At 38.4% G+C, this 144,179-nt stretch overlaps 2 protein-coding genes across 3 annotated transcripts in view; both read right to left on the bottom strand.

The window, feature by feature from the left end:
• Positions 1-50,966: 50,966 nt before the first annotated feature.
• LOC113042461 (noelin-2-like) lies at positions 50,967-106,182 on the bottom strand. 2 transcript variants are annotated; one of them, XM_026201347.1, is made up of 6 exons: positions 105,657-106,182; positions 63,315-63,464; positions 59,551-59,706; positions 57,200-57,419; positions 56,555-56,661; positions 50,967-51,939 (listed from the first exon to the last, which is right to left on the bottom strand). In XM_026201347.1, the coding sequence occupies exons 1-6, from the start codon at positions 105,711-105,713 to the stop codon at positions 51,265-51,267; spliced, it is 1,365 nt and encodes a 454-aa protein (XP_026057132.1). In that variant the 5' UTR covers positions 105,714-106,182; the 3' UTR covers positions 50,967-51,264. The 2 variants fall into 2 exon arrangements, with proteins under 2 accessions (XP_026057132.1, XP_026057125.1); XM_026201340.1 differs by lacking the exon at positions 105,657-106,182 and adding an exon at positions 76,210-76,723.
• Positions 106,183-131,319: 25,137 nt separating this feature from the next.
• LOC113042473 (collagen alpha-1(XI) chain-like) overlaps positions 131,320-144,179 on the bottom strand; it is a 14,769-nt gene continuing 1,909 nt past the window's right edge. The window contains exons 9-37 of the mRNA XM_026201359.1: positions 144,099-144,179; positions 143,774-143,863; positions 143,521-143,574; positions 143,316-143,423; positions 143,107-143,214; positions 142,969-143,022; positions 142,275-142,328; positions 142,073-142,180; positions 141,654-141,707; positions 140,260-140,313; positions 139,367-139,420; positions 139,134-139,187; positions 138,940-139,047; positions 138,815-138,868; positions 138,665-138,718; positions 138,526-138,579; positions 138,390-138,443; positions 138,188-138,295; positions 138,015-138,068; positions 137,812-137,865; positions 137,461-137,568; positions 136,873-136,926; positions 136,681-136,716; positions 136,354-136,407; positions 135,960-136,269; positions 135,002-135,114; positions 134,815-134,883; positions 133,924-134,157; positions 131,320-133,425 (exon numbers count right to left, since the gene is read on the bottom strand). The exon at positions 144,099-144,179 is cut by the window's right edge and continues 27 nt beyond it. Of these exons, the coding sequence (XP_026057144.1) occupies positions 133,279-133,425; positions 133,924-134,157; positions 134,815-134,883; positions 135,002-135,114; positions 135,960-136,269; positions 136,354-136,407; positions 136,681-136,716; positions 136,873-136,926; positions 137,461-137,568; positions 137,812-137,865; positions 138,015-138,068; positions 138,188-138,295; positions 138,390-138,443; positions 138,526-138,579; positions 138,665-138,718; positions 138,815-138,868; positions 138,940-139,047; positions 139,134-139,187; positions 139,367-139,420; positions 140,260-140,313; positions 141,654-141,707; positions 142,073-142,180; positions 142,275-142,328; positions 142,969-143,022; positions 143,107-143,214; positions 143,316-143,423; positions 143,521-143,574; positions 143,774-143,863; positions 144,099-144,179 (2,538 nt within the window). The 3' untranslated portion in view covers positions 131,320-133,278. The remainder of the gene's footprint in view (positions 133,426-133,923; positions 134,158-134,814; positions 134,884-135,001; positions 135,115-135,959; positions 136,270-136,353; positions 136,408-136,680; positions 136,717-136,872; positions 136,927-137,460; positions 137,569-137,811; positions 137,866-138,014; positions 138,069-138,187; positions 138,296-138,389; positions 138,444-138,525; positions 138,580-138,664; positions 138,719-138,814; positions 138,869-138,939; positions 139,048-139,133; positions 139,188-139,366; positions 139,421-140,259; positions 140,314-141,653; positions 141,708-142,072; positions 142,181-142,274; positions 142,329-142,968; positions 143,023-143,106; positions 143,215-143,315; positions 143,424-143,520; positions 143,575-143,773; positions 143,864-144,098) is intronic.

Genomic DNA, 144,179 nt, shown 5'->3' on the forward strand with positions numbered 1-144,179 from the left:
AAAGCTTTTTTAAGTATCACACTTGGAAAGTAGGTAGGAGCCCACAAGTGTGAAACAAACAAGGATGTGACACCTTCAGTAGTCATAAAACATTGGATGCTTTAGCACATTCAGTGAGATTATTTTCTCTTAAACAATGTATGTTTTCCTTGCGAACAAAGCATTCAAATTATCTTTCTAGTAAATCTAAAGCACACTGTTGCAAGGTACTTTTGTTTACACCTTAAGTTTGTGATGACCACTAATATAATTTAATAATGTACAAATCGGCCGAGAACTATAATTATCATGAATGTGTTAATGTTATATTTAAAAGAAGCAGTCTCGGTTCAGAGTGTTAGATGGATATTTCAAGAAAAAATATTTGTAAAGATCCTCTATATTCACACACACTCATATTACCCAAAACTGTGTTAAATACTTTAATCGAGCAAATTTAAAGAAATCTGATAAAGTAAACACAGTAAAGCAGACAACACAAAGAGCTCGCTAACATTACAGCAGTTCTGTTTGCAAAAAAAAAAAAAAAAATCCAGAGACTGACACACACAAAACTCTTTACAATCATACAGGACAATACAATACGATTGTGATGTTTAAAATGAAACCGTGGTTCAGAACAACACGCACAAATCATGGAAAGATAAAAAGAAAACATTTTAATTCTGCTTCAACTAAGGCTCAAGCTCATTTTTGTTTGGTCTGGTTTCAGAGTTGGACTACTACAGTGAAAAACCTTTTATACAGTACATATCTTCACAATGGAGTAATGTGGTGTTAAACGTGGAACAGTAACAAACACTATTCAACATAAACTAGAACCCCAAAACTCTAATGTAACTGTGAGCTAGTTTCACATCATGTAGATTATCTCAGTAATGAAATCTCGGCTCACTTGCATTTTCTGGCAAACAACTGAAATGTGGACTGATGCTAAACCCGTTTTTCAGGCGTCAAGGTTTGGTGAAATATACGTTATAAAATTTAAAAGATGATAAACTATATCAGATGTTCTTAAAAATGTAAACGTCAGACATGACAACTTTGTAAACACGTAATAACTAATATTTTAATATAGATAAATGTTTAGATATTTTGTGAAAACAAAGATATACTACAACATTTCAGGGGCCCATGCTGTCGAAGACCATAATTTCACACTGTGTTGTTTTAAAAGTAAAAGTAGATCAATTATAAAGACATGACAACACTCAGTTCCAGTTGTGTGTGTGTTTCCCGAATCAAACCTGTTAGTCTGATGAATACCTAAAACATCTAAAACATGTGTTGGTGCAGACCATCTAAAATGGACTAAAACATGCCCCTTTCAAAGAATTCTTTCTACATGTCATCTCTGGTTTATTTACCAGTGTGATGTTTAGAGAAACAGAGAAAGGAAATTGTTCCTGTGGCATCCATGACTTTTAATGTCTAACTTTAAGTGTAATAGACGGGTTTGTATTAAGTGTAACAGTCAGAACAGAAAATGGCAGGACTCATTTTCAAGTTGATTGAAAATGTTGTGTCTTTGTGACAATGGTAGACCAGAAAAAGCTCTAAAGTGCATCACAATCTCAGTTTAAACAGTCTCTTGACAATCATTTAATCATCTTGTACTACATTTTGTTCATGTTTTTGCCTGTTTACCAAACTCTGAGAATAGTCTTTATCTAAAAAACAATGAAAAAGATACACGGCTGGTGGGCCGGATCAACATTAAAAGTTTTCACAATAGTTTAGAAGAGAGGATTTCATATTTTCAAATGAGGTATTTGTTATTCTGATACATATTTCTGTTGTGGAAACATTTCCTGTATAAAAGAGTATGTCTATAACCTATTCAAGGGGGTTTAGTGCAATCATATGGATCTTAAACGTAATCACGTTACAACAAGGTCACATAGTCCCTCTAGTAAATCCACCAAAAGTGGAGAAAGCAGAAAATTCTTAGCACACAGTAGATGTTAATGCTTCTGACATAAAGGGAGTACACATAGGCCTACTCTTTAATGTCCAGTAGAAATGTTGAAACTAACGAGTACGACAAATAAAAATGTGAACATCATCATCAGCTATATGAACAAGAGCTCTAGATGTAGGGGCGATATTTTTATGCTGTAGTTATGCTGTAAAAATTCCTATGAACAGGCACTGTATGTTTGACCACAGTCAGAGAAAACTCTTCATCAGAAAATGGCAAAACAACATGTAAACAGATCAGTCGACTATCTCTGGTAAAAATAAATAAATAAATAAAATAAAATAGAATATATTTACAAGTCACACATTGACAATTTTTGTCTTATGTGCTCATTACAGCTAAAATCCTGTTTTGCCAAATGCCGTACACGCTTTTGCATTTTTTAATTCAGTGATTTTTTAGTCAGTTTTGCTCCGTATGCAAAAGTTATGTTTGAATTTTTCTATAACCATTACAAAAGTGAGAACATCATAATTCTCAAATGTGTCTGTATTTCAACAAAAGCCCATCTAACAAATCTGGCAGAAGTGGAGAAACAGATGTTTAGCACATACACACATTGTAGATGCTTACGTACACCAGAGATGTTGCTTTATTTGAGTCAAAGAAGATGGCCGTAGGAACTGATAACATTCTTTAATGTTGTTGTGTTTTGTCAATATAATAAAAAAGTTTGGTCAAATGTTTAATACTTTTTCTTAAATGAGTAGGATGTGCTCACCCTGCTCTCTTTCCCACACGAGAGTTAGCATGAACTTACAGGAGTCTTCAAACAAAAACGGCCAAACAAACAAAATGTGAATGGTTTCATCTGCTATCTGAACAAGATGACTTAATCTAGTGGATTAATAAAAATACCATTTACAAATCAGCATAATTTTTTTTAACAATTGTATTCTGAATTTTATATGCATTGTAAACATTTGCTTTCTTGCTATACTCTCTTTCTTAGTGATTTGGTCACGTGAATACACAAAAGGTTATGGATAAAAAGTATCTCTACACAGGAGTGTGGAAACTTTAACATGCTCAAACTTAAATGAATGGACATGTTTCAGTGGAACCGTTTCATTTGTTTAGGTTGTAATAGTTTTAAGTGTAAAACAGCTAGACTTAATTTTTTGTTGTGTCGATGCTTCATGTGATCACACTTTTTGGACAGACACAAAGTTGCACTAAAAGAAATATCTCGAAGAGAAAAACTGTAACTTAATTTCTTAATTTTCATTTATTCCTATTATGATGACACCACACAGAGATCACCTAAAAACGTACAGTCCAACAAACAAATTGTGAACGGCCGTCCAAAATCTTGATATGGCTAAATCTTGAGGTGTAAGAAAAATGTCATTTAAAAAACATTGTGATTCTTAGATGTGAAACACCCTTGACATAATCTGCTGGCATGCAAAAATAGTCATAAATGTTTTAGCACAGCTATCTACACAAATAGTATGAGAACTGTATATCGTGTCACTTGCATAGAAAATGCATTACCAGTTTATCAGAGTCAAAAGGAAATGATGATAATAGTTGAAACATCCTTAGCTTGTACATTTCTTTCATTTTGAAAATCACAGCTGCTGGTGCTAAATTTTTTTTGTAAACCATTTAACATTACATGATGCCTACAAAATAGTCAAATAGTCAAAGTGTATGTTTTCTGTTCTATGTAAGAACATTTACACCAAGTGTTATATGCCGGGTAAATAATTAGAAAATAGTATTTCTGTCGAATGAGAAAAGTTCAGTCATGCATTTAAGATGTAGAAATGATGTTTTTGCCAAACACATCCAAAGAGTTTTCTACTCGTGCGAAAAAAGCACTTGTGTGCGTAAATGATCTAAAGAAACAATGCTGGTCATCAGGTTATTTAAACATTTTTTAAGACAATAGACAGTGTGCCTTGCTTTAGTGACACACAATGTGTAATCTTTTAAACATGTTTAAAATGGTAGGTGTAATTATTTTACTGAGTTTAAGCTAAATGTATATTTGTTCATTTACAGTACACATACTACAGGTTAGATTATTAAATTAAAACATTTCTTACATAACACAAAGTAAAAACAACAAATACGAATTTGCTCATAAATAAAATTTAGTTTACTCAGTTTTACTGTGTGTGTCTGTGTGTGTGTGTGTATGTGTGTGTGTGTGTGTTTGTGTGTATGTGTTTGTGTGTGTGTGTGTTTGTGTGGTTCAGGTATACCCCATGTTATGGGGAACAATGATGGTAATATCCAAAATCCTTGGGGATTGTTTTTGTCCCTGTGAGGAAACAAGTTTATAAATCATACAGAATGAAGGGTTTTTGAAAATCTTAAAATTAACGAAATTTTCTGTAAGGGGTAGGTTTAAGTGTAAGGTTGGTGTATGGTGATGCAAAATACAATTTGTACAGTCTAAAAAAGCATTACGTCTATGGGATGTCCCATAGAACATGGAAAACCAATTTGTGTGTGTGTGTGTGTGTGTGTGTGTGTGTTTAAAGTCGGTTTTAAAATTAACGTGAGATTTCAACTTCTTTTACACATCACATATTATGGATAGTATTTTCTTAACATTAAGGAATGCCTGTTTGATTTTATTAATTCCAGATAACATTCAATTATTTATCTCTTCAGCGGCTTGGTTAGTTGATGATTTAGATAATTGTCTCTCTCACTCTTTGAAATTCTCACCTGGAAAGACACCAGACATCGCCCTCCTTTTCAAATGTGTTTGTAGACGGGGAGCATGTGGCCTGTTGGTGCCTAGGTATCAACACCATATAGATCAAACAAACATTGATCCTGTCAAGACGTCAAAACCCTCACTTTTGCACAGCCATTTTTTTTTCCCAGGAAGAACCCAAACACCTCCCACTGTCTTTAGGTGTGAACAACAAGCCAGAAAGGAACTTCACAGAAACCCCCCACAGCTCTGGTTACAGATACAACCATCATAAGAAATCCCCCACTGCTCTGGTAACAGATACAACCATCATATATCCAGTAATAAACACAACACAAGTCAAATCTGAGATCTCTTTGATCTTTTGATTTACACACCTCTGCCATGTCAATCAAGGGTCACAGGACCCAGTGGCATGGCAACCGCTTTGACTGACAGGCCTTATAGTCATAAATCAATCCAAACTGACCATGCACACTTCTGACTACCTGTCAATCTACACGGACTGTACGGCCATAAATCAGGCCATAAATCAGGGTCATAAATCATCAAGACTTGAGATAAAGTGTATGATAGGACTACTAATGGCTTCCCACTGCTCCGGGTGTGTGTTCACTGCTGTGTGTGTTCACTTACAGGTAAGTATGGGTCACCATACTTGGCTGTATGTCACATCACTTTCACCTTTTATGGACCTTGACACTGTTATTTACTTGCCAGTCTATGGTACATTCTCAAGCCTCCAGGTTTTCATCCAAAATATCTTAAATTGTGTTCCGAAGACGGGTTTGGAATGACATGGGGGTAGGTGATTAATGACAAAATACCTTATACCTTTAAATAATAGTATAACGAGCTAGACATTGTTACACTATTTATTCATCTTTGTTACGTTAGATAAATACAGCTGTTCATTGTTAGTTCAAGTTAGCTCAGGTCCTTAAAATAATGTTAAATATAATTTTACTTAATACTTAATAAGATTAATCAAATGTACTTAATTACAAAATTTAATTAAACAATTTTTAACAAATGCAACCCCATTGTAAAATGTTACAATAAATTAAGATGTTAAAAATAGGCATTCATTTTTAAACGCTATAAGTTTATCATCGCTACATTATAAATGTACAGTATAAAATATATATACTTTAAAATGTGCTTAAGATTACGGTTAACAAATTAAGTGTTTTTAAAGATCAACTTTGAGTGTTAGATGATGGCGAAGGTAATCTAAATATAACAATAAATGAGCACACACAATTACATATTTAATAACTGATGCATATTTAATTGTACTGATATATCATAAATCCCTGATTATATAGAATTATCTTCAAATAATCTTTTTTTTTTTTTTTTTTTTTTTTTACTATAAATCAAACAAAACTGAGTGAGGATTGTGTTTAAATAGTGCAGTTCGGAAATATTAGCTAGCAGATTTGTCCTGGGTATTTTTCAGCAACATCTGTTCTGCCATACAATAATTCATGCTAATATACGGTTTGTGAATATTCCCAACACTGAGGTCCCGTTAGAGAAAAGCAGTAAAGCAGCCTCTTGTGTTTATCTCAAGGCATTTGGCAGGTTTGGAAGAGTGTGACATTGCCTGGCATTGCTGGGCCTCTCCATGTTGAGTATGCAGGGTAGCCAGTGCTGATGGATGAGTCAGCTGGGGGAGTGCAAATCTATCCCCAGGCTGCAGCCGTGGCCCAGTGATGGATGGCATGCTGGTCTGATGGGTCATGGGCCACTCCAAACCCGTGTATTTCAGAGTAGAGATGGAAACAGGCTCCTTATTCATGCTCCATGAAACCAAATCTGTGATGTCTTGCTTTGTGCAGCTGTTTGGTGTTTGTTGTTGTTTCTATTAATGTTCTACAGCAGAAGAAAATGCACTCAGTATTATATTCTGACCCTGTCCCAGGTTGATATGCTTTACTAAGCACAGCAGTGTATGACTCTTCATGTTAGATTAGTCACTCTTATCCGTGGGTGTGTTTGTAATGCCCCAGATTGTGTCTTTTTAGAGTGCAGGACTGTAGTATGCAGTCATGAAGCAATTTATTTACAAATCAGCATGCCTAGAAACCTCAGTACCATTTTGTACATTTGCTAATATAATATAATATAATATAATATAATATAATATAATATAATATAATATAATATAATATAATATAATATAATTGGAATTTATTGGCAATTTATTAAATTTATCACATTAATCACACATCAAACACTCGAATATAAATAAAAAACTTGAACACACTGCAAAAAAGTGAACACTGAAAAAACATTACAAAAAAGTAAGGGAGACATATTTTGATTTAACTGAATTTATTACAAATGAACTTATAGGTTTTAATGCTACAATGTGGCAATAATATTGCTTCCAGAAGCTACATGTGGAATTTAAGTGTATTTAAACAGGCTGTTCAGAGGTGGCATGAATAATGCTGTGAGATTAATGGACATTAATTGGTTAAAAAAAAAACTTATACTGAAATATGTTATTTCTTTTAATAATATGATACACTACATATGAAACTAAAAAGGCCAATAGTTGGCGATCAAGTCCCACTCTTAATTATTTATTCAAATGGCGATTTCATTGAGAAATAAAGCTTATGAATGTGTAACTGAGTCATGGGCTCACTGGATTCGTTCAAAACGGTGTATTCATTCTTTAGCGAAATACTGCTATGTGTTAGAGTTAATAATTTTAACATGCTATATATATATTTTTTTTTTCATAATCACACCAAATTATCATATTAAATTGACAGCTATAAAAATAATACAACAAACTTGACTTCTTGAATGTTTTCTGAGACTGGGCTGCTTTTTTCCATTGTGTTATAATGTCTTGTTCGTTGCACTTGACATCTTTATTGTATCTGTCACATGATGAAAGAGATTACGTTTAATTACTGTGATTCTTCTGAGGGATCATGTGTATGACCTATTACATTGGTAGGAGGGAAATTCTACAGGGGAAATGCCTTTTACTGGATGAAAGCAAGGTGGGTTGGAGATCTTAATTTAAAAGAGATAATTGTGTGCATTGTAGTTCCTTAAGATGAATAATATTGTATTTATCTTCAGTTCCAGTGTTATATGGTATGACATGTACAACACTGTTCCACCAGATGCCATGATGTGACTGTTAATCTGATCTATCTGTGGCTTGGAATGAGCTCATTCTTGTCACTGAGTCTTCCCACTGCAACATGGGGGTGTTATTGAAGTTATTGAATTTTTGCTGAATAGTGTCACACAACACTGACAAAGCTCTGAAATTGCCATTTTATGACGTTACAAAGCAAACATTCCCTTCGATGGCCTTCAGAGATGTTTATCCTTTCTTACTGAGCGAAGACACTTTCACTAGCACCAGTGTGTCCAAATCAATTGCAGTTTAAAGTTCCAGTGAATTACAGTATAGTGTCGCACCATGTTACACATTTCTTGGACAAAGAAAAAACTAAAACATGTTTTTTGCATGGTCTGTAGATCTTACATTAATGCAAAGCATTAACCATTTTTGCAAACATTATTATCAACCATGCATTGGCCCAAGAGTGAACAAATTAAAGGATAATTGTAATTTCTGTATAATTGCAGCTTTATTTCTCGTAGCTGAGACTTTATAACTTAGATCTGCACAGTGGTTTCTTAAGTACAATTTTAGAATTGTGACTTTCTCATATCTTCATTTCTTATAATTGCAAAATGATATTTTCAGAGTATGACTATTTTATTTTTATTTAAAAAAATTATATATTTTTACTCTAAGGAAAAAGTGGGTTTCATTTTTTTTATTATTACTATTACTCCTGCTTATTTGAGAAGTCTATCCATAGAAATCCATTGAGCATTATTTAAAATCTCTGTATACTCTACTAATGCACTATTGTACCACTTATATAAACATTTCTTTCAGGCATCTTACTTTGTTCACCATGGTTCTCCCTGGTGTGTTAGTGTGTGTTTGTCTGGCAGGAGGTTCACCGAGAGGTTCCTGTTTTACATTCCCTTCATATATTAGATTTTTTGTTTTCTATTTGCATTTCTCTTTTAGCCTGTAGCCCAGGCAGTGTTATTCACTTATCTGTCCTGCTTGATTGTTTTTTGGGTGTCTTCATGTTGTCAAACCAACACACATCTAAATCAGTGTTCGTCTCTGTGAAGATGGGTGACAGTTCTATTCTGGTCACTTCTTCATCAACTTCTCTGAGAAAGCGAATCTAGTTCCTCTTTTAAAGTTCACAAAAGCTTATTTGACTGCCATGAATGTACCAAAAATCAATCTCTGATGTGCAAAGACTTTACCCAGTCTGACAGAAAATTAATATGAGCCCTGTTTTTATGATCTCTAGAGGTGGAGTAACTGCTTGCAGGCTTTGAGATGAGCTTTATGAAAACATCAGGCCTGACAGCGTTGGAGCTCCACTTCTGAGCCCTTTCCAACCCTGCAGCCTCGTTAGTGCTCACTTCTTCTTTCATAAAAATAATATATAGAGCCGCACTGACCTACTGCACTATTTATAAGGCTCAAATGGTCTGTCCTGATGCCCTCATGCACAGCGGTGGAAATGCTAATGATAGTTTTGCAGAAGTCTGTGTGGCTTTGCCAAAAGCTATAGCAATTGAGAGATGCCTAACCTTGCTGTTGGGTACATGGTTATGACTTCCCACTTTGTTTCGAATTTGGAATATGAATGAATCTGAAGTGAATAGCTTAAAAGTAACTTTTTATATTGGTTTGTTACCTTGAAACTAGACCTGTACGATAACTGTTAACAGCATCGTTGATGCTGTGAATGAATGAAATTTTTTTGTCCATTTGAAATTTGTGTTATCTTATATTAATGACAATCCAGCGAGTCTATGTCTTTGGGGTTGCCAGATGTCTAAAGTTAAAATCCCTCAATCAGATGTTTACTTTTAAAAGGATAATGTTCTGCCCAGTGTAAAGGCCCGTTCTCACCAAGAACGATTACTTTAAATATAACTAGAATGATAATTATGTTAGCTACCAACGGATCATAACACTTTGTTTATTATAAACATGGCACATTGATTTTGTTGCTCATTAGCAGGAAAATTTTTTTTTGAAAGTGATTCTATCAATAATTGTGGAGTGGGTTGTGCTATCCTTTTAAATTTAGAATGATTTTTAAAGCTATAGTATTATCATTAATGGGTATTAATATTTATTTCTCCACAATCTGGCAACCAAACAGACAACATGTACAGTATGATAGAGTTTAGTAATAATCTACTCAAATGAAAGTATAATACAGCCATAAATTTTTCCTGCATAGTGAATTTTCCTTTTGCTGTCTAAATTTGCATGTAAACCTTCTCACTGATGGACTGTTAATAAATCTAAACAATCTTTACTGTATTTTTTGCAAATGTGATTGCTGAGCATAACTCATGCAATCTCTCCCTTATCACCTCACTCACTCTTTGTTAGGTTGTGTGTGCAGTACAACGTGACAAAAAAACAACAACCTTATTTTGCTTTTTGTCACATTACTGTCTTATTCAATGGAAAATGTAGTTAGTTATGGGACAGATGCAAGACGCTTTGTGAGCTTTTATCATTCTACTGAGAAATGTTAAGTTAGCAGCATTGCTATTGTAGTCAGTTATCTTACTAAACCATGCACACACATTGTGGGTCAAGATCTGTTTTCACACTCACTCTATCAAGACAGTAAATTGGTGTTGTGGAAAGCATAGATTAATTCTTTCGGATGAAATGTCAGTACCTGGTGGAGAGGCACTTGCTGGAAGCCAAGCATGGGATCATCAGTTCTGGCAGTCTGATATCATGACCAGAGACAGGAGGGGCTGGAGGGACTTGTTATTTCTCATATGCTCATCTTGGTTTCAGATAATGTCAGTCTTTTTCCTCCATTGCGTACAAACGCTCTTCCTTTGGCTTGTCGGCTGTTACCCATCAGCCCTTGCTGCAGCAGCTGGCTCTCCCTTTCCAGCTTGACTCAAACATATGTCTGAGCCTCTCCAGTCCAGTGCTAATTTTGCCGTTTGTTAACAGATTTCTGTTGTTTTGCTAATGAGAATTTGTTGGAGTAGATCCTTGTAGCACAAGGATTCCAGGAAACATCAAAAGTAGATTCATAACACACACACTCACAAACTAATGCGCTCCTAATTGGATGACTAGAATAGAATGAGTTGTGTATTTCATTATGAATGGCTTTAGTAACAAAAAGTGCTTACTTGGAGTCTAAATGTACTTGACTAAATGCATCTTTCCTCATATGTGTTGTCTCAGAGAAGCTGCACTGTGCATTAGTGTGGTGTGTCAGGGATACATCATTTGTCACCTTTACCCATCTTCTCTTTCTTGCCTTTCCCAGCCCCAGGCTTCACTGTATTGCACCACTGACATTTAGGCTGCACGAGAGAATATTTCTTAGGTTAGACACCAGCTCTTCTTTATTCTCTGGCAACAAGTGCGAAATGAATGCAGTGGATCAGGAAGCCATTTCTGTGAGAGAACGTGTCAGGCAGTGCCTCCTCACAAAACAATTTGAATAAGATAAATGCCAATGCACGAAAAAACAAAATGGTTATTGCAAAATATGCTTATAAATATATATTATTATTGTCCAGTAGCTGGATAAAAAATTTTTTTTTTCAGTTTCATCTTAATCAACTATTTATTTTTGTCACTTATTTATTTATTTACTATTCTTTTACTAATTTATTTGTTCTATTCAATAGGCAGATAGTTTTATATTCATTTTTCACATTTTATGAACTTTATGTACAGTTGTGGTCAAAATTTTACATACACTTTGCAGTTTTAATTGTTAATTAGTTTAAAAGACGTGTATATGGAGTCCACAAAAGAAAATAGTTGAATTTATAAAAATGTCCCCATTCAAAAGTTTATATATTCACTTGATTCTGAATACTGTGTTGTTAACTGAATGATCCACAGCTGAAAGCACGGCGTTCGATGCATTGTCGGCCAGAGCAGCATTAACAGTCATTCATTCAAATTAAAAATGGTAACTGTGACATATTTTCATCCTGCTGTGAACAGGAATCTACCATTTGCTTCTGGACTGTGATACTGGAGAATCCTGGAAATCTGTCATAACATTTGATTTTGTGGGAAAATGACGTGGGCATGTTTTCGTTAGGTTCACCCTTGCAGGTGTGTGCGCAGAAGGCTTTTTATGCCTGCAGGCTGACTTACTCTTACAGTGTTGGTCAATCAAATGAAGCTCTCTAGTAAAGGAATCAAATATCAGACATCACATTGAGAAACTCATCCAGTCTGGGCATTTATGGCTGCAGGCTACAGTCCATCTCAGGAGGAATTCTCTCTCATTCAGCACAGACTTGATGTTCACAGCTCTTTAATTGGCCCACTGTAGATCATGCGACCTCAACTGTTGTTTGAGTCCTGTGGTTTTAAAGTCTTTTATTTCTGACTCCTATACTGATTGCATCCTTGTGTCATAACTAATAGGTTTAATTTCTTTAGAAATTTACAAAAAGAATGCCATGTCAATCTGGAGCCACAAAACCATGCAGATTGGAAAATTAATAAGTGTGTGTCACGCACAGCTTGCGCATCTTAAGTTATCACGTGCTGTTCCTCTTGTTGCTGCGGTAAACATATCCCTCTCCGCCAAAGAAAGCAACGAGAACAGGCACAGCCAAAATAAGAGCAAGGGATGCCATCAATCTTTTAGATTATACAGTCCCCAAATAATATTGCAACTTTCCAAAACATGTTTTTATTATCACCAGACACACAAGTCTTTTTTTTCAGACAAGCTCTATGAAGGATGCAGCAGAGATAAAATTGCAATGTGCAGATGTAGCTGCCGACTGTGCAGCCAAAAAAAAGGAAGACATGCACCAGGCTTCATATAGCCTCGGATGCTATCACTCATTCAGAAAGGCAATATCACACTCATCTGGGAACGTCTGTAGTGGTCTTAAGTAGGCACATAAGTCGATGGACTTCTGTTTGGGATCTGTTTGTCTTAAGATGGAAAGCTGCCCAGCTCTTGTCTACTTCACTGAGCAGGACTATAGATTAAAGGTGCTGTAAGCAATTTCTTTTATGGAATGGGAAATCTCTGTTCCTTTTACAGGCTAAAATTTGTTCAAATTCATGTTTGGGCCTGGGACAAAATGTTTATGGGTAGGGAGAACTCCCATGGGAAGAAAGACACTAAATTGTAACACATGTAGAAAGTAGATATCCAGTATAATACATCATACTTTGTTAAGTGAAACATTTGCCAATTTTTAAACATATTTAGCCAGTTTAGACAATTTATGCCAGTATAATACAGCAAAATTTAGTTAGATCTCTTATTTACATATTAAAAGAAAAAACAGCAACTGACACAAGGAAAGAAAGAAAAAAGGGGGCACAGTTCAGTTCAAAACAATCACTACACAATAATAAAAGTTAGGGGTACTAGCCATGCGCCTAACCTGATTTTACCAAGTGAGACATGTTCCTGGGACAACATCGTTGTTGACCCTGGAACAACATTGTGATTAACCAATCAGATTTGAAGAACCATTTTATAGATTTTGTGAAGTTTACGCTTAAAATCAGTGTTTGGTGCTTGTACATCAGTGTCATTCATCTATCATTACCTCTGATTTTAGGGATTACTCATGGTTAAGGTTAGGTTTAGGTGTAGGGATATGGTTAAGAATATATTTTTGGAGTAAAATGTTGTTCCAGGGTCAACAAAATATGTTGACCTAGGAACACATCGGACTTGGCAAAATCAGGACGTGCTAGCCATGCATACCCATATTGGAGTAAATCATGATGAAGTATTAGACTGACCTAAATACTTATGCTTATTGGACCATACTTTAATTGTATAAATGATAAATAGGGTTAAAAGATTAAACATCTTTGCCTTTTCTGAGAGTTTTAATATCTGTCAAGTATAAAGATTAAGGGGTAATTTTGACTTTATAAAAAGAGATTCAATGTCCAGCCAAGATGGGTGGATGGGTGGTGTATATAAAAATAGATTGCAATTGTGCTGCCCTATAGTTCCACTGTAAATAAGGAAATTGTGGATATATATATATATGATGTTCAGTTATTTCAATTTAATAGCCTGTAAAATGACCTGCACATTGCATTTAAAGTAAAATGACTCAACCTAAGCATAGGAGCCTGATAAAAATCCTAATTTTAGATGAAAATTTCAGATGGCACTTAGAGGCTTTTGCATCTGAAATCTTCATATATATATATATATATATATATATATATATATATATATATATATATATATATATATATATATATATATATATATATCACTTATTTTTTGGTTTTCAGCTATTGGCATCACTGGTAGTGCTATGCCTTGGTTTATATCATATCTCTTGGATAGACAGTTTTTATTAGCGTTCAGACTTTCAAAGCATTGTCGTCTTCTCTCTCTCTCATGGTGTCCCTCAAAGCTCTGTTCTTGGGCCTCTTCTGTTTAACATTTATCGCCTTCCCCTCTGTCATATGATCTGTAGATAAAGTTTCAGCTATCATTGTTATGCCGATGACCTGTAAATCAGGTCGCTCCGTCTCTGCTCTTCCACTTAACTCACTGAATGCCTGTATTGCTGATGTTAAAATCTGGTTACATAGCAACTTCCTAAAATTAAACAATGATAAAACTGAGCTTATTGTATCTGCTCCATATGTCTGAACTGAGTATATCCATTGACAGGGCTATATTAACACCATCTCATACCATTAGAAATTGAGTCAAAAAGTCTGAACACATTAACCCTTTGCCTTATAATCTACATAGTTTGCCTATTTCTGTTTACATTCAGTATAATATTATTTTGTTAACTTTTAAATGTCTTCATGGACTTGCTCCCTATTATTTATGTGAACTGCTGTGCTATCATTCACCTTCTTTCTCTCTTTGGTCATCTGTCTCACATCAGTGGGTGGTAGATCTTTCAGTGCTGTAGCTCCGAAACTCTGTAATTCTCTTCCACTAACTCTTCATGACACCTCCACTATATCATCATTCAAATCTCAACTAAAAATATTTTCTTACAGTATTTCCAGCCTTCTTCTGACTAATGCTGCAAACTACTGCATATCTGTGTTGTGTGTTCTGCTTTTGCTGTGAAGTCACTGTGTATTTATATGTATGCAAGTGTTTATGTATTATTTTCTTGTACAGTGACTTTGAGCTTGGGAAAGGCACTTTTTATTATTGTAAGGTAAATACAATAATGACAAACAAATGCGAGCTTGTTTATTATTTCAGATGAAATCAGTGAATAGTTTCTTAAGCAATGTAAAAAAGGAGGGTTGAAGGCACAGAGGTATGTTTTGAAAAAGGTACAATATTTTAGACAAAAGACTCATTTTTATTGCATGAATACATCTAATTAGCGATATGGGTTGACTTTAAATCAGTGGATTTGGAGATTTAATAAAATAATACGTGATTTAGAATGATTAAGAAGTAACCAAAAGTCGAAAGAAGTTGTTTTAGAGAAGGAATGGAATGAGACAAATCCATCATGTATAAAACGATGTCTTCTGCATACAAAGAAATATTAAGTATTTAATCTAATGCCTTGAATGTTACAATGGGACGTTAAAGCTATTACAAATGGCTTGATTGCTAAAACAAAAGGCAGAAGTGATAAGTTTTGAATATTAAAAGCATTGGAAACTGTACTATTACTAAGTACTTCAGCCATAGGGTGCGTGTAAAGTACCTCTATCCATTTACACACACACACACACACACACACACACACACGCACACACACACACACACACACACAAAAAGGACCTGAAATGAATAAGGCCATTCCAACCTGTCAAATGCTTTTTTAGCATACAGGGACAAAATGGCCTTATCAGAAGCACCCCCCCCCCCCCCCCCCGGTCCTACCAAAGAAAAAGATAGAAAAACATTAAGAAACATTAAAAAATTAGCATATTGTGATAAAAGTTCATTATTTTCCATAATGTAATGATACAAATTAAACTTTCATATATTTTAGATTCATTGCACACCAACTGAAATATTTCAGGTCTTTTATTGTTTTAATACTGATGATTTTGGCATACAGCTCATGAAAACCCAAAATTCATATCTCAAAAAATTAGCATATTTCATCCGACCAATAAAAGAAAAGTGTTTTTAATACAAAAAAAGTCACCCTTCAAATAATTATGTTCAGTTATGCACTCAATACTTGGTCGTGAATCCTTTTGCAGAAATGACCGCTTCAATGCGGCGTGGCATGGAGGCAATCAGCCTGTGGCACTGCTGAGGTGTTATGGAGGCCCAGGATGCTTCAATAGCGGCTTTAAGCTCATCCAGAGTGTTGGGTCTTGTGTCTCTCAACTTTCTCTTCACAATATCCCACAGATTCTCTATGGGGTTCAGGTCAGGAGAGTTGGCAGGCCAATTGAGCACAGTAATACTATGGTCAGTAAACCATTTACCAGTGGTTTTGGCACTGTGAGCAGGTGCCAGGTCGTGCTGAAAAACAAAATCTTCATCTCCATAAAGCTTTTCAGCAGATGGAAGATTGAAGTGCTCCAAAATCTCCTGATAGCTAGCTGCATTGACCCTGCCCTTGATAAAACACAGTGGACTAACACCAGCAGCTGACATGGCACCCCAGACCATCACTGACTGTGGGTACTTGACACTGGACTTCAGGCATTTTGGCATTACCTTCTCCCCAGTCTTCCTCCAGACTCTGGCACCTTGTTTTACGAATGTCATGCAAAATTTGCTTTCATCCCAAAAAAGTACTTTGACCACTGAGCAACAGTCCAGTGCTGCTTCTCTGTAGCCCATTTCCTGCACACGCCTGTGCACGGTGGCTCTGGATGTTTCTACTCCAGACTCTGAGGTGCCTTGATACAGCCTATTCGTTCAGAAATTTCTTTCTATGTCTTACCCTCTCGCTTGAGGGTGTCAATGATGGCCTTCTGGACAGCAGTCAGGTCGGCAGTCTTACCCATGATTGCGGTTTTGAGTAATGAACCAGGCTGGGAGTTTTTAAAAGCCTCAGGAATCTTTTGAAGGTGTTTAGAGTTAATTAGTTGATTCAGATGATTAGGTTAATAGCTCGTTTAGAGAACCTTTTCATGATATGCTAATTTTTTGAGATATGAATTTTGGGTTTTCATGAGCTGTATGCCAAAATCATCAGTATTAAAACGATAAAAGACCTGAAATATTTCAGTTGGTGTGCAATGAATCTAAAATATATGAAAGTTTAATTGTTATCATTACATTATGGAAAATAATGAACTTTTATTACAATATGCTAATTTTTTGAGAAGGACCTGTATGTAGGCCTGTTCTTGGAATCGAGCTGGCATCAAAAATCACACAACAAAATGAAATGTTATCTTTTAATATTCAGTAGATGAGTAAACAATTTAATAAAGCAGTTGAAAACAAGGTAATTGGTATGACAACTAAAAACAACTAATAATAAAATTAAACATAATTAAATGTAAGTTTTATAGAACAACATTTTACGTAAAATAAATGAAATTATTATGAGATCACGCTGGTATAAGTGACTAATATAGGGCATGATCTGAAATTACTATTGCCTCATAAAATCAATCAGTAATATAGAGTTATGGGGCTGAAATGAGGAAATAGTATATTACGGAGATAGAGTGGTGTGTACTAGAAAAGCATGAGTATTGAATATCCTTAGGATGTAAATATCTCCATATTTCTAATAGATTTATATCCTTCATAAAATAATGAAATAATGAAGGGTCTTCTTGATCTGTGTGACAGGTCTAGGCCAGAAGCGTGATCTTTAGTTGGATCTGATATACAGTTGAAATCCCCACCTATTACATAAAACCCAGAAAGACTAGATTAAATTAGAAAGAGGTTGCATACAATTTTGGGGTGTCATCATTACGACTGTACATATGAACAAGAATCAATGATTTCGATAGTTAATCCCCTTGAACAAATAAATATCTACCTGACATGTCCTGTATAGTCTTAGCTATTTGAAATGCGATAGATTTGTGGATCTCTTGTTTGAGAACTAAATGAAGCTGAAAACACCTGACTGGGCCATCTATTATGTATTGATACCTTTAGGCATTAAATGTGTTTCTTGGAGAAGAGCAATTTAATACTGTAGCTGCTTTAGTCATCACTTGTTTGATTTTAGTGAGATTATGCAGCACCCTGCAGTTTCCAAGAAATAAATTTAACCCCAATAATCTCTGCCATGTTTTATAGTATTAGATAATTCAGTACTCTCCCTTGTGTTAAAACAGAAGATCCCCTCTGACAATAAATAAAGCTAAAACATAAAAACAGAACGATTAGAAACATCAAACAATAAAAAGAGGAACATTTTAACACCACTACCATGAATAACACTACATTACTGCTAACTTCCCCCTTCTAAATGAGTCCACTCCATTCTGCAAAGAAATCAAAATTAAGTGAACAATGAATTGTATCCCACCTAAGCTTTGTGGAGTTGCCCCCCCCCCTTTAACAGAATAATACCTATTATTAATTCTGCATTATTCACATATCTTGAGGCTGAGCTAAATTTTGAAATAGTGTCACTAGCATACATATTATTTAAAAAGTCCTCAGTTTCCAACGGATTTTGAAAGACATGAACCAGATAGCAAATTGGAACATACATATACAGAGTAAAAAAAAAAAATACATTTAAGACACCACCAGTCTAAGAACTATATGACTTTTAACATTCATTTATATCGTGGGGAAAAAAAGTAATGAAACAATAAAAGAAAAACTTTGGAAAGTGTTTGGAAACCTTCGAATCTTGCTGATATTCGACTGATAGTCGAATCATATGTTTAGGGGCGGGGCAAAATACATTGAGTCAAGTCAGACATCAGACAGCCATAATTACTGATGTTAACACACAGGGAAAATATGTAACAAATGCATCGCAGATACAAATGGGGTAAATAATGTTTTAATTAAAAGATAGTTAACACTACACGTCAATGAAACCCTAACAATCCACAATTTTTACACTAGTGCTCTTATTATAAAGTTAGCCTATATGACAGTAGTTATTAATTTTCTTCATTTCTGTTTTGAGCTGCGTGCGCTGAAGATGACCAGTAGAGTGACGCATTTGATAGCAAGTTTTTAATCAATGGGATTAAACTAATAATTGAATGTAGAATACGCTTGGATATTTATACAACATAACGTTAATGTTAGGACTAATATGCTTGCTATCTGCAAAAAGAGCCTAAATGCACATGAACATATCTGCATGGCTCTTGTTGACGTGTTCTTCACGAAACAATGTGCAGAAACATGGCAGCTAAGCTCTAAAAATTCACAGCGTGTTCTCATTGGTGTAAAATGGTGTTCTCATTATAATGGTTTGATGTGACAGGCCAGTCATGATATTCTGCTTTGTTGTTTTGTCCTGTGCACTGAAGAGAAGTGACATGACATACAGCCAAGTATGGTGACCCATACTCAGAGTTCGTGCTCTCATTTAACCCATCTAAAGTGCATGTGTGTACATGTGTGTGTACACACACACGCACGCACACCTCATTCGTGGTATTGCCAGCCCGAGATTCAAACCCACAACCCTAGGGTTAGGAGTCAAACTCTCTAACCACTAGGCCACAACACAGGAACACAGGTTTTCCACACCATCCATGCTATGAAATGAACATTACACCAACAGTGATTATATGATAGAAAACAAAAAAAGTCTTGCATCTTATGAAAGGGTCATAGCTTGAGAAGATTTTTCTCTGGGGTTGACTGTGCTGCCTGCTCAAGAGACTGTAAAGTTGTGTCCTGTTGCCATATCAATACACTGTGATGTTCTGTGATGTCTTGTGATGTTCTGTTTGGTTCAGGCAAGACAATCGCTTGGTGCAATGATGATCAAAGAGTCTTTTCCTGTTAGAGAGGCCTGTGTTAGAATAGAATTACATAATGCACACAAACTTTCTTTATTTTCCATTTTGGTGGCCTCAGGGAATCAGGCACAGCCTCTTACTGGAGATCCGTCTGCTGTTCTTTACTATAATTATTGTGACTGGACCACCAAACCAGACGTAAGTGTACATTTTTCAACATTGAGATTTTTATGTCATTTGAAAGCTGAATAAATAAGCTTTTAAGTGATTGTACCTAACGTGAGGTTTATTAGGATCTGACAATATTTGACCAAGATACAACTATTTGAAAAACTGGAATCTGAGGGTGCAAAAAAAAATCAAAATACTGAGAAAATCACCTTAAAATTGTCCAAATGAAGTTCTTATCAATGCATATTACTAATCAAAAATTAAGTTTTGATATATTTACGATAGGAAATTTACAAAATATTTTATTGATTTTTACTTAATATCCTTCAAAAATCGATCATTTTTACCCATACAATGTTTTTTTTGGCTAGTGCTAAAAATATACTCCAGCGACTTAAGACTGCTTTTGTGGTCCAGGGTCACTTTTACATAGAAACGAACTACAGGACATGGTCACTTGCCTTCAACGTCACCACCACCATGCTTCCAACAAATTTTAAACTTATTTTTAAAATCATATTCCATGATAATTGTTTACTCTGTGGATGAATTTGAATCCACTTACATTATATTTATATATATATATATATATATATATATATATATATATATATATATATATATATATATATATATATATATATATATATAATATAATATATATATAATATATATATATATATATATATATATATATATATATATATATAATATATATAATATATATATATATATATATATATATAATATATATTATATAATATATATATATATATATATATATAATATAACATGTTTATATGTGTTCTATTAGATTCCTTTGTGTACTAATTTTTATTTATTTTGCTTTACAGTTGTTACGAACATTTAAAAATACTTATGTTTACAATTGTGCCTTCAGATTTTTACCATAATGCAAATTTGAATGATTTTATGGCACGCATGCATACCCCTGATAAGCATGCTTATCTTTTCTGAAGCGTAAACTTTTTTTGAAACCTAGCTATGGCTCTTTCAATTTCCAGGCTTTTTCACAGATGATAAAAAGAGCATGGAGGGGTGAGAATCATTATAAGTCTGGGCATGTAGAGCGTTGCAGCCTACTTGCTGGTCTACTTAATGGAGTTGTCAGGGCTAGCATGAGGGACAAAGTCTATCAACTGTAGGTAAGTGCTGTCAGGGAGAGAGGAATATTTATATATAGTATTTTATAGACTTTATATAGTCAACATTAGAAGTGGTTCAAAACCTTTCTTCAAAGTTGTCCTGAAGCCTTAAACCAAAATGTGTTTTTGTCTTAGGACAACTTTGATAAACATTTTTGATCCACTTCAAATGTTGACAACTGTAAATTATAATATTTAGTTATATGTGTTGAATTTGTTAAACTGCATTTATATACAGTATAAAAAACTGTTAAATAAGATGAACAATCACTTAAAATTAGGTTAATATAATAATAATAATAATAAATTGCATAAATTGCATGTAACCTGCCCTTAAATAAACAATGCACAGTTCAGAGAACAAATATAACATGTGACCCAATACACTCAACCCAGCATTTAGGAGGAAAGAAAATAATCCAGCATTTTTCTAGAGTGTGTATATAACCAGAGATACCCATCAGTAGCTAGGGATAACTCATTTGCTTGTTAGTTTGTTCTGAATATTATCACAATGCTAAAAAAAACAAAAACAACAACAACAACACAAAAAAAACGCAACAAGGGATATTACAGAATATTAAAAACAGAGAGGGAACATTCACTGCATGTTGAGATAGCGTTTTAAACACGTGCCTCTCACAAACAAAATAAATTAGTCAGTTTGGCTCCTGAATTAGCCAAGGTTGAGTACCACTGCAACAGACCTAAAAGATGCAGCTCGCCCTGGTCTGGATGACGTTTACGCTTTGACTATTTTTACAGATCTCAGCATGTATCCCACCCATTACTCATAGTCCATTCCTGAACTGAAACAGGAGGTCTGAGTCAGCTCTGCCCTATCTTATTAAACAGCCTCTGCGAAATGGCTCTATTATTATGTCAGTGTCGGGCTCCCCTCTCAGCTCCCAAATTTCGAAATTAACAGCAGGATTATGTGTCTTTTGTCTGTGCCGGTGCTCAGAGTGTATGGGAGCTGATATAATTTTGTCCCATTCTAAAGCAGCTTTCGTTTGAGGAAAATGGCCTTCTTGTAAAATAAATCTGAATAAACAAATTAGAATTTTATTCAGGGATGATGTATTTCTCCCTTTAGGATTGTTCCTAAAAGGCTCTACTGACTAAGGTTTAAACAAATACCCGTCTACCATGGCTCTCTGACAACACACTGAACCATTTATATATATATATATATATATATATATATATATATATATATATATATATAAATATTTTTAAAGGCTTCGTTTTTTGATGTATGTTTTGGCCTTCAGCTTCAGGAAGTTGAGGGAGGTGCACAACTCCACGACATTCCCCTACATGCTCTGTTACATCTAAATATGCATAAATATTCATCATCTTAGCATTTGCATCAACAGCTTGAACACTTTCATCTCGGCTCAGTTTCAGAAAATAGTTGGTGGGGGTATTTTTCTATTTTTTTAATCTTTTTCCTCTTTTACTGTTGTTGTTGTTTGGAGGCGAGTGAGGATCAGACGCTGCGCTCGGCTGCCTGAAACACGATTAACAGCGGAAGCCGGATCAGTGAGAGCTCATCATTAGCTACACTGCGGAGGTGATGTTTTTAGCCTCATTACAGACCTGGGATCAGCGATGACCCCTTCTGACACACGTATACTGCACCCAAGGATATATGGATGTGGAACAAATAGCCGGGTCTCATCTCCATGGCCTAATGGTTTTATCTTTGTTCCACAAAATAAACGCTCTCAGCATTTTTTGCTGCTCTTTTAGGTAGGGAAAGGTCACCTCTGACACATTTCAGTGATTACACTGCCCTTATGTCCTTGTTTTCCCCAGCTCAGGTGACTAATGCTGTTTTTGTCTTCTCCTGTCTCGATTTCTTTTGCTAGCGAGCTTCAGAGCACGTTTGTCCCATCACGAGAGGGGAACACAGGTGTATGGTCTTTATATGCGTGGGACGTGCGCTGGTATTATTACATTATAGTGCACATGATGAAGTGTTCTTTCACTCTGCAATCCTCCTGGAGTGTTCAATTTTCTGTTATTGCAGGGAAATTAAACATGGCTGTCTGCTTGCCTTTCTAATGAGGTCCATCACGTATTGAACGGAGGGGGTGCAGAGAGCCAAGATGCATGCAGAGGCACGCAGGCATGCTCTAAAACACATCCCAAAAACACAGACAAACACTCATTCACATTATCGTTCATACACTATTAACTAAGGTCTTTCAGATATACAAGGACCGGCATTTTCCCAACACCATTATTTAACATTGGATTCTCTGGACAGTTTATACTAAAAATGTTTGCCAAATGGTATGAACACCCCCCCCCCCCCATTTTTTGCTTTAGAAGAAAAAGTCAGAAGAAAAAGCTTCCTGTCCCTGTGGAGATACAGTAGTTTTTTATCTCATCAAAGCTTTGCTGGATTCTCATCACATGTCTGGTGAAGATGAGGTAAATGCATAATGCAGACTGTAAGGTTAGGCTCATTCAAGATTCAGTGACTGTTGGATTTTTATGTTTGTGGATGATTTTGTGGCGCATTTTCTTTTCCCTTGTCATGTTGCATATTTATGCTTGTGATGTCTGTCAATTGTAAGCTCAGAACTATGGTGTAGAAAGTATTGATGATGCTTAAGTGGATCGAACTGTTAGGAAATGTAAGGAAATTATTTATTATTGAATCTATCTCTTGTGTGAAGATGATATATTCATTCTGATTATAAGTGAAAAAAAGAGATTTTCTGTGCATTGGTGTTAGCCTTTGTTACTGTATTTAGGGAACAAACTATTCTGTCATCATTTACTCACCTCTTTGTCATTCTAAACCCAAAATCGTACTTTTTTTTTTTTCTTTTTCTGTGGAACACAAATAAGAAATTTTAAAGAACGTGTGGTTGCTCTTTCCTATACAGTCACAATAAATTGGCAATGGAGGCTTAAAATAAAACAAAATATAAAATTGCATAGCAAATAAAATATCAATAAAAAAAACTTCATTATGTGCACATCATTTGTGTTTCAAAGATGAACGAAAGGTTTTATGGATTAGGAAAGACATAATCATGAGTAAATTATTTTTGGATGAACTCATAATTTAAGTCACTAATCAATGAAAACAAAAGTAAGCAAAAAAAAAAAAAAAAAGGAATTATGGATCTGTTAAAGTAATTTATTTGAACTTGAACTTGATTCAAAACTGCTCAGTGATTTATTCACAAATCGGATTTGATTCTCTCACTGAGTGTATTTACATGCACAGGCTTACAGTGTTTATGCTAATAATCCGATAATGCGCAAGGTCATGTTAAAACTTACCTGCTATTTTAATCAGGTAAAGGTCATAAACAGCTTGAATTGATCAGCACACATAGATTTTTGCCCTCTGCATGTAAACACCTTTACTGGTGTTCTTCCGGCATCTTCAATGAGCTCATGCATGACTGTGTAACAAGAAAACTTCACAAAGATTTGGACAATCATGGCTACCAGTGGATTGTACTTCTAGCACAAGGAAGATTAGATTATTATTATTATTATTAAAAATGCAAACCATTTCTCTCATTGCTGGTTTATTGATTTGTATTGTTGTGCATGTAAATGCATTCATTTACTCGATCTGGTCACAGCAGGTTTTCAGATAACAGTTTAATGTATCTATGGGGAAAATTGTTAGGAAATATAACTTTGGCATTACATTTGGTCTGTTTCTCACTCACTGCTATTGTATGGCTTCAGGAGACTTGAAATAGTGCACAAGCTTTTCATGATGCTTTCATGGTACTTTTGTTGAAACTTGAAATCTTTACCAACTCATTCCTCAAAATGGTTTTCGTCAAATTAAGGTCATTGATGCTGTGACTAACAGTGTGGAAATCTGCTGTGAATAATCACTGCATTGATAAATACATAAAACAGTTCTTGAAAATTTCCTGTTTGAATTAAATTCTGTGTCACTGTGGTTGAATTCATCCATATCACCCATTTGTCATCTCAGACATTTACTGTATATTCAAATCTTATTTCATTAATTTCTTGATTTATTATCAAATGTCTGGTATGCCAGCACAGCACATTACCCCAAGGACCCTGTTCTGCACTTCCACTATCTCCTTATCCATCTCATTCACTGCACACACACACACACACAAACACACACATACAGTCTGATTGAAATCTGCTGTTCAATCTCTTCTTGCACTATGGGACTGAGAAAGAACAGAATAGTGCAGAGAGGTCAGGAAATGACTAACAGTTTTATGAAAATGTCTGTTCATTCTTTTTTCTCTTCTATATTAAATTGTAAATATATCTGACCACTGAATGGGCGATTAAAGCTTTGCAGATATGAAAGGAACTCTTCAAAGTAGCAGAATGTGCGTAATTTTCTAGGCATGTGAAACACCTGATAACTGATATTTCCATGACTGTCCCTCTTTGGAAAGACCCACTTGAATAATGACACCATTGCCTTCTGTAGAGCTGCATGTGGCTTTGCTGTGTTATTGAATTGAACTGAACTGACACTGAATTGACTTGAGCTGCATAATGGCACTATGGTCTTCTCCAGAGCTGCTTCATAGTTGAATTGAGTTTGTTTCATATAAACTTTGCAACATTGATACTGATATTGAACTAAACTGAATCAAAATTAAACTAAATTGAGCTGAATAATGACACTTATCTTTTGTGGAGCTGCTTTACAGCTGAAATCAAATTAGTTTCATGATTGAATTTTGCACTATTAGGCTAACACTTGCTCTTGTTTTTCCATGTTCCTGTTTTCACTGCTATTTATTGCTGTGAAGCTACTTTGAAATGATATGTATTGTATAAATGTGATTTGACTTGACTTGTAATTCAAATTTTCGGATGAACTATATCCCTTTAAGTTACTACTGTGAACCTTGTAGGAGTAAGAACAAGGTACACAAATGTCCCTTTAATGTTACTGCTCCAGTGACATGTAATTTAAAATATCAGCACTCTCAAAAAAAAGGTACAAAAGTTGTCACTGGGGTGGTACCCTTTTAAAAAATACAAAAATGTGCCTTTTAGGCGCTAAAAATATACACTTAAGGAACTAAAATGTACATTTAAGGTACTAATATGCACTATTTTGGGGAAATAAGGTTACAAAGGTGTACCTTTTGTATAGTGACAGCTTTTGTACCTTTTTTCTGAGAGTGTTGGCTGAGCAAATTCCAGCACAAAAACGTTGTGTAGGGTTTGCTATAATAGAATTAGTTTATAGTCGCTGAGAGAAAACCACTCTGCATTGGTCTGTTCCCGTTACACTTGCTTAACAAACCTGTTGTTCTACCTCCTGTTGTTTCTGTTGTCCGTGCTACACTTCAAATCCCATCATAGCCCATCTGCTCTATTACCCTCCATTTGGACGTCCATCTTGATCCTCCATTTAGAGTCTCCATTTTCTGGCAAATTGGGTTTGTTGCCTTGTGCCATTTGACTGAGTAATTATACTCAGAGCCGCACGGCTCACTGGCCGAATATCACATATGATGAGGGACCTCTTAGCTGCGGAGACTATGTGATGGAAAAGATTTGTAGTTAACGCAAGGTCACAAACAGAAAGGACATTTTGCTGGGAGTCTGAGCAAGATCTTATTTTGGGCTGTAATAGCTACTCCTTTCTTGCTTCTCAGGCTGTGCGTTTTGCTTTGTACACCTTAAAAAAAAAATATCTCTGAAATAACAAATTACTTTGAAAAGCTTAAATAGCAGCTCAATTAGATGTGGAGTGGCAGGTAGTCCTGCTGTGTAATGGGGCACCATCCCTTTATGTGAGTCAGCAGCTTATGACATTCTCACAACTAATGATTTACTGCTGTCCATCACAGCGTGTGCCGACATGTGTCGAGAGAGAAGATGAGCACTGCCTTAAATTCGACCGCTGGTACATTGGAAGTGAGAAGCCTTAATTCAATCTTACTTTGCTTGTGTATTGCTGTTTAATAGTGTGGTGTAAAAATAAATGAATGAATACTCCTGCCTGCAAGTCTCTCAAGTAAACAGTTAGGAAATAATTGAATGAGTGCTTCTCAGACTGAGACAAATGTCTCTCATCTGTGACTGATTGTACTTACCAGCCCCTGCTCCCATGTCCCTCTCTTTCTCGTTCCCTGCCCTGTTTTCTCTCTGCCTGTGTCCTCTGTCTAATGCTAAAATTCTAATCAGCATTATTGGCAGCAGAACAAACAATCTGTGCCAAATGTTTTGGGTTCGCTCTCTTCCGAGAAGAAAAGCAGAAATGAAACATTGCAAAGAACATCATTCCTGCTACTCATTTTCATTAATTTGGCCCTTGAGAAGTTTTTGAATGTACAGTGTTTAATGTCTAAGTAAGTTATTTTGACTTCTCCCTCAGTGTTTGTTAATTAGCATTAATCCATGTATAGCCCGGGTCAATCCCTGAGCAGCTTGCTTTAAGAAGACTGTGAAAAATTGACAGAATAAGGAAGCTTCTGTTGTTGTTTTTTCTGTCCCTGAATATTCAGACTCTGTTGTGCAGCAAACCTCCTGCAGACTGTGTACTTTGGGGGCACTAACTGAAAACAAATTGCCAGTATGATAGAAAAAAATAGACTTATTTCAAAACATATCTATCTTCTTCTCTTCAGCCGGCAGAAAACAATATGCACATTGATAGACACCAACACAATTTATAGCCTGCCAGTCTAAAACTTTTTAAACAACAAAAATCCAGAGAGCTAAAAGGAGAATGACATTATTATTTGTGTGTGTGTGTGTGTGTGTGTGGATCTATGTCATTTATTTTATTAGAAAAATATAAAATACATACACTACCTTTCAAAAGTTTGTTTATATATATATATATATATATATATATATATATATATATATATATATATATATAGTAAGGATGCAGTAAATCAGAAGTGACAGTGGTTTCTTAGAAAGAAAATGAAACTTAACAATCATAACCCCAAAAGCCTGGTTCGTTTGACGAACTACTTTACGTGCTGCATGATTGCATGAATATTTCTTAGTGGCAATAGCGATAGATATGTAAAGCAATATATTGTGAGAGGGCCGTGTGTTACCGCATCCCATACGACTCAAAATAATAAACCACAAAGTTAACAAAATGATTCTCTCCACTGTGCTGAGGAAGCAACAGACTTTCATAATAATAAAAAAAACTGGTATATATATTTAGAAAGAGAGTCTTTAAATCCAACACACAGGTAATCCACGAGTTGATGAGACTGGGCAAACACTGGGGAAAAACACAGGGTTTAAATAAGAGGGGATCTAACAAGATTGAAGAACTGAACTAAGCAGGTGAACCTGTCTAATTAGACACAAGGAAAACCAGGTCACAGGGCTAGGATGACAAGACAAACACAACAGAAACGGTGACAGAAACAATGGTTTAGAAAATGTGGCCTTGTGCATGTATTTAAGGTGTAAGGAAAATACTTGAAGGTATATACCACCTGACATTATTAATCATTCAATTTCAATTTCAGTGTTATTGATACTGTTATTTAATTCCACCAGCCACTAATTTATTCAGCTACAAACTTTTCATGCTTGATGTTAGTCCCTTTGAATGGGACCTGCTTTATGGTTTTGTGAGGAGGTTTGCGGTATGCAACTAGATTTTGGGGTTTGAACGGTACTAATAAAAATCTGTATCTGTCAGACTCAGTAGTTCTTTTCTCACAGATTTGTGAATCAGTTTGAAGCAATTTGCAAATCTGAACTGAACTCCAGAAAATGACTCCTCACCATCCTTGCTACTTTTCAGTGCTAATATCCATCTTCTAGACAGAATGATAGTTGATCTTTAATTACAAATGCCCCATGATAACTAGTTTCACCTGTAAGAGCTGTCCTAAAATGATTGACGGATAACAGATAAATGCCATTTGGAGGGAAGCGCTGCAGATGTTAATGTAAATGTGAGGTCAGACTCTGCAGGCATTCATAAAAACACAGCACTGTTTGTTGCTGTTAACTGCTTTAAGTGCATGGTGGTTCAGGAAGAAGCTTTAAAAGGCTAACTCCTGCTTTACATGGCTTCTACTCCTGCTGATTTCCGCTCATAAAAGCGCTCGCCTCGTTCCCCTGTTTTCTTATTGATGACGTTTCCCACTTCTCATTCACTTTAATCGCATTACCATACAAAACAGGAAGAGCATAACTATAAGGTGAACATCCATATTTTATAACGGCTTTAATTAGGCTAACCTGTGTGCAGGCGAAGCCAGCCTACTGCAGGAGAACTAGTTTAGCACAAATAGAAATGGGGATCATCAATAACATCTTGTGAGGATGAAAAAGGTCTGGTATACAGATGAAGAATACAAAAACATTTGGGGTTCCGGGGTTCTGTGTTCAATTTATCTTGTTAGTATGCAAGTGAGCACTGTGGCATTTACAAAGCAAACTTTACATTATAGAATGGGAGGCGTACTACGCACACCTTGGTTTCTTACCACAGAAGTTTGCGTGCATATTAATTAACGCATGCATATTTAACTGCATGTTGGGTATTTGTCACTATCTACTTTACAATCTACTGTTTTCTTAGCAGTCACGGAAGTGTGCATAGTAATTAAGGAGCATATGCCTGCTGTGTGTGTCTCGGGAGAGGTAGAAGGCCAGCTGGGAGGTTAATTAAATATGCTAGTTCCTTGGAGGCAGAGTGGAACGTAGCACACCTGCCTACGTGCACCAGCTCTCTTGGCACGTGCTTTGTAATGAGAGGTGTGTGTGTGTGTGTGTGTGTGTGTGTTTACAGATCTCCATGGTGAGTGGCTGCGTTTCTCTGAGATTGGCCTGTGTGTTTCATTTACTGCTGCAAACCAATGTAATTAAAGCAAGAAGCGATTTCATTTCTGTGGGAGTCAAAATATTGACAGTAAACGTGCAGTATTTGCAGTGTATGCACATGAGCGATAATGACCCTGAGCAGGCGGAATGAATGAGATGCTGCAGGGGAGGTGTTTGTATTGTTCCGAACTGTCGAGCATTCAGTCCGCTCCGGCATCCCTGCATTTTGTGTTTTAGTAATATCTGTGCACCAGCTCCACGGCTATTTTCTTAATCTTAGACTTGCTAGTCAGTCTTTAAAGATAGTGTATTACATTAGAAGGACATATGAACATTTTGTTCACGACTAACAAGCCACTAGCACACAGTCTAACAGCCTTCTCATAAACAGCATAGAGGGGACTAGCAATAATTCATATCTGCCATTTTACACACCAGTATGGGCAATAAAAAGCTGTGAATATGAAATTTTAATTAACCTATAAAGAAGCAGCAGAGAGCAGTGCCATTCAATATCTGTGAAATACATTAGCTGCCATATGCCGTAAAAAATGGCGAGCCCCACAGAAGTCTCAAGCCACAACATATTCGGGATGAAGACTGTGATAATGCAGTCGACATACGGTGAGATCGGTACTGACGCGTCAGATGAACATTTCATTTGTTTGTCAAAAATACAACAAGCCCGAGCGCCTCTGCAGAATCCCCTCAGGATGAACTGCCTTGAGGGGTGAATTTCGATGTATAACATGAAATGAAATTGTGCGTAAGTCTGCGCAGGAGTTGTCTGTGATTGTTCAGTCACTCGCGGGGTGTCTGTGCTGCAGTCTGACAGGAACACTGGGCTTCTGAGCTACACAGGTCCCTGTGCTCCACTCCTCAGCCTGCAGCTGGAGATAGCGATCAGACATTTGAAACTGTGAGGAACGGCAAGGTTTGCAGACTCCGATTTGGAGCCTCAATACTTAATGAGGATCTGGAGGAGGATGACCTCAATCTTTCACTCATCTGCTGCTAACAGATGCCTCTTTCTCTAGCTTCTCTCAAGCATTTGTAGCTCACAACAATATGTCTTAGCGAACAATCGCCAATAAACCATTTGCACTAGTATTTTTTTTCTCTTCTGTGAAGCCTTTCCAGAGTGTCAGAGCAGCAGGAGAGCTTTGTATGTTTGGTAGCTTTCAGATGTGCTCTTCAGGGAGATTGTGCTCTTCTATTAAGTCCTCAAGATGCCATTCACTCTGAACCGTTGTGTTGTCAGATATGTATGTACACACAAGACTCGGCTTGCTGTGTTTCTTTTTGCGTTTGGTTCATAGGTTTATTTTTCAAGGATGTCCCTCACCCAGACAGCAACATATAGTGTTGGCCCAGATCCAACCCACATATGGCCCGCGTGAAATCCATTTGGGCCAGATGTGGTGACGGACTGAATTTAACATACTTTAAATTATTCTTTATGAAGGGCCATTCAAATGATTTTATACTGACAAATACTGGCTCTTTCCATTCCCTCTAAAAAGGGCTTAGGCCAAATATTAAATATTGTCTGCCAAATATTTTTAATAAATCTATTAGATCAGCTCATCTTGCCCACTAAGCTGGAGCAACAGACACCTTGAAATAAACATAGCTAGAAGTAGCTATTCATTTTATATCTGTCAAATTGTATTTTGTATAGAAGGGTTTTTACAGGACAAGACAAACACCTGGGAAATATTTCATTATTAAAGTTTCATTATTAACATCAATTGCCTTTAATAGAGCTACCATCCTTCAAAACTGGCCACATTGGTTTGATAATCATGGCGTAATGGTCAGAGAGTTGTAACCCACAGGTTGCGGGTTCGAGTCACTGTACCCACAGGAATTGTTGGTGGGGGGAGTGTATAACCAGTGCTCTCTTCCACTCTCAATACCACAACTGAGATGAGACCCTTGAGCAAGGCACTGAACCCGCAGCAAAAATGGCTGTCCACTGCTTAGGCTGTGTGTGTGTTCACTACTCACTGCTGTGTGTGTGTACACTTGAAGGAGTTAAATGCAGAGCACAAATTGTTTGGTAGTCAGTCAGGTGAATTGTTTGGTAATGGCAGATGTTGAAGTTCAAGTTGATTTTTCTCAGCAGATGAGGTCTTGCCATGCTTTGTGTATTCAGTCATAATAGTAAATACTGGGCTGTTAAAGTTGCTGACAGATGCTTTTGCTAAACAGTCTCATACTGTATGATTTGTCCTTTTTGGAAGTCTGACAAGTCACCCATTTCACCCATGGCTTGTACTAAACTGCTGATATCAACACACTCTTTACAGATTTACAAACTAGGCAATTTAGTCAATGAAAAGAAAAAAGATGATTGCAATATGTGTGTTTTTTTCACTGTAGCCTACACAAATGATATTATAATAATGGGTGTTTACATTCAACCCCTGTATATAATAGTGCCTAATCTTACCCCACTCTCCCCCAGACAAGGCAAGGCAAGGCAAGTTTATTTATATGTGACCCAGGACCACAAAACCAGTCTGGGGGTATATTTTTAGCAATAGCACAAAAAACATGGCATGGGTCAAAATTATAGATTTTTCTTTTATGCCAAAAATCATATTAAGATGTTAAGTAAAGATCACGTTCCATGAACTTATTTAGTAAATTTCCTAGTGTAAATATATCAAAACTAAATTTTGTATTAGTAATATGCATTGATACGAATTAATTTGGACAGTTTCAAAGGTTATTTTCTCAGTATTTATATATTTTTGTTTTGCACCCCCAGATTCCAGTTTTTCAAATAGTTGTATTTCGGCCAAATATTGTCAGATTCTAATAAACCATACATCAATGGAAAGCTTATTTATTCATTTTTCAGATGATGTAAATCGTTTTACAGTGCTCATTCAATAAATGCACAGCTAAACAGATGATTTTTGAGTCAGCATTTAAATGTGACCAATTTTGTTTAGCACATCTGATCTCTTCTGGAAGCTGATTCCAACTGAGGGCGGCATGATAATTAAAAGCGGGCTGCCCTTGCTATGTGTGACTCCTTGGTATTTCTAACTGACTTGATCCTAATGATCTGAGTGGTCTGTTAGGTTTATATTCAGTGAACATCCTAACAAGTTTCTCCAAGTCTTGACTGGAAACAAAACATCTAATTCTTGCAATGTTTTTTAGATGATAGTATGCTGATTTAGTTACTGCTTTGACATGACTACTGAAACTATAAGGTCTGTCTCCAGAATCACACCAAGATTCCTGACTTGATTTTTAGTTGTTTGACTCCTAGAGTCAAGGTATGCATTCACCTTGAGAACCTCATCTTTGTTTCCAAATGCAATGACTTCAGTTTTTTTCCTTGTGTAACCAAAGAAAGTTCTGGCACATCCAACTGTTAATTTCACCAGTGTATTGGCAGAGGGAGTCAATGGGGCTGTAGTCATTAGGCGATAAGGCTAGGTAAATCTGGGTATCATCAGCATAGCTGTGATGAAACAATTAGTTTTTTCTTATTATTTTCCTCAGTGGGAGCATATATAGGCTAAACAAGAGCGGCGCAATAATTGATCCTTGTGGGACTCTGCATATCATGGACGTCCACTTAGACTTATGCTCTCCTATGCTCACATAATAAACTCTCCCTTCTAAATATGACCTGAACCATTTGATTACCATCCCAGAAAGCCCAGTTAGACAAGCTCCAAAAGCCATAACATTTCTTGACCTGGCCAACCTGCCATCTCAATGTTCAAATGAAACTATGCCGCTGGTTTGGGTGTATGTTTGACAGAACAACAGAGGTTGAGATTTGAAGCTCTGACCCTTGCCATGATCACTGACAAGGAAAGGAAACTAGCAGGAGAACAAAGGAAGGAGAGGTTGGGAGAAATGGAAAAGCCCAGTGTGTAATGTTTCATCTCATGGCTGAGTTGCTGCATTGCTGTCTTGACTAATGAATCCCTGCTGTTTGAGTGACATCATTGAAGCTCGCTCGTTCACTCCATGCCTTCCTCCTCCTCCTCCTCTCTCTCTTTCTTTTCTCATTCTCAGTCTGCCATTCATTGCCCCTTCCCTCCATTCACTATTGTCAGTCTTTCTCCTTAAAGAAGACAAGCTATACAAGTCACCATACATGGTAAACACAATTCATACAAAGTAAACAGAACTGTTTCCACTGTATTTCTCTATCACAAACTCATTGACTCCTGCAAACGTGCTCACACACACCAGGCTGATGAGAGAGATAATAAATGATGATCTTTGATGGCTCTGACTGAGCCTGCCGCGGTAGCTGAATAATCAAGTTTGAAATCTCCATAGAAACTGCAGGCCGCCTGGTTCCTCCCACTCTTCAGCTGGGTTTTTTTCGGTGGCATCTCTCTTCTCCAGGCTAATGTGGCTCGGGATGGCTAGGGCTGAGGTTTGAACTGCGTGTGTGTGTTTTGTTTTTATTGCAATAATAAACTCTACACAATAGGTAATCAGGACCAGATTCTTGCTTTGAGAGTGTTTCTTCAATGTTTGTGTGGATGTGTGTGATGCTCCTGATGGAGACAATATAGATGGTGAATAGCGGGAAATGAGGGGTAGGATGATTACAGAGTGTGCTGGTGCCACAGACTCATGTTTCTAGCATCCATCTCCTCCTTCTTCTATTTTCTCTATCTTGCAATCATTTCATCAGGCGCTTTTCTCCTTTGGGCCCCTCATCACTTCCTCTTCATCCACCCTGCCATCCATTTCCCCGTCTTTGGCACCAAACTGGAGGGATGTGTCTTTCTCTCTGTCTTTTGCCACTTTGACTGTCACATTTGCCTCCATTTTGTTCTGTTTTCATTGGCACAAATGGCTTTTTACCCCTTCTGCCAAAAAGCTTTTCAAGGAAGTCTCCCACAACAGGTTAGTTTGCAATCTCTGTCAACAATAAAATGAGAAATCAGCATTAACACAACAGCACATTTCTTTAGTGCAACTATAAAAATGCAAAGTACACAGTAGAGCAGTTTGCCATTCATTACAGAGACAAATCCAACAGCAGTGATCTTTGTGATTTAGGCAGACACCACCTAGGCTGCACAAGTTTATTAATTTCAACTATTTACATGTTAATTTTATCCAAAGTGACTTACTGTATAGTGCATTTAGGATCAAATAAATTTTTACCATTCAGCATACTAACCTTCTTTTTACTAGCACCACCCCTACCTGTTGAGCAATTCAATATTCTCTTATCTGATTTGTTTCTCATAATTCAAATGTAAAAAAAAAAAAAAAAAAATTGTTATAGCAAGGTGAGATACCTTGCTTATTTTTGTATTTAGTAAAAAAAAATTCTAACAACAAGATACAAAAAAAGGGCGGAGCATGACAGGACATCACCTTCATCATGACTACATTGCAACTAATTAAAATGCATTGTTTTTTTTACACCTCTGAAGTTTGGGAAACTCTTATGTTCTTATGAGGAACACATTCTAGTAGTTTAAAACCTTTATAAAATATTTAATATCTATAATAATTCAATACCAATAAAATTATGGTTAATGCTAAGTTGTTATTTTTGAAAAATAAGTGTTAAAGGGATTGTTCACCCAAAAAAAGCTTCAAAATATCTTCTATTGTGTTCCACAGAAATAAAGTCGTACAGGAATGGCATGAGGATGAGAGCGTTCCACCACAATCTACAGCAAACATGCATTCGGATTTGGTATGTAACATCCATTTTTTGTCTAGTTGAATACTCTGAAATACATGACATTATAGAGGTAAAATGGGTTCATGGTATTTCTCCCAGCTCTGTCGAATGAATCTATCAAAGTGTTTCATTCAGAAACGTGTGGTATATATCTGTGTGAGTGCCAGAGCTTTCACCATATCAAAAAGTGTTTCATCTTTTGGGAGAGCTCCTCTTTTCATGTCAAGACTGAGTCCCTCATAAATTTACATTCATTCATCTGACAAACACTTTTACCCTGAAGGACTTCATAGAAGAGCATTCAAGGTAAACATTTTATCAGTTTGTGTATTCCCTGGGAATCAAACCCATGACCTTGGCTAGTGCCACCCTCAACCAGTTAAGTTAACAGGAACCCAAAATAACACAATCCATAATTCTGCTGGAGTTTTTATTGATATTTTGACCTTCACGACCAGCAGTGAGCCTTTGCAATCATGTCACAGTGCATCACACATTCAGTCTTTTTTTTTTTTTTTTTTAAATCATTTTTTGTAAACTGAGTTTGCTTGGATTGATGTGAATTTTGTTGTCTTGGAGCAGAAAGGGAGGGAAAAGAGCCTTGTGCAGTTTTACCATAAGCATATGCCTGCATTAAAAATTTATCCAGGACCTGTTAAAATAACAAGGGAATGCCAGGATGTTTGATGGTAAGTAGGACAGAATGCTAAATCTTTCATTTTGTTTCGAGCTTATGTATGGCCACTAAGGGTCTTTGCCCTGCAGAATGAGTCTTTGTTCCATTGAGTCCCTTTCCTTGTCAATTCTCCTTCTCCTTTCACATCCCTCCATCCACCCACCCAATAAGGAGTCGGACAGGAGCAGCCCTGCCGCAGGTGTCCACAGTAACTCTTGCAGAGTTGCAAATGAAAGCTAATGAACAATGAAAATGGCATCTGTGATGTTTATTTAAATGCTTTTTTGGGGTGTTTCTTAGCTGGAACTGCTGTTCCATGGGAAAGGCATTCTGAATTTTTCTCCTCTCCATTTCTTGAGGAGATACACTGATATAATCAATTGTTTCAATAGCTGAAACTGGAAGTGAAGATTTTCCAGGCTATTGCTAATCCCCCCTGTCGCCCCCGCCCACCTCTTTTCTTCTCCTCCGTGCGGTACGGGAAAGGTCAGGATGGAGAGATGGATTTAAAGCCTGTGATTGCAGCAGAGTCTTGTGTCCTTTTCGGAGATGAGATTGAGGGGTTGTACATCTCTTTCTGTCACCAGTGGAAGTGCTGACCTCTTCCACCTTTGCCTCTTCAAGCTGTACTTCAGATCAGCCAGGCCAGCATCCGTGCTGACAGATAGGAGAGAGCATGAAAACAATGAGCTTGTCAGATTGAAATCCATCCAGAGTGTAGCATCACATGAAATGAGAGGAACAACAGCTGCACCAGTGTTTACAAACGTCACATCATTCTCAGGTTTCAAATATTATATACACATTATAAACACATTTGCTGCCAAGTGTGTAAAGTAAAACTATATTTGTTCAGTTTAAACTTTTAGGAATAATACTATGTAAATGCTAACTTGTTTTGTGGCCAGGGTTAAACCAGAGTGAGAATGTTCTGATAACTTCCTAGAAATATAAACGTGTATGAAATGGTTTTAGATAGGGATGCACGATATTGGATTTTGGCCGATATTCGATATGCCGATATTTTCTAAATAATTTTGGCCGATGCCGATACCGATATCGATATATATACAAATATATACTGATATATTTACAAATATATACTGATATATTTAAACTTTAATTTTACTGAAGAGAAATCCATGTATCTCTTCTGTACTGATTCTACCATAAATTTATTATTTTACAAATGTAGACAGACATTCACATCTGAAAAACAGGTCAATTATTTCACTTGGAGAATATCGGTTTGGCTCATCGGCAGAAATATTCATATCGGCCGATACCGATAATGGTCATTTTAAGCTTTTATCGGCCGATACCGATGTTGTGCCGATATTATCGTGCATCCCTAGTTTTAGAGGTATATTTACAGTTGGCTGTAGCTTTGTATTTCACTGTAATATTACATATTATGTAATATTACTTTATTCTACCATTGATTAGCTGTATAGTCCAAAAAGTGTAGTACCAACCATGTTGATTACTGCTATACTGTACCTGCTTGTATTATGTTGTTAACTGCTGTCTGCACTCATTGTGTGAGTATGTAGCTTGACATCAGTTAATGTGGGGAAAAAAGTGGTAGCCTATTGAATGTTAGTGTTTTTCCATGCTTTTATGCATCATTGCTAAATAACTTTAATTTCTTTAAAAAAATAAATAAAAATAAAACTGTATGCATGAGCTTAGCATGCAGTGTTGCTCTCAGTTCTATCTGCTGCCTCTCTCCCATTGAAATAAACTGGGAACAGTGAGTTACCACGTATTGTGTAAAACGGCTTTTAACTCAGCTGCTCAGTGTGACAGAATATCGAGTGTTGGATTTCCTTGTTTCCCCTCTAACATCAGATTTTTTCCTAATTTTGTTGCCCCCCAGCAAAATGTTTCCCTTTAATCATCTTATCCGCCTCCTCTATTCTCTTCCTGTGCCCTATCGCCTGTTCTTTCATTGCCCTTTCACTAGATTTCATCTCTTCTCCTCTATTCTTTCTATCAGCAGTCCCTCGATCCCGTTGGCCTCTAGCATAGGAGAGTAAACAGTAAGTGTGTAATTGCTCCCTGTGGCCTTTTGTTTTTGTAGTAATTGCTCTAACGATTCCAAACCATGCTTCAGATGTCCCAGACCAGCAGCTACTGTCCAAGGTCACCTGAACGAGTAACAGTCGTGTCCCACATTCATGGCACAAAAATCTCCTGATGCCACTGTTATTGCAATGTCTATAGCACCTGAACATAAAGTAATTGATGACAGTAATGTGGACTGTAGCCAGGGGTGAAAATGTCAGGGCTGAAAACTTTAAAAACCTTATTAGCTTTGATTAAATATTAAATTAATGTAATCAGAATGTATTCATGTATATTGCAGAATATAGAATAGAATATTAATTTAGTGACATAACATTAACTCAGAGAAACTTCTGCTGGGCTGCTGCTTAAGTGGCTATATAAAGTGGACTGCAAAAAAGTGAAATAAAAAAAGAAAGCAGTTTTCATCCACTCACAACATGGGCTCTGCAAAGAAATGAGCAATCCATATGTGTGTGTACATGTGAGAAAATGAATAAAAATGACTGCTTCAGAAATCAAACATCTGTCATCATTTTCTCACCCTCATGTCATTCCAAACCTGTAAGCCTTTCTGTTTTCTAAAGAACACACTGGAAAATATTTTGAAAAAGGTATCAGTGTTTTAACAATGAAAGTCAGTAGGGTCCAGTGTGACTCAAACCCCATGAACTTTTATTGTATGGACAAAAGAAGCTGAGATATCAAAATATCTTTGTCTGTGTGTGTGTGTTTCACAGAAGAAAGAAAGTCATTAAAGTTTGAAACAACATAAGGTTAAAGATCACAATATTTCAAAATGTTTTGTTACCTTTACCATTTGGATGGCAGTTCTATAATATGACAAAACTCATTCTCTCCTATCATAGTCAACAAAGCTTTAATGCAAGTGTGTAGATGCAAGAAATCTCAATTTCACTCTGATTTTAATGAACACTGCTACTTGAGAGTACAACCCCCCCCCACGCAATAAGCAATACACTCATTTATAAATCTGCGTTAACATTTAAACATTAAGCCAGTGCTATGTTAACAATGTTCAGAAACATAAAACACAAAAAATGTCCCAGCATAATAAGCATTATTTGTTTCCAAGCAACTGGCCTAATGAGGTGATGTTGCTGTAATGCTGATGACAAGACTTTGATATCTGGCTGAATACTTGGTTTAAACAGAGAAGAGGCTTGATACATAATAAACACTGCTCTCTGAACATCTACAGACCACCTTTACAACCTGTTGCCTAGACTATCCTTATTTTGAAAAATATGGTTTGGAACATTTTGCTTTTTTCAAGAATATTTCTTTATTTTCTTTTAAGAATAAGTTATATTATTTTTTTATGTTTTAGTGGAATTTTAATATCAACTCAAATATTTAATATTTTTATATTGAAATAATAAATCAAACATTTAGAATAATATATTTAGAAACAACTTTAACGTACAGCTCTACTTGTCTCTATCTTGTTTATTTGATACAAACAAGAAAATGCTGGCAATTTCTATCTGTAGTATGCATCAGGTGGTCAGTGAACAGACTGGGTGGTCTGTGGGTGTGCCATCAGAGATTTCTAGCATCCATAACCCAACATATGCTGCCAGCCAGCCATGTAGGAATATTCAGCAGGGGGACTAATTATAAAGTATGTCTGCGTCCAGTTCTACCAGCAGACATGTTGCTCTAAATGGTATTTGATCTTCTTCAACATGGCATAGGATCCGTTCCGACACTCTTTTATCAGTCTACTGGCGTTAAAGAGCCTAGGAAATGGGCTCTCAGAGATAGAACTGCGGCATCCCTCAGAAAAGTCAGGAAAATAACCAGCTGTCTGAGAGTGGGTGAAACTGAAACGTGAGTGGAATCTTAAGTTGACTCTGAAAGATGTGGAACAGGGTCTCTGGGGGGTCTTGCGTGGCCCGGCATCAGCACGCAGCTGTGACGTGTGAGCACTGGACTGATGACTGCAGTGTGCATGTTGAAATGTGGTGACAGGCTGGAGACCGCAGTGCTGTTCTCCTGGTGACACTGGCTAGCTGTGAAGAATGCAAAATTGATAAGGCTCATTGAAATTCACAGACAAGAGGAATCTCCACTGACTAGTTCAGCAGCGCCAGCAACTTGTTTGGAGGAAATTAATTTAATAACAAGATCAGTAAGGCGTCGTGATTGTGGCCTCGCCCCAATTTCCATATTAATGAATGTGTGTGCGTGAGGCATTTCTGGGCGAGCAGTCATTACCTATTACCTTTCCTGCCCCTTGAGCTGTGTGTTGTTTGTTCAGCTCAATGAAACATGGGAGGAATAAAGGTGGGAAACACTCTTCACTCTGGGAATCAAGTGACAGATATCTGCTTTGTAGCTTCTTGGTAATATATATGTTATGCAGTTTAAAATTCCAGCAGAGCTTATAAACTTGCAGACACTTGTCTTTTAATGTATAGTGTGATTTATTATGTATGGGGTGTGTGGTGATTTGACACTTTGAGTCCATAGACATAATAAAGATTTATGTGACCACTTGGGGGACAGCTGTATTCACTACACCTGCATTATACAGCAGAAATGCAAAAGGAATATAGTATGAATGCAGTGTTTGTGCATGTGCATCTGAAGAGATGCCCCTGAGATTGGCCTCTATGAATGCGCATTTCTCTGCAAAGGCAAATTAGTTGTTGTGTTGATTTGAGACATTATCTTATTCTCCCTCTCTTTGAATTCTACTCTGCTTACTGTATCTCTGCCTGTGGCTGCACTAGTCTGTATTTTCTTCTCATTTGCTCTCCAACAGGTCTCTCATTTATCTCGGGGCTGGAGGGAGAGGAAAGACTCTCTTTCTGCTGAACTGTGACTGCTCCAAATCTTTAGGCAGAGAGAACAACTCAATCACACTGAAACACCAAGAGCTCTCACGAAGGCCGGTCATTTGTTTCAGAGCTCCAGACTTTTCCTGTAGACACTAAAACTGATGGGATACAACTTCATTTTAAGTAATGTTACAGGTGCCAAAGTACGGCAAGCTTCAAACTTCCTCATTTTCAACACATCAAGTGTGTACTGAAGTGTACTGAAACTGAAACTCCTAAAAAGTAAGCTTTCCTTTTTCAATAAGCAGTCATGAAAGGAGGCGTTCAACCTACAGAAAATGATCGTCAAGTTCAACTGTATAAGGTTTGGGGGATCCAGATTGTGACCACACTTCCTTTCAAATAACGTTCCTGTTTCTATTCGTTGATGGCATCAACCAAGTCTAGTTTGGTTTCACTTTCTAGCTCCACTACAAAAGGACTGGATTTTTCGGTAAACACTGTATTATTTTGTCAGCTTCTAACAATAAACATTAAATGAACATATTTAAATTATTTAAAGTTTTTAATCCTCATTCTATAAATATGTTGGGTGTATATTTCCAATAAATTAAGGAAAATACATTTTCTAATATTTTTTACTTACAATAACTTGAGGAACATGGTTAATTTTTAGAATATAAAAACAAATTGTACAGAGCTTTTATATTCGTGGAACGTAGCAGCAATATGCAGGTCCACATGGAAACTGTAGAAACATAAATCTCCCAACATTTTTAGAGAATTTGAAAACCTTTCAGTCAAAAGAGATTGCTTTCCCCCGTGTGTCCGTTACATATTTTTGAATAAATTGATCCTGCTTACAGCCAATGAGAACGGAGTACCCTCAACTCCCTTAAACACATTTTACCATGTCTAAAGCCAACATAAATGGGATTTGCAACACAACATTTACATTTTACTGCTTTATTTCTAAATGAAACTAGATATTTATGGAGAAAAGAAAAATAGTATGGAACCTCATCCATCAGAAATTGATTGGATCAGCTGAAAAGTTGTTTCCCAGGTGGAAAAAGTTATGAAATTCTATGATGAAATATGACAAATATAATTGTCTTTGCAATAACAGCAACACTATACACATCGATAGTCCACTTTAGACATTCTGCTGACTGTAAGTAACTCACTGTAGCAGTCAGTGACATTCAGTGACAGTCAGTCACATGTCAGCTGATAGTGACTAACCCTAAGAGTCTACTAATAGTTTAATGAGAGTTATTCGACATGAAGTTGAAAATTAATGAGAGTTGCATTAAAATGTCTAAGGTGGACTATCAGAATAAAGTGTTACCAGAATTACTTTTGCGGATAAATAATTCACAATAAGGCCAAGAATATGTATAAAGATAGTAAATTGAGTTGATTTTGAGTTCATGTTGACAAAATCTGCTCAAAAACTGAAAACAAGTCTTGAGATAATGGCTGGTCCTGGCCAAATGAGACTTTTTTTCCCTAGCAAAAGTGTTGGTTAATCTGTTGAAAACAGTGCTTTGCACTGTTGTTGGTGTAGGTTAGTTTGTGCCTGTGTATCCAGCCCCCACACACCTACGCAGACTCCCACAACACCACGAGCACAGATGGCACACTCAGAAAACAGATTTCCCGCAGAGAGAAAGGTGGATTAGAGAAGAGAGTGTGGGAAATTCAATAGTTGACAGTATAGAGTCTGCTCACAAGTTTAATGCAGCTGTTGGTCTGAGCAGAATATGAGTTTGCGAGTGAGAGAAATAGAGGTAATACTGTCTGAGACGGACACGGGCAGATTATGAATGTTCTATTTGTGAAGCTCTGGACCTGCTTCTAGTTTAAACACACTGACTGCACGGCTTGGCTGAGCAGCTGGATTCCTATTACGGCTGCTTGGCTAGCTTACCCCATTCTTACCCGATAACTCAGTTTTTTTTCTTCTTCACTGCTATGGGGCTCAGGGCATCTTTATTCCACCTGATCTCACTATGGACTCGTCTTCATCTTGTTCTCTCATTCCGAGTTGACCCAGACACCATCACCACAATCTCTCTGACCCACACACCTGCAGCATCCTTTCTATGACGTCAACTGGACTTCACTGCAACCTTATATTACTAAACCAGCCGTAATGGTTTTATTGCCTCGCTGGAGTGTGGCGTGTCCGAGCAGAAGGGTTATAAAGACAAATGACATGTGGTTTTGCTGCAAAATATTTCTGTTTGATTGTCTTTTACAAATCAGCATGTAATGAAATTAGAGCTGGGTGTACCAATCAATGTGAGTAAAAAAAAATGCAATTAAGAGAGCAATTACGAAGGGGTGTCTCGTGGGAGATAAGAAGGAGAATTAATCATATTTTAACCTGCTTTCCACTTGTCTGTCCCCTTTACACCTCTTTCTGAAGGGGGGAAACAGCTGTGCAAACTTTTGAGGGCGCCAGATTTAATTTCAATCTGAGGTGCCTCTTGTGTTGTTGATAGGAGGCAGAAAGATCGAAGGGCAAATTCTCTATAAACAGTTGTGCCTCTTTATTTTTGGTATTTCTTTCCAGAACCCTGCGTAGCAGTGGTGTGGTGATGCTGTATGATAAAGTGCTGTCACTACAACATAAACCAATACCAGGTAACAGCTGTAATGTTAGATGATGGGTTGTAACGCTAACAGAAAATATGGAGCAGGGGCATTTACCCCAAGGGGGCAAGGGAGGAAGTGCCTTCTCGAAGGCAATGTCTCATGGCCTTGCAGCGTTTCCTCATTGTTTGTGACTTGTGTTTTTCAAAGCAAAAATATATTCTGTGTGAGTGGCCCCTTATATTCATAACTTCACTCCTCATAAACACTTTTGTAGCTGCCATAAAACAGTTTTTTTGCATTTATTAAGAATACTGTAGCTCACTTTGTTCCTGTGTGCTAAGTTTCTGATTCTGAGGTATAATTCAGTGCTTCTGCCAAATAAAAAATGTAAATATTTAACCATACACAGAATTGAACTGCTTAGCTTATCTCAGAATGAGCTGCAAAAACTCAGTAAAAAGATACTTAATTCAGTACCAAAGAGTAATAAATATTTCTAAAACACAACTAAATGAAATTCAGTTGAATTAAATATATCTTACTCAATATTTGTGTTTGCTCTGCATTTTTAATGGTAGCTTAGCAACAAGCTAATGTCAATTCTTATTGAAAGTTACCACACAACTGGGATTTTTTTACTCAAATTTGTGTTCATTTAAAATGTTGCGCTTCATGTGAAGAAGAAAGTGTGTATGGGAGAGAGTGCCATTTTATAGTGTTTTTACACTGCAGTGGAAGCGGGGGCCTGCGGCTCTTTTAATTGGCTGCGTATGAAACAGCTGTCATGCCTGCCGTTTGGGCTGTTAGTCTTAATTAAACAGAAGTGCATGCTGGGCTGGCTGCAGCCTTACTGAGAAGCGGAAGATGTTGTGTGAATCACACCGATGTCTCACTCGCATAAACACACACGTAGATGCATACGATCACAGGGGTGGTGTATCTGTGAGTCGGTCTCTCTCCACCACATCACCTCTGTCACCTAAACAGACATGCTGCAGGATGCTAACAGACAGCTTTGCTTCTGTCATTGAAAGTTTACCGTAGTCCCAATGCACTGGTCATTGCTAAGGAAAGGATGCAATGAAGATGCAACAGAGGCTGATAAAGGCTCATCTTTTATTCAGTAGGAATGCCTGCTGATTTGAAGCACTCACTGTGTCTGTGCTAAAGTTGTTCCCTCCACAATCAAGATTCACGATGCCTAGGTGCATGTTTGTGCCTGAAAGAGAAAGGAGAAGAAAGGGAAGAGGGTAGATTTCTTTCTTTAGATTTCTTTTGCTCGACTTGGAAGCATTGCTGCATTCTCAGCACGATTTCTATTTTTAGCGGCCTCACTGCATCAAAGCTTTAATTCCCTGTACGTATACAAATGAAACAATTATTTAGAACACTTCACCAGTCTTATATGCCGCAGTGTGACACATCAGATAATTTTCCTATTATTTACCTTGTAAACTGCATATAGCCTGATTTACACCACATGTAAAGCAGCCTTATTAACAGGTGGCAGCACTCACTCTGCACGCTTAAGCAGCACTTCAAGTGGAGTTTCAACAGGGAGTTGTGTTGTGCCCTGTGTAGCACGGTGATCTCAGAAGAAAATATGTTGAAATGCAATATAAACCTATTTATCAGGATCATTTTTTTATTTAAGTAATATAAAATAACAGTGAACTACTCACACATTGTTTAAAAAAACATGCCCTCTTAACATGCATTTTTGGCAATCAGATAATGATTGAATGGCACTTAACATTACAAGCCCAGTATACAGTAAATGCACCCAAGATGTATTGGAATTTACATATGGAGGGGGTCTGAAGCTGACTGTAACCACATTTAATAAAGATGTAAATATAAATGTGTTTTTGTTGCACATTCAGCTATGCAAGAGGTTACGCTGCAAATAAAGCATCAAAGATATGCCACTTTGTACACTTATGCTACTCACTGTTAATGGTCTGTGGCATTTTCTTTTTGTTCTTGTCTAAAAAGGATAATACACACATTTCTCTTGTGATCTGCCCACCTGATTTAATCAACAATACTCCATGAATTATTGCACTGAACTATACTTCCGCCGTATTTATTGTTTGTCTCACATTTTTATGTGTATTTTTGTGAAGAGACAATACATGTCCTTACTTTTCATCACTTTAACTTCCTATTAACTTTTACTGTGGGAATATTCTTAAAAAGGAAACACATTAGACCATATACTGTACCAGATTCAGTTTTATGTCATTAAATTACCATTTGGATGCAAATTCACTTTCACAACAATCAAGTTTGTAATTTCTTAAAGGCCAACTCCTGATAGTCATTTAATAATTTACTAATGAAAAAAACAAAAATGCGGCAACTCAAAATCACTTTATTTTCTATGTGGTTCCACAGTTCTGTTATGCAGTGGAAACACTCTTGAGAAAGGATCATGCATGCCTGCTTTTGTAATTGGGCTACTGCATCATTTACGTGCTGCTTCTGCATGTAGTGTGAAATGGACCTGAGATTCATGCACAGTTGCTCTTTGAAACAACAATGTGATGAACCCACAAAGGAGAACTACAGAGGAGACAGTGGCATCTGAAAAAATAATAATAATCAGTTTGCTGAATTTGCATGAATTTCTCCTTCACCTCTGACTTCTTCTCTTATACAAGTAATACCTTTACCCTTATTACTGCTGAAGGGGCTTGTGGCGAGTGGGGCGGGGCCGAGAGGCGTGGGAACGAGGAGTGAGGCCAGGTGTAGTGATTGGAGATGAGCTGCACCTGCGCCCCACCGCCGGTCTTGAGTCCCACGTAGGAGACGGAAGGATATAAAACTGGAGCGACTATAGTGAAGGACGAGAGAGGACCAGGCCTGGGACATTATTTTATGTGTTTGCTTTTTATTTATGCGCACCAGTCGGCCGTGAGGAGCTGGTGCGCCGTTTTGTATTTATTTTGAATATTAAAATTATGTTTTGATTGTGCGCCGGTTCCCGCCTCCTTCTTCCCGATGATTACAAAGGTTATATTATTACAGTGGTGCCGAAACCCGGGAGAAGGAGGGACGCGCTGCTGAAGATCCTTCGCCGCTGTGGTGAATCCGCGGTGCCCTCGAGCAGGCGAAGTATGTGCCGCCATGGACGCTCGAGGCGGTGGGCTGCCGTCCGTGAGGGAGCGGAGGAGTCTGCGCCGTTCGCCAGGGGGGCGGAGCCTGCCGCCTCCGTGATGGAATCCGGAGGGGCAGGGAACGGGGGACTCCTGCCGCTGCCCAAAATCGGAGGAGCCGTCGCCGTCCATCGGGTGGCGGAGGAGTGTCGTGCCGTCCGCCGAGGGCCGTCCAGTTCCACCGCCAGGCACCGCGGAGGAGATCACCCAGCTGGTGGAGGGCCGAGCAGCAGTGCGTCTGGGAACCGAAATTTTTTTTTTTTTTCTCTCTCCCCTCTCTCGTCCTTGTTGCTCCTCCTTCCAACTCCTTTTCTCTCGCCTCGTCTGTCGTACCCCCAGGTTCCCGCAGGTCCCCGTGAGCGGCCACCCCCGGGGGGGGGGGGAGTAGAGCGCAGTCTCGGGACTACCCCCCGGCCTGCGAGGGGCGATGGGGGTATGTGGCGAGTGGGGCGGGTCCGAGAGGCGTGGGAACGAGGAGTGAGGCCAGGTGTAGTGATTGAAGATGAGCTGCACCTGCACCCCACCGCCGGTATCGAGTCCCACATAGGAGATGGAAGGATATAAAACTGGAGCGACGACCGTGAAGGACGAGAGAGGACCAGGCCTGGGACATATTTTATGTTTTGGTTTTTATTTGCGCGCACCAGTCGTCCGCGAGGGGCTGGTGCACCGTTTTATATTTATTTTTGAATTATTAAAGTGTTTTGATTGTGCGCTGGTTCCCGCCTCCTTCTTCCGGATGATTAGGAAGTTCGTATCGTTACAGGGCTATATCATACAATTACTCAAGGTTTAATTTTAAGCCATTTAGTTTGACCATTGTTTTTGTTCTGCCCCTTTGAAGTAATTCTTTTTTTTTTTTTTTTTTGCTGCTGCTGTACCTTTAAGACTTCTCTTTAAACCGCATAACTGTGACAAATTAAAAAGATAATGTCCCATTTAACCAGTTAAAGGGTTCGTTAACCTCAAAATGAAAATTTGGTCATAAATTACTTACCCTCATGCCGTTCCAAACTCGTAAGACCATCGTTCATCTTCAGAACACAAGCACTAAGCACTAAGACCCTTCATGGACAGCAGCACAACTGTAATGTTCCCTGGTCCAGAAATGTAGTAAGGACATCAGTAAAACAGTCCATGTGACATCAGTAGCTCAACTTCAGTTCTGCGAAGCTACAAGAATACTTTTTGAGTGCAAAGAAAACAAAATAAAAAATGTATTTAACTATTCTGGGTTTTGGGTAGTACCTAGTATCTAGAGTGAAATCTGTGTAATCAACATGGTTTAGGCTTGGGTAAAAGCATGTGTATGCAATGTGATACTCGTTAAAATGGCGGAAGACGTAACTCGAGGGAGAAGAATTGTTGAATATATTATTTTTGTTTTCTTTGTACTCAAAAAGTATTCTCGTAGCTTCTCAAAACTTGACCCACTGATGTCACAAGGACTGTTTTACTGATGTCCCTATACGTTTCAAGACCTGGGAACATTACAGTTGCGTTGCTGTCTATGCAGAGTCTGACAGCTCTAACATTTCATCAAAAATATCCAGAGATGTATAGTAACGAAGTAGAACTACTTCACTACTGTACTTAAGTACTAAAAGGCGGTATCTGTACTTTACTAGAGTATTAATTTTTTGCTCCTACTTCCACTTTTACTTCCGTACATATTTTCGCTGAGTTTAATACTTTTACTCCGATATTTTTTTTATGTGCTGCATCGTTACTCGTTACAATTATAATAATGTTACGAATCATTCCATTACAAACCACTACCAGAACTGTAGATGGCAGATTTGATGAAGCTGCCACATCATTGAGCGTAACAAGCGATTAAGAAGACTGAACTGCTGTGAAGAGAGAATGAACACCGAGCCGAGCCAGATAATGACTCGTTCACGAGTCAAGAACCGGTTGCATCGGTTCTCGGATGACCAGTAACGTTAGTTCTTTCTGACAGTTCGGTTCTATAAACCAGTTGAAGAAAACAGTTCACCGATTCTTTTGCGCTCGATGCAATGGCGTCATTGGCGTTGACTGCACCTGGGCTCATAACATTAACACAGAATCAGTTCAGAATCAATCACCAAAAGAATCAGTTCGGTCCCATACGCTCTGTGTGTCGGTTTGCTTCACGCTAAATCACACATGCGCAGTATCATCAGCTCCTCGGTTCACGAATCGGACGCGTCTGACAGAAACGGTTCTTGACTCGTGAACGAGTAATTTTCTGGCTCGGCTCGGTGTTCATCTTCAGTTCTCTCTTCACAGCAGTTCAGTCAGTGTACTGTTTGAGTCAATGAATTACTCCGGGATATTGGTTTGTTTTAACTCAGAGGGAGTGTCAGCCACATTAAACAAGTTAACAGCTTAAGTCATTTGTGGATTAATGCGTATTGGAGAAGCGAACTGTTTAAAACGATTCAGTTCGATTTGGTGGACTGTTTCAAAAAGATCCGGTTACATCGAACGAACCAGATATCACAAACTGCTTTGTTTTTAACTGTCTTACAACAGACACGGAAGAGAAGACCATGCTGAATAAAGTCGTAGTTTTTGCTATTTTTGGACCAAAATGTATTTTCGATGTTTCAAAAAATTCTAAATGACCCTCTGATGTCTTACGGGTTTGAAACAACATGAGGGTAAGTTATTAATGACATCATTTTGCAAATTGGGCTAACTAACCCTAGTAACCGTTTTTTGTTTACAAGAAGTTACAGTCAAAGGAATTGTGATTGTCCTTTAGGTTAATCATTTGAAATAGTAAAAACTATATGTTCAAACTTTTGACTACTTTCTTTAATAGCTACATAACACAATACTTCTACTTTTACTTTCAGTACTTGAGTAGTAAATTTTAAAATAGACTACTTGCAATACTTAAGTACAAAAAAATGTTGAATACTTCTACTTAAGTGTGGTGCTTAAAGAGCACTTCAACTTCTACTCAAGTCACTTTTTTGATAGAGCACTTGTACTTTTACTCAAGTATGGGTCTCTAGTACTTTATACATCTCTGAAAATATCTCAATTTCTGTTCTGAAGATGAACGAACGTTTTACGGGTTTGGAACGACATGAGGGTGTGTATTTAATGACAGAATTTTCATTTTTGGGCGAACTATCCCTTTAAGATCACACTTCTATGTTATAAATAAACTTCAGCTACTCATTTCCAACATTTTGATCTTTTGGAAGAACATGCAGAGCAGAATTTTGTGTACTTTCCCACATTTTACACTTGTTAATTGTTTTTCTGGTGTTTAAGAATAATAGTGTCTGTCCTACTTCATACTTGTGTCATTCTGGCTTGGCAGGCTGTCTGCATCACGGAAACCATGATTTCACTTAGTACAAAATGTTCCTGGATAAACATCCTTGTTGATCCTGGAACAACATTCCAATTAACCAATCAGAAGGGATAACTTTTCAGGAAATATCGGTTTTAGGCTTACAATCAGTGGTAGGGGGTTCTACAATCTTGTTAATCAGCTATAATTTCACACTGATTTTAGGAATAAATTATGGAAAGGATTAGGTTCAGGGGTAGGGATTGGTTTTAGTCTGTATTTATGGACAGTAATGTTGATCCAGTATCAACAAAAGATGCTGATCCAGGAACATGTCTTACTTGGCAAAATCACGGCGACCCTGCGCCACACTGACTATTTGTGAACCAAAGAAGAATGCGGACAAGGGAAGCATACTTTGGTCTCAAATTAAATAAAGAACACATTTAACAAGTAGTTTGACAAGCCCACGGTTTAGTATTTTACACAGCCTGATGATGAGGTGTGCCTCGAAAGAGACATGGAAACAGATTGCAACTTGGCAAGTGCAAACAACAACAGCATCAGCAGCAGCAGCAACAGGCATCACTGTAGCCTGGGGCCTCATCTCTCCGACTGAATACTGTTGATTTTTTGTTATTTATTCTTCTGCTGTCTTCCATATCTGCTCCTCTGCCACCTCACCTTTCAGCCCCTTCATGTCACGGAGCTCTGCCTGACTGACGTCTCTCCTCGGGAAGGCTGACACCAAACAGGAGCTGGATTCACTTCTTGAGGCAGTCAAGAGGAGCTTGGCTCAACCCTGCTGTGGCACATCTCTAGTTATATTACAACTGGAGTTTAGATTAAGGCTTTGTGAAAGATTTCACAAAGAACACTGCAAAAAAATAGGTGAAACTTGAAACTGGTAAAGTTTGATGTTTATTTATTCTTTTTCCACAAATAAAAAGAAAGTACTCATGCTGAATCATCACAGGAAAGAAAATAAAGGCTAAGTCCGTATACCAGTACCAATCTTGCTCTCCTCAGAACATTAGATGAATAAAAGCACTCTATGAAGTTTGGAATGCAGTAAAAAAAGTTCTAGCTTTAGTCATGTCCTCCTCCACATAAATGTGTGTATATGTGTGTGATTCGTGTGGGCATATCAGTGTGTGTACATCTGTGTATAAGCAAATGTGTTTGTAAGGTCTGTGTGACCTAGTCCTCAGAGGTTTTGATGACCTGGAACAATGTGACATTGTAAAGGACTTGATGTCCGTTGTTCCAAGTGTAGAGCACTCTTTCTCGGGGGTTGTAGTCCATCATGGAAATGTGGGAGTATTGGTTATGGAAGGGGATGTCTGTGTACTCATAGGTAGAGGTGTTGGTGTAGTATGCGAAGTAGATCTTAGCACCGGCCAGGTGGGAGTTGGTGACGTAGAGAGTGCCGCAGATCATGAACGACTCGCCGGCGCTCCGTTTAGGGAAGCCGGTGTCCCACGTCTGAAGCACTTCTAGGCTTTGTGGCTCCAGACGGCTAATGACGATGTTTCCAGCATTGGGAATGGTGGTGTAGACTGCCCATAGCCCGTTCTCGTCGGCCATGAGGTCGATGTCGGATGATCCACCCCAGGAGTAAGGAAAGGTGTTGTTGTATCCCGCACCGCTAAGGCTGCGCTGCACCAGGATGCTCCGGGATCGGAAGTGGTACTTGATGATTATGTTACTCTGGTATTTGTTGTAGTAGAGGGAACCATTGTACACCACGTGACCCGTACCAGCCCAAGGGTGGGGTAGGAGATGCTGCACAAAGTTCTGGCCCTTCATGAAGTCATTCATTGTGCGATACTCCAGCACACGGCGTCCCTTAAAGTAACCGTCCATTGACCATACCTGAGACAGAATAAGATATACAATTGTAAAATGCATGATAGATACAAATGAAGGAAAAAACAAACATGCAGCACAGTCCAAAGTGTAGAGAATGGTGCTGGTCATAGGTTAGATCCCAGAGAATGCGTAAAACTGTTCAAATGTATATGTAAGTACAGTGTTATTATATGCAGTGCTATTATCATTTAAAAAAATATTATATTTTTGTTACCAGAAATAAAAATAAAAACTAAGAATAGTTTTTTAAATAAACTAATTTGGCTACCCTAAAATACTGAAGCTAAAATGAAAATCTGAAACTAGGAATCTCTGAACACTAAAACAAAAAAATAAAATTAGTTGAAAACGAAGAAAAAAAATGCTAATTTTAAACAGAAAAAAACTTTTGTTTACACAAACCCTTAATTTAGATGAAGGTACTTAGCCAGATGAAAAAAAAATACTCCCTGACCGTGTGTACACCTTTGTAAAAAAACAAAAAAGAAATAATAAAATACCTCATGTTCTTATTTCCATTAAAGCACAAGATGATTTTTTGATAATTTTCTAATAATTTTTTTTTTTTTTTCAGATATACCTTTAAGCTGGTGCCGGATATGGCTGCCTCGATGTGGAGGTTTCCCTGTCTGTTTTTCAAACCCATTAAGTTTTACCAGGGATGAACTGCTGTCCATTCGGCAGTACACACCACAAAATCTTCTACCAGTTTTGATTACTCTGATGTTTTGCTGAACATTGTAATTGGAGGAGCAGTGGCACTGTTCAAGCATTTTAAGGCACGCAAGCGTGGGAAGCTCAGAGAGTGCGGCTTTAGATTGGCGCTACCTAGTATCCATCTGGCGAACTGTACACAGGGAAATCTCACGATGGTGGGTCATGCATTTACATCAATGAAACGTGGTGTACAGATGTAATAATTTTGAAGAAGATGTGCTGTCCTGATCTAGAAGCACTTTTCATCACCTGTAAGCCGTTCTACTCGCTACGGGACATTTCTTCGTTCATTATCCTTCTTCCCTATGTGTGTGTGAATCCAGTGTTACAACAGCTGGCTGAATCACAGACATAGAGCAACAATACCCAGACTCTGTTATAATCATTCTTGTTGACTTTAATAAAGCAAATCTCTCTCGTAAACTGTCAAAATATAGACAGCACATTACATGCTTTGAAACAACACACAACATTACAACATTACAATACTCTGTCCCGCAGGGAGCCTTGGGGCTCTCTGATCACTGTTTGGTTCATCTTATACTGACCTACAGGCAGAAACTGAAATCTAAACCTCTAATAAGGACTGTAAAAATGTGGACCAATGAAGCAGAATAGGATTTACAAGCCTGCTTTGACTGCACTGATTGGAGTGTTTAGAAGCTACTGCCACCAATCTGGACGAGCTCACAGGTACTATAACATCATACATCAGTTTTCCTACCAGGACTTATTTAACATACAACACTGACGCACATGGTTCACAGCAAAACATAGACAGCGTTGTCAGGCCAATGAGGATGCCTACAGGAGTGGGGACAGAATCGTGTACAATCAGGCCACAAGAGGCTAAGAGGAGCAACTCTAAAAAGCTGAAAAACCAGTTTCCAGCAAACAACCCTGCTTCAGTGTGGAAAGACCTAAAAGACATACAAGACACAATCTCCCAGCACTAAGGAGAATCAACAACTTGCTGAAGACCTTGAATGAGTTTTACTGCAGATTTGAAACTCCCTGTCTCACACCCCACACCCACTCTGACATGCCCCCCCCCCATGTACTCCAGATCAGAGAAGATCAGAAAAGAAAAGCACCAGGCCCAGACAGTGTTTCACCAGCCTGTCAGAAAACCAGTGCTGACCAGCTGGCCACCATCTCTTCACAGATCTTCAACAGATCACTGGAGCTATGTGAAGTCCATGTCTGCTTCAAACACTCCACCATCATCCCCTTTCCAAAGACAAACAAAATCACAGGACTTGGTAACAGAACTGTTACCCTAATATCTGTGGTCATTAAGTCATTTGAGAGACTTGTGTTGGCTTATCTGAAGGGCATCACTGGACCCCAGTTTGCTTATCGAGCATTATGAGACCATCCAGAGTGAAGAAAAACGTTCAGAAAATCACTCTGGATCCCTCACATTCAAGCCATCTCCTTTTGAACTCTTACCATCTGGCTGGTGCTACAGAGTACCGAACACCAGGACTGTCAGGTACAAGAAAAGGTTCTTCCACCAGGCAATCTCCCGTATGAACAATTAAATGTTCTCGTCTACTGTTTATTTACTTAATACCACCCTACATCTTACTCCATTGTGTGTGTGTGTGTGTGTGTGTGTGTGTGTGTTTTATTCACATATCTTTTTTTTCTTATTATCTCTGTGTACTGGAAGCTTCTGTCACCAAAACAAATTCCTTTGCAATAAAGCTCTTTCTGATTCTGATGCTGGAGGATCAGTTTACACAAACTTGTAGCGTTCATGCAGCTTGAGTGCAGGTGACATTACAACTAAATGAGTACATTTAGAGTTGAAATTAAAGCTGAGAAATTAGGAATTAAAGCTGAGGTTTATGTGTCAATAATGGTGTAGAGAGAGAATAAACCTGGATGAAAGTACAGTACATCAAAAGAGACGCCATCCCCTGACTTACCTTTCAGAGAGTGACAGCAGAGCCTTTCTTCCTGTGTAACCAGCGGTGACTCTGACTGTGCACAGTATGTGTATGTGTGTGTGTGTGTGTATTGTCAAATCTATTGATCTGCTCTCTGTGTGGGAGTGAAGATGCTGTATGTGCTCTGCACTCAGCTGCAGCAGTTGTTCCCTGCCCTTTTCCACTCCACAGTCACAGGAAATCAATCATGTTAGCAGTTCTCCATCTCTCTCTGCCTCTCTTATTCTTACTCACCGTCACTGTATGAGTCTGAAGTATCTATCAGGCACACAATCTTCACATCTTTACTAAGCCATGTTCTACGCACTCTTTATTAACACATTGTTATGAAACCTCAGACAGTCACCTTACTTAGGATGGTTATTATGTTCTTTCTCCTACATAATGAAGCCCCTCTGAGGATTTAACACTCCCCTGCTATCTTTTGCCTCCTCTTCTCCTTCCTCACTCCCTCCTGCAGTCTCCCTCCCTGCCTCTTCCCCCATTTCTCATTCCACAGAGAGATGCATTGCGTTTTTATTTTTAGGCTACTGTGGGGCTGTGTGGTGACTAGAAGAGGAGAGCAGGTGACTTATGGACAGGCAGGATAATTGGAACATTAAGTATAGCATTTCCTTTGTGGGCTAAACGAGTCCCTGTGGATTGTCGAGTGGAGCTGTGGTCAAACTGCGGTCTGCCCGTCTCCGCCTCTGTGCTCCCTTCTGAGAAGAATGGCGTATGTTGTGCTTTGGATGCTGATGCTAGCTTGACCAGCAATGCAGTGTGTGTGACATTGTAAATCTAGGGACAGTGAATGCTCAGATGCCTGCCAGATTTATATGACTGTTATCTTGATTGCAGTGATTTATTTGTCACTTAACGTGATCGATGATTGGTATTGGCTAATGATGTGATCATTACAGCCAAACATAAAGGACTGTATCATTTGTGGTGAACTTTCAGCTTGCCCCCATGAAATACAGAATAAATTATGATCATTGCCTGTTGTCCTCTCCATGTCAGTCCTTTTATAGTGGAAAGGATAAATGATTGGACAGAGAAAGAACAGTTAGACAGATTACCTATTTTGAATGTCTTTGAATAAAATTCCTCTACTTGCATTCCAATTCCATATCAGGTTCACACTCTTGAATCCAAAAAAAAAAAAAAAAATCTCTCACCACTGGACCCAATAAGAGATTACAACTTAGAGAAGTGCTTTCCAATTTTGTTCCTCACAGTACACACTTTGAATATCTCCCATATCTGACCCATTCATTTCTGGTCTTGGCGTCTTTACTAATGAGGTACTCAGTTGAATCAGGTGTACTTGATTAGGATAGGTTCAAAAATGTGTAGTTTTGGTGTGCATCCAGGAACATGGTCGGTAAACACAACCTTTTATCACTGGGCAGGGGCGCTGCATAAGATCCCGGGCCCTATGCATAGGCAGTCCTAATGGGCCCCCCACCCCTTGAAAATATATATTCCAGACTTTTCAAGGGCCCTCTCTTCCTTTGGGGCCCTGGTAATCAGTACTACTTTCCCCCCCAGTCCGGCGCCCCTGTCACTGGGACCAGGATGACATTCCCAGTTATATCTCCTTGGGAATGGCTCTGGCTGCTAGTAATTTCTGGCAGTGATTGGTGAAGCTTTTGCCTAAACAAGTTGTTAATACCCAATGCCCTGATGGAGTAATTAATATGGGGACTGTGGCTTTGACAGGAGACTTAACGATTGAGAGAAGTATGGAGTGAGGGAGTGAGAGTATGAGCATGATAGAGAAGGAAGGAGAGGGAGGGAGGATGAAAAATGGTGGAAGAACTATCCATCATTGAGTCAGCTTCACTGTACCAAAACACTGAGTCAGTCACAGTGCGTGTGTGTGTGTGTCTCTGGAGAGAGATAGCTCATCATAGCAGTGGCAGTGATGGAGTGATAGGGTGTTGTGGCACAGTCATTCTTACCCTATTATCGGAGCTGGGGATCATCGTGTCAGTCATCCAGGAGCCGAACCTTGAACCTGAGGCGCGGACGGTGATGGGGTTACTGACGCCAGTTAGCTTACCGCAACCTGGTGATAGAACACAGGGGGCACTATAAACAACAGCTTCAGAGGAACTCTGAATGAATCAGTTAGCATTACATTTCCAAAAGCGTCATTTATAGAGTAGAATGAATATCCTTTAGATCATTTTCGTATTTTCTTGTGAATTCATCAGTTTCACCCTGAATAGAATTTATCTTATAATGCATCTGAAAGACAATGAATCTTTCTGCCAAATTAACTTTGGACATTTCAGTTTGAGGCCTGCTCGCTGGCTGTTTTTAGACAACTAGTACATTTTTACTTAATTGGGTTTAATGTGGTCTCCCTGACCATCAACCATTTCTACTTTACTTTGCTTTTCCATTTGAAAGTAAATTACTGCAGCTGCTCTTAAATAACTCAACAAATAATCATGCCAATCAAGTCCTTTCTAAGTAAATCAAGTCTTTCTATTTTCTTGTTGTAATAGTTCAAATACTGTGTGTGCACTGTCAATAGATTGGTTGCTTACTTTTTCAGATTATTAAAATCAATTCAAACTCACTTCTACTAGATGTCTTACCGAGTTTCTGCATGCATGAGTGCAGACGAGTCTCAAGTAGTAGCACTCGCTGCCTGAGCTCCTCGTAGTCATAGGCTCCCATTTCCTCTTGAATTGCCATTAGTACCAGAGACAGATTCCTCACCTCCTCCCTCAGCCGAAGGATCATTCTTGCATCTGCCTTGTACTGCTCCACCACTGGCAGCAGGGGAAGCAGCTGAGTAACCTTGTCCTTTAACTCCTACGGTAAACGGAAGAAGGAAGGTGTGAAATGGAGGTTAGGAGAGACAAGAAATGGATAAACTCCCTCTCACAGAAGATTGGGAATTTGCATGGGCTCTCATTAGCTATTCACCATGTTCATCTCAAATATTTCATCTTGCATGACCGGTTTACTGCCTCGGATCCGAATGTATCCTCACATGGGAACCTAATATTTATTTTATGCATTTGCAATCTCTCACAATCTACTGATCCTCCAACATGGTGGCACAGGCCCACTCATCTGAGCACTGTCAGCTATTCAACTCGGCGTGACCAAGCAAATATGAAAGAGCTCAGAGTTGTGGGCTAAGCTCAGCTCAGTGTGGGCAATCAGTTACCTCAGCCATGCAGACTGGCAGGACTGGCATAGGCTGAATTATATCAATAAAGAGGGTCTTGAACAGCAGGTGTATCAATAAAGCATGCTCACCACAGGAGGGGCTGTTTCCTCCTTGTTAAAGTTTATCATAAATCTGGTGATGGAGCTGCTCTCAGCCCTGCGGCACCACATCATAAATTTCATTTTCCTGTTCCGAGACACAAAAATGTAGTCTCGTTAATCTCCCGCCCTGCCATAGGCGACTTTGAGCTCTCCACATTCATCAGCAGCCTTGCCGAAATAAAGCCAGGCTCTGAGACCCCCACTCTTTGAAATAGTGCTTTTAACACTGGCACCAGTGGCTCCAGCAAAGAAAAAGGGTTACAAAAAAGGAAGGATTATGGTGCTTTTGAACATGTATCGATAGATGAGGAATGATTTCTGGAACATTTTGGAATAATTTTCTATGCAGCGTTTGGTGACTCACACCACAGCAGAGTGGGGTGGATGGGTAAGTGGTGGCGCTGCGTTCTGAATGATAGGGATACCCAAGGGAGGAAAGTCTGTGGCTTCTCTTTAGCAGACAGCTACATGTTACTCATCTTAAAGTGTGCTCTTCCATTTAGTCAGCTGTAAATTAATGGTGAATCCTTCTACTATTTTGAGATTGTGCAGGGCTACCAACCCACTCTTGTTTTCAAGAGATAAAAAGCTTTAATAATAAAAGGGCTCTGAATCTGAGCCTTTGGGAGAGCAGCTGCTAGCTAAAAAGAACAAAACAAAGTTTAACCTTTCGTATGCACACAAACACACTCAATACTGAAACAAGCTCCAAGTTCTAGGTATAAATAATTGAGGTGCATTTGAATTCTTTCAGAGGACTTTTGGTATGTCTCAATTAAATCGAAAGAATATAGGTATTGAAGGTTAGTGTCAGTGTCCATTTCATGTAGGGGCAGAGGCATCCGGAAAGAGTTTTAAAGTAGAGGTGGGCATTATTTAAACGCATTATATAAAAATACTGAGTATGAAAAATACTGAAAAATACTGTGTATGCTATTTAGCATGCACTGATGTTGCTCAATATCCAGTCATGTAACACAATTAATATTACTGTATTAATGTACTGGAGGTCAGCTAGTAAAGGCTGGGCAGGAAACCTCACTCCCTTGACCTCAAGAGGTGCACAAGTGACTGGGCTTAGAGGCTGCAGTGTTCTTTTTTTCTCATCTCCCATACCAGCTGTCACTGGGTTCGAATCCCACTTGGAACAGGCCAAGAGGAACTAGTTGCATTGGTGCCATGACCCGGAAAGAGAGTGAGTCTAATAGAGCCCAGCTGGTAAAGGCTTTGCAGTAAACATACTCCCCTGACCACAAGGGGCACACTTGTGCCTGTGTTAAAAGCTGTTTCCTTGATAGCACATCTGCCTCCCACGCTGGCTGTCACAGGTCTGCAGGACGAGAGGAACTGTTGCAATAATGTTCACTTGGGTGCTATTTATGAATTGATGGTGTATTCAGATGTCCTTGATTTATTATTTTGTACTGTTCTCTGAGGTCCACTTATAATGTTATCAAGATTTTTACATAAAAATTTAGAAGTAATAGGCTATTTTTCTGTGTTAACCCCCTTATCAGAAAGCTTGATTGTTTGAATAGATTTGGCTGATTGCAGACTTGGATGTAAAATGCCTACTGCTGTGATTTAGGCTAAAAATGCATAAATACAAATCACATATCAAGCCATCATATTAAGCCATTTTTTTAGGCTGAAAATGCTTCAGTACCTGAAAACTCTTGGGGTTGAGGCTGCGTGCATTTTCAGAGGCAGTCTTCAGTCTGCCGTCCACTGTTTTCATGAGGTTCTCTGTGTCTCTCACATACTGCAGGTCTCTGTACGTCCTCAGATCTAGCACCTCCATGGATTGAGTGATATTCTGAACCTGTTAAATACCACAAAACACAAAGTCAAAACATTGTAATGCATCAGGGCATGTTTTTTGAGGACACAACAGTGTGACGCCTTCAGTTTGTTGTAGTTCAAATCCGCCATCCTACATATTCAGACCACCCACTGAGCATCTTGCCCACATCAACACACAGGCGACATGATCGTGATTGCTGACCAACACACACACCTTACTAGCTCCTACATACTCCCACATTCTCTCAGAGGCAACACACACACAAACAAACACACCCTCCTCCTGGATGCACTTACAAGAATCAAACAGGACATTGATTGTATGCTGGTATTCTCCTCATGTCCAAACTGATGTGCATGAGGGCCCTTGTTTAATTACCTGTTCTGCATAGCTGTCAGACCCAATGGTCACACGTAGCGCTCAGGATTGTGGATATTTTGACTTGGGCAAGGGTTATGTGGGATCACATATTCACTCTGCATTCAGTTATTGTTTGTCATGCATGTCGCTGACGATGCACGCTCTCGCACACACACAAGAGGCTGGGTGGTGGTAGTTTAATTCTGAACACATCTCTCTCAGAGAGGGACTGACCCAGGTGTCCTCATTAGTCTGCATTTTATTAGGCAGGAGCATTAGTGGCTCACAGCTGCTGGCATGGCCACACACACATTTTATTGTCTGAGTGGTTGAGTTGCCGTACGATTGTAGATGAGGTGTTTAAACCCTGACAGAGGGGCAAGGCAGGATTTAGGGCAGTGTTTGTGTCAGGATTTAAAGGGATATATCACCCAAAAATGAAAATTCTGTTTTCATTTATTGTCCCTTGTAGCATTTTTTTATGACTTTTCCTATTTCTGCAGAACACAAAAGAAAACATTTTGAAGTCTCAGCTGTTTCTGTCCATACAGTATTGTTGAAGGCAATGGGGTCTAAAACTTTCAAGCTCTAAAAAGGATCACAATCACTTTGATAAACAGATTGATCCTTTATTCACTCTCAGATCAAATCAAAACATTGGTCAATGTACAGTACATATGTGCAGATATCACATATGGCAACAAAAACTTCAAATATCATGGTCAAATGACATTAAGAACCAAACTTACGTTAATCAATGTTTTGATTTAACCATGTATGTGACAAATAAAAATCTTGATCTTGAATTTGAATAAAAGCTTAACTCTTGATCCGTTTATCATACAAATAAATTTCAAATTAATTGTAATTATTTCATGCAACCTGTATGTCCTTCTCAGAGCTTGAAAGCTTTGGACTCTTGATGACTTTCATAATATGGACAAACAGCTGAGAAATTCTTCGAAACTTCCTTCTTTCATGCCTTTATTAAAAAAGGGTGTGGAACAACCTGGTGGTGAGTAAATTATGGAATTTATTCCTTTAAGGTAGAGTTTATGTAGGATTTAAAGGGATAGTTCACCAAAAAATTTAATTTTCAAAATGACTTGTCATGTATGACTTTTTTTTTCTTTGTAACACAAAGAAGATATTTTGTAGATGTTTCAGCTTTTTCTGTGCATATAGTATTACAGAAGACAGTGGGGTTTAAATCTTTGATGCTCAGATTGATCTTTTATTCACTCTTGAATCAAATCAAAATATCGATTAACGTTAATATACAGATGACACAGAAGACATCAAATATCGTGACAAATTTCAAACATCAGTGATGTTTCTTGATGTTTGAGATTTGATGTAGTTTCTGTACACGTTGATTTGAGAGTGAATAAATACTTACATTTTAATTTTTTATCACTTCAGAAGACCAGTCAAATAGATACATTTTGTTACCCTTGTGTCCTTTTTGGAGCCTTAAAGTTTTGGAGCCCATGCAGTAACTTTCATAATACAGACTAGACAAAAACAGTTGAAGCGTTCTTAAAAATGCTTCTTAATATAACCTTTCAGACAACTGGAGGCTAATTAAATGATGACAGAATTTTAATTTTGTGGTGAACTATTCCTTTAAGGTAGAGATTGTGGCAGAATTTGAGTTATACTGTGGTAGATTGGCGTGATTGTGAGTCACGTGCCTTATTAAATCATTCTGTCTGGAGTCCCAAATTTGCCTTCTCATGATTCCCTCTCCAAACTGTTTTAATATCAGCATCTATTTCTCTGCTTCTTTCTTCATCTCTGCCTCCATCAGCTGTGCTCATTAGTTAGTCAAACAGCTGCTTCCTATTGTAGTGTGATAGCTCTCTCTGATTCAGTGAGCGTGATGTTGATGGGGACGTGTGGTTCTTAATGGGCTGCTGTTCACAGATGAGGCTGGAAACCACTGAGGGCTTTGGTGAGGAATGATGAAATGGGGGCCAGTCAACTGGCTGAGAGTCCAACAATCTATTTATGCCGACACTCTGCATTTAACTGCCAATCGATTGAACTGTGCATATCAGAAGACTCAATATCCAGACATTTCTCTGTAGCAAAACACCATCTCTCATTGATTTATTTTTATGTTTCAATTTCTCTCCCTCACCTTACATATGGAATTATATTACGTGCAACTGGTTGGCCAGCTTCATCAGCCAAGTTTCCAGAGCTGAATTCCACCAGACCAGCACAAAACCACCACTAGCCAGCATAATTTGAACCTAATATAGTTTAGCAGGGCTTCCAATTCCCCTTTACCTTTTATCTTTTACTCCACACAAGGTCAGTAAATGGTCAGTTGGATTTAATAGGGCTTAATAGAGCCTTTTTTGTTCCACAGATGAAAGAAATGCATGACACAGACTTCGAAAGACATTCTGTTATCATTTACTCACATGTCGTGGCCAAATGTACTGGCAGTGACATAAATTTTGTGTTTTGCAAAATTTGCTGTTTAAGCTGTTGTGGTGTTCATACACATTGCCTCTAGATTATCTCACTGCCAATACTTGAACTCTAAAAAGTGTTGGGTTGAATAGATCCCAGCGCTGAGTAAAATATTGACAAACCCAGTGATTGGGTTGTTCTTCTGACATAGCGGTTGGGTCACTGCCCAGAAGGCTGGGTTAAACATTTAACCCAGCTGTTGGTTGAAAACAATATTTCCATATTTCCATATTATAAAATCCATATTTAACCCAGCATTTTTTAGAGTGCGTAGAAGTAATGTGAAGGGACACCACAACAGCTTTAGCAGCAAATTTTGCAAAACACAAAATTTATGTCACTGCCAATACTTTTGGCAACGACTGTAGAGACTTAATTTTAATTTTTCTGCTCCTTTAAACAAGGTCTCAATGTGAATCTGAAGCTTTTAGTAAAGCCCTGTGGATTGTGTGTTCCATTTCCTAATTTAGGAGGTAACTTTGGACCTTTTTTCAGTTGTTCTTTGCCTGGTCTTAGTCTAATGAACACGATTAGGAAAAAAATAAAAACATCCTCAGCTGAATGAATCCAATTTCACAGCAGTATTTAGGACGCGTCCTCTTTTAGGTGGTTGTTTGCATCGTGTACTTTCACAAACTTTCTCTAATGGGAAAAAGTATTAACTAATGTCTGGGATTCATGTTTAATGACTACATAATATGTACAAATCATTACTCAGCTAGGATTTGCTCTTAACAAGCGCGTGTCACTAGGTTATTGTGCATGTAACAAATGAATGTCACCTTCTCCATAAGCTGACGGAGCTGTCTGCTGCGTGGGTCTCGATTACACATGTTCTGTGCTGGAGCCACAACTGTGCAGATACATTTCCCATCTGCATCCTGTGCCGAGCTGTAGATCTGCCAGCCCTCCTCTGGGCTCGGATACAGGGCCTACATAGAGAAAGAGATAAAGAGATGAAAAAAAGAGAGATAGTGAAAGATGCATAGAGAGACAGAGCAAAATGCATGAGCGGAATAGAATGTGGCATCTGTGAGAGGAGGACGTTTTGATCAGCTTAGACACTCGGAGGAAATAGAGCTGCTTTGGATCGATAAAGCTGCTTTTTCATGGGGGGTGGAGTCAGGAGATGGATGCCTTGAAACAATGTACAGGCTCAAATGCACACACACACACACACACACACACACACACACACACACACACACACACACACATTTGCTTATCATAGTGGGGACTTTCCATTGACTTCTACTGTTTTTATACTGAGATGATAATGGTTTCTATCCATACTATAGAACTAAATCTCACACGAAGCTTTCTGCTTTTGCATGGAATAGTAAAGAGTTAAACTCAATCCATAACATGTGGCATAATATTGAATATTAACCATTCATTATTTTCTTTAAAAAAAAAAAAGCAAACAGAGGTGTATTTAATGGAAGAGGCAATTTTAAGTGCCAAACAGAAATGTGAGGATTATATTTTTATTAAGGCACTTTAACTCTTCTCTTAAAAATGCATATTAATTTAGCTGTAAAGCTGTTTAAATAATTTTTACAGTTGGGTTTATGGTTTTGGCTTGGCAACAAAGTTGTAAATTTGGATATGCACAATTAGAAAGCATTTTTTTTAATACTAAAATCATTTTACCGTGGCTGTATTATTGAAACGTGAATATTTGATTTTATGCTGACTGACCCCATTTACTTCCATTTTGCATTAAGTGCCTCACTCTAGCCCAGGAAGGACAAGTGGAAATTAATGGCTGTGGTAATCAACATTGACACAAATGCTTTTGATTAAGCTTAACTTGCAGAGAGCACAATTTGCAATGTTCATGAAGCTGGTGCTTTCAAGTTTTACGAGGGCTGCACAATGAATCACAGTTCAATTGTGATTCTGCTTCTCTCTTGATTTATTAAGCAAAATCATCTGCAATATGCCTGCTGGCTGTTTTAATTTTAATTTCCCATTTATGTTATCTTGCATTGGTAACAAGCCTCAACAAACTTTCTTGGTTGTGGTTGCCAGACTTCAAAAGTTTACCCCAAATCAGAGATCTGCATATATTTTCTGCATATATTTATACATTTTCTGTTTACTAAATATTCCTAACCTGGCAACCATGCTCACCCTACTTTAGAGAAAAGCTCTGATGAACTAAAAACACTGGCAGACATTTTATTTATTTTTAAGATATTCTGCTCAAATAAAAGTGCAATACAGTCTGTTTTCTTTCACATGGTTGTTTAAACTGTTTGCTGTGAATAAATCTGTGAGCAAACCATGCAAGTTGACATTCTCTTGATTAGTGCTTATGTGAAAGTGCAATAAATCTGATGAAATGTAAAACAAACAATAAAAAAATACAGTAAACATTTAATCATTATGATTATATTTAATGGTGATTAACTGTTTAACCATTGTTAAGCAGCTCTAATTTCATTATCATTATTATTGTTTGCTATCATTAAAGACTAAAAAATGAATAAAGCCAGATTGGAAAAGAACAACTGATGATGTCATTAAAGATAGACAGCATTTACAAGAAAAAGGAGTGATGATAAAATGTCTCCTTATTGATTCCCTCGCACCCTCTTCTGTGTTTTTCATTCTCACACATCACTCTCTCTCTCTCCACACTTCCCCGATCAGATTAAACGAGCGAGTGGACAGAGAGGCTATGTGATTGGAGAGTAAAGCAGCAGACGCCCCATGAGCTCACTGTCACATTCCATCACTCCTGCCAATCCCTGTCACTCTCTCTTCTCTCTCTGTCTCCTTCACTTTTTCACTCCCTCCACATCGCTCCTTTTCTTCCACAGTCTGTCCTCTTCTCACCTTCCTATCATTCTCATCTGTCTCTTTTTTCCTGTGTCTTCAGCGCTGTTCGTCCCTGAGCAATCTCTCACTCTCTCAATTTCATTCAAATTACTGCAATTCAACTCAATAATGATTTATTAGCCTGCCAGAGAAATGTAATTTAAAAAAAAAGAAAAAAAAAAGAAAATGATTTTTAAATTTAGATGCAGAGGCAATAAAAAATACAGGTTTCACAAATACAAAAGATCAGATTCAATGTTATTCATTCAAGTCAAATCTATTTGTGGATCTCTTTTCACAATACACATTGTTTCAAGCTTTACAAAAAGTCATGCTGTTGTGGCTACAGTGACTTGCATTCTTTTTCATTTTGATAGAACAATGTATGGCTCTATGAATGATGACATGTTGATGTTTCATGAATATTTGAAAATGTGAAGAAAAAAAAATCTACTTGATAATTCATATATTTTGCTGCCATTTATGCTATAGTGCAATTTTATAATTTGACGAGTTTCTCTGTAAGCATCACAAAGATTTAGTTTGAGAAAAATAACTTTTAAGTGATTTTCATTTTGGTGAAACAGCAAAGCCACGTTTCATCCTCTGATTGTCTCTAATGGAAGTGTCTCCATGTGCTCCCTTGAAAAACAACTTGATTACATCAAGCCTTCTCGATTTCTGCTTTTTGACTGTCAGTTGTGTTTCCTTCAACTTAAATTCTTTGCTAGACAAGTAATGTGCAAATTTTTTATCCATTTGAAGGTCTATATTCATTTGTTGTGGAGCTACAATTGATTTAAACCATCTAATGGCGCTTGTCTTTTCAATTTTACCGGTTTGTTGAATCTGGAGATGCAGGCAAAAAACGTATTGTTGTTTTGATTAATTCTGGCTTGAGAACATGTCTCTCTCTGTATCCGTTTCTCCAATTTATTCTCCATCCCTGTCTCTCCCCTTGAGCACATTTTCATTTAGGTAGCATGGGCTCCCTATTTTCAGTAACACCCTTTCTCTCTCTCTCTCTTTCTCTCTCTTGAAAGAAACAAAATAATAGAAACAACCAAACACAAAAACACAAGGAAATTACATTAAAGTTCAAAGGTCTAAAAATACACCAAACTGGTTTTTTTTTTTCAGCCAGTAGATTACATCACATAAATTCTCCCATCTCATTCCGGTGAAGGTGCTTGCAAAGCCTGAAGGCATGAGAGACGGACACACATACAAGTGCTAACACTCAACACACACACACACACACACACGCACACACACGGTTCTCAGTGGTTCAGATTCACACGCAGATTTGATAAGGTTGATCTAGTTCAAAGTCATTAGCCTCGTTCCTTCTGTTTATCTAACCGTTGTAATGTTTTTTTTTCCTTTAGAATGCCACATATTGTCATAAAGGGCCTCTATGCCTCTGTGCTGTTTTCCTGTCCTGTCCGACATTCAGTCAAATCTTGCAGGGTCCTCACTTCCATTAGCAGTGATTTTTCTGCTGATACAGAAATCCAGCCTTCTCCCCGAGATGAACACGGACAGGTCTGCCAGTTCGTCTCTGAAATGCCGATCTCTGGCGATCCGCTCTATTGACCACTTGTAGCCGATGTGAGACTAGCCCAAGTGTGTCTCACCTTGGCCTGAAAGAATGCAGTCTTCAATTCTCGGACGAGTGTATTACCACCCTAAAATTTAATCATCAGTCTCATTCCTGTCCTGACAGACTTGTGGCTTAGTATCGGATCACATCAGATATGGTTAGCTTCGAGCTCCGGCTCAATCTACACGCCATTCTGCCACCCGCAGCCCCTCAAGCGGATAAAACTGTTGCATCAATCATCCGTGCAGTACATGCACCTCACATGTTAAACGTCGGCACGGCATGTGTGCTCATCCGAACGGTGGAAAAAAATAAGCCAGAAGGCCAATGGGGAGCTGCGCTTTCAAATAAACATGCTTTCTGTTCATTAATGTTGCATAAATGTTGAGTTTTAATTTAAGAACTGATTAGAATCACCCCTGGACTCATTACCACCCACCAATTCATTCTGCTGTAATTTCCTCTCATCTACTGCTAATGGCAGAGTAGAGAACGGGGGGGAGGGGGGGGGGGCACACACAAAAACACACACTCCAAATCACACACAGATGTGTGTAGCATCTCTCCTTTTTCAGATCTTCCCATCCTTTCCAGCATATGTACTGCATGTGAGTGCATGTTACAGAATAGTTATTTATGAACAAACAGGTCAAATGAAATGAGCCACGGTTTATTTAGTAATGGTTGAGCTGTCATCCGTAAACGGCAGAGTGAGTCTATCTGCGTGAGTCTGTTTTTTTTTTTTTTACTTCTCATTTGCATTTAACAGCCTGCAAACGATCAAATTACTCTGTCAGAAGTGCGCAGTCTGTTTGCTGGCATTTCCGAAGACAAGCGAGTAAATGAAGTTGCTGATTATATGTTGCGTATCCTAATCAGATGCGACACGATAAGGCAGAAAGCAAGAAATGGTTCATCTTCTATGTTCATTTTAGTTGTTGTCTTAACCTGCCGTGGTCATGGTAAGTGATGAGCAAGACATTTTGTCAGCCGCTTGGTTTCTGTACCAGGGTAAAGCCCTGTCTGCCGTGAAATCGCATTGGTCTAAAATCCCTCTACACATCACTGGATATTAAAGGTCATTTTTGTCCTTGTTTAAAAAGTTTTACAGAAGAAAATCGATAGTAGTTTAGAAAAACGTTTAAAATCAAGTACACTTATGTGAGATAATTCCAGTCAAATTTGTAGCCTAATAAATTATGTTTATTTTTCATTAACTCGGCTGCCACAAGGGGGAATCACATGACCTACTTACACCTTTATTATTGGATGCAGTTGAATAAATTAATCATGGTTGACGACAATTATGTGGCTGACAGCTCTTCAAGTGTAGTCTGAAATATCGTAATTAAGTTTCGTGCACATGAATGACAGTGCAAAATCCTATTTATGGGTGGGGAAACTCAGAATTGAGTTTCTGGGTTGTGACACTGGAGGTTGCATTTCAATTTGAAACATAGTGGAAACACAGATCGATAATATGCATAATATTATACAATACATATTTATTTATTTAATGCCATAAAATATAATCTTTACTGTACATTAGTGAGTGGAAAGCAATTATGTAGTAAATTATAATTAATCATTTTGGAAGTTTTCAATTTACAAATTTTCACTCATTGTATCTGTAATATGCAAGGAAAACATCCATCAGTCTTGTCACTATATAGCTTTATAAATAAATATTGTATTTCTATGGACAAAATTCATCTGGGAAACACTGAAAATAGTACACACACCAAGCTGCTGTGAGAAAAATGTAGAAATACAAAGCAGCCCAACTTTAAATTAAACACTTCATTTTGCATAAATACTGTAGAGCACAAGTAACACAATAATTCTGACAAAAATATATATGTGCTTAAATATTTCTTATTAGAAATTCAATGTATGTTTAAAATCCTACATTGTATCACAATTGTGACACTGGACCACAAAACCAGTCTTAAGTGTAAATATTTTCCGAAATTGAGATTACTGCATCATCTGAAAGCTGAATAAATAAGCTTTCCATCGATGTATGGTTTATTATGATCTGATATTTGGCCGAGATACAACTATTTGAAGATTTGGAATCAGAAGGTGCAAAAAAATTTAAATACTGAGAAATTGCCTTAAAATTGTCCAGATGAAGTTGTTAGCAATGCTTATTACTAATCAAAAATTAAGTTTTTATATATTCAGGGTAGGAAATTTACAAAATATCTTAATGGAAGATGATCTTTACTTAATATCCTAATGAATTATGGCATAAAAGAAAATCGATCATTTTGACCCATACAATGATTTTTTTTTTTTTTTTTTTTGGCTATTGCTGAAAATATACCCCAGGTACTTAAGACTGCTTTTGTGATCCTGGGACACAACTGTATTTTTATTACTGAGTTGTCGCAGTAGGGACCACTGTAACGAACTATTCATTGAATATAATTACTACTGTATGTTCAGATAAGTGAATAAGTGTGTTCCTCATACTAGGTAACACTGAGTTTGCGATTTTATTCATTTTTAATTTAGTGATTTAAACTTCTGCTTTAGAATGGTAGGCAATTTAGAATGTAAAAATGGTAACAAGGTTGTGATGTTTCCATCTGGTTAATCAATTAATCAAATTATTCAACAGATTAATAAATAACCGATGAATAAATAACCGATTAATAAGTAACCGTTAGTTGAGGCCCTATTTGTCACATTGTGACATTTTTAATTTAAAGAAAGATTTCTTTTCATTGGAAAGCTGTTTTGTTGTACCTGGTCAGAACACTATGTGAGAGCCTAAATTTGTTTTGAGCTCCGAGCCTTTACAAGGATAAGAGCAGCATTAAGAGCAAAGACTGATGGGAAATCAGCAATCAATCTGGCACATTTCACTCTATAGGGATGACATCATGGCTAAATGGTGTCCTGGGCATCACAGAGGAATAATCGGCAAGTTGAGAGCCTAAATTGATGTCCCACAGGTCCAAGCTCACTTAACCAAAACCTCCTTTTGTACTCCCAACACAAAAATGTTCAGTGAAAGGTATGGAAATAAAGCACACCGATAGCTTCACCGAGAGATGGAGAACAACAGACCAAAGGAGGCTAGAACCTGGTGTGAGGGCAACAGATAACAAGATGCCACAGCAAGTGTTAGTGTGAGCGGGAGGGAAAGAAACACCCCCACCGTGTGAAAGCAGAGAGTTGCTGAGGGGGAAGATGCTGCGATATAATTTCAGAGTGGCAGTTTCTTACTCAGCCGAACCGCTGCCAAAGCCTGACACCAGCTCCTTTATGTGCCCAGCCCTCACTGTGAGCCCCACTGATTGCTCAACCTTTACCAGCCTCAATCCTGCAGTCTGATATTCAGCCCCGGCTCAGTTGGGAACCATCACACACATCCCACACACTCCCTACTGAGGAGAAGCTACCCAGGTATCAATGTTCAATTGCGAAAATGGAATGATCAATAGGCCCTCCCCGTCGCCACTTCTGATCATGATCTCCAGCTGGCCTTCACTTTGAGGCCACTATTAACACATTAAGGAAAAGATTAACCAATTACAGTGCCACGCTTGGGCCCCCGAGACGTCTATGGGTTTGAACCTAGGGCGGTTTTCATTAGACCAATCTCTGAGCTCAGCATTGTAGCCTGGGCATAAATGAGATCGTAAATCTGTAGGCTCCATTTCATTGAAAGTGACAGGAAGTCTATTACAACTTTCATAAGAAGCGTGTGGGAGATGGCCACGAGTTGTTTTCTACAGAAAGACCTTTATTGGTGCCTTGTGAACCCGGGTTTCCAAAGTAACAAGGAGAGAGAAAATTGCCTTATTTTTCTCTTTAGATGTCCTTTAGTGTGTTTTTGTTTTTCTGAGCCTTTTTTACCATTCTCTCTCTCTGTCTCAGTTTTTCATCAACATAAGGCTTTGGAGTGGAGCTTTGTGATTACATATTACCCTGCATCCCAACACTGGCATCTGTCTCCACTCTAAACATGGATGTGAGCATCTACCACGGCTCCAAGCACTGCTTCTATCGTAACATACTTCAATAACACTCATGAACAACTTGAAATATCCAGAATCCTTGTAAAACACGGATGCTGATGCAAATTAACATGAATGTCCTGCATATACAGAGTTCCCAGTCTTCCCTCTCTAAGCTCAAAGACAGTGATTCCCAATTCCAGTTTTCATGTACCATTGCTCTGCACATTTTGCATGTACTGTAACTCTTATCACTTCAGACATTTCTTCTATTAGACTGTAAGTGACCTGCGAAGTGGACATCATGGGATTTTCTGCCATGATTCCAGTTCGAAGGAAGCATTTATGTTCCATTCAAAGGGCATCAAAGTGTACAAGACGTGAATTTAAAATTTAAATTGTTTTTATCTACAGAGATATATTACGTCACACTTCTCTAGTAAGTTTTGTCTGTGTGTAGAGATGCTGCAGACCGTGGTGTTGTGCAAATCCATGAATGAATGTTCCGAAGTGAAGAAAACCTCAACGGATTACCTGTGCTCAGGGAGTAGGAGCAATGAACACTGTGTGGGGCCCCTGTCAATTGGAACACAGTTCATGGAGCTCTCTTCTAACCTGCTGGTTATCCGAATCAAGTGTGTTAAATAAGAGAGACATGCAAAATATGCAGAGCGGTGGTATGCGAAAAACTGGAATTGAAGATACTGTTCTAAGACACAAAAATAGAGCAGCAGAAAACTGGGGAACGAGATATTACTCTGTTTGCCCTCTGAGCACATTTAGATGCTCAATTTCCTACAGATTGCCCTGCTTTTGCCTCTGAAAATAATGGTTTCAGCTTGCAATTCGGAGCATGCTATTGATAATGTGACTGAAATTCTGGAAGAGCTTCAACTCCTGATAAGCTCCTGCTTCTTCAAAGGTGCCAGTCAAGGGACTGGCATGGGTCTTGCATCAATATGATTTACAGTTTCTTAACTACAGTAATATTAATATTTATGTGAAGGTTGCTCAAGAGTTCTTCATCTTGTCGTCAAAGACACCAACCCCCGGTTTCACAGACAAGGCTTCAGCCTAGTAGGAGACTAAAATGTAAGTTTGAGATGTTTCAGCTGAGAGCAACTCACACTGATTGAACTTAAAATATGCCAGTGCCCTTGTTTTGCCTCAAGATGCACCATAGTAATGATTTTTCGAAGGCACGGTTATAAAATTATTGAACTATGGCTGAATCCTTGTTTAGTCCAAGCCCTGTCTGTGAAACGAGGCCCAAGAGTAGTTTCCTGTTAAGCAGCACCATGAGGTTGATATTACATTGATAAAGCTATTAGACATTAGCATTTACGTTCAACCGAATGGCGGTTGCTGGACCCCCATATTAGCTTATTGGATCACGCAAGTTTTTAAGCCAAACACCTCACATGATAATCAAAATTATGTCAAGACAGCTCTGATTGGTTGATTCACCACAATAACAAACAGTCCCAAAATATTCACTAGCTGATATGCTAAGGTCCATTATATTCTTTTAAGAGTGCTCCAAAACAAAACTGTGCACTGACCAAACAGACTTTATTGAAACCAATAGATGTGCTTGTAAATATAAAGAAATAAAATACAGCTAATTTTGATTGACCGCAAATGGAGAAACATGCTTTTCACAGTTAGATGGTGTTAAAGCATCTACCAACATAGGCTAACAAGGCTAAACAGCAACACTTTGACCTTTTGTATCAGCCCAAATAGTAAATAAACCTGAAGACTAAGGTGAGTCTGATGTGGTGTCCCTTGAAGGCTGTAAATCTCAATGTTGTCATCTGTTGGTGTGTGTGGTGGTGACAACAGCCACAGTGATTCAACCTCACTTTCTCATTTAGAGATCCCTGGTGGGCAGCAACAGCTGAGCAGAGCTCTGTTTTGGTGATTTCCTAACAGACAGATCTGAGCTGCTCCAATGAAAAAAAAAAAGTTTTAGCAGATTGCTGTTTCTGGTTCTTATTTACAGTATGCATATTGGTTTCTATGACAGTCATTTAATATTTTGGGCCAATGAAAATGAAACAGCAGGTGATATCATGGCTTTGTTAAGTGTTTGTTCATTACACATTTGTTGCAGATTGTCCTACGGATTCTCACTCGCCTCTCATTTATTTCTCATAATCGAACCCTGAACCAGTGGTATTCGCCACACACATTCGCCTACACAAACATATAATAAAATCTTTACTCAGCAATCATTGCAGTATTTAGACATTCCTGTATACTTGCTGTCTTATATGTTTATGTTTTATACTTACATGAGGTTTTTCCGCCCTTATAAGTGAAGTGTAACTTAAATTATAAGTAATTTGTTGATTAGCTATCTCAAAACATTTTACTCGTCACGTTTCAACATTTTTGAGTGATGATCTTTACACGTGAACAGTTCACAAGACTTAACAGCTGAGCTGAGAAGGGCAGAAAAGAGCAAGTGAAGCGCGGTGTGATTGATGCTTAGAGCTGATGGAATACGGCACACTTAATGTGTAGCAGTGACATGGCGGTAGCCTGGACAGTCATGTGGGTCCAAGATCATCATGGCAGCATGGAAGACAAGTTGAATTGAAGAGAAGAAAGATATCCCTGCAGCCTGTTACAAGTCAGTCACTCTGCTTCACGGACCACACCTCAATTCTCCAGCTCATTTCACATGATCATCAACTTATCTCAAGAACAGACAGATGCATCTCTCTTTCTGACTGAGAGCAAGCTGCTTTTGAGATTAGATTTTGAGCCTTTACAAAGCCTGATCATTTTGGATAGGTTCACACTTATCACAGAGAATAAATTAGTCCCCGGCATGAGAGTAACATCTGTGTAATGCCTCAAATCTATAAAAAAAGGCCTTCGCTTCAGGGAAGATTGGGGAAGATTTTTTTTTTATTTTATTTTTTTTACGTATGCTAATTTCCCCTTTCTTGAGGTGAAGTGAGGCAATGTTTTAAAGTGACTGCTTGAATTGAGATACAGTACGGAGGAGGTTCACAAATGCTAATGTGTTTTGGGTAATGATAACTACCGATAGTGGAGCTTCATTGGGTGCCACTTTAGCTTAATAAATAAATGTCCTGAACAATTTTGGCTCATTTTCCAGTAGTTTCCACTTTGCAGATATTTGATATAGGCATTATCAAATTTCTGGAGCATGCACCAACTGAGCTTTAGATTCGTCTGACATTCAGCACTGAACTGAGAACGCCTTTTAAATGCCAATTCAGTTCTTAAATTGCTATTAAATTTAAATCGAAGTAGCAAATAGGATGCAGAATTGCAGTTCAAATTTGATTGTAAGCAAGTGTACATTCAAATGAATTGAAATTCCTTAAGTTCACATGACTGTTGCTCTGTTTTGCTTGGCTTTACAGAGCAAAGTCGGAATGTTTTTTTTTTTTTTTTTTTTTTTTAAACCATTGAAATTTTGTATTGAAAGTAGAATGATAGATAGAACAGGGTGAAAGACCATTTCACAGAATTGCAGTTAAGTAAAAACCTCATTCTGTTATTCTGATTCAGTTTAAATATACATTCATCTTATGGCGTGATCAGTGGGTGCACACGAGCACATGACTAGATGAATAATCTCGCTTGATATGAAGCAGTGTTGGTGTTGACTGTAGAATTCCACATATTAAACAGCTCTACAGAAAAAGAGCCTCCAACCCTAAAGCTTTTAGCTTGTGGTGAGTAGTAACAGTCTTAGAAAGCGAGTGTGAACGTGTTAAACAAAGCTGTGATAGACCGTTTCTGCAGACTCCTCTTCCAAGACAGATGGAAATCAGAGTAGGCATCCTGACCGACCCAAACGACCCCTGCAGCGTCTCCTCTCTCATCCAGATGGAGTGTCATCCCTGGCCATAAGCTACGCCGGGTAAAGCTTTTATTGTGGGGCAGATGCTCCGATATTACCCAGCAGATACCCCATGCGGTCTCTCAACATTAATGATCCAGAAAACGTTAAAGGGATCAGAGATCTCACTCTCAATCCATCCTCTTCCACCTACTCACACCTGGTCCCATTTTTCAATACCCAACATTTGGAAAACAAAAGCATACACACTCACACATACAAGATAATTACGTGCATTCTGGCAGAATTGTGAAGGTTTAAATTTCAGCCAGTGCTTACTTAACCTTTCAAGATATAAGAAAGTGCTTAGCTCTAGAGCAGGGGTGTCAAACTCAATTCCTGGAAGACCGTGGCCCTGCAGAGTTTTGTTCTAGCCCTGCTCCAACACACATACCATGTAGTTTTCAAATAAGCCTGAAGTACTTGATTAGTTGGATCAGGTGTGTTTAATTATGGTTGATACTAAACTCTGCAGGGATTTGGAGCTCCAGGAATTGAGTTTGACACCATTAATCTAGAGCAGTGGTCTCAAACTCAATTACTGGAGGGCCACAGCTCTGCAGAGTTTAGTTCCAACCAGCTCCAAATCACACCTACTTGGAAGTTTCTAGTAACCCTAAAGACCTTGATTAGCTGGATCAGGTGTGTTTGATTAGGGTTGGAGCAAAACTGCGCAGAGCTGTGGCCCTCCAGTAATTGAGTTTAAGACCAATGCTCTAGAGTCTTATTTTTTTCTTCTCTTTAAATGTGACAGCTTTGACAGTGCCAAAGGCCAGGCCTCTCTCCCACAAGGCACTTAATTCTGTTATGGACAGAGACAAAGCGCACATATCACATAAAAAAAAATATATATATATATATTGCTTCAAGACATTGCCTCATGGAGACATACCTCCCTGTCTCTATTTGACCTGAACATCAGTCATTAGGTATTTAACTCCTCTCCCCCTGCCAAGTGAGGACATCCTCACAGGAGTCATGAATCTCACTGGGTATAACTTCCTCGTCTATCATCTCCCACTGAGAATCCCTCACCCACACCAGCCATCAGTTCCACTGTAACCAACCCCCCCAAGCCAGACATGCATTCAATTTACCTGCCTTTCACCCTGAAAATCCCCCTAAAAGCATGTCTAGCAAATCTCTGAGGATTGTAACCACAGAGGAGTGGTTACAACCCCAAAGTCAGACACGTATTCAATTTACCTGCCTCTTGCCCTGGAAAGTCCCCCTAAAAGCCTGTCTAGCAAATCTCTGAGGATTGTAACCACAGAGGAGTGTAACTACTCTTTAACACAAAAGGTCCTGACTTATTGGCTTATTCGGATGAGCAAACAGACACACTGACAGATAAACAGACAGGAGAAGTAGAAAAGTGAAGGGTTACGCACACTGACGATTCTTTCCGAGGTTCCTGCGCGGGAGATGGTGGTTCCATTAAGCCCCACCAGCGAGGGCAGCGTCTGGGACATCCAGTTGGTGACCATGGCCATGGTGCTGAGCACCGCGCCAATTTTCAGGAGCGGAACGCTCATGTCGTCCCCCGGCTGGCCGCCTGGCCCTAGTGCCCCCCCACACTCCCTGGCGCCGGGGTCCAGATGCAGCGTGCAGGAATGGACACGAACCTGATACACCCTCCTCCTCCCTCTACCTCCAGCCAAGGGACATGCGATGCACGTGTACACAAGATTCTCAAAACCAGCTCACATGTACCAGCTTCAGGGATCCGACAGCATCACAGCGATGCACAAAACACGTTATTCTTCAGCGGGAGAGCGACTGCCAGTGCCTGACTCGCACTCCTCTGCTCCCTCTCCCTCCCTTCGTCTCTCTCTCTCTCCTCTCGCTCTTTCACGATGCAGTGCTGCGCATTGGCTACATCTATCTCTCTCTTTCTCTCCCTTCCTCTTCCCTCCCCTCCCCTGCCTCTCTCCAGCCTTGTTCCACATCCATCCCTCTGTCTTCTTCCTCTCCTCTTGCTCTTTTGCGCCTCTTGATCCCTCTCTTTTGTGAGCACAAAAAAAATCAGAGGCAGGGGAGATGCACACCCCCAGATCTTTGTGCAACAATCAGCTGTTTGAAGCCTTCACTGGCCCTCACAACTGCACAGAGGCGGCTCGCAGCTCGGGCTAAATTAGGATCTCTCTCCATGAGTGGTTTGTTTGTATGTGCGTGAAGAAGAGGAGCTGTACTCTTGGGAGTGTTTAATGAGGAAGAGGATGAGGCGTTCCAGTCGACGGCTTTCCCCTGACAGCTCATCAATCACATGTGCTTCTGACACTGCCTTAGAGTAATGGGGAATCTGAATGCGGATGGGCACGGAGCTGGCGCTTGGCACTAACCAGAGCTGACTTCAGTCCATCAGCAGCCCAGCCATGCAGGCCACTCTCCCATCATCCCCAGCCTGAAGCCACATAAGTCACATAATTAAACAGATGAGCCACGTGGAGGCTGTTTAACCTTGAGCGATGGACTGTTGGAGAACTGTCACTCAAGCCTTAAGTAGTACAATGTCGCAACTCTTTACTTTTCCTCACTCTTTAAAAACAACCTGTTCTATTATAATAATACCTAAATGTTGGCAAATAGCTTGTTTTATCTTTACTAGTTATTTTACCTTAGGTGTTTTCTCTCAGAAATGTTGAGAGTGACTGAGATTTGCAGCAGAATTACAACAATCAATGAAAAGTGACAGCTGTCGGAGACTCGGTGTGGTCTCAACTCACCTGATGCAGCTGTATGCTTGAGTTAAACCAAACTCAACACTGCCATCATGTGTTTGTACAAAGCTACTGTAAAATTTTGAAGGTACTATTTTGAAGCCATTGAAAGTACTATGTGTCATTTTTTTTCTAGTGTAGTGTTTGGCATGGCACTGCCTGGCAGGCAGGAGTACTTGGCAAACCTGACATCTTATACAGTATAACATAGATACACATGTATCTTACTCCATCTGTATACTGTACATTAATCTAGTCGCAGTCTGTTGGCTGCCAGGTTTCCAGAGCGATCTGTTTTGTTTGTTTTTGTGTCACATAAATAGGCATCCAAAGGTTACACTGTTCTCAGTAATATAAACCACACTAAAATGGACTGTCAATGGGAAACCAGCGTTTAGAGATTATAAAATCATCAATAATTATTTTTTCCCTAGCAACAAGCTACTTGTAAACATATAACCCAAAATTAAATCATTGCCTCAGATTGTTGTGTGTGTGTGTGTGTGTGTGTATGACTATCTATCTTCTGTAGAACTCAATATATGTTTGGCAGAATGACCATATAATTAAAATAAATGGGGGTATTAAAGTTTTAAAAATGACCAGAGGCACGGTACAAGTAGACCCTGCAATAACCTTCTATGAGGAAGTCTGAAATTTGTATATGCTACAATCAACAATCAGATCAAAAACAGTCAAATCCCATGTGCACTTACATACACATCAGGTTTAAAGACATTTGAACATGCATAGAATTTTCATCTTTACCACAGAGTAGCATATACAGCATGTGTATAACTATAACTGGTTGAGCCTAGTGCTAGCAATGCCAAGGTCATGGGTTTTAAACTCACAGAGAACACATACTGATAAAATGTAGAGCCTAAATGCACTTTTTGCTTTGGATAAAAGCGTCCGCCACATGCATACATGTAAAAATCAGTAAAATTGATCTGCAACTGTCACAACACAAATCTAACACCACAGCTTTCACAAGCTTTACTTGCAAAGAGAGAGCAAGCAACCCTGTTTCATTTTAATGACCCCAAAAACAATGTTTCACTGTGAAGGTTGTTTTTTTTAAGGTATCATTTTCACCCTGCTGAGTGCAATAACATCACAAACTGAAGGTTTACACCAAAGCTACTTCAGCCTTCTTTATCAAGTCAAGTCAAGTTGAGATTTATTGTCATTCCGCTACATGTGTGTGGACATACAGTGGAACAAAATGTTGTGCCTCACAGGACCACAATGCTACATAAATACAGACATAAAAAAATGAAGTTAAATAGTATAAACCTTTAAACAACTAACCTACTGACAGATTTTGACTATAAAATATTTTTACTATAACTATACATCAATGTTTACTGTACATAAACTAAAAAAATACAAACTGTACGAATGCTTCACATAATACTGTACATGTGGAAAGAGATACATAGAAACAGGTGTGTCATTCTTCATGTCAAACCGTGAATAAAATTGGTTGAGTGCATCCGGGAGGGATGTGTCATCAGCACAGGTCTGAATGGCTTGCCACAGCCTCCATGTGTCTCTGCTGTCTGTGAAGTGATTGTTGATTTTTTTTTTTTTTTTTTTTTTTTTTTTAAATATAAGACAGAGATGCTGACAGTTCATCTGAGGTTATTTAGTTATGGAAATACACTGAGTATCCAAATACTGTCAGATGTACTTAGCACTTGCTGTATTCTCCAGTGCAACAGTATATTACTCTGGGCCTGCGTTTTATAGCCTCATAAAATGTGTCAGAGTGAGAATTGATTTTGTAATCAGAGGACAAACAACCTTCTCATTTTTCTAATCATTAAAGTAAACACGAAACTGCCCTTCTCAGTACGGAATACATTTCATGAGGTCTTTTGTGGTAATTGGGTTTTGCATGATCAAGTAGCTTGTTCTGTCACTAGAGGATGCTGTTGTTCAACAGATGGCCGCAGGCCCCATCTCTCCTATGAATGAACAGGTAGAATCAGCAAGGAGGCAACATGCTTTTTGTTCTGACCAGTAAGGATCATTACTTCATCTAAATGAGATCAGAGTGAGTCTCAACATGGTTACATTTACACAGCAGCAGAATATGCTCATCAGTTTTATTTAGAGTGTTAAACATATTTCTAAATGCAATGTCTGCTTTCTTTAAGTGTGTTGCCATCACAACCGAAATGTGAGAGAGAGTTTGGTATGAATTAAATGAATGGATGCAGTACATTTTCATTTTTGGTTGAATTATTCCTTTAATAATCCCCTTAAACAGAATCATGAGAATATATTATAATACAATTTTAGCTACAGGAAGTTTTTCATAAAAACACAGCTGTTCAATGAGGCAAAATCTGTTTTTAAGTAACCAGTTTTTTTAGTTAGGGAATATACTAGCAGGGCCATGCTAACCAGCCAAACTTTATCCCCTTCGTTTATGCAGACATTATTCAATCCATTCCTGTTTAAACTCTATGTGAACCGTACGGCCGTGCATTTAGTGCTGCAGTCATAAGCTGCTGTTGAGTTTCTTCCCTTCTTGCCCCGCAGGTCTCTCACTCTGCTATTTCTGTCCACAGCGCTCACATCCTCATTAATGATCTTACTCATATTCTCACACACTAACGCGGCCTCACATACACACACATCTCAAGAATGCATTCGCATTAGCAGACATGCACAGCACACATATACACACACATACATGTTAAAAATGCATGCAGGCTGCCGTGTTTATCAAGCTAAACATTCATTTAAAATCTGATCGTGGTGCTTGCCTTCAGGGCTTCTGGTTTAAAGGGCATTTTTAATCAGTTCACACAATTTCAATTAACTTCAGCTGCAGAGCGCAGTGCTTCTGGCTACCTGCAGATGGCTGTAAAGATCTAGAGTTTCCCAAATGGCTTCAGAACCTCTCCAAGGACACCGATTTACAATTCAAGAACCTGTACCATAATAAATGTGTCTGCTCGGCATGTCCAAGACCTCGGTCACTGCCTTGTAAATGCTTTCCTACACCTGCACATGCACAAAGAATTCAGCCAACAACACATCAAATATTCACCACTCTCAATGTGCAACCACAACAAACTACACAGGGCATTGTTTTCCACATCAGCAAGCGCTGAACCTTCTTGTAAAGCGATAGTTCTACAAAAAATAATTATTCACCCACATGTCAGTAAAACCAGTGTTCATGAGGGTGAGGAAATACTAACAGAATTTTTATTTTAGTGTGAACTTCCCCTAATCATAGTAGATTCCTCTTCACACCATCACAATTGTAATGCATCTGTATGCAGCTCAGATCTGAACCGCATCTGTTGCATACAGATCAGTACGGATAGTAAATGCTTTGTGCGTGTGGGATTTTACAACAGAGATTCTCAAGAGCGTGATCTCTACAGCGGCTGCTCGAGAGACCACTGCGCACGTAACATGCAACGTCCATCTCACTTTACCTCTGCCAGCATGTAACTACTGCCCAAATCCCGTTAAATAATGCAGCCCGGCACCGCCAGCCCTGGATCTTGCAGCGTCACAGCACCCTGAACACATCAACTCCCATTATGTGTTCTGAGAAATATTGCAGCTGTGATGTATGTTATGCATTTATCCATGTGCTTCAAACAGACAGTGCTGAATGAGGGATGACTGAGGCCATCGGCTGGTTAAACTTGTCTTCCTATTTTATGCCAACGTTACCTTTGCCATGATAAATATGTCTAAAATGGCAGCGTTATTGAGCTGGTGCTCAGCAGGGAACAGAATGGTCTGTGAGATGAAGCACTTTGGTTGCAGAAGAGGTTTTGAGAGCTGATGCTGTAGGGATGCCAGTGTGTAATTTCCTTGTATGAGTGATGGGTGTGGGTAAATGCTTAAAGCTAAAGTGTGTATTTTTTAAAGTTAAAATATTTTTTCCCCTATCCTAGCTTAATGTACAGCGTTATCTACGGTGTAAGTATTTCTGTTTCTGTTTTTTTTTTTATACGTTGATATATATTATCAGTGTATAAAATATATATACATATATTTTATACACTGATAATAGTTTTAAATATTACAAGTGAATTTAGGAATTACATTCACAACATTATAATGTTCATAATGAAAATAGATATTCAATAAAGATTCAATTTACTGTTTTTCTTTTTTTTTTTTTTTTTTTTTTTACTTTAAGTGAGCTTTAGATGACGGCAATCTAATAATGTAAAAACAGGGAAATGAGCATGAACTATTAAATATCATATATTTGCTGATACACCCAACCAATATGCTAAATGAAAAATAACAATAATCTACCAATATTGCAATATTGGCAATGATGTTAGTGCATCCATAGCTACTTCTGTTTTTAATGTTATATCTAATATAATTAGTAATAATGTAGAGCTAAATTGATTATATTACAATTAATTATATCTAAATTAATCTAAAATTATAATTCATTATGTCTAAAATGAATTCTGTTTCATTTGTCTACTGGAAACTCTCAATCAAGTTGAATGCATTGCATTGTGGGAAACAACACTCCCGCAGTGTGCTCTGTGGGAGACTTCTAATGCAGTAGGTCATCTAAATATACTATGCATACAGAAAATTAGGATATTTTGCACATTATACATACTGTTTATATGGCTAAATAACAGAATGCTGTTCCAAATACAGCCAATCATTATTTCAGCAATTTCCCTTGTTGCCACGAGTGGCAGAGAAATGAATTCACCTTTTAAGGAGTAAAAAAATGGCACTGTTATTTATTTAAGATGTTTTTCCAACCTTGCATGCACCAGCTTACACATGCACACAGCGTCTGAACAGGGCAGAACATGACTGCAAATAGAGCCAAGCAGTCTCCTCTCCTCACATCCTTTGCCAATATTGCTCAACGCTGCTGTTGTGAGGGGACACAGAGCCATGGCAATAGCATCCTGGCCTGTTCTATTTATGACAAGTCCCTCTGTATGCCACGATGAGTCAATAGGCACAAAGAGAAAGAGATCTTTAAACCAGAGCTGTGGCGTACTAGCCGAAAGCCTTGCTGTCTTTCTAGGTGAGAATAAGACTGCTTTGCTTCCCCACTGAGTTAATGATGCTGTGCACATTCATCTCACAACCGATTACAATGATCACCGTTCGCATTTTCCGTGCCTCAGTGACCCAATTACACCCAGAGCCACGGAGATTAATTCTGTGAATAACATTCGCCGTGAACACTGACTCGACACGCTGACCCTTCCTGCTGATCTGAACCTAATCAAACATTCGTTCTGTGGTGGGAAATTACAAAAAAAAAAAAAAAAAAAATGTTTTTGTAATTTGACTAATTACTGACAGAAAACTAGGTGTCTGAAGCCTGAGTGAGAAGAAGCCGAGGCCACAAGAAGGCCTGTTAATTGAGGTTACCCCACACGGTTATGCATGTCCTCTAAATGCCTGTCTGTCCGCTTCTGCCTTTGGCCTTGACACTGTCTTTGAAAATAATTGGCTTTTCAGTTTGAAGCTGAATGAAAGCATCTCCCCATTTGAGCTGGACTTATTCTCTTTAAATGGTGCCATTTTTTGTTTAAATGGAAGTAAACTTTTAACCTGTAAGTGGTTGAAAGTTAGAATCACGTTGCATGTTGAGATTTTCCAAGCTAGTCACGGCTCACTGACACATGGTGGGATTGTATTGTGCAGGTTGGTACTCTCTGTACTCCAACTCAAAACCAGGTTTAAAAAATAATCTCTTTGGGGTTCACTTCTGCCTAAATAATCTAGATCTGACACCTATTAAGTGGATCCCAATATATACTAAAGCTAAAATAAACAATAATTGTGTTAATAATCTGAAATATCCCTGTAGTTTTTGTATCTTATGTCATAGCTCATATGTTTACATTAATGCAGTCTGTTTGCTGACTTGCTCTTTTGAGTTATGTACTATACTGTATGTACTATTCATCTTTATTCAAACTGTGTGACTATAAACCATTAGACCAAGGAGAAAGCACTGGAAAGCTATTACCCGGCCATATGTAACACGTGACAGCTGTACTGACAAGATTATGCAAAATTATTATGACCCAGTGGGGATTTTAAGTCAGTGATTATGCTCGATTTTTTTTTTTCAATTAGTCAGTCGAACTAAGCACATGTGCAGCATTAGCCAAGTGTTTGTTGCTAATAGGACTTAAAAGGTTATTTTCAGTAGCTGTGCTTGCATGGAACCTAATAATCAGTTTATTAAGTTTATTAGTTAAATAAAAAAAGTCATTTGTGAAAGTCAGCTTCCAGCATGATAACTTGCTTAAGATGAGAGCATTTAGTGCTACAGAGGAAAATGTACTGTATCTATTAAGTTTTCCACGTGAGTTATCCGGGACCCGGTAAGTTTGTGAATTGTATTTATTATTTCCCCCAATAATGTTGTTCACAAGGGACCCAGAAATAGACAAATACATATCAGAATTATATATTTAAAGCCAATTAAAATGGCTGCCATGACCAAGCAGAGCAAAAGATGGCATGTAACACTCAAGATACTGAAGAGAATCTCTTTCTGACAAGTGAACTCAATTCTCTACACCTGTTATGTTGGCCTGACCCACCTTCTGACACGGAAACATTCAGTCTCTTACGCCCAATCACACAACTTGATTTGCCCAAGCAGAATGTGTTCCTGAATCAACTTCCTTTTTTTGCCATGGACCAGCATTATTAGCGACCAATCATAGTCCTAACCCTATCTCTAACCCTAACATACGCCTGAAATAGAAGGGAATTTATTGGCTGATAAGGATGAACATTCTAGCAGTCGTGGCCTAATGGTTAGAGGGTTGGACTCCCAATCGAAGGGTTGTGGGTTCTAGTCTCGGGCCGGACGGAATTGTGGGTGGGGGGAGTGCATGAACAGCTCTCTCTCCACCTTCAATACCACGACTTAGGTGCCCTTGAGCAAGGCATCGAACCCCCAACTGCTCCCCGGGCGCCGCAGCATAAATGCCTGCCCACTGCTCCGGGTGTGTGTGTGTGTTCACTGCTCTGTGTGTGTACATTTCGGATGGGTTAAATGCAGAGCACAAATTCTGAGTATGGGTCACCATACTTGGCTGAATGTCACTTCACTTTCACTTTCACTTTACATGCGATCCTAAGCCTAACCATAAAATCTGATTGGTTTTTATTGGAATGTTGATCCAAAAACAGTAAACATGTTGACATTTCCTACTGGTTAAATCACATTAAACTGGCACCACCCATTACATTTGCATTTATGTTTTACCAGATGCTTTCCTTACCGAAGCGGCACACAGTTAAAAGAACCAGTAGCATTATTGGCAATTAGCATGACAGTTAACTAAAATTACACAGAGCTTGTAAACTCTGTGTAAACCTTCAGATGTGTTTTCCACAAAGAAGCTGAAATCCACAAAGCCTCAGGATCAGATGGTGTACGCAGCAGAAAACTGCTGAACTTGCTGTGCCGGTCTTCACTGGACCAAAGGGTCCCACTGCTTTAGAAAACCTCCTTTATCACTCTGATCACAATCCCAGCAGCTATCTACATCGCCTACCTTTCTAATCAGTTTCTAGAAGAGGTAAAGTCTTATATTCTGGCATCTGTTCGTTTCATATCCAAAGAACGTCCTCACAACTGGCCAACAGAGGCAGCATTTTTTTTTTCTCTTCGAATCTTCTTCCTATCTATTTCTGCCAAGAGCTGCAACCAAACAATACCATAGCCAAGAAATATACCAGAATCCCTGATGTGCCAAATGTATGTAAACTTCGTGTACATGTATGTATACTGTACATGTATAGATGCATATACAGTGTATATTACAAATATCATTGGCTTCTTGACCAATTGCTTTTGTTCTTCTTTTGTAAGTTACTTTGAATAAAGTGTCTGCAAAATGCCTTATTGTAAACAAAAATGTAAATGTAAACTGTCATATCAATTAATCCTCAGTGATCAGTAAAGCTGGCATCAAAGTATCCTCATAATACCTGTTTTGAAGCTTTAGCTGTAGCAGGGTCACAGGGAACAAGTAAACAAAGTGTTCAAGTCTTTCTAGCCTACAGTATAGCACAGTAGAAAAAAACACAAAACAAACAAAGATATATTCCGTTTAGGTAAAACATGTCTGCATAAGTGCATATGATTCTGAAAAATGGTTCAGTGGCCTCTAGCATCCTATAGATGGAAAATAAATGTTTACTCCAGGACATCGAACATGATGAAATCAAGTGCCATAAAGATTGTGTGTCAATCTCTGTCTCGCAGGAGTAATGTTATCCTCAGACTGTGGGACAGTACATGTATTCACTCTCAAGCGCTCTGAATGTGAAAGACTAGTGATATTTCAGGAACCAGCCATAAACTTCTACAGTTTTTTTGTGGTAAAAATAATAAAAGTGCTCGTAATAAACTAATTACTAATTAGATTACCGCTGTTTTAGAGCTACATGTTGGCAATATGCTGGCACAGAAAGACCCTACTGGAACCTAGTAGACAAAAGCACACATTTTTTGAGTGCTCATTAAGGCAACGCAAAAGAAATAGATAAATCGCACTAATTAAACCATCGTTGTTTATATGATGCTACTGTGAGGGTGCAAATGGTCATTAAGAGGCTGAAAGGTGTTTGGAAGTGAGGGTCAGTGCAGATTCAGAGATGCCTCGGGTGTGAAATACAAGTGAACTTTCTTCCAGAGATTGCTTCTCCGCAGGATATGAATGTGAATGTAGACTGTATAATTTAATGAGGAGGCTGCTGTAATTACTCGAACAGCTACGGATGTATAAATCACAACACATCCCCAGATCAGCGCCTTAATGGGAAATGTTCTTGAGGAGGAAAAAAGGATTCCAAATTGAATGCAGTGTAGAGTAAACTTCTATCATTTCAAAATGAATGATGTCTCCGGAGCCTGTGGTTTCTACACATATTTGTGTGTTTAGTTTGGCATTTAGAAACGTGTTTATTGCTACACCCGGCTTCGTTTCTGATAAATAATTCCAGTTACATTTAGACCTGCATGTTCTGCCGGACAGAAAATGACAGTGACTAATGAGAACATGAGTGAAATATATTAGCATGCCAGTTTTTCAGTTGTGGGCGTAAAAAAAATGTGATAAAGTGATCATTTAGATAAGATGAAGTGTAAAAAGCAGTCAAGGATGGTAGTAAGTCAAGTGTGTGTCTCCATTCACTCCACTTCTAATCCTTCAGCTACTGTTGGACTCTTGTGGTCTATGTCACACCGGCGGTGTTCAGTTACTGCATGTACAGTACAGCTCATTGATCCATTAAATGATTGCACAAACTCAAAGAAGAAGAGGAAAATACAGGGGAAAATAACCAGGTGAACAAGAAGGCTCTTTAATGTGATGAAGAGGATAGTTCGCATAGTCATCAAAAAGTGACATAAACCAGTGATATCCGGCATGGGAACTCACGCTATTCTAAGCTGGTCATTTCTGCAGGGTTGTTAGCAGCAATTTCAGATTCCTCAAATGCCAGGCAAATACTCCTGTAGCTTTTCATTCTATTCAGTGTATTAGCAGTGCACTTAGGTGAAGAGCCATGGTCCATTACAATGAGATTCTGGCTTTGCTTCCGTAGCATGCTATCACATTGCTAATCCATTCAGAATAATGCAGGGAATGTGAACTGAGTCCGCCCTAAAGATAAATTTTATGTAACACTTCATGCTATTTTTCCTCATTAAAAGATGTCTGTTTGCACACCTTCTCAGAGTGTTCCATGTGAACTGGAAGCGCTGGCGTGGCACATTTATTAAATATGTTAGTCTAATGACTAACCCCAGTCAAACCTGCACATGAATCTGTGAGAGGATTAGGAAGTGCATGTACTGTATCTGTTAAATTTAATGCAGAACATTTTATAGATTTACTAAATATGTTTTTCAACATGTCTGCATGAATAACTTTTCTGTAATGGGATTTGAAGAGATTTACTCCCTTCATGGTGTGCAACAGCGAATGAGACATATCAACATTTCCGTAAGGCTTTAGAAGTCTGAATGAACTACTTCTATATTTTTAATGATCCTTTTGTGTCATTTCCCAGCGTCTGTTTATTTGTGTTGAATGGAAAAGTGCACTACAGACATTCTGCAAATATTCTATGTGTTTCTCAGAAGAGAGGAAGTCTTACAGGTTTGGAATGATATGAGGTTATATAAATGACATTTTCAGGTGAACTGTTCCTTTAACAATAACTAAAAAACATTTACAGTCCTCACACGTGAAACTAGGATCTCAAGAGCACAAAGGCAGTAGAAGCTTGCACGTCTGACTACATCTTCCTAACGTAGATTGTGGCAGACACGCTAAAGAAATAAAGACAGACAGAGGATCCGTTCTGTCACTCATTTTTAATAAAGCTTTCCAGAGAGCTGGAGCCCCAACAAAGGTATGAGCCCATCTGCAACCATCGATCCCCGGCAAGCCTAACAAGAAAAATGCTCTCTGTCTCTGTTCCTGTCAGACTCCAGTTCTCCCTTCTCCTCTCCCACGGCTGCACGAGGCAGATTGCAGGAGAGAGGTGTGGAGAGCGAGAGGAGAATTCTGAAGGCATCCGAGTGGCCAGGGGGGCCTCCTCCTGCGGCAGACATATTCACCTCCCCCCAAGTCTGGCAGAGTGCTGACATATCTGTCCTTGCTTGCAACAAGCTCAGAATTAAGATGGCAACTCATGCACGCTATACATGTGTTAGCGGCTGTTTTGCAAGAATCCTTTTGGGATTTTCTCGTCCATAATGCAGCGTAATGCTTGGATGCTGTCGTACCTTAAATCAAATCTCTGCTTTTGTCTCTCTGTGTCAGTATTTTCTCTCCTCCACTGCTTTTCTTGCACCTCTGGATCGTAGTGAAGCCATATCGCTCAAAGAACATGGCTGGCAGCAGGACACAAAGCCTTGAAGCTCGATCTCAGAGAAATGTCACATGCATCACAGTCACCTCGTTTATCAAATCAGAGGATCACTATCATACTCGAATTCACTCTCTAGCCCTCCTCCATGGGCGTTTCCTCTGGGAGGCAGGACACAGTGATTGTTCCTGGATCAACATTTTTTGATGATTTTGGGTCAACATTACTGTCCAAAAATATAGACTTAACCCAATCTATCTCCGGCAAGCCCCTAAACCTAACCCATAGTTTATTCCTAAAATCAGTGGGAAATGAGAGCTGATTAACAAGGGTGTAGAAGCACCTAACCCTGATTGTAAGCCTAAAATAGATATTTCCTGATTTCCAGGATCAACAAGGATGTTGATAGCTGACCATGCAAATATAAAATTATTACTAAATATAGGTGATTAAAAAATTACTACCACTGTCCAACATTAAAACCCAAATAGGTGAAAAGGAAACCTCCATGACACAATGATAGGCTACTCAATCTGTAAATATTGGATGAACCTAACCTATAATGTCTACAACTAGCCTAGAATTTAACTTAGAAATGGACAGACTAATTACAAAGTAATCAACTCATCCACTCAGACATTAACAGTTTCGTTAATTAGTTCAATTAAAATTATTCAGGATTAAAAATTACATAAACAATTTGACTATGGCCTAAATAGGTTGTATATTAATATAATAATAAAAAAGTTATATATATATATATATATATATATATATATATATATATATATATATATATATATATATATATATATATATACTAGAATTGACTGCTTGTTGATGGTGTCAGTTGAATATTTAAAAAATGTAGAAGTAATGACTTAAAAACAAACAAGAAATTCTACTGAATAATAGGAAAAATATTTGTTAGACTGATCTGACTGTTGGATGAAGGGTGAAGGGATATTCTAGACACATATTTGAAATCACATAGCAATAGTGAGTCTATGTATCCAGAGAGACTAAACATTAAGTTTTAGTTCTAATCTGATGTCTCCTTTAAAGGGGGGGTGAAATGCTATTTCATGCATACTGAGTTTTTTACACTGTTAAAGAGTTGGATTCCCATGCTAAACATGGACAAAGTTTCAAAAATTAAGTTGTACGTTTGAAGGAGTATTTTTGTTCCAAAAAAAACACTTCCGGTTTGTCACAAGTTTCGGAAAGTTTTTTTCGAGTATGGCTCTGTGTGACGTTAGATGGAGTGGAATTTCCTTATATGGGTCTTAAGGCCCTTCTGCCGGAAGAGCGCGCGCTCCCGTATAGCAGAGACATTCTCTGATCAGAGCTATTCACTGATCAGAGCGAGAGCGTCGCGAAAAGTCACAAAAGAAGTGTGTTTTTGGTTGCCAGGGCAAGACAACCCTGCACAGATTACCAAGAGAAACAGCATTAAGGGACCAGTGGATGGAGTTTATTTTTACAGAGCATCAACGGAGTTGTGTTTTTGTTTGTTCCCTGCATTTCGAAGATGCTTGTTTTACAAACAAGGACCAGTTTGACGACGGATTTGAACATAGTTTATTTCTTAAGGATAATGCAGTCACAACGAAAAAGGGTCACGATCGTGTGTTGGAACCTCAGGGGGTGAGTAAAACTGCTTCAAATATCTCTGTGTTGTTAACTTAGCTATCGGTGCATGAGCACATCAAGTAAACAACATGCGATGTTGTCATCAAACTGCACTTTCCACATGTACAGCTTAAAAAAAAAAAAAAAAAAAGACGACATAAAGTGGAACTTAGTCATTTTCCAAAACCGCTAAGCAAATATATAAAGTTTCAGTACATACCACATAGAGACGCATTTGCTGATGCTGCTCTTGTTAAATTTCAGCCTCTGGATCTGTGTCACAGCTTCCAAACGCTCTCAACGCGAAAGCCTAATGGCGCTCGTGACTCTTTAGCTCCGCCCACACGTCACGCCTCCAGCCGGTCGTGTTTTTCCGGGAAAAATCGGTACAGACTATCTTTCTCTTATGAATATAATAAAAATAAAGACTTTTTGGAGTTATGAAGGATGCAGTACTACTCTATAGGTACTCAAGATTAACAGAATATTGAGTGAAAACGAGCATTTCACCCCCCCTTTAAAGCTGCGGTAGGGAACTTTTGACGCTCTAGCGGTTAATAAACAGAACTGCTTGCGTCTTGCGGAAGAACATCGTAGCCGGAACTACTTCTCTCTGTTTATGTCTATGAAGAATCACAAAGGTACTGGGTTACTCCGCCGCTGTATCCCCGATTCATGGTGTACTCGCTTATTATATAAATTTTTCTACATTCTGAACACAAACAAAGTTACGGACCGCAGCTCTGATTGGTTATTTTTTACCGGGAACGCATGACTTTCTGCAAATGGCAATAGGACCACTGGGAGGAGCCAGAGGAGCTTGATTTTTACACAGATTATCTGTCTCATATTCTACTGTCAGGACATAATGACAGGTTTAACAAATATGTAAAACATATTTTTTTTTTACAAAAGTTCCCTACAGCACCTTTAATTGTTGCTAATGTCAGATATCCCAACATTTTGACAGTAACATTAAACTAAGATAATAAATCATGTTATTGTATTTATTTTTGTTTTGTTTTTTGTTTTCTACAAATCTGTGTAAATTTTTTAAAACTTCCTAATTTTTCAACATGGAAGTAAGTTATTTTCTGTGAATGTGCAAGACTTCCCACTTCATTAGCCATCAACCACCAAGAAACTAGAAGAATAACAAAGTGCAGTAAACCCAGAACTATATGCACTCCAAAAGAGTGCCGTTATGATAACAATAATGAATTTAAATATTATGGTGACAAATACCATTTTGTATTTCAATCAGCAGCATAATGGACTATGTTTATACAGCTAAAATAACTGGAAACGAATAACACTGGAAGCCTTCAGCATTCAAGATACAAATGGCTGTGATGCTCTTACAGTAAAAATAAGATACAATAACACATTTGTGTCTCAGGCAGACTCTGGCTGAAGGCAGTAGATGTTCCACTTGCGAATCACTATTTGATAACAAATACATTGAATATAAATTATGAATAAAAACTGAGAAAGAAAACATTTTTTAGATCTGCTTTATTGTCCTTTGCAGGATGCTTAAACACTTTCTGGAGTCTCTTAGCAGATTTATACACGCTCTCTTATAAATAAAAGATACGAAGACTTGTTCTGGTCAACAGTATTATGACTGTGTTTTTACAAATCGGCTAAGAGAATGATTCAAATGACTCATTCACACATAAGTGACATGAACAAATCATTTTGTTGAACAAGTTCAAACTGATCTGCTTTAAGCCAGCCAAATGCAAATACAGACATTTTAATTTTGTCATTGACACAGGCAGAGTTTGAAACAGAATCCCCTGTTGTAAGGTAAACCTATGCCTTTAACTCAGAAACATGCCCATCACACACCACTGTCAATGGTTCCTTCTCAGTAAAGTGTGTCCTACAGTAAAAAGACACATTCTCTTTCTATTGTTGAGCCATTGTGGTGTGTGTATTGATTTAACGATGTGATTCTAATTAAACTCAAAGTGTAAGGAGTGTCAGTGCTATTCAGCAAGATAAAATCAAAGTGACAGAGTGATAGGGGTCTAATTATTGCTCTGTTCTTAATAAGGATGTTTAAGATAATAACCCCAGAGGCACATTCTTTCCAACTTCTGCCATTATTTCTCTCTCTCTCTCTCTCTCTCTCTCTCTCTCTCTCTCTCTCTTTCTATTCACTCACATTTTTTTTCTAGAATGCCTTCAGCAGGATTATGAATTCAGCACATCTACACACTCTTCCTCTACTCAGCACTGATTTAACTGATTTGTCTTGCATTCCTACATTGTGTGTAAAACAGAACGATGTAAAATGTGCAGGAGAGGAGACACAGCAGCAGCAGAAATGACCGCTTGTGTTATAATTTAAGGAACAGTTTTTTAAAATGGTTTAAAATACATAAATGACATTAATCATAAAATAGATGACGTCTAAAATATATCAAGGTTAGTCATTTGAACTTTTTTTATTATATTATTTACACTATGGCAAGAAAATCTCCAGCTAAAGTCTTTGCTCAATGATTGGGAGTTTATCAAACAGGACTGAAGTGGGAAAAACAATGTAATAGCACAGAATCCATTGCTAATATTGCTAAAAGTGATGTAAATTCCTGGAGGATGATGACATTAAGGACATGTCTAGCCCCCTTTGTAAACACGAATGCACCCCCTCCCCCAGGCTGTATGGGATATCCTCTGGATATTGGGGAAACTTAATAAATCAAATGCAATTTAAAATACACCCAAATATTCAATTTCTATTACAGATTTATATATCTGTAAGACACAGCCGTTCATTAGTCTGACTGCTTGTGGTAAGAAACTGTTCTTGAGTCTGGATGCTCTGGACTGAATACTTATTGTGCTATTTCAGGCCGTTATCTATTAGTTGGTATTTCTTAGTTTGCAATGCATGATGCATTTGAAATTAATATTGTTTAATTTGTATGTCTGGTTGGTTTACTCATCTCCCTGTATTTGCACATTTTGTGCTATGTGAAGCTTTGGCAGGAAAGTGTCTGTTAAGAACATAAATAATGGAACAAATATTTCTGCCATCAAATATTTGTTCGTAAAAGATGAAAAAAGGTAAAAATACACACACACACACACATATTTAAACAGAAATTATATCTATGGATCACACTTCTTCAGGTACTCTACTATTCATTAATTTGTTATTGTTTAAATTTGCATTACAACCTTTGATACACGATACAACGATACAATTTAAAAGTTTTGATATACATTTTTTGTCGTTCCAAACCTGTGAGACCTCTGTTCATTTTCAGAACACAGTTTAAGATATTTTAGATTTAGTCCGAGAGCTCTCAGTCCCTCCATTGAAGCTGTGTGTACGGTCTACTGTCCATGTCCAGAAAGGTAAGAAAAACATCATCAAAGTAGTTTGTTATCTGGCTCGGCTCTGTGTTCATCTTCAGTTCTCTCTTCACACAGTTCAGTCAGTGTACTGTTTGAGTAAATTAATTACGCCGGGATATTGGTTTGTTTTAACTCAGAGGGAGTGTCAGCAACATTAAAAAAGTTAACAGACCAATTCATTTGTGGATTAATGCATATTGGAGACACAAACCGTTCAAAACGATTCAGTTCGATTTGGTGAACTGGTTCAAAAAGAACCGGTTACATCGAATGATTCGTTCGTGAACCGGATATCACAAACTGCTTTGTTTTTAACTCTCTCTCTCACAACAAACACGGAAGAGAAGACAATGCTGAATAAAGTCGTAGTTTTTGCTATTTTTGGAACAAAATGTATTTTCGATGCTTCAAAAAATTCTAACTGACCCTCTGATGTCACATGGACTACTTTGATGATGTTTTTCTTTTTTTCTTTTTTTTTGATGTTGGCCCCCACTGTACTCAAATTAGTGTAAGATATGGGAATGGAGGCCAACATCTGGTGGTATGTTTTTTTTTCATACACACACACACACACACACAAATAATGGTTCCTGGAAAGCACACATACATCACAGAAACATCAATTTGATGTCTGCATTTACATCTGACTTTAACTTGAGAAATAAATCTTTGTTATTGTCCTCTTGCATTATTGACAAACTATTTTTCTGTTTGAAAGCTGCTTTGACACAATCTTCATTGTATAAAGCGCTATACAAATAAAGGTGACTTGACTTGACATCTGCATGATGTATTTGTTATAGGGTTTGCTCATCTGCAATACATTTTTAAGATGTTTCCAATAAGATGTTATATAGACATTTAGAAGATGTCTTTAAGATGTTGATGATTTAGCATGTATGTAAAACTGCTTTTTAAAAGATGTTTATCTGATTTTAGTTTGTACACAACATGCTCTTCAAAACACATCTTCTAAACATACAGTACATACCTTTTATTGGACAACAGCAAAAGCAAAATAAATGTTGCTTTACATAACTAATTTAATGTGTTAAATTTTGTAATTTATTGTAAAATTGACTATCAATTTCTGAGTTTTTTTGCATTATTTGTGATGGCTGAATCAGGTGGAAAAGTTATATGGTGTGGACATGTCAAGTTTTTTTCCTGCTGCTACTCACGTGTGCTGGCATCAGCATACTTGCTTCTCAAACATGTAATGTCTGTGAACTTCATGTGCTTGATACCAGTCCCAAGAGTAAGTATCAGAGTGAGCAGGTTGTGCTGCTTTGTGGAAACAGGAGAGGCTTGTTATCTCTGAGAATATTAAATGAGAAGCGACAGTGGTACTCTTTCTTGTTTTTGTTTTTTAAGAAATTCTCCCAGTACAGGGCCAGGCTCAGGTGTAGCCACTGCTCAGTCTACTTTCAAGCACCACCACAGAGAGACGGGGACAACTCTTGCACTCAGAGTGGCCAGAATATCTCTTTGGCTGTCTGTCTTAACGGCAGAACAAACATGTCGATAAAAAAGAGTCTCCTCTATCTACTTCTCTCTCCATGGCATTTGCATCTCTTGCCTTCAAATCTCTCTCTCTCTCGCTCTCTTTGACAGGTTATCTTTCTGCAGGAGATGCTGCATTGTCACACCTGAGGGTGTTAAGAGGGAAAATGTGCTCTGAAAAACAACAAACAGGGACAGGGGGAGATAAAAAAAAGAGAGAAATCAAGAAAGAAAAGACAGTGGAATGGATTTCTAGTATAAAGAAAATGACAAATAAAATCTATTTAATATCTCAATTGTTTCTCCCACAGACCAAAGGTCCTTTTTCATGACGCACAAGCACAATGCATTTCTGTGTAAATCATTTATAAATCCATTCTCACGTAAATTTTTTCCATTGAATTGACACATTTAAGCATGAATGGTTTTACGCGAGATTTACATAAAAAAAATCATTTTGCTTGTGTTTTATGAATCATCGCATTCAGATTAAGTGGAGAACCATTTTTTTCTCCTTACAAAAAGACCCCAGCAATCTCATGTGAGTCTTTTCTAGAGTTTCAGAAGCGATTTCAACAATACTGACTGCTGTGCTCAGGCTTACAACTAATATTTCTCTAAAAGTCTTCCCATACCAAATTATCTGATGTTCACAATCAATCAATAGTGCATCGAAAATTTAAAAAATCAATCATAATTTACTCTTTCTTGCTTGGAAGACAAAATAAGAACATTCTGAATAATGTCCTTGTTTTTCCCCCCTTGCACTACAGTGAATGTGATTCAGTGAATACAGTGAACAGTGAGTTACTATAATAATAATCAGTGATGACACGTTTTTTGATCACGTGATAGTAGAAACATTCACTGTATGTTTCTATTTCAAATAAATGCTTTTGAACTTTCTCTTCATCAAAGAATCCTGTAAAACATATTTTAGAGTTTCCACAAAACGTTTTTACATTTATATTAATAAGAAATGTTTCTCAAGCAGCAATATTAGAATATTCAGAATGATTTCTGAAGGATCATGTGACACTAAAGACTGGAGTAATGATGCTGAAAATTCAGCTTTACATCACAGGAATAAATTACATTTTAAAATATATTGGAATTTGAAATATAATTGAACATTTAACAATATTGCCACACTTATTTGTAGTATGAAACATAATGCAGACTGACACAAATGAGACACCAAAGAGACACTAGGTTTAAAACACGTTGTCAATATATTTAGTACTGCCATGCCTTGTTGCTAAGAGTTTAGAGAGCAAATTATAGAGTGCATTGTTCTGTTACCAAATTGAAAAGCCGATTGATTTATTTTAAGACGAGACTGTTGCATAGATACCACTGATAAAAAAAATCGTGAATTCTTTCCATCACAGTAAAGCAGCCTTTTACATTAAAGTAAGTATGTATATGGTTCACACCACAAATATATGTGTAGAATGTCGCCCGATGACACGCACCAAGCACATTCCCAGCATAAAGAGTTTAATATCACACAGCTTGAGGCTCTGTGTGCAACTGCCATATTTATATTCCAATCTTCCACACTGAAAACCCACATCACAGAGCTCATAAAAGATTCATTCGATGGTGGAAAGCAAGGTCGCACAGGAAACTGGACAGAAGGTAGTTACTACAACACAGCAACATCATCATGCAAAGGCAAAGTGGCCATGCAAGATCCCACCAGCTGGCAGCCCCACTGTCCCATTATTATGATAACCTCCTGTCCTGTCACATGCCCGGAGACTTCTGACTGGCCGCAGCTGACCATGCCCTCTCTCGCTGTGCGTTGCCTAGTTAGGGTGCATTTGTGTACACGTTTTATTAGGTCACGATGTGTGGTGGCACTAGTGTGGTACAGTATTAGTAGGGCAGAGCAGGGGAGGATGGGCCTCTCACAGGCAGAAAAATGTCACATTCGCTTAAAGTAAAAGCAACAGAGCTGAGGGAGCCCGGCAGACCTGATTCTGCATGCCTGATATTCACGCCACCAAGCAGACAGAGCCGTAGCCCAACACAAAGAGAGAGAAAGAGAGGCAGAAAACGATGACATGCTGCTTGAACAGGATGCTCTGTTAATCTGCCGCTTGGGTGACGGAACAGATTCAGCAGAACTAAAAGAAGAATTTCATGTACCAGCTGTACTAAATGTAATTTAATAATGTCAACCCGACCATGTTGGGGGTTTTTTTCTCAAAGGGTGAAATTGCACAGACTCCTGTGGCTTTTTATTTTTGCCCATTAAAAGAAAATCACAGATATTTCGGGTCGGATTGAGTTGTAGCACTTTAATGTTACAGCTTTCTGCGGCAGAGAAGAGCCAGGGGGACTTGCCTAGGGATCGAAATGGAAACAGACCCTTCACTCGAGCTGTCATCTATAGACGCATGGTTAGGTGCTCCATTAGTCCTTAGGACAGTCGAACATGCACATCTGCACATTTGAAACAGCACCTAGAGCCCTATAAAAGCTCAGTCAGGACACGTGGACTAGTCAACTTAGGCTATTGTTCCCCTGAGCCATACTGCAGTGTGGTGTCACACCAGGACAAACATCCTTTCAGGTAGAAACATTAGCAAATGAGGAGCATTTTTCCTGTTCAGTCCGTAGGCCGGGTCTGAACCAACACCTGGAGGGTGACAGTTCACAAATTAAGCCAAACACGCTACTGCAATGCCCCTATACCTGTAAAGGAAACATCAAACAGATGCTCAAGTGTTCCTAAAAAAACCTCACTTACTGCTTCTGAGTGCCTTTTGTATTTCACTTTTCATGAAGGTTTGCCACTGCTTACCCCAAAGGGTACAATCACATACAAATGGAAACAAACATAGAGAGGAAAAACTCAGTCATTACCAATAATTAGTAAAAGAGAAATACTGAATCCATTAGTTAAATGGTTGCCTCAGACTGTTTAGAGGGCATCTGATGATTAATGTACACAAAATGACAAGAGTCATTCTGGGACGTTTTAATCTGATAAGCTTTTATCAGGTGCTTTTATTTGCCAAATAGCAAACAAAATAGTATTGTACAATTGCGTTGTATCATTTAATGTTCATTGCATTAAATCTAGATATTAAAACATTTTATTTATTTTTCATTAATTTTATTTTTTGGGGGGGGTGGGGGGGCAGCTTGTAGCAAAAGCACTCTTAAAAATAAAGGTTCCAAAAAAAGGGGGGTTGAAAATATGCCACAGAAGAACCATTTGGGTACTTAAAATGATGTTTCAGTGCTAACTCAACTAATATCTGCAATTCTCCAACTGTGATCCTTGTCTTTGGCTTCTCAAACTCTCTTATGTCTCTGCATAACAAAACCGTTTCCCAGTCAGTGGGTTTTTAAATGATGGGTGCTTTACAACAGTTTTAACCATTTTGCTTAAATAACAAAGACTCACCCCTAAGCCCAGCGGGTTAAAGCAAATCAAGTAAAGCAAATTAAAAAACACTGATCCATTTGAAAACGTCCACTAGCATTCTGCAGAATTGTTTCTGCACATTAAGTAAATTTGTAGGCCAACCTGAAGGCCTAATTTCAAATAAGCTGGCCTGTGAATAATAAATGGATTTTAAAAATGTCTGTGGTCCTTTTGTAGCAACTTACATTTTATCCCTCATGTTGTGTTTCAGTCATTCTGACCCAGAGAGGATTTTCTTTTTCACAAAAATGCTACTTGACGATATCATATTGGTCTTAAAGTTACTGACTTTGCTCACATTGGGATTTTCCCTACTTTGTTACATGTGTGTTGCTCATGGTCAAAAATAACCAGCCTACAAAAAAATTATTATAAATCTCTCATTATCTTATTACCAAATATAGGTTTCCATCTTTTTATCAACTTGTGTTATTTCAATTAGCACAGGTTTCCTTTTTCTTTTAGGAATTGACTCATAGTAGGCCCTTACTGATCTGTGCTTATGCAACTATTTTTAAAGGAACACTGACAAAATTGTTCACAGCACAAGGGTTAAAGCACACAATGGTTTCAACATTTGCACTTGAAGTACTGTGTGTAATTTTTATTGTACAACAAAATATTAAAGTAAGTACTATTAACAACAGACCTTCAACCAACATCACAATGCTTAAAATATTAACATTTAGTAATTTATTTTTTTTTTGACAACTACAGTGCAATCAAAACAGCTCTGTGCTGGTAGTCAAGGCCTGTGTGTTTGTGAGGGCCCACAGAAGTGTCAACACACATTGTGAGTCTGCTCTTATGTGGATAAATAAATAAATATTGATAGCAGCAGGTATTCGCAAAACTGTCATCCGAGGGACAAAACCTAGAATCTAATCTCACACTTCTCTTGTTCTTCTTTCCTGCAGATAACACACAAACACCACCACAGTTGCACAGCAGTAGCATCTCTGTTCACACCGGACATGTGGACTAGCACACACACATACACGCATACATACATTCTGCCCATATTCGACCCCTCCTCTGTGCCACACAGAATACAGGCTCATCAGTTGGTCCTAATCAGTCACCTCTCACAGTGTAGGCTGTGCTATTCAATTGCCTCATCTAGCCATGCATCCACATAGGCTCCCTGATGGTAATGCATTACAATTGAATGTTAATGGGAACACTTGAAGGTGGGTGAAGGGAGGATGGCTTATTCATTTCTCATCGCTTGTTAGTGCAGCTCATACGCTGCCTGTGACATTATTATGATGTCAACTATAGTATCATTATGAGCAGACGCCCCCGCATGTGTCGCATGTGAAAATATTAACATTATTTTCTGTGTCCACCTCCCAGTGTGCATGTCTCAGATGTGCCCTCACATACATATGCAAAATCACACACACACACACACACACACACACACACACACACACTCACAGGATGAAAGGAAGGTCATGTTGCATAAGTTAGTAGTTTCTTTTATTAATATTCTAAAGTGGAATGAGGTGATCAGTTTCTGAAATGAAACTCTGAGACATTACATGTCAGTGGTAAGACTTGGAGGTCATTCCAGTTGTTTGTATTTTGACATAAAAGAAGTATAATGATTAGCTAGATTTACCATACTTCTCTAAATGGCATTCATTATTGCACCCATGTTTCCCATCAGTGCATAAGCACTGACAATTACTACACTGATAAGCTATGTAAATGCCCAGAGTCATATAACCGGCACTGGTGGTGACAAAAGCCAACTGTTGTGTTGCCTCACATCGCCTATGTCTGGGACAAAATATCACTTTTCATTAAACCAAACCCAAAGACTGAAGGCAATAGCCAGCTAACATGTACATTATGCACCGGAGTAAAAGTGTGTGGGGGGGGACTCTCCATACCAGCAGGTGGCAGTAGTCTATACTTGTCATTTAAGGAGGGAAACCGGAAGAGCTAGCATGATGGATATACAAACCATAAACAATGTCACACTTCTTGATTTTCACATCATTTTTCATTCCAGGCGGACATTATCAAAATATTTGTCTTTTAAATTGTCAGATGAGATAATGTAAATTGAGAAGATCCTTCTCTGTGGGCACACAGATTTTGTTGTTCACTAACTTTCACGTGTGTTTTACTTCTCGTGCACTGGTTCAATGAGCTAAACAGCCAATTTAAACTTCCTTTTCACAATGCTCAATTGGCTGAAAAGCTTCTGATGGTGGTCCAACTAAAGACAACAATGCTGAACACAGCTCAAAACTGAGGCCAAAAGATGCTCAACTAGAATCCAATACTGGTTGACTGCCGACTTGTGTCACAGCCTTCTTTATTTTATGGTTCTAATAAAGTAAACTACAAAGAAACGGACACTGGCAATTAATAAGTATGAGGCTTTTTTCATAATTTATGTATTAACACTCTCTGTGCCCTTGTTAGCACAGCAAGTAGACTAGGCACTAGCAGCCTTGTTGTTGTTACTTTTTAATTGTCTTCTGTTCAAAGATTTATTTATTTTTCTGAAACTGAAAAAAGTAAAAGTTTTTTTTTTTTTTTTAGTACAAGCTTGTGCAAAATCTAGCACAGGGATGGCCAACTTCATTCCTGGAGGGCCACTGTCCTGCAGAGGTTATCTCTATCTATCTCTAATCGAATACACCTGAAAAATCTAACCAAAGTCTTCAGGATTGCTTGAAAATTACAGGCAGGTATATTACATTAGAGATGAAACTGAACGCAAAACAAAACTACAATTTTGTGTTTTGTGAGGACAAAGGACAAAGGACAAATGTAGCCAGCATTACAACCCTAATCTTCTGAGACACTCAGTGAATGACCACAGAGAGTCACGACAGATTAACATCTCATCCAAAGGACAGCGCCTTTAATAGTGTATCGCCCCCAACATTATTGTAGGGCATTAAGTCTCAAGTATACTTCATTTTCCATGTTCCATCTTGCAAACAGTTGAGCATGCAAGCCTTTAAAATAAGCCTTTGATCATGAGCATCCACAAGCTGGAGCATAAAACGGACAAAGGAGGTATAGTTTTAGCTTTTAGTTTACCATTTTTTTTTCAGGAGGACTCCCATCTAGGCAGAGGCCAGGCTCAAACCTGCTTAGCATTGGTGGGAAACCACGCAAGAGTTTTAAGTTGACAGCTGCAGATGCAGAGCAGCAGTAGGTCTCTTGGCCACTCTTGTTCATGCTCGGGGTTTTGGTTGAGAGATTTATGCTGCTGGTCCTGGGCCTTTTCATTTATCTAATTCCCTGTTTGGAAGTCGGACCGACGGTTGGCACAGCACATTCTATCTGACCTGTCTGCATGTCCTTGATCTCAAAGGCGACTGAAGCTTTGTACGCTTCACTGCCCTTTTTTGACCGCCATCCAAGAACACCATCACCGCTCCTGATATTTATTAGTCTCTCAACAGCTAAAATTCACTATGAGGCCATTTCCATTGCCAAGCTAACTTTAGAAAGAGGGCCTAATAGGTCCGCGCACATTATCTCACATCTGATCAAATGGGTGTATAATAGGCCTTTTAGCTGGTGGGCAAGACGAACTGACTTGGACTGGACCAATCATAATTCAGAGAATGGGCTTTCACTGCACAGCTTTCTTCAGACTGGATGTGCCCTGAAAGTAGTGATACTCTCCGGGCAGCTGCTCATATCCGGAATGCTCTGGTCCAGTGCCATGCAAACTCTCCATCCTGGCCAAATCTGACTGGATCATGCTGCCACCAGTTGCTTATTCAAATAGATCCTGCTTTGACATTATTTCACAAGCCCACAATAGTCAAAGATAAAAATCCATGTTTTTACCAGCTGTAAATAAAATGACACTTATTTACATGATCCAGGGGAAGCTTAGCTTGACCCAACGTGACTAATAACTCCTACAAAGGGAGCAGAAATTACATCTGACTGCAGCCTAACTGAAATTATTTTACCTTATATTTCCCTTTTAATATAATCCAAGGACTGCGGCAGCAGATTTCTACCTAGCTTATTATTAAATGACTGCACTTAAGTGAATTCCAAAGTACAACTGAGAATTTCTAGTGAACAGCAGTTCTGAAGCGCCTTATTTCACTTCACTCCAGCTGGGCGGCTTTCCATTGCTTCTCTATTTCTCAAAGGCCTGAACATTTAAACAGTCCTATTAATCAATTGTAGCCATTTGCTTTTGATGCACGGCTCTGGTGTATTTACAAAACAAAGTGAAAAAATGGGCCGCGAGCAGATTTTTATCAACTTATGAGGGTTTTGTCTCACAGTTGCAACCAATTAGCACCTCTCTCCCACAGAGAGTTTGATATAACAGGGCTAAATAATGAGTAAACAGACAACCTCCTCATTTTACAAGCTAAAAGTGATAGTTTTGCATCTCAATGTCTCTGGGGGCTGGCAAAGTGTGGCCACCAAGCCTCTCTCATACTCCCGTTTTTGTTTTGTTTTGTTTTTTATAAAAAAAGATAATTTCACTGATAGACAGATTCAGTTGGAAGCACCCTGCCTTTTAGCTGAAAGGAGCTATCCGATGCCCTTGTGACAGCTTTGTGATGCCATGTTGGCCCCCTGAGCTGCATATCTAAGCTAACGTGTTTGCCTCTGATGCACTGGCTAATTACATTTGATGAAGATGTTGATTGCAAGCAGATTTGTGGTTAATGTCTGTCAATGTGTGGCTGCATAATTGGCGCTCGTTGCTGTCAGCGTATACAGTATATGATTTACACTCAGGCGCATAGATTTAAAATGTCAAACTGTGTAATAATGTTTTAAAATAAACTAATTAAAGTTTCCTTGAGATGCCTGTGTGTTAGTGCATGGCGGTAGCCCTCACTTTTAACGGCGCTAATGATGGCAGTCAATAGATGTCCGATCCAAACTGCGAGCAACCACTCAAAACTAATTACGAAGATGAGACCCTAATAAACGTACAATCTGTTGATACATACTGAATAGGTTTACCACACAGTGCTTATAAGTAATACGATGTGCTATGAACCGAGGGGAAAAAAAGCAAAGATGCCATTTGTGTCCAGTGTAGCAATAAAGGTGTGCAAGCTGATTCAAGTTAATTATTATTGAGTGAATCATCACAGAGAGCTGAGAACAAAATGAGCTTTTAATCTGTTAAACAATTATTGTCGCTAATCTGCATTCTGCTTTAGTCTCTACATTTTCCCAGAGTCTGATTAAACCCAGTTCCATCAAGTTTTATGGCCTAAATAGAATTTGATCCTCTGTTTGTCCTTATTTAAGGACACAATGCACATCGCAGATTGTTGGCACATACGTATGGACATGTACAGAGATGCACAGATATGTGAAAGTGTGTGAAGTGTGTTAAGTGTGCAAGGGATGTCTCCATCATAAAATGGGAAAAACCAAGGTCGAGTAAGCGCCCATTTGTATCACTGGTTGTTAGGGCCCCAGGGCATTATGGGTACTTAACAAACGCAAGTCATGAGTGAACAAGTGCATCTGTCTCATTTAAACATGTTGCATATTTGTGTGTCAGTTTGAAGGTTTGTGTGTGTGCGGCTACTTGTTTGAGAGTCCATGCATGCAAATGTTCCCATGCATCCCATGTGAAGTAGTCTTAGCAGGATAGAGAAAAACCCGAAGAATTCATCCATTTTTTATGTCTACATTTCTACATCAGGGAGATGGGTGGTGCCATTTTTTCTCTTTTCCAATTAATATTTAATGCAAACACTTACAACAAATGGTCTCCTTGGGCCAATTATGAGAAGCTTGTGGTGAAGAAATAGAAATATACATTCCTACGCATGCCTACAGGACTCTCATATCTTTCACTGAAGCATTCCCTTTTACATATTCTAATGTATGTCTGGAATTGCAGCACTGGCAAATTTGCAAACTCTGCACACATCTTGTACCGTATCATTTCCTTTCCTCTAATATTAAAATCAGTCACAGACTGCTTAACATACTGTTTTATAGAGCACACAGGTTACATCTAATCAAATGCATCACCTCCAGTCACTAGTTATGCCAAATAGCAGGAAGTCACATGCTCTTGGGTTTTATTCTAATTCATTTTTTATTTTGGATTAACATTACCATGCTATTAAAACAGTATATGATAAAAACAGAATATAATGGAAGTAGTTCTAAAATTATAAAATGATAAATTATATCATTTTCAGTTCTAGACACCACTGACAATAAAATTAAAAAATTAAAAATGTAAAAAATAAATTTTAGCTCTAAATACATAATAGACAGTGTGTGTGTAGTAGCAGTAGAAGTGCATTGGAATTTTTTACTGTACAACCATCCCCATCTGTTCAGTCAGATGACACCAATTCATCCATTTGCATGATTTTGCAACAAATTCTAATGTGAAACTTTACTTTACCTCTTATCTTACGCACATGGAAATCCGTTATATTTTAACACATATTGTAGATGTAGCCTACAACATGTTAGTGTTGTATGTTAGTGATGTCACTCTGTAGCTAATTTCCAATTGCTTAAATTGATGGTTTTACAACTCACCCCGTGCTACAGCATTCTCCAGTCAATCCTACTATTTATTGCAGCATAAAACAGCTAATTGAATATTGACTAATTGCACTGCTAGTTAAACCAGCTTTAATCAAGTTGTCTCATGCTGTGGCACACGTAATAATTAATTTAAAACAGAGTGCGGCTGAGGAAATGTCCGAGGCCAACGCCACTGGAAGAGCGCTGTCCATGGTCCTGACCATTCGGCCATAATTTTGGATTGCGAGATGTTTAAGCAAACACGTATTTTACACGATCATAAGAGTTAGTAATGGTCACTGATAATTAGCCTTTTTTTTTTTTTTTTTTTTTTTGCATGAATATTTCTAGGTCAGGTACTGTCCTACAGTTCAGTTCCCATCTGTCACGTTCTCATCAGCAAGCGACCAAATGAAAAGAGCACATAAAAGAGCTTATGTGATAATGCGAACGGTGCTCGTTCGGGGTTGAGGCTGTGATTCATCGCAAACTTTTCAGCTGGCGTCCTCTTAATCGAGTTCCCAGATTCTTAGAAAATCTTCCCCGCGTGCCGAGACGCTCGTTTGTGATTTATTCAAACAGCTGCACAGTGATTCAGCCATCAACCTCCAATGAGCTAATTCGAGCGCTCAGCACTTGTTTAGAAACTGATAATCAAAGAAGCCACTTATGCATCCCGCAACAATGCGTATTTACAACACAGGTTGTGATGATGAGCCGTGTATCGCATGCTACGAAGGCATCTTACCTCAGAGGGTATAGTAGATAACATCAGCAGCAGGAACATGGCACTAAACAGATGCATTCCTCTCGAAATGACAGCGTTCCCCACTACCACCAGCACTCGGACACTTTGGTTTTCAGAGCTCGCCCGCCTTCTTTAAGCTCCGCGAAGGATTCTGCCGATGTTCTGTCGAGCGCGCGCGACGATCCACATCACAGGCAGCACGCGCTGGGGTTTATTCCGCTCACGGAGGCAGAGTACCCCCACAACGAGCCGCCTTGTGTTTTATGATTAGTCCCCAATCTTTCGCTAGGGACCGCCACCAAGAGGTCAGCGTTGTAAACGGGCACGGGAAATGAAGTCGAGCAGTTAGTTCCCTTCTCAGCAGGTTTTTTTTTTTTTTTTTGAAGTGGGATCGACTGCCTGAGCTCGAGTTGCAGAGGTTGTAAGGTGACTAATGTGCTTGCGAGGCTCCGACGCTAGGAGCAGCAGATATTCGACGCTCTGGGAGCGGATTCAAAGAAGTGCCCTGCTCGAGATGCACCCAGTCTCTCCAGTGAAAGAGAGAGAGAGAGAAAGGGAGAGAGAGAGAGAGAGAGAGAGAGAGAGAGAGAGGTGGCTTTATATCGAAAGTCTGTTGTTCAAACAATGGATTTTTGAGATGAGGATGAAAAGACATGCGTAAATTTCGTCTAACAGTGGGGGATGAGGGGGTTGAGGTCAATAAACATAAAGTTTCTCAAAAATTTTTAGGGGACTGAAATAATACAGACAAAATTGTACTTGTAAGGACAAGATTACACAGAACTTAACTATCCGTCAAGCAGGAAACGTTATTATTGCTAACATAGCTGACTCATCGGAATTGGCATAATCTGTATTAAAGATAAAATAATCACTTCATCCGATGTTTAACTGAATAATATATCCTTGATATATATATATATATATATATATATATATATATATATATATATATATATATATATATATATATATATATATATATATATATATATACTTTTCAACATTTATTCAGCTAGAATGCATAACATTGATTAAAAGTAACAGTTTAAAGATTTATAATGATTTATATAGATTTCTGTTTTTAAATAAAAGTAACTTATAACTTTCTACAAATCAAAGAATTATCAAAGAAAAAACAAAAACACAAAAATGGTAAGCAGTACAGCTTTTTCTGAAAATTTAGCTTTGCCATCACAGGAATTATTTACATTATAAAATATTTTAAAGTAGAATATAGTACATAAATTGTATGGATAATAATGTTAATGTTTTTAATGATTTTTTAACGACTAGATGCAACTTCTTTCAAAAACATTTTTACAAATTTTACCATTTAATATATTTTTTATTCATTTTTGTTTATTATTTTTTGACATTTGTAAATATGTAAAAAAAAAAAAAAAACATTTGTAAATGAAAATAAATGTCTGCCTATGTAGGAAAGAGGTGCATCACAATGAAGGTCCATGGTTAAAACTTAAAATGTTATAGTGTTATAGTTATTAATGTTATTAATGTAGTAATGTTAAAACTTCAAGTTATCGTTACCATTATGAGATACTCATAAACTGGTGAGTTTTGCACATGTATATATATGTATAGTTATGTAAATATATATAGCTGCACCAATGTAACACATTGCAGTGCTCTTACAGTTTCTTCGCAGTAAGACAAAACGTCCCTTAGTGGGGAAAATATATATATAAATTAATAAGAATGAAAAATATTGAGAGAAAGGAGGAGGAGAAGAAGAACCTCTGGATGTTTATGGAGTGTGTGGTAGGGCTCTGATCGTTCTGGGTTTGATGGGGTGGATTAGATTTTTTGCCCGCAAGCAATATGAATGTGCATTAATAAACAAAGGCGCCAGAACACACACTCCTGAATCAAACTCCAGTGCAAATGCCTGCCACTCCCAGTGAATTATTTATGAATTTTGAAGAAATATAAGCAAATATATAATGACCACAGTAGGCTTACTTGTTGATAGTTCTTGTTTAAAAGCAAATAAGGTTCATGTGAAGATCACAGGCCACAATACATCTTTATTTAATATTTACTTTAGTATGGAGAAACTGCACTGCAGAGAATGGAGTTTCTTAACTTTAGATGATTAGTGATATTAGTACATATTCTTTAAGAAGCTGCAGAAAATATTGTTTTTTTTTCAGCAGGGGTTCAGATAAAAAATCGGCAGCTGGCAGCAGGAAGTGGCTGCCATTGACAGCCGGAAGGCAGTAACTGACAGCCGGAAGGCAGTAACTGTCAGCCGGATGGTAGGCGGGACCTGCCATTCGGTGGGAGCCAATCAGTATCGACCAACGTAGGCGCAACCAATCAGATATAACTGCACCCAAACGCTTCAGTAATGGTTGCGATTGATCAAACGGTAAGTTCAGAAATTGGTCATCGGAGTAATTAATGTTTTTTTGCGTTGTAAGTTTGATTTTAATTGTTATCTTGGTGAACGACTTGGTAGACTTGGTGTCTACTTTGGTTTAATTGTTCAATGAAATCTAATTAGTGGTAGCAACGTTGTTTGTGTACCTTGTTAGGGGCCTACCATTAACTTCAAATTACGTTTGACGTACCATTTAAATATTAACGTTTGTTAGCGTGTTAACAGTCTATTGAATAATATAAAAGAATGTTGTTTGACTGGAATGATAGAAGATACATTTGCAACACTAACCATATATTTTTGCATGTTAAGTCTTTCAGGAGATTGTGTGATATACATTAACTTAAGAGTTCTTAAAATAAGTTTTTTTTTTTTTTTGCACTATTGAGGTGTGTTTTCTCTAATACTATGCATGTGCAGAACTGTTCTGTGTACCAGTTGAAGTTGTAAGCATGTGAATGCAAAACAATTATTTTTTTATTTTATTGTTATCTATACAAAATATAATGGACCGGTTCATAATTCCTTATAACTTTTAGGTCTAGTTTCACAGACAGGGCTTGGATTAAGCCAGGATTAGGCTGTAGTTAAATTTAGAACATTGAAGTAGCTTTTGTAAACATGCATTTAGAAAGAAAAAAAACGCATTCCTGATGTGCATCTTGAGACAAAACCATGGCACTGACACCTTTTCTTAATTTTTTTGTAATACCCAATAGTTGCCAGATGCTGTCCTGTTGAAAATTCTTCTTTACGTGATCCTGGAGGAGGGGTGATGCTACATTACTAAGTCCGTTTTTGGTTTGTTCCAAATTCAGAAGTCTGCTGTATTGTATACAGACTCCTTTCGAAAGAGGGCACAATCCAGCTGGCTTGACTGAGTATCTTCTTTACATATTTGATTAGAGGTTTAAAAAGGTGCCATAACATTACATTTCTCAGTTGCCATGTCTGAATGTTTATCTTCGTAATAATGCTGTTTTCATGCTCCTCATCTCAATATACAGGTGGAACAAAATGGAGAACAAGTCTAAGCCATGTCAGGAATTCAACAAAATGTACACCCTGCAGACACTGCGATGAGGTTTACAACAACTGCTTACCAGGTGTGCAAATTATGCATGAAAATGTAATCACTGCTCTGTACATGATGACAAGATGCAATGGGAATAATCATTAATATGGCTGTGCATGCATGTCTACTGTTAATAAAGCAATTTAGGTATTAAAGTCACCATTTTCTTATGAATAGTAAAATGCAGCAGCTAGAGTTCTTCCTAGAATCAGGAAGTATGACCGGATTAGCCCAGTTCTGTAAACCCTGTACTGGCTCCCTATCAAACATCGTATAGATATTAACATCTTCAATTTATATTAATCGGTTTCTTTCTTATTCTAAGGTCACTGCAGTCACCCGGATCGAGTACGTATCCAGACCAGATGGTGGATCGCACCTAGAAAGGACCTCTACAGCCCTGAAAGACAGCGGAGACCAGGACAACTAGAGCCCCAGATACAGATCCCCTGTAAAGACCTTGTTTTTTCTCCATTTTGTCACCGGTGGAGTTTTGGTTCCTTGTCGCCTCTGGCTTGCTTCATTGTGGTCTCTTCATTTACAGTGATATTGACATGATTGCAAATGATTCCACAGATACTATTTAAACTGAACCGAGCTGAAGGATGACATCACTGAATTGAATGATAAACTGCCTTTTAAACTGACTACAAACTGAGTTTACTAATGTCCTTCTGCATTATTGACTGACACACTATTTTCCTATTTAATACTGTAAAGTTGCTTTGCTTTGATCTGTATTATTAAAAGCACTATATAAATAAACGATGCTTGACTTGACCATGTTGCAAGAGGAAAATGAGGTGAGATGCACATCCACCCTGGGTTTTACAGTGATTGGTGCAAGATGCTGGAGAAGTAACTCTGTATACCTCATCAGTTCTGATCTAAGAGTCTTGAAAATACCTCTGGATTGTTGTTAGTGATTCTGACTGATATTTTAGTCTGCTTGCTTACTGGATATATTTTATACGGTTTAACATTGTAAAGCACTGACTTTGACAACTTACTAACCCAGTTACAAATTTAACAGCTACTTTATACTATATATATAGTTTCTTGAAATACTACAAATATAACCGCAAATTATGATTTTAAATAAAGGTCTCTGAGACTTCTCTCTTTTCAGTCATTTGTGTATATAGCCTATAATAAATATACAACATACACCCAGTACGTGCCACTCTCGTATATAAATATTGTTTTATTTCACACAAACAATGATACATGCATAAACATTCAGCTGGAAGTTAACGTTTAGCAAAATGATCTTATTTCTTTGTTTATATTTGATCCATATTTTAAATCAAATAATATACAATACTGACCTTTATACTTATTTAAAAAAGTATTAAACATAATCATAAGTGTATATAATTATTTATTTGTCTTGTTGCCGCCGGCAGCCTCCTCCAATTTCCGGGTATTAGCGACAGCTGCCATCCGGTTTTATTGGCAGCCACTTCCTGCTGCCAGTGACAGCCACTTCCTGCTGACAGCTGCCGATTTTTCGCTGAACCCCCTCTCTTTTTTTTTCTTCTTGGTTTTCAGTGCCAGTTTTCATTGATGCGTGTCAGATATGAGATTGCTAAATCTATCTGCATTGTCAAATATCCATGACAACAGCAACTTTATTTGACCAACCCCACCCTCCCCTCCCCCCCCCCACACACACACAGTGTGCTGAAAAAGTTGCAGAGGGTTAAATAAAATTTTAAGGGCAGCATCTGAGGGTTAAATAATATTAAGTTGTTAAATTAAATTGAAAAATTAAAAATTAAATCAATAAAATAACATTTGTTTTAGCGTTTTCACATATTGAAATTTTCAAACCCCGCTTTGCTGAATCACACAAATATTTTATATTATTAAATTAATTAATACATTTAACTAAATTAAAATACAATAATATAATTTGATAACCTGAATATAACTTTAAAATAGATTTAAAAAATAATTGCAATAGCCTATATATAAATAATAATAAAAATGTTCAATCAGTCAATGTTCCCACAACATAAAAAAAAAACAAAAAAAAACACTTAAATGTTTCTGGAGCATGGTAAATAACCTTCTCTGTTGACAGTAGAACATTTACAAAACAAATAATAGCATTGCTTCGTTATACATCTTCCCAGCATCATAAAACAGAAAGCTATAAAATCAAAAGCAAGCGATATCAAATAGGATTTTCAAACATCCAACTCTGAGTTGAATGCAGCATCAATCCGGCACAGCTCATGGTTATTTCCCTCTCAGTGTCACTCTCTAGCTGATATTGAGATGACTGGTCATCCCTCAGTCCCCATCTGCAAGCCACAGTATACCGTCTGATGGAGATATTTATTTGGGGCAGAATCTGGTCACAACATTCAGTCATTGCCCTCCTATGGGGCAAGAGGTTTGAGGAGTGGTTTGCTGCCATAGCAATGTCCATTACGGTCCCAGTAGGAGACGGTGTGAGAGGCAGATTGCTCGTGGACCAGTGGCAGACCGAATCAAACATGGCGTTTCACACCCTCCTTTGTGCAGTTTCACATTTAGTACCTGCTTGTAACCAAGGCAACTGGGCCAAGGGCAATCAAAGTTCATAGAGGAGTATTGTGATGCAGCACACCGATGCGTTGAACTTAGATGAGTAAACAACACATATCTGCACTTAGAAAAGTCTTGTTGTGAGTTCACTGCTGCTCGCTGATTGATTGTTTGAGGAAAAACATTTCCACACTGAAGATGTTGTCAGGACAATCACAGTGCTTCAATCTAGAACCATGATTTCTGTACACCACAGACACGTATTCGGTCTAGAGATGATATATTTGTTGGGCCGTGCTCGATAGCCTGTATTTGTGTCTAATTGGATGCAGAAAGAAGCATAATGGGATACAAGAAAATGCATAACTCCCTGTTTTCTCTGCCAACCGAAACCTGCAGTTATTTGCTGCCTGCAATTCTCTCTGTTGTTTTTATTCTGCTCCATTGAAACAGAAGACATTTCATGTTTTTCCCCCCATTAATTTTAATTTCAAAATGGGCTTCCTGTGTTTTCAACAACCCAGAGAATGTGGTTTTAATGTGTGCTGATGTCTGAGGTTTTAGACAGTCGCCCCCTCATGTCAAAGTTCTGATGCTGGTGATCGCGCCCCTTGTTTCTCAAATGTGGGGTAATAGTAATAGCTATCTGAAGATGCATCGTCATAAAGGCCATTGTGCTGTGAAATTAGATGCTTTTCTTTATTTTTTAAGGGAATTGTTCATGCAAATATGACAACCGATTCTGTAAAGGGCTATTAGGGTTGGCATAGCAACGGCATTTGTAAACCAAGGGCCGTGGAGCCATTAACAGACTCTCCAGATTATGACATCACTGGCGTCGCAAGACCTGATTCACAGGCACAAGGGGTAAACAACAGAACTGTGAAGAGAGAGGAAATTTCCTTGCTTCCTCATTCAGCATAGCCCAGAAGTGAAGCTGCGTCCTCAGAGGTTAGTCGAAATCTCCGTAGCTGTTCCCACTGAGTCTGTGTGTATGAGCAGATGCAGAGAGAAAGGGGCTGGAGGATAAAAGAATGGTTTTCCATAATTAAGCAGATAGTAGCGATTACAGGAGCTTAGCCGCAGAGCACTGAACTCCACGCACTTGGGCTCATTATGAAGTTAAATACTCCAAACTGTCACTGATGGTTTAATTACAGCTCTGCTATGGAAGAATCGCTTCAAACCCGTCGGCACAATCCTCAAACCTGCCTGAAAACGCACAGCTTCAGTCCGGAAAGAAGCCGAATTTCCCTCTTTTCCTGCATATCTTCTACCCCAGAGATAAAGGGAGAATAATTAAGCAGTCATTATGATGCACTTCCCCTGCTGGGTGACAGCGATGCACTCTGATGGAGGAATTCCTCTTCTCTCACTTTCAGCTCTTCTGCAGACACAGGGAGGAATGGAAGACTTAAAGGCGTTACATAATCAGGATTCAAAAAGGCAGGGCAGAGTGGGGTAAACTGTGCCATTTTATTTTTTTACTCCAGACAAGGAGAAACAAGATGATAGGTAAAATAATGCACTTGAAGAGAGAGTTCACCCCAAAACTTACCCTCATGCTGGTGTAAACCCATAAAACTTTGGTTAATCTTCAAAATACAAAGTGGGGCATTTTAAATGGAACCTTTCCAGTTCGCCATTGAAAGCTCAGGTAATAAAAACTTGAAAGCATTGTAAAACAAATCCATATGAATTGAGTGGCTTAATTCAAGTCTAGTGCAGCAATAGGATCACTTTTTATGATGAACTGGTTTAATTTAGGCTTTTATTAGGCAGTTGCATACTGTACTGTATGTCTGCTGTCAAATTAAATTGGTTTTCAACTATTCTAAAACTTCTAATCAATACAAGTTTGATCAGTTCATGGGATAATTAGGAGTTAATATGCATTACTGGATACAAGCTTGTGGTTGAACTGAGAAAAATAGAGAGAACTGTGTTTATCATGATTGATAGTTGCAGAACAGCACATCTTACTCTGTTCACTGTTCACCCTGGAGTGGATTTGCACTGAGGATGTTTTAGTCTGATCTGCATTGTGATTAAGGGTAGGTAAGTGGATAAACTCAGCTTTCGACTCCAGCAATAAAGGTAACTAACCATAAGTCATCTTATGGTTATAAAACTTCTACTGATAGTGATGGACTTGACATGGCCATTGTAAAAAGGACCATTGACTGTATTATTAATCAGCTGACTTTTATTTTTAATTTGTCTATACATTCGGGTGTCTTTCCTGAGAAGATGAAGGTCGCTAAAGTCGTTCCACTTTTCAAAAAAGGAGATGTACATCATTTTAACAACTACAGACCAGTGTCATTGCTCTCTCAGTTTTCAAAAATCCTTGAAAAGTGGTTTGCTCAAAAACTAATTATTTTTTTAGAAAAACATAAATTAATTACTGAAAAACAATATGGCTTTAGAGCAAAATGATCAACAGCTTTGGCATTAATTGAACTCATAGAAAAAATAACATTTGGAACTGAGAAAAAGCAACACACAGTGGGGGTCTTCATCGACTTAAGTAAAGCATTCGACACTATAAATCACAGTTTGCTATTGTCAAAATCATACAACTATGGCATTAGGGGTCCAGCTTATCAATGGCTCAAAAGTTATCTTAATAATCGACAGCAGTTTGTTCAAATTAATGGTCAAAGATCTGATTTAAAAGATATAATATGTGGAGTTCCACAAGGATCCGTTTTAGGCCTATTACTATTTATTTTGTTCATTAATGACCTCTGCGAAGTTTCTAAAGTGTTACATTTTTTGATGTTTGCCGATGATACCAACTTGTTTTATTCTGGAAATAATTTGTCAGAAATTACAGAAAATATAAGTTCAGAAATGGGAAAAGTTAAGAAGTGGTTTGACAAAAATAAATTATGTTTAAATTGGGAGAAAACTAAATACATGATTTTTGGTAATTGTAAAAAGAATGAAAATGTAAGAAGAGTTAATGAGATAAAATTCTTAGGTGTTATTTTGAATGATAAATTGAATTGGAACGATCACATAGTTTATATTAAGAGTAAAGTTTGTAAAAGTATTGGGGTCTTGTATCAGGTTAAAGATGTTCTAGACAGTTTTTCATTGCATATGTTGTACAATTCCCTAATACTCCCATATTTTGGATACTGCACAGAAGTCTGGGGTAATACATACTCTAGTAACACAAGATCTCTGTTTTTGTTACAAAAAAAAGCTTTAAGGATTATAAACAAGACAGGCTACAGAGAACACACAAATAGTTTATTTGTAAATTCTGGACTCCTAAAATTCAAAGATTTGGTTGACTTGAAGATTTTGATTTTTATGTGGAAAGCTAAGCAGAGAGTTTTGCCTATGTTTTTACAAAATTTATTTACTCTTGTATCTGAGGAAGATGGCCATAGAAGGCAATATTATTTTAAAACTCTTTTTGCACGTACTACACAAAAACAGATGTGTTTATCTATTTACGGAGTTAAACTATGGAACACCTTGGACTATGAATTGAAGTGTTGAAAAAGTGTTTGTAAATTTAAGAATTTGTATAAGAAAAAAATACAGGAATGTTATAAGAAAAATGATGACTAACATGCTTATAATGATGATAATTAAGTGTAAAGATAGGTATTACTGAAAATACTTGGTGTTTTGAGTGAGGATTGGGGTTGATCCATTTATAAAGTAGCTGTTTTTTTGTTTTCTTGATGTGCACAAATAAGCGACAGGTACCATAAGATTTTCTTCTTCCTGTCCTGTTCGTTCATGTATGTAATGAATGAATGAATGTATTAAGTTATGTATATGTAAGTAGTCTCAGGGTATGTAAGTAGCCTTAGAAACTTATTCTCTGAACCTGCTCTGGATTATCTTTTAGGGTTAGTTTACTTTAACACTATCAGAGCAAGCGTAACCTATAGATGAGACTCCACTGGGTATGTATTAACCTTGGTTTCTGGAATACACCTCAGCTAATACTAAACTATAATCTCAGATGTCTCTATTCTAGATACCACAACACATTCACTTTGAAGTGCAACTTGATTTGGCTGATTCTGTATCACAGTAAGCCAAGATGCCCTGTTGAAGTGCAAGCACAATAAAACATTGACCAACAGCACTAGCCTTAAAAGAACGATTTGATCACACTTCTGATCAGAGCCCCTGCCCCTTTAATTGCAGTCACTAAAGTGCCCTTTCGGTGTGATCTTGGTGTCCCTGGAGAGCCATTTTAACCGAGGGGGACCTATGCAATTACCTATACCTAATGCAATTCCATTATTATAGGGTAAATAAAAAAAAAACTATACACTATAGTAATGAAACAAAACCACATATTTGTACTAGACTTGTGAGAAAAAAATAATGCTCTGAGCCCCAAGTGAATTTACAAACATAAATATATGAGAAGGCTAAAAAGAGTTAGGTTATGCTCCACTCTCCCCTACACACTCATTTTCCTTGGGCCTCCTGAAGAACAGTAGCTTTGGCCACCCCATGTATAAAACTTCTGCCACTGTTTCAAATGATCATGTTTTGATCACAAGATTGCAGGTTTAAGCTGCTGAACCTTTCATTTATCAGAGAATCCTAAAAAAAAAAATGTATCACAGTTTCCACAAAAATAGCAATTTTTTAAACATGGCAATTAAAATGTTTCTTGAGCTTAATATTACATGACACTGAAGACTGGAGTAATGGCTAATGGAAATTCAGATTTGCATCACAGGAATAAATTACATTCTAAAATATATTCAAATAGAAAATAGCTGATTTAAATTTTAACAAACTTCACTGTATTTTGATCAAATAAATGTAGACTTGGTGAGCAATGCAGCGGTGGTGCAAAAATATTGTTGAACCGACATATCAGCCATCTTTACATGGAAATCATATGTAAACTTTCCATATCCTATATTATTCCTCATATTCCTATCTTCCTCTCTGACTTTAAGAGTAAATACTTCATAGTTTCCTCTAGCCAAGAAGCTACAGTGGTCTGATAGAACCCTTGGCTCAGGCATCACTCGCTCTCTCACTTCTCTTTCTCTCAGCAGCGCTGCAGGTATCAGTGTGTAAAATGAAGCGTCAGCAAATCTTAGGGCTTGCTGTGTGAAGACCACTGTTGTCTGTTATTCCCTCTGGCATTATTGAACCAGTGCTTGCATTCACCTGCAGCTGGACCTTCTGTAGATCTGAACGATCAAGATACTATGAAGCACGGTGTTATCATTACATCTCTCACTCTCACATAGACACCAATACATATTTGTACACAATCCACACTTCCCCTCCCCTTAAGGGCTTTATTAGATAAAAGGAAAACAGCTCTTTTTCAGCGCTGCAGTGCAATTATTCAGCGTAGTCAAGCATGTCTGGGTGTGACAAAGCAATTTGCCTTCTTAGTTTGCCGTTCCTGATACAGATATGGTTTTGAGAAATCAGCGAGAAGAAGAGACAGAGGGAAAGAGCGAGTGTGTCGGTTCACTGCCCCCAACACAGCGGGCTATCAGCCGTTATTTACCTTGCGTGTGGTTCTGTGACTGCTGATTAGCTCTCTGCTCAGGGTCTTACACTACAGGGTTAAAGGAAGGGCTCATCTACTGGAGGACGTCTTGGGTGCTTTTCCTTGAGTCAAGGTTAGGATTCAGGTTGTTCGAGCACAGAGCAGCGGGAGGCTGTACGTGCTGGAAAATGATTCTTTTGCAGGCCGTGTGATCATGAGTGAGGGGAGCGTTCATGGCCACTGACTTCATATTTGTCTTCTCTTACCTGCACTCTTGCAGGGTAATCGATACGGAGGGATTTAGGCCTAGAGGAGAAGGGGAGGGCAGAGATGGACTTATTTCCACACACGCTGTCCCTCAGTTGTCAAGCCCTTGAATTGAGATAAGCAGAAGATATATATAAAAATAGGGGCTGCAAAAGTAGTTTTGTAGCTGGATGCAAAAGGAGAACTGTTTTAAGTTTTAACTGGTAGAAAATGTACGGATGCTTCAGAGAACTTGAGAGGGCTTCACATTGTTTCTCTGTAGATGATACCTGCACGGCCACAAATATGGCCAAATGTACCTTGTTAATATGAATGAAATGCTTTACCACTGAGTCGCAGGAACACTTTCTATAATATTGTGCACATTATAGAATAATAATAATAATGATATAAAATAACACAAATGGATGGCATCATGGATTGTCCAAATTGAAGTCCAAACATCGAATATTTTAGGACTGTACACTGTTTTTTTTTTTATTTATTATTATTTCACTTTCAGTCTAATTCAGCCATTGTTAAAAAATTAAATTAAATTAAAAAAAACACCTATAATAATCATTCTGATAACACTTTACAATAAGGTTCAGTTTGTTCACAGTAGTTGAAATAAAACATATTATTAATTGCTGACTTCTAATGTATTAACTAATGTTAGTGAACTGAATCATTAACTAATGTTAATGAATCATAAAGGTTTTATATTAGAGTGTTTTTAAGATTATGAGAAACAAACAGTTAAGTGTGTCCTAGAGGTACTTTTGACTGTTAGTGTGAAATGTAATATTGAGAACTTTTCTAATCTCTAGAGAACCATAAAGTCAACTCAAGGTACTGTATGTAGTCAAAAACATTATGGTAGGAAAAGTTTTTTTTTAATGCAAATCTTGACTGATTTAATGGCCCAAATATACACAGACTTTCACAAGTTTGGGGCTGGTAAGGTTTTTATAATGTTTTTGAAAAATGTCTCTTACGCTCAGCAAGGCTGCATGTATTTGGAAAATACAGTAAACACTAATATTGTATTTAGTGTAGTGTACATTTATAAATGTTCTGAGATAAAATAGTGTTATATTTGTTTCAGAGATTGTAACCCCTCACATGGGCATATATGCTAAATAGGTGGGGTATTATTCTCACAGGTAGGACCATGAAGAATCTGCATCTGAAACGCAGTTGTCATGGAGACTAGTTACTGTCATGTGGACAGGCCGGTGGGGACTGGTGTTAAGATCAATAGACGATCTGAAGACAGAATGTTTTCTTTCATTCCAGACCGCGTGCCAGCGCGGGGCTCTCTCTACCTCTCTGTTGTGATGGAGGAACTAGGAAGAGACCATTTTAGCTCTTACAACAGCTGAACTAGGGGAAGGAAGACAAGTGAGTGAGTGAGTGAGTGAGTGAGCCTGTTTTAGCAAAATTGGCTCAAATTGGTGCCCTGAAGAGAAAGTCAAAGAGAGATGTGAAAGCACTAAAATGTTTTTTCTTCTGCCTCTTCCTCAGAGTGATATGTATTCGCTGTAGACTGTTTCCTAAACCGCTCATGGGAGCTTCAAAAGCCAACTGATTTATGCCTGTCAGCGTGTGTAGAATCTGCTATCTTTTGCTGCATGTGATTGCCTGTGTGTGTGTGTGTGTGTGTGAGAGAAAGAGACTGAAGCGTTCCAGTCTAGGGAAGGTACTGACCACTCTAATTATCCTCTATTTTCTTCAAACATGGTGGAGCTTTTGTGCGCCTGTCTCCTGAGATTTGCTCCCCCTTCTCGTTTTCTTTTAGATTCAATTCCACTTCATCCCTCTCTGTCTTCTAACATATAAAACACCTTTTTCAATTATTCTGCTGACGTTCATGTCTGTATTATTTGATGGCCAAGTCCAGTCAAAGGGGCTGTTCGGCTCACTCTTCTGTCAGTGACTACAATCAGTCTGAGAAAAAGGTCCTTTTTCTGAGCATCTGTGTGTGACAGAGAGATAGTGAGAGTTAACATAAGTACAAAATGAAGAAGTAAGGGAAAGGAAAAGAGTTGGAATAAACAGCCATCTTTACACACTAGAAATCTTTGCAGCTCATCTTGCCTTGTTTCTGTTGTTCCTTTATGAGACCTGTTTCTCACAACATGCATAAGCAGCATGTTAACAAAGACGCAGCTTAAAGCAACAGCAGGGTCACATGATTTCATCTAAGAAAATACAGAACTATACAGAAACTGAAATGATTTCTTTGTTGTTAAATTGAGTATTCCTTTCAACTACAACTCTAAATTTTAAACAGGTTATAATTGGTTTATCCAGGATTTCACAAACATGGTCACGTATAACAGAAATTCAAAAATAATATGGGACTTACCAGTATTACTTTTTTCAAATAGTTGCCAAGAAAGATAATTAACATCCATGGATTTTTCCCCCACACATTGTAACCCAAAGTTCAGCAAAAAAAAAAAAAAAACCTTCATAGTCTTAACTCACTCAGAATTACTGAACAGACAGTGTAGTTTGAGTGCGTATTATAACTTGTGGTCACGGTCCCACTCCATTATTTTATATTGCCTATATTTCAACGGTTTTCACAGCTTGTGTAGCTACAGTAGAATGCTGGATATGAGAAATCATACAGTAGGCTCAGCAGAGATACTCTATTACACCTATGCTTATACAGTACTGCTCATGAAAGCAGTTAATATGGGCACCAAAATAAATATGCATGCTTATGTGTGCGGTGTGGAACAGGCCCTAGGGATCAAATTGAGCTGTAATTGTGCAGTGGATGTCTCAGTCAATAAACCCACAATAGAAAATTTCTGTCAGCGCCATTCATGCGAGGACTTCTTGGTTTTTTCTTCATGCCTTAAGTATCTGTACGTGTGTGTGCTTTTCTCAAACACTTATGTCATGTGGGCTTGGGCATGAATAAACAAACACTTGAGTCTTAGAGAGCGTTTTTCCAGATTGGGGTTACTGCGCTAGACTGAGGTGAGTAGATGCCAATCACTGAGAACAATGAGAACAATGCTAAAGGGTGAGTTTGTCTCATTCCAGGGTCAGTTCAGGGTCGAGGAGCCTGGATCCATCTCAGGCCATGCCACAGGTTAGGGAGAAGAAGGAATTGTGAACAGATTGTGTGTGTGTTATTTGTGGAGGTTCGTGTATTGCGTGTGTCTTGGCAGTTCCAGTCTGTTGGCTGACAGGCTTCCTGTTAATGAGCAGCTGTCTAGCATCACTATTCATGAGACCTGGCTGTCACACCTCTCACTCAGAGCAGTAACACATGAACCCTCTCGGCTCTTATTACTGGAGCACTTCAGCAGCCATCACACACACACACACACACACACAAACTTTTACTCTACCGCAGTGTGTACCCCATTAGCTTCACACTTTTGCTACCCTTCATAAGACCATGTTATTTACCTGGAGGATCAAGGTTTCTACATTATCAAAGTAGATTAAATGTCAAATATGGTACATATTTGGACATATTAGCCCTTGTTCCATAACCTAAAGAGCTGCCTAGACTGCATTTTACAGCAGCAAGCACAAATGTTGCCGTCTAAGATGGCTTCTTTCAGTAAAACACCAAAAACAATGCAGCAAGATCAGACTGGGTGGAAAAATCATTCAAGATTTAGAGTTTGCAATAGCATACTACACGCTACGAAAAACAAGTGCACTTCACAATATTGAATTTTTAAAAAAGTGCACTTTGTAATGTCTATATTTTTTACATTTTAACTTTTAAAGTATATTTTAAATCTCATATATTGAATAATCTTTGTCATGCTTTAAAGAGGTACACTTATTTTTGAAGTGTAAATATAGTGCATAATTATAATTTTCTAAAAATCTATATTTCTCTTATATTAATATATTGTTTCGCTTCAGAAGGGCTTTGATTAACATCGTGTGGAGTAGTTTTATGATGGAAGCATGCAGTTTTTTAACACTTCAAAAACGGGGGCACCATTCACTGCCATTATACAGCTTGGAAGAGCTAGCCTAGGACAAATTTAAATATAACTGCAATTGTGTTCGTCTGAAAGAGGAATGTCAGATATGCCTAGGATGCCCTGAGGGTGAGTAAATCATGGGCTAATTTTCATTTTTGGGTAAACTATCCCTTTAAGTACATCAAAAAAACAATCTAAGGTTCAGCTAATTGCAATTACTATAAGCTATATTTTCATTTAATTGTAATTAACATGCAAACTAAAGGTCTGTTAAATGTATATTTTTTGAAAATATATATATATATTTACTTTTAAGCACTCTTTGTAGTAGTATGCAAACATGTACTTCTTTTTCAAAAGGGTACTAACTGTTTCTTCCATATTTGTCAGAAATAATATTCCAAATTCATTCATGATAATTTCACCTTATTTAAATGGACATTTTATTAAATATTTATGCTATGCATTTTAATGCTTATTAGAGTATCATGTTGTTAGCACAGCAACGTGCCAACATCAAACTATTGGAACCAATAATCAGTCAACTGTGCACTTTATGTGTGCTGCCTACAGTATGTAGAGCATTTGCAATCAATCACTTATGAGGTTTCACAGTTAGGATGATGCCTTATATGGCAGTTACCTATGTAGGCAGTAGACAGTAGGGTTTGGAGAGATTATGTTTTATTTTAACACTATTAAAATGTAAATGGCTCAGCTGCAAAATCTTATTGTGATAATATCATGCCTTTACAAAGTACCAGTGAGAATTAGCTCATGTTGCATTTTTTTTTTTGACCTGGACAATAATCTAATTTATGTACAGTAGGTAAAGGATGCATCACCCACAAACAAGGCAAAGTGGTTATAATTATATTCCAGGTATTTTGAGAATCTTTTATAGACCTTTTGTTTCAGCTTGTATGTTACATCTTTATTTCATCATTTGAGCCACACAGTTTTAATCATTATACACACTTTTGTACACAGGCCTATCCACAGGAATGCAAACTTTATGTTGATGACCTCATGAAGGTATATGTTTTGCACACCACTTATTAATTAGCATTTGGGTCAGCACGTTAATCAACTTCTAATAACAAGACATCCAACACGCCAGGAGTGTTGCACACTCTAATGCTGATATAAATCAGCACAGTGTCTACCATTTCTGTGTTTCATCTTAAGAAGCAGACATGCTCTAGAGACTTCACTAAAGCTATTTTTTTTTTATGTCCATGAGGGGACAGATGCAAGTCTATGTCACACCCCACAGGACGACCAGTGTTTATCAGTGTCTGTGTGTACGAGAGATGTGAAGGGAGAGTGCTGTGTTAATGGCCTGAGTGCAGGCTCTGCTATAGACAGACTGATTTATGCAGGTTCATATTCAGCTCTAATCGTGTTTGTCTAAAAACCTTTGGTGTATATGACTGGCAAAAAGTAAACTATTCTACAAAAAAAAAAAAAAAATTTATACACATACACACACACACACAGTACTTTCAAGCATTTTAGGGCACACAGTTAACAAAATGATGTAATCTGTCCCATGTTGATGCATTTTTCTATTGAAACAGGACGTTTGAGTGAAGCCATTTCTTTTTTTTGTTTTGTTTTTGTTTTTTTTTATAGCAAAAGGGATTTAGATATGTTGCAGCCATGCACATGATTTGTGATGGGGCATTTTTATTTAAGAGAGCATATGACTGGACAAAAATCTGTGAAGTGCAGGATGAGTCATCAAAAGCTTTGGTCTGTTTTCCCAGAAGTGACTACCTGGACCACTCAATGCTAACCCTCAAATGTTTATTTCATAGGCATTCAACTTGGCCACGTTGAAAATGGGAAAACAAATTAATCCATTTTAGGAACAAATTCTTAATTCATGGCTGTAATATTTCGTTTTTTTCCCTTCATGCCATGTGTGCAGAAAACAAAAGCCTGCACAAAATTATTGTTATTTCTTAGCTTTACAACTTCATATCAAAACAAGTTTTCTATTCTTCCAGTCATATTCCAGTCTAATTTTCCGGTGCAGAACAAAACACTGCATTAATGGTAAATAAATGTATAATTTTTGACACCTTGTGACCATTATAATGTTGCTTTCAAATCAGTGTACTGAATAGACACATAAATTCTTTAAAGACAAAATGAGAGCAATACAGAAAGGGATAAAAACAAAGTGGTCTTTCTTAGGAGCAGTCACTGCTATACTAAGAACAATTTATTATATGCTGTAGGGCAACAAAATGGATTTTAATTATATAAAGATTTCTGGTAACTAGATTCTTACATTTTGGAGACAACATGAGAGCTGCTTGCCTGTGAAAAAATTGCCAAGGCAGTACTTGGATATTGTCGCTGGTTGCTAGGGTGTTGCTTAGCAGTTGCTATGGTGTTCTGAGTCAATGCATACTGGGTAAAGTCAAAAGATGTCACACTCAATTGTCTATAGGGCTTTTCAGACTTCAAATAGTAAAGCCTGCGGCGATAACTGCGTTTCTAAATTACAAATGTGAAGGTTCCTCTACCAGGTGTCAAAAGCGGGGTTTACAATGAAGACAACCCAGGATTAAGTACAGTCGGTTGAACCCTTCCCACTATATTTCACACTAATCCATCTAAATTCATGTAGATTTTTCAATATGCATTCTTTTCCCAAACAAAGCTGAGTTAAATTAGATTTCACATTCAATCTACTGCTCACTGCTGCCTGGTGTTAGTGATGCATTACTGTAGTCATTTAGGCCAGTGTCTCTTAAGGGCCTCACAGGAATAATCCTACAAATTACATTTTCAACTTGCTCTTTTATCATGTTCTGCTCGAGCAGTTAGTGGCTGGTGCAGCACTCAGTTGCATACACAAACTATCACTTTAGAGTCGTTTGTAATTACTGCCGAAAACTCTCCACATTTCTATGGTTAAACCCAGAGCTTTGTTCTGCAAGATTCCAGTTCTCTGTTAACATGCCTGTATGTCAATAAATTATTTTCTTGCCTCAGGGAAACAATCTGCAGTAGAGGGTTAACATTATAAATTGCATTTTTTAATAAAGCCTAGCTGTATGTGTTGCACTTTTGTAGCTGCTGTTAGAATTAAAACAATCAATGGAAGTGACATCAACATGCTGTTGAGCTGGGAGTCATGACAGAAGCAAAAGAAATTGACAAAGCAAATGTTGTCCGTCTTGTTCTGCTGTAGTAGTGAATACAGCACAGATCTTTCTGATTACTAGACATAGTGCATGTAAAATGAAAATCAAATAGAGGACTGTGGGTAGTTTAAATTCTTCTTTCAAGATCAGAGGTAGCCCAGCTCCACTAAGACAGTCAAGCCACAAAGTCTCTCTCTATTTAAAGATTTACAGGGAGTGTCTCTGCTCTCCTAAAGATCTGTGTCTGATTCTTTCATGTCAGCATTCATTCTGGGCTAAATGCAACATGGAGGTAAATCAGAATGTATACAGTACTCTGGGGCTAAATAAATATTCTGAACTATTCTGAACTCTGAAGAAAATGGCTTTTTGGTGTATCTGAGACACATACGTTCACTTCTGATTAAATGAAGGGGGAAATCAGCTTGAAGGCCAAGGCCGTTTTCAAGACAGCTAATCGTCTAACGGCAAGAGCGCTGTACGAGGTGCTGAATACAGCTACAGTTCATTATTGCAATTGCTGTAATCGTTACATATTCTGGAGCTGCTGACAGAAAAGCTGTCAGTTAGTATTTTCTTTGTTGTTCCTGTCAGAAATGTTTATTTTCCTCTAACCTGATTTGCACAGACAGTCCTCCTTATAGCATTCAGGCTTTTTGTTTAATAAAATAAAATAAAAACTTTATATATTTATATATATTATTTACTATATATATTTTGTATAGCTCAAAAAGCTGTGTTTATACAGATTTGTACAGCATATTGTATTTTTTTATTCACTATTTTTATTCACAGTCTCTTGAAAACAATATGCATGGTAATTAATTTTTTTTTTTTTTTTTACTTTTCCAAAAGTTTTTGGATCACCAAACTACAGGTACTTCTCAATAAATTAGAATTTAGAGGAAAAGTAAATTATTTTCAGTAATTTAACTCAAATAGTGAAACGCAAGGTTTCCTGCGACTTTAAAATGGTCTCTGACCACCACTGACACCTTTCACAAGGACGGTAAGCCACAAACATTTATTGCCAAAGAAGCTGGCTGTTCACAGAGTGCTGTATCCAAGCATGTTAACAGAAAATTGAGTGGGACGAAAAATTGTGAATTTTGAGTGAACTTCACAAGGAATGGACGGATCCTGGGGTCAAGGCATCAAGAGGCACCACACACAGACGTGTCAAGGTATTTGGCTACAGTTGTCTTCATCCTCTTGTTAAGCCACTCCTGAACCACAAACAACGTCAGAGGTGTCTTACCTGGGCTAAGGAGAAGAAGAACTGGACTGTTGCCCAGTGGTCAAAGTCCTCTTTTCAGATGAGAGCAAGTTTTGTATTTCATTTGTAAACCAAGGTCCTAGAGTCTGGAGGAAGGATGGAGAAGCTCATAGCCCAAGTTTCTTGAAGTCTAGTGTTAAGTTTCCACAGTCTGTGATGATTACTGGTGCAATGTCATTTTTTTGTTTTCATGTTTTTTGAAAACCAAAGTCACTGCACCCGTTTACCAAGAAATTTTGGAGCACTTGATGCTTCCTTCTGCTGAACAGCTTTTTGTAGATGCTGATTTCATTTTCCAGCAGGATTTGGCACCTGCCCAGACTCTTAAAAGCACCAAAAGTTGGTTAAATTACCATGGTGTTGGTGTGTTAGAGAATCTGGTTTCCATATCACCTCAACAGTGCCACAAACTGATCACCTCCATGCTACACCGAATTGAGGCAGCAATCAAAACAAAAGCAGCCCCTACCAAGTATTAAGTATATGTAGATTAAATGAAAATACTTTCCAGACGGCCAACAGTTCACTAAAAATGTTTTTTAAGTATTCTAATTGGTTGACATAATGAATTGATGGGGTTTTGTTAAATGTGAGCCAAAATCATCACAATTAAAAGAACCAAAGACTTAAATTACTTCAGTCTGTGTGCATTGTATTTATTTAATACATGAGTTTCACAATTTGAGTTGAATTACTGAAATAAATGAACTTTGCCACATCATTCTAATTTATTGAGAAGCACCTGTAAAACTTTTTAAAAGGGGTGTTCAATATTAATATTTTCTCTTGTTTTGGATAATATGGCAGTCGTCTTTATACTGAAATCTAGTGGCGTGGATGTAGCATCAAGTAAAAACATGTTTTCAGTTAACAGTGTAGAAATGCACTCAAAATTTAAACAGTTCATTACAGAAATGAACATGTCTATTTAATTTAAAAATCTATAGCTTTTTGGATCTTTCAAGTTTTGCTTACCAGGAGTTTTAATGGAGGGATGACACCTCTTTTAGGTTTAATATCTTAATTTATGATTAACTGAAGGCGTATTGGTTTAGAATGAGTAAAAGATTACAGAATTTTTTTTTTTTTTTGGGTGAATTATGCCAATAGTAACTTTAATGCCAATGCCAATAGTAACTCAGAAAAAACTATGGCTACCATGGATTTGTAAAGTTTATAATTAACTATCTTATATGGCATGTTTTAAATTTGTCTGAGTGAATTTTGCATAACACACTCAGATTGGGTGGTTTGATGTTCCCACTCAGAGAAGCTGGTGCACCCTTCATGCTGAAGACTGCATTAAATGAAAATGACAAAGCAACGCTACTTCATGAAAAAATCTAAAAGAAGAGGGGGAGTCAGACAAGCGGCTGCGTCTTTCCGTCTCAGAGATAATAATCTGACACTGTCCCTGTCAGCGGTCCTATCCACTGAGTTTACTGCAGTGCTGCTAATTCTAGCTCTGTCTTCCTTCTTCTGTTCAGCTCAGTCAATGTTTGCTTTATTGATAATCACTTCAGATGGCCTGAAGTCAGAGAAATCATTTCTCTCCTCCAAAGCCAAGGAAATAGAGAATAAAGAAGACCATGGGTTGAGCACCGGTTTGCACACATAAATCAGCAAACATATTTTTGTTCTCATTTTGACTACTGAGAATCAAGTATAGAAATGACTTGTGGAATGGCACATTTTCATCATTTTAGCAGATGGGTTGAGGACTTCCACAGCAGCAACAGTAGCTCTGAATATAAATATGCATTGCTCTTCCCTGTCAGGAATGTACTGTATGTAGGCCTCACACAACTGTGTGTAACAACAGTGAAATCTCTTCTATTATTGATGGTGACTCAGGAGTCTGTGGTTCTGGGAGGTGATGTTCAACAAAAAAATAGTTTGGGATAACACACAACCCAGGGCTCAACAATAAGGAATACTTTCAATATATATTTTACTTTCCCTGCCAATATTCTGATCATCAGAAGAAGAAAAGATAAAAGAGAATAAAAAAAATTAAGAAGATAAATTTTATAGATAAGATAATGTTTTATCACAAAAAAATTACTTGTTACTGAATGTCTGAATGTCTGTTTAATTCATCTATTTACTCTGTGCGATAACAACACGTGCAGCCGTTTTAGAAATAATGTCACACTGAAAGGTAGAGATAGGGGACTGAAAAATTGAGTGAACATAAAGCAAGAGAAGAAGTAGAATGTGTGTAGAGAGAGACTGGTGGTGAAGGAAAGGATGAGGAGAGGCTCATTACTGCTCCAGAAGAACTGTGGAGGCTGAAGCACATTAGCTGAGCTCGTATTAGGGGACTCTCCATTCACTCTCTCTCTGTATCTATCAGATCGCAGCACATCACAGAGAGGCCAGAGGATAAAAGCACGGCTCAGATGTGGGGATATAGGTAAGAGACGTGTCTGAATATCCTGATGCCTCTGAGCCAGAGGTCTCAGAACATCAGTAATGTAGAAATCTCATGCCACCCACTGATAAGAGATCAGTGTAAGGGACTGGCCAGCTATCAGCTTGTGCCGAAACGCTGTGCTGCCCGTTCACAGAAGAGAAAATGTGCAGCTGGAACTAGCTGCATGCGGACAGCCACCTCCACTTCATCGCTATTCTCTGGCAACTGTGGGGAGTGACCTTTACAGGCACAGAGCTTAAGATAGTTAAAATTTGATTGGATTGAGGGAAGCTAAAAGAGGAGAAAATAGAGCTTTTTCTTTCATTAATGCTACCCTTGAGGAGAGTCCCAGGGGGGTGACTTGAATTTTTCCCTAAGAGACAAAAAGAAAGGGCGACCAGAAAGAAGTTGTTGTGTGTGAACAATATAAATAAATGCGAGCATATTAGAGTGGGAAAAAAACATAAAACATGTCAAAATCACCCATGAATAAAATAATAAAATTATAGTTTGCATAATATAAGACTATTCATATTTTTCACATTGTAAAATTATTATTATTAAAATTTTGGTCATTATTCTTCCCTATAAAATTCTCATTGTCATGGTTTTACTTTTGTGGTTTTCATTTGTTCTTATTTACATTCTCAGGTTCTCATGAATGTCCTTCATTGATTTTGAAAACTTAAATAAGAAACTTAAAGACAGTACAGGAAAAAATGTTATAACGCATAATACTACAACTGAAATATCACTGTTTTGACATATTTTTACAATAATATGAAGTTTTGATAGAATGAATAAACACATAAATAAATGTAATATGCATTAAACAATTAAAAGCTTTTCACAAGAACTGAAACAGAAATGCTTGGTCAATGGATAGAAAAATTGTCCAAAAAATTTCCAAAATCATTAATTTCTGACTACGTACTTCACAACCATAAAACAATGGGTTCTAGATAGTATGAATGTAATTAGGATGTACTACATCTGTCATGTTGTCATTGTCACGTGATCTACAACATCAGTTGTGTCACTTCACTGCCATTCAACAATCATCTTTCGTGGCATCATGGGATAGTTTCATTTCAGAATCTCACCAGTAAAGATATAATTTAATTTATAGATATTGCCTACTTTCATAGGGGTCTGATGATGCTTTTTTAAAGATCATTATTATGTGTATTTGGTGTAACAGAATGTGTTAACATGCTTTAAGGTTCAAAAAACACATTATTTTTCAAATACTGTACATTATTATAGGTCCTCTATGCCCCACCTCTCTCAAACGCATCGTTTTCTACAAAGTCCCTCCTTCCAACAAGTGCAGTCTGCTCTGATTGGCCAACTCACCCAGTGCATTGTGATTGGCCAATCACCGAAAGCACTCGTGGGAAATGTCATGCCCCTTTCCATAATCACAAGCTTTCTTTCAAAATAAATGTAAAGACCGTCAATAATGTCCTTAGTTTTACCTGCAGTTCAAGCCTGAAAGGGGAACGGAGTGGTGTGACAGACACAGTGATGAAGCTCATATGTGTTTGCAGTACACAAGCCACGGACGGTTAAGACAACTGACTCCACAGTGTGATCCCCTCTCTCTTTCTCTCTCTCACACACACATGCAACATGCAAAACTCTGCATTTGAACAGTCAATAGCAAATACTTAAATTTATAACAAAACATACTTACAGTAGCTGATTCAGAACCGCCAGATCGTCGCAGCAAAGTCAGAATGACCTCCTCTCATGGGTTCACGAAACAGTCATCCATAAAATGCGTTGCTGTTCTGTTGTAAGTAATCTTAAAGATTCCTAAATGCATCTACTTTTGGAAGACCAAATAAAGTGCTTTCTCTTTCACCTAGAAACACACAGAATCTCCCTGACATGACTGCTTCAACACTAACTGCGGTTACTGAAACCATGCCTTCTTTCTTTGCGTGTACATTTGGGCGGCATTAAGCAAATATTTCCACATAGTGACGTAGACATGTGGGGGCGTGTTTGAACGAGATGTTTTAAATTATTCTTGATAACGAATATATCTTTGGATTTAAGACTTTAGTCTTTGCAACTTAACAGATCTTCATTATGCACCAAGAGCTTGTAACACTCCAAAGTGAAAGGAAAAATTGAAATCGCATCATATGACCCCTTTAAAGATTTTTCTACACGCTATAGCAAAAAAATAAAAGTTTACTGGCATAGTGCCCGCTTGCATTATGATATGAATTGAGTTTGGAACACAGCGGCACACAAAATCAAGATTGCACACCTAGAAGCATTTCCGCCCATGTTCCTGCATAGAGTGCTTCAAGCCTCGGAACTGACATATACATCAATTCCAATATTTCTAGAAGAGAAAGCATCTCATGTTTCTTATTTGCAATCAGAGATGAGAGATTGCATTTCACTTCTGAATAACCGTTTTAGTTCAAAAGCGATAATACGGCGCTTCTAGGAGATGCGCTTGTTGTGCCAACAACACCGAAGGCAATTTATTCACTTTCAAGAGGTGAGCGGGTATCTCTTGCTGGTTTCAGAATGCTTCATTTGTGTGCTTATAAATAATTGCAGAGGTTGAGAGGAGGAAAGAACAGCGCATTAGCAAAACACGCAGCAGACAGGGACAAAACCAAGGGGAGGTGAGTGGGGTGGGTTGCCAATTCCCTGCCCTATTTCATTGTGTCCCTGCGCAGATATGGTTAATTCTCCTTGGCTCACTTTTTAATCCAATGCCATTTCATTATTTACGCACCCACGTTCACATAAAGGGCTGTCTGCTTCCCCTTCTCCTCGTGGTTCTTCTCCTGGGGAAGGAAACAAAAGTTAATTGAAATAAATGAACTGGGGAGTGAATCAGGGTTGATTACATCTGCGAGGTAGGAAGTGATGTTGATTACAAGTGCAGAGAGAGCGAGAGAATGGAGAGAATGTAGCTGCGGCTAATGAAGAGACATGCTTGTCTGTTGCCTTTACAGAAGACATCACAGTGCCTCTGATCCTTTCCAAAAAAGACACACGCTTCAAAACCCCCAAAATTACTTGCACTCCGAAGACAATGAAAAGGTCTCCTTAAAAGAACAGCATTTTTTAATTCGCTCATTTTTTTCACAAATACAATTGTCAGGAAAAAGAATAAGTATTATCATTCATACTTTATAATAACTGTACACCGTGTAAAATTAGTAGCACAGACACTATACAAAGGAGGGTTCAGAGGTCAGGATGGGCAGGACTAGTTAGTTTAGAAATAAGGATGCTAGCGATAGCTAGCGGGTCAATTAATCGGTCAATATTTAGTCATTTTGGGATTGTCCAATTAACAAATTAGGTTGATCCACATTATGTAGTTTCAAAGCAATCCTGTCAATAGATAATATAAAAAATATATATTTTTGGTTTTAATTTTTGTGAATAAAGTGTGTTTAATTGAATGTAATGATTAACAGATTTGGTAGTTTGCTTTATGTGAGTCAAATAACAACCTTGCCTTAGTCTGTATTTTTGTATTGCTTTACAGTACAAAATTCTTAAATCGTGATGTATTTGCCTGCAAAATGATATAAGTCAGTTAATGAGGAGTTAATAGGGTCAATGGGGTTAGAAAAATACAGATTATTTACTTTCATTTTCAACAGAATGTAAACCTATTCTTTTTTTCAATTTTAAGTTTTAAGTAAACATTGTATAAAATGCATTTACTCTTAGCAATTTTGTGTAGGCCTATATCATTTGCAATATATTATATAGATATAAACATTACATCATCTGCAAGCCTGCTCTTTACAAATATGTTTTGCACCATATTGGCTGTATATAACAGCACTTTTTTTCTGTGAGTGTTTATCTCCCTCCATTAGTATTAAGCACCACATATGTCTTCCCTTTTCCTACCTCTGCCCCGAGACAACAAATTATCATTACACGTAGCAGAATATAAAAAACGAATTGCTTTAGCACCACAGTGTTCCACACAACAAACAAGACATATCAACACACATACACAGCACACAGTACTTTTGAGGTTGATGATCAGGAACTTCAGATATAAGTGAGTTTACATAAAAAAGAAGCATAATTTAATTAGTCTTCAGTGTAATGTTCATATGACACCCCTCTCTCAATCCGACACAGTATTTTTCATTCATTACTACACATATATGAAGCAAATCGGCTATGTGGAGCAAAGGTTGATACGCTAGCACCATGGAAACATGGATCACTGACAGGCAAACATACTATGCTGCCCACTAACAGGACAAGCAGCTTAAGTGAGCGGACTACTTTACATATTAATAAGCAGCTGGGCTCCATTTGAGTCATGCATAAACTGCTTTGCATTTTGAAAAGCTCGGGCCTTATTTAACATTGTTTATGTAAAGTATGAGCGTGTACTGATTAAAGATGAGTAACACTGCATTTCTGATGTGACGGGGAATATCTAAGCGAGGAATTACAAACAGATCGGGGTGGTATTTTCTTGTCAAACTAGTAAAGAGGTATACTTTGCCTCAGGTGGCATCATATTGCAGTCAAGGCGGGAAAATGGGGCTCAGAAATATTTACTCTTCAATGTCGAAGCGGATCCCTCAAGTGGCAAATTAATTTCAAATCATAGCTATCAAATGAGACAAACAAATATGAGATCCCAGTCACAGGCTGTAAATTCAATACAGTATGCTATGGGCTAAAACGGTCTGTGGCGCAGATGACAGACAGACGATGTATTTGTTTTTCAGCCGGAGCAGTTCTGGGAACTCTAGTGGGTCGTGCCTCATAATTTAATCCACAGGTGAGTACAGTATAAAAAGGAGATAAAAAAGACTTCCCTTTAATAAATGTGCTTAATTTGTCCTGATTGCCATCCTTGCATAGCCACCATTGATTTGTGGGCTTCTGCAACCCATCAGAAGTTCAACAGTCATTTGGAAACATGCCACAAACCCACCGTCTTCATATCACTTAATAAATATCACTGGTGGCCTCGTTTCTTTAGCTGGCGAGTCCTGTGATAAGGCGCTCTGTTTTAGCCATTAAAACACACAGGTCCAACATGGAAGCCAAACTTCTGGTTGTTATTCCCAAAGTCTGATACTGCTACATCTATGATCGGAAGAAGCTCTGACCGCGGCGAGTCGATCCGCAGCACGGTTCTCTCTTGACCCTTACGCGTCTGTGGAAAGAAAATGAAACGTGAGCTGAAAGAAGATTCCTGGTTTGGACTTATGTAGTGTATTTTTGCTCAGTTATGAATTGCTGAGTGTATCCCTGTGAGGTTCTGTTGTTGTATAACGCATTAAACTCCTGCTGAAATAGGCTTATTTGGGTGCTATTTTAGAATTAGCTTGTTCTGACTGTTTTTAGCTCCCCATTCTCCACTAAGGGAAGGCTAATTTGGTGATTCATTAAACTCCAAGAAACTAAGTGTGGGCATTTTTATAAAGAAGTTCCCATACAGACCAAATTACTGTTTACAAACAACAAACCCACGGTGACGGTATAACCAGGTTCTTCAGGTACACCAGAAAAGAGCTGCAGTAACTATCAAGGGTCCCCTTATGCCTTGATTTGGTTTTTGGGGTGTGCTAGAATTGCACTATACATTTGAGGGTGTTTATTCACTAACCAGTCGACAAACTGCTTGCGTGAGGTCATCTTAAAATCTCCTCACCTGACAACCATCATGCAGTGATGTGATAAAGGGCGATTTGGCTTGTGTCATCTCCTCGTCGTTGCTGCCGCGAAACCGTAAGGCATGTTGATGGCTGTGGCTCGCCACGTTGTACCAGCCGACGGAGTTCTGGCAGCTATAGGTGAAGCTCTGCGTAGCTGTGGCACTGAGGAGCTTCAGGAAGGTCAGCTGAACCACAGGAACTGGATTTCCATCAGTGTCAATATAGGAGAACTGCAGCAATGGGGGAATCATGGGTAAGGAGCACTCAGCTTAATCAAAGACAGCTCTTTAGACACACTGATTGCGTGACATCCATACAAACTTGCACACCCCTCCTAGATGTTATTTCTAACAAAGGCAGGAGAGAGTGACATCTGTCTGCCTAAATCTCTATAACAAGGTCAGATGTCACACCTTACGAATGAGCTCCGAGTGAAACAGGCTTTAGCTGTTAGTTTCAAGCATCATTTAATGAGTCAAGACGGATGGAGGTCGCTAGCGTGCACTCAAGAGAGTTTGGCCCAAGGCATTTCAGATAGAGCCGCATATAAATTCCACCATATCCCTTTTGTAGACCAGACATACCATTTTTTTTTTTTTTTTATCAAAGACACATACCCACTGAGTGATACATCTCTGTTGAGTGTTTGACAGTTTAGAAAATCTCTTTCACCATGTTCCGTCATTAATTTGAGAGTAAAAATTCTGAATAACATCTGGTCTATTTATTCCATGTGGCAGTATGTTTCTAAGAAACTGCCTTTCTGTTTATGTTGACCATAAATCATTTTGAGGCAAAAAGTTATATAAAAAGGTGTCTAGATTCAAACTTGTGTTGACAGTCAGACTGTTCAAAGATGAGAGAAAAACAATGGAAGGGAAAAGCACCTGTTTGCCCTTTCTGTACTGGCTGTACCAACTGCCCGTTTTTTCTTTGTTCCAGGCGGCCAGCTTCACCTGTATTGAGAGATGAGGAGACAGATCAGATGTGTTTTTCTTCAGACTCCAGAAGTCCTGTTGAACTCAGACTGCAGGAAGACGTGTGCAGTGTTTGTGAGTATGGTCTGAGAGTCACCGTTTCAAATCGTTTATCAGGATGCAGACAGGTCTCCCCCTCCGCAGTGAAGTTGCAGAAAACCTTAATGGAGTCTCGATGGCAGCCTTGGTTTGGGTCAATCCAATATTCACCTAAGAGGGGGTGGATTGTAAGATCTCTTAAAATAGTTTTTGAATACTCATTTAGCTGGGGAGAATAACATGGGGCAAATTCACTAAATAGTCAATTACAGTAATTAATTTTTTTTAAATTAAGTAAATGCACAAAGAGCACAAACAGCTCTTTTCCATGTAAATTAGAATCATTAAAAATACTGCTAGTGCTATTTGCAAATGTCATGTGGGATTCAGAATTGAGAATCCTTTTTATATTACAAATTAATTCATGAATCTAAAATGAAGTAGAATTAAAATGTATGGCAAGAAAAGGAAGACATTACTGTAGCTCAAACTGTAAAGTATGGCACTAGCAACACAAAGGTCATGAGGTCGATTCCCAGAGAATGAACAACTGTATGTTGTTAATTCCAAGTGCATAAATTCAAACAAATTCAAATAAACTCCAATTAGTGCCGTTTTGACAAGAAAAGGAAAAGTTTGACAGACATCTGGATATCTCCAGATGTGTGGTGTAGACAAGTGCACATTCTGCATTTTTAAAAGCTGATTCAGGTGTCTGGATTTCGGTGGAATGTAGTGATTCTACGTATATAGTTCCATTGAAGTTTGTCAGATTGTGGTAGTCTGCAGCATCTTTTACAACCAAGCACTCTGAATTGACCTGATTGATAGAGAATTGCACTATGCAAATTCTATTCATCTTAAATTGTGTGCTTTTACCTGATTTGCATAATTCCTTTAGTGAACAGGAAGCATGTGCAAATAAACCAAGACGGGCACAATTAGCAGGCATTCTTAGTGAATTCCCCATAGGAGAAATTAATTAACTAACGGGAAATGTGTGTAAATTTCCTCACCATCCTTGTATTCTGGATGGCACAACATCAGCTCCTTGCATGTGCGGGCAGGACTCTCGAAGGTCCCGAGTGGTTTTCTCATGAGCTCCACCTCTGTTTTCATTGAGTTAAGTGAAGCGAACACCTCCTCCATGCCTTCAGGCTCATCCAGGGACTCGTCTGCCTGTAGGAAATCCTCCATATTGAACTGAACTGCTTCCTCGTCCTCACTCTCTGACCTGACTGTGGCTCCTTGTTGGTTTGAGTGTGTCCTTCGCTTTTTTCGTCCCTCTCTGATTGGCAGAGGCTCGATCATGGTGGCTGGTGGGCCCTAGAGAAACAGAGTGATAGGTGACATGAGGAGACATGAAAACAGAAAGAAACAGAAAAGTAAGGAGACTTTATGATGGCTCACAGGTATTCCAGGTGGGCCAGCAGGTCCTGGATCTCCTCTTGCACCGATGGCTCCCTGTGGTGGGGAGAGAAACAGAAACAGTTTAGTCAGGCATCCCTAAAAATGGCATTTCCCTCAAAGGCCCCTGCCAACACAGCGCTTCATGGGGCGATTCGTTCAGAGGGATTATCCAAGTTAGAGAAGCAGGATACAACTCAGGCACTGACAATGTCTTTCACTCAGGTTTCATAACAGAAGCAAAAGCTCAGATAAAAAACAAAAAAAATACCATATGAACACAGAGAGGCTGAAAAATAGGATTGCAATGAAAAACATATATATACCAACCTGGTCTCCTTTAGATCCTTTCTCACCGATTGCACCCTACCAGTGAGATAGAAAATAATAAAAAAAAGAATTGCACTGACTCCATAAATAAATGTAAACATAACAGGTACCTTCAGAAGGAGTTGTTGTCCTTCAATAAAACTAAGGTAAATAAAGTGAAGAAAATGGAATGTTTCATTAATGGCAACTCACAGACAACCCGGGGAATCCAGGTGGACCAGTCGGGCCGGGGGGGCCAGAAACACCCTATTATCAAGAGAACAGAATAACATTTTCTTTAAGACCTCCATTAATAAAGACAGTTAAGGGGGTATGTTTAACATCATTCCAATATGTTTACATTTGAACAATTCCATTATTATTATCGGTCTTTTTCATTGGCGCCTGACAAACCAAGATTCTACCAACTTCTGTGCTGGCTACTAGTCATCATGCTAACATTTGCCCACCAATCTATCAACAAAATAGACATTAAATTCAAAGGCATCCTACCTTTCTAAGACATTGGTCATAAAAGAAAATTATAGCTTCTTATTAAACTTTTCTCATGAAACAATCACACTTTTTCAGGTTCCTTAGCATGTGCTTAGTGAATTTGTGATTGGCTTGTTTGAGAATGTTTGTGCATTGTTGCGTACTGTTAATGTTACATACATTTAAATACATTTTTATAAAAAGCATACATGCATTTTATAAAACTCTAAATGCTAATGCTCTAAAATCAAATGCTTATATACTATAAAGTATATAATGTTGATCATAGCTGAAATGTATACATACACCATCTCCTTTGGGGCCTTGTACTCCCTGATTTCCTGGCAGGCCTCGATCTCCTTTCTCCCCCATTTCTCCTGGTGGTCCAATAAGTCCAATCAGCCCGACATGACCCTAGACAGCATAAAGACCAGCAGAGTTAAGACTAGGGCACTGAGCCATTAGTTACCACGTCATAATTTTGCAAACACAAAGACTTCACAATATTTCACAATGAGCACAGTGCTAGGAAGATATGTTTTCTGCTTGGCTTTAGTGCGAGATGAACTGTAATCGAAAAGAAAAAAACACACACACATCTATGATGCAGTCAGGTTTCATAACTCGCAGTGTGAAGTGTTTATGATACTCTCAAACCTTATCTCCTTTAATGCCGGGATCTCCTTTCAGTCCTGGTAATCCAGTTGGACCCTATATAAAGCAAAGCCAGACACAAAAGGCAATTTCATTTTGAGGCAGAATTTGCCACAAACCCAAAATCATCTGTTTTCTTTTCTTAGATCAGCATTTGATACAGTTGTAGATATATATGGGAGAGAAAGTAGTGGTGAAAACTTTACCATTGGTCCTGGGGGTCCCGTTTGCCCTGGGGGCCCATTTAACCCTTGCTCTCCCTGAAAAGGTTCAAGTTCAAGATAGATTAAGCGGTCAGAGAGATCAATAATAAGTGTGGGTAAGTCACATTATTCAATATCTGCTATTGCTAGATTGATTTTCTGTAACATGGACTCACAGCAGAGCCTGGAATCCCACGCAATCCCTCTGGACCAGGGTTTCCAGGGTGTCCCTGTGGTCCGACAGGCCCTGTTTTTCCCATTGGACCCTCCGCACCAGCAGAACCCTGAAAAAGATAGAAATGACAGTTGTTTTTGTTGAAAAAAGAGGTGCATGCGACACATGAGTTTATGTGAAGATTTATTATTTAATAATCTCACCTTTGCCCCATTTTTTCCCTGTTTCCCTTCATTTCCCTCAGGACCTACGTGACCCTGTGTAGAAGGAGACTAGTGATTAGATTACAGTTTTTACTTTTATAGTATGGGAGTCATTCAGTGCAAAATTGAAATTCACCCTCCGTCCAGGTGGCCCTTGAGGGCCAGGCTCTCCTGAGGCTCCTGGGGGTCCCTGTTCAAAACAGAATATTTATTTAATAAGCTTCTCAAATATATCATTACATCGATATCTCTAAGTGCTTGAATACTCCACTTACAGCTTTACCAGGTTCGCCATTATCCCCTTTAGTTCCTGGACCACCATCAATGCCCTAATACCAAAAATTGTATTCAAATCACCATGTGAATTTGCCATCAAAATGTGTCAATCTTGAAGCTTGAATTGAAGCAGGTTTTGCTGCACTTACATTCGCACCTGGCTCTCCAGGGGGTCCCGCGTCTCCAGGAAATCCAAGGGGACCCTATTGAGGAAAATGGATGGTGTCAGAGTATAAATATCCTGACAGTTTTAACTATGGGAATAGTTGCTCACTGGGTTTCCTTTGGGTCCATCTGATCCAGGTGTGCCTCTGATTCCTGGGGGTCCTGCAGCCCCAGGGGGGCCAGCATCACCCTTCTCACCCACTTCACCTTTCTCTCCCTTGACATTAAAGCAACAGGGTGCTTAGTGATACAAGGGGGATCAAAGACTAATGAGAAAAGAGGTAACAGGAAGACATTACTTACAGGGGGGCCAGTTTCACCAACATTTCCTGGATTGCCTGCTTCTCCATCCTCACCCTAGAGAAAGAGCAATAGAGACCGACAAAGAGAAGGAAGCAAAAAGAAAGAAAGCAACCATCTATCATACTTAGGCTTACATGTTTACGTAGTTACAGAGGCAGCACCCTCCAACAAATAAACACAACCTCCCCCATAAATCACAAAAAACACTTATGGACAGTGAGAGGGAGGTATACCTTTTCTCCCACCATTCCTGGCTGGCCCACTCCACCCGGCATGCCCTGAGGACCCTTGCCACACAGAACAAAACTAAGTCAGTTTCATACATAATGCATGCAAGGCTGTCTACTCTAGTTGCAGACTGTTGACATTACAGTGATGAGATTACAGACTACCAAGCATGGTGTAAAACGCCACACTATCCAGCTTCCTCCTGGCAGAGGCGTTTATGGCTGCAGTGGCTGAGTATGAATATCTTGGGTGAGTCTAAACTGAAGTGGTTGCCCTTTTGCCTCTGGAGACTTTAAGTGAGGTGCACACAGCCAAATAGATGACCAGCACATTTATACTGGATGCTTCTCATATGATGGGCACAAAGAGCTCCGGTGCACAACACTTCTCTTTTCCTCTCCAGCTCTGTGAGAGTGCTGGTGTACGGGTCACTGCCGCATCTGTCTCTGTTCTCTCGCTTTTCAATTATTAACACATGGGAGATGTTCAAAGGCGGCCATTAATAGAGGTAAATGTAACTCTCTCTCAAGGATGATAGTCTAATATTCCTTAATCATTCATAGAGAAGTAAATATAACTCTTGCAGAAGGATCATATCCCACTTCTTGTTAATAATTCAACTCTCAAAATCATGGGTGGGCAGAAAGAGATATGGGGAGGATGAAAGACTGAGGAAAGAGATATGAGGTGTCGTATGTGGGGTGGGGGGGTTCATCTGCGGTACGGAAGAGTGTTGATACACTGGATGGGTTTTTTGGAGTCGTGAAACAAAGACTTCTCATTATGTCTCAGCAGTACTGGTACGACAACCCCTAATCAGCACTAATCTACTGTCCTATGCTTGAACTTGACTGCACAGCGGTCTGATAGACAGAAAGGAAAACACAAAGACACTTACCTCTCCCCCACTGGGTCCCTGGGGGCCACGTGGGCCATGTTGTCCTGGAGGGCCCTAATGAGAAGCAAAAAGATTAAGCATTTATCTCATTAGACATGTACTCTCTCTTTTGCTCTCTCTCCTCTTTTTGTACGATCAGCTCGTTTCTCTGTGTCAGAGAGGTGTTTTTTTTCCCCTACATCTCTGACATGGTGGTGACAGGCTATTAAGGGCGGGCTGATTTCCTCTCTGTGTGCTGTGCCTGGGTTTTAATGAGGAGCATCTCACTTCTCCATTCTCTGGTTACACTGCATGAATTCTCAACTCCTGAGGCAAACCACTTATTGCTGCAGAGGGTGGAACATGAGCCATTAATCAAACTGACCAAAATCATTGCTAGCACGCCACGCACGGTCTTCACCAAGAGATATTAGTGCAGTGCGAGGCATCCAGCTGGATAGACTACCGCGAGGATCAACACCAAGGCTGAGTGTGTAGGCTCAACAATATACAATACCCTACTCTTCAGAATCCATCAAAGAGGCTTAACGCAAACTGGTACAGGGAAAACTTGAAATTCAGTGGCTGTGCATTAGGGCTTGGAAATCCCATGATCCACAGCATTCACTCATGGATGAGATGTTCCCAGTTAGGTCTTGTGGCTTTGTTTTTGCCCGGTTTTGATGCACTTCATCTAATCGTGCATGTGTGTGGAACTGTTGACAATCTTGTTTTGCATTCCTTCATGGTTGACGGAGCCGCGAGAAGACTGTCACAAAGGAGCGCGCTCATTAGACAGCCCAGGCTCACAGTAATCTGATTAGCAGCTGTCACGCTGCCTTCCACTTCAGAACCAGCATTACTCTCTCTTCTGTCACTCTCGGCTCACACGGGCCTGACACTTATACACTCACACACATGAATAATGCCCCAGTCTCACACAGCTTCTCTCATGGTTTCCTCATCTTTCACTGTATTATAGTTCTCTACTGCCTCTCATGCTACACACAGAGAGTCCTGTTAAGAGAATTTCTGTGCAGGTTTGGAATGTTGGACTGACTTACTCCTCAGTTTGGGACAACTTTGATGTATAAGTGCTGTACTTATGAATCTTCCTTTTTATTTTGGAGAATTGGACAATTCCATTTCTATATCTCTATATAGATTATTATTACATTTTCCATTTCTATTAGCAATTCACTATGTCAATATGCACTGTTCAACTTCCTAAAATGCCTCGATTGAAATTCAATGATTAAAATTTAATTTAAAAAATAAAATGCAGGAACTAAAAGAGATCCTTTTTTTTCAAACTTGCTGCATGCATTGTGTATCATTTAGGGGTATTATAGATGCTAAAAAAAACAGATTCTAGTATTGATATGAGTAGTACATATGTGATCTGCACATCTTACCATAGTGCCAACATTTCCGGTCTCTCCCTTCTCTCCTGGGGGTCCTGGCATTCCCTAAAGAAACACAGTTAATTTTAGACTCATACACATTTCAGAATTAAGGTGGATTAACCCCCTCAATGAACTGTGAAAACTATGTCCCATCTGGATGAAGATTAACTTAGATTTTGCAAACAGTGAATTTGTGCATGCAGTCAATAGATAAGGACATCTGGAACTGAAAGAATGCTCAATATGTAACAACTCAGGGATGTAGATTTAAAATGTATATTTGCAAAAATGTCCAGAAAACCAAACAACCTTATGTTATTATATATATAGAACCAAATTTGATTTCATAGGTTTAGTTTGGTTTAACTTTACAGTCGCGGTGTGGAAAGATGGTATGAAAAATTATATGTATGTGGAATAGGCTGTACCTGCAAACCTGGTGGTCCATTTGCCCCTTTAAAACCACGAAGACCTTCATCTCCTTTAGGGCCGTACATTCCTTGCTGTCCCCGGGGCCCTGGCTCTCCATCCAGACCCTGAAAGAGACATGAGTGCTGGGCTATGAACACACACAGAATTGTAAGCAGCATCAACCTCACATTGGGTCAGGCACTCCACACTCATACATACTGGTGCTCCTAGCTGTCCAGGAGGTCCCTGACTCCCAGATGGCCCTGGGGGACCCTGTGAGATAGAATGCAGAGATTTGGTGTTACATACCTCTAAAGAAAGTTCATGTAATATTCAGCACATATGACAAGATTAGGGATGTGCCGAATAGTTAATCCATATTCAGAAAGGCACAGTAAAAAAATAAAGCATTCTACGGAGCCACTAAAGGGACATTGTTAGCAGCTTGCAAGCAGCAACTTGTTACATTACAGTACATAAAATTTCCCTTACCACATAACAGATTAAAGAGAGATGACTGATAGGATGATGGCAAATGATTTGCAGATCCTGAACACCACTGACATCTAATCTTGTAAACTGAAATCTAATCTTGTAAAATGTGTGGTAAGTACAGCCGCTCCGTAGTTTACACAGAGTAGGTGTGAATCTTGAAAGTGAAAGTAAAAAAGCGAGCTCACATACAAAAGCGATTTCAATGCCCTGCATATTAATAGCTGCTCCCTGAAGCCCGTGTTTTATATACAGTGTAATTACCCAACAATATAATTACGAAAGAAAGCAATTAAATAAATGTTTCTTCCCATCTCGCATTTATTGCCTTTAGGGGTTCCATAGTACTGTACACATCATTTCCTTTCCAAACACGGTATTCGGATTCGGACACATCCCGAGAAAAGATAGAGATACTGACCCCCTCTCCCTTGTCTCCTTTGCTGCCTTTCTGCCCTGGTCCACCTGTCTCCCCCTGAAAAACATACACATGCCCATAAATAACAAGCAGTATGAGCGCAGGCATGTGCAACTACTGAAAAAGTAGTCAAAGCTGTACCTTATCTCCGTCTTCTCCAGGTGGACCAGGTGACCCTGCAGGACCCGGTAATCCCACAGGCCCTTGTTCTCCATCTCGCCCAGCAGGACCAAATGAACCTTTCTCACCCTAAAGTGGAACGGAAGTAATTAGTAATTGCTCTTGAAGCTACTCTGGCACAGTAGTAAATCTTCTCAATTCACAAAGTAATATATCCTGTTGACACTCACCGGCTCGCCCTTCTCTCCCATTGGCCCAGGGGGGCCAACACCTCCCGTACGGCCAGGCTGACCAATGGCACCCGCAGGTCCAGCGGGTCCTCTTTCTCCGGTGGCACCCTGTACAGACAAAGGAATGTAACATTTTAGTTAAGTGAAGTATATTAAGGAAAACACAAAGGAGGAGGAAATGTAGGACCATGGAAAAATCACTTACAATAGGTCCTGCAACACCAGGGGGGCCCTCCCCACCCTTCAGACCAGCAGTACCCTAATAAGCCATACATGTAGAGATAGAAAGAGACAGTAGAGATAAGATATATGCCAAAAAAAAATACTAGAACAATCGCCATCTGTTTATTTGTACAAGGTCTGCTGTCATATTGGAACAGTTGTCACTTATGTAAAGGCAGCAGCCATAACAGCAGGGATTATGAGAAGATTCTCTCAGATGTGCTGATGTACATTACCAGAGTGCCAGGTAAGCCTCTTTCTCCTCTGAATCCACGACGCCCAGCAGGACCACTCTTCCCAGGCAGCCCTGCGGGGCCTGGATCTCCCTGGAGACCAGAGAACACAGAAAAATGGATCCCTGTTTCCACAACTCTCTCACTCATTAGGAGTCATCCATCACTCTTTATAGGCACTGAGCCATGCTGGGAGCTCTATTCATATTGAATGAGCGGAAACATATGGAGTGTAATGAGCGATGCAACTTATAACAAGATGGATGTGTTTGGTGTGTTATGTAATGATAAGGATTTCAATGCCATCTTATCTAATGCTATATCTAACCTTGGCTCCCTCTTTGCCTGTGACTCCTGGCAGACCTTGCTCTCCAGGGGGTCCTGGGGCACCCGGATGTCCCCTGTCTCC

The sequence above is a fragment of the Carassius auratus genome, chromosome 3 (assembly GCF_003368295.1).
Source record: "Carassius auratus strain Wakin chromosome 3, ASM336829v1, whole genome shotgun sequence".
Classification (NCBI taxonomy): Eukaryota; Metazoa; Chordata; class Actinopteri; order Cypriniformes; family Cyprinidae; genus Carassius; species Carassius auratus.

Excerpts from the sequence above, each read along its gene's own strand:
- LOC113042461 (XM_026201340.1), bottom strand. The coding sequence starts at position 76,353 with ATGAGCGTTCCGCTCCTGAAAATTGGCGCGGTGCTCAGCACCATGGCC. Across the intron at positions 56,662-57,199 it reads CTCATGCATGCAGAAACTCG|GTTGCGGTAAGCTAACTGGC; the intron begins GTAAGACATCTA and ends TTCTATCACCAG. Across the intron at positions 51,940-56,554 it reads TCCCCAGCTCCGATAATAGG|GTATGGTCAATGGACGGTTA; the intron begins GTAAGAATGACT and ends ATTCTGTCTCAG.